This window comes from Poeciliopsis prolifica, unplaced genomic scaffold (assembly GCF_027474105.1).
Source record: "Poeciliopsis prolifica strain line A6 unplaced genomic scaffold, Auburn_PproV2 SCAFFOLD005, whole genome shotgun sequence".
NCBI classification, from domain to species: Eukaryota; Metazoa; Chordata; class Actinopteri; order Cyprinodontiformes; family Poeciliidae; genus Poeciliopsis; species Poeciliopsis prolifica.
The window spans coordinates 1,523,446-1,665,541 of NW_026562380.1; the positions used below are offsets into that span (position 1 = coordinate 1,523,446).

At 36.9% G+C, this 142,096-nt stretch overlaps 8 protein-coding genes and 1 non-coding gene across 18 annotated transcripts in view; 5 read left to right on the forward strand and 4 right to left on the reverse strand.

Moving 5' to 3' along the window:
- Positions 1–19,810: 19,810 nt before the first annotated feature.
- On the reverse strand, positions 19,811–19,904 carry trnai-uau (transfer RNA isoleucine (anticodon UAU)). Its single transcript has 2 exons — positions 19,867–19,904; positions 19,811–19,846 (listed from the first exon to the last, which is right to left on the reverse strand). It is a non-coding gene; the product is annotated as a tRNA-Ile (tRNA).
- A 1,203-nt stretch (positions 19,905–21,107) lies between these two features.
- On the reverse strand, positions 21,108–31,311 carry hcar1-3 (hydroxycarboxylic acid receptor 1-3). The gene is made up of 3 exons (XM_055029155.1): positions 31,234–31,311; positions 24,969–25,984; positions 21,108–23,700 (listed from the first exon to the last, which is right to left on the reverse strand). Exon 2 carries the CDS (start codon positions 25,924–25,926, stop codon positions 24,979–24,981), a length of 948 nt encoding a protein of 315 aa, XP_054885130.1. The 5' UTR covers positions 25,927–25,984; positions 31,234–31,311; the 3' UTR covers positions 21,108–23,700; positions 24,969–24,978.
- Positions 31,312–35,857: 4,546 nt separating this feature from the next.
- Positions 35,858–40,461, forward strand: LOC129359996 (transmembrane protein 229b-like). Its single transcript, XM_055030020.1, has 2 exons — positions 35,858–35,939; positions 39,380–40,461. The coding sequence occupies exons 1-2, from the start codon at positions 35,897–35,899 to the stop codon at positions 39,865–39,867; spliced, it is 531 nt and encodes a 176-aa protein (XP_054885995.1). The 5' UTR covers positions 35,858–35,896; the 3' UTR covers positions 39,868–40,461.
- A 369-nt stretch (positions 40,462–40,830) lies between these two features.
- Positions 40,831–46,691, reverse strand: haao (3-hydroxyanthranilate 3,4-dioxygenase). Its single transcript, XM_055030019.1, has 10 exons — positions 46,467–46,691; positions 46,254–46,332; positions 44,875–44,958; positions 44,647–44,753; positions 44,088–44,177; positions 43,964–44,007; positions 43,723–43,868; positions 42,609–42,677; positions 42,432–42,514; positions 40,831–41,964 (listed from the first exon to the last, which is right to left on the reverse strand). The coding sequence occupies exons 1-10, from the start codon at positions 46,553–46,555 to the stop codon at positions 41,856–41,858; spliced, it is 900 nt and encodes a 299-aa protein (XP_054885994.1). The 5' UTR covers positions 46,556–46,691; the 3' UTR covers positions 40,831–41,855.
- Positions 46,692–47,802: 1,111 nt separating this feature from the next.
- Positions 47,803–68,745, forward strand: papolg (poly(A) polymerase gamma). 3 transcript variants are annotated; one of them, XM_055029758.1, is made up of 24 exons: positions 47,803–48,194; positions 50,688–50,846; positions 53,672–53,738; positions 53,821–53,902; positions 56,365–56,474; positions 56,555–56,608; positions 56,710–56,821; positions 56,899–56,988; positions 57,572–57,710; positions 57,798–57,870; positions 59,303–59,423; positions 60,589–60,673; positions 60,922–60,975; positions 61,613–61,732; positions 61,806–61,915; positions 62,475–62,596; positions 62,677–62,834; positions 63,686–63,837; positions 64,110–64,279; positions 64,359–64,442; positions 65,070–65,129; positions 65,201–65,304; positions 65,380–65,480; positions 66,290–68,745. In XM_055029758.1, exons 1-24 carry the CDS (start codon positions 48,178–48,180, stop codon positions 66,463–66,465), a joined length of 2,520 nt encoding a protein of 839 aa, XP_054885733.1. In that variant the 5' UTR covers positions 47,803–48,177; the 3' UTR covers positions 66,466–68,745. The 3 variants fall into 3 exon arrangements, with proteins under 3 accessions (XP_054885733.1, XP_054885734.1, XP_054885735.1); XM_055029759.1 differs by lacking the exons at positions 65,380–65,480; positions 66,290–68,745 and having other exon boundaries at positions 65,201–65,308; XM_055029760.1 differs by lacking the exons at positions 57,798–57,870; positions 59,303–59,423; positions 60,589–60,673; ... (10 more) ...; positions 65,380–65,480; positions 66,290–68,745 and having other exon boundaries at positions 57,572–57,714.
- A 1,549-nt stretch (positions 68,746–70,294) lies between these two features.
- rel (v-rel avian reticuloendotheliosis viral oncogene homolog) lies at positions 70,295–89,250 on the forward strand. Its single transcript, XM_055030261.1, has 11 exons — positions 70,295–70,414; positions 70,685–70,723; positions 72,773–72,912; positions 72,989–73,137; positions 73,827–73,918; positions 83,881–84,021; positions 84,527–84,631; positions 85,788–86,006; positions 86,084–86,149; positions 86,244–86,318; positions 87,237–89,250. Exons 1-11 carry the CDS (start codon positions 70,408–70,410, stop codon positions 88,124–88,126), a joined length of 1,923 nt encoding a protein of 640 aa, XP_054886236.1. The 5' UTR covers positions 70,295–70,407; the 3' UTR covers positions 88,127–89,250.
- A 10,583-nt stretch (positions 89,251–99,833) lies between these two features.
- Positions 99,834–104,344, forward strand: pex13 (peroxisomal biogenesis factor 13). The gene is made up of 4 exons (XM_055029130.1): positions 99,834–99,990; positions 101,196–101,923; positions 102,745–102,867; positions 103,512–104,344. Exons 1-4 carry the CDS (start codon positions 99,917–99,919, stop codon positions 103,868–103,870), a joined length of 1,284 nt encoding a protein of 427 aa, XP_054885105.1. The 5' UTR covers positions 99,834–99,916; the 3' UTR covers positions 103,871–104,344.
- Positions 104,345–104,882: 538 nt separating this feature from the next.
- Positions 104,883–116,003, forward strand: sanbr (SANT and BTB domain regulator of CSR). Of its 4 annotated transcripts, none has more exons than XM_055030291.1 (21): positions 104,883–105,581; positions 107,158–107,309; positions 107,456–107,630; positions 108,477–108,573; positions 108,779–109,017; positions 109,143–109,201; positions 109,373–109,533; positions 109,622–109,708; positions 109,801–109,911; positions 110,178–110,301; positions 110,560–110,712; positions 110,987–111,129; positions 111,208–111,304; positions 111,381–111,413; positions 111,487–111,586; positions 112,411–112,496; positions 113,588–113,616; positions 113,691–113,764; positions 113,842–113,930; positions 114,939–115,086; positions 115,593–116,003. In XM_055030291.1, the coding sequence occupies exons 2-21, from the start codon at positions 107,160–107,162 to the stop codon at positions 115,928–115,930; spliced, it is 2,493 nt and encodes an 830-aa protein (XP_054886266.1). In that variant the 5' UTR covers positions 104,883–105,581; positions 107,158–107,159; the 3' UTR covers positions 115,931–116,003. The 4 variants fall into 4 exon arrangements, with proteins under 4 accessions (XP_054886266.1, XP_054886267.1, XP_054886269.1 ...); XM_055030292.1 differs by having other exon boundaries at positions 113,842–113,934; positions 115,004–115,086; positions 115,593–115,753; XM_055030294.1 differs by having other exon boundaries at positions 115,004–115,086; positions 115,593–115,736.
- Positions 116,004–118,416: 2,413 nt separating this feature from the next.
- xpo1b (exportin 1 (CRM1 homolog, yeast) b) overlaps positions 118,417–142,096 on the reverse strand; it is a 25,817-nt gene continuing 2,137 nt past the window's right edge. Inside the window, exons 1-25 of one of the 5 annotated variants that reach the window (XM_055029614.1) lie at positions 141,489–141,617; positions 141,289–141,355; positions 136,970–137,042; positions 135,051–135,099; positions 134,490–134,551; positions 131,662–131,706; positions 131,089–131,270; positions 130,032–130,080; positions 129,827–129,946; positions 128,972–129,100; positions 128,737–128,895; positions 128,450–128,647; positions 127,709–127,847; positions 126,426–126,607; positions 125,115–125,271; positions 124,846–125,009; positions 123,831–123,965; positions 123,538–123,727; positions 123,185–123,291; positions 122,601–122,795; positions 122,350–122,518; positions 121,674–121,808; positions 120,724–120,883; positions 120,544–120,640; positions 118,417–119,764 (exon numbers count right to left, since the gene is read on the reverse strand). In XM_055029614.1, the coding sequence (XP_054885589.1) occupies positions 119,618–119,764; positions 120,544–120,640; positions 120,724–120,883; positions 121,674–121,808; positions 122,350–122,518; positions 122,601–122,795; positions 123,185–123,291; positions 123,538–123,727; positions 123,831–123,965; positions 124,846–125,009; positions 125,115–125,271; positions 126,426–126,607; positions 127,709–127,847; positions 128,450–128,647; positions 128,737–128,895; positions 128,972–129,100; positions 129,827–129,946; positions 130,032–130,080; positions 131,089–131,270; positions 131,662–131,706; positions 134,490–134,551; positions 135,051–135,099; positions 136,970–137,038 (3,039 nt within the window). In that variant the 5' untranslated portion in view covers positions 137,039–137,042; positions 141,289–141,355; positions 141,489–141,617 and the 3' untranslated portion in view covers positions 118,417–119,617. Of the gene's footprint in view, positions 119,765–120,543; positions 120,641–120,723; positions 120,884–121,673; positions 121,809–122,349; positions 122,519–122,600; positions 122,796–123,184; positions 123,292–123,537; positions 123,728–123,830; positions 123,966–124,845; positions 125,010–125,114; positions 125,272–126,425; positions 126,608–127,708; positions 127,848–128,449; positions 128,648–128,736; positions 128,896–128,971; positions 129,101–129,826; positions 129,947–130,031; positions 130,081–131,088; positions 131,271–131,661; positions 131,707–134,489; positions 134,552–135,050; positions 135,100–136,969; positions 137,043–141,288; positions 141,618–142,096 lie in introns of those variants that run through there. The other 4 variants (XM_055029613.1, XM_055029611.1, XM_055029610.1 and 1 more) reach the window with 4 other exon arrangements.

Genomic DNA, 142,096 nt, shown 5'->3' on the forward strand with positions numbered 1-142,096 from the left:
ATACCTCCACGTTAACTAAAGGAGACGAGGTCCACAGAGTTCTTTTCAAGCCCCTCAAACTCCCATAAACACATCAGCACATGGAGTCTGGAGCAGGCATCCCCCTGTAGGCATTTTTGTGGGCAGCTGGGGCTCTTAAGTGGTCAAGACAGACGCAGCAGCAGTCAGAACAAAAGCTGGATGGAAATCTAAAGCCTTCATTAGCACAAATGATTCAGAGCATTTCCACGGGGCCTTGCTGAGTTTGGAGGAATGACGGGAGTCGACGCAATAATGCCATCCACGCACGGGAAAGGTTGTGAACCCTGTTCAAAATAATACCGTACTGAGAGAAACCCATGAATTAACTGTACTATGATGTTTTGTGTTTTTCTCTCTTCTGGGTATAAAAGTTGGAAGTAAGGGTCAGATTCTCTGACAGTAGAGTTGGGTTTTTACCGATTTCTGGTTGTTTTGCCTTATCGCACTTTCATGTCTTTACATACTGGTGAAAAAACTCAGACACTAAACGATTCTGTCTGTTGTGGGACATTTTGTTTCGATATGCTTGTGTATGGACCCGCCGAATGTCATTGTTTACATCCGGAAACTTTGCACATGCGCGCAACGCTGGAGGGCAAAAAGACGATTTGTTTACATGCAACAACTTCATTAACTAAATGAAACTTGGAGATGTAAGTATTAATAATTTAGTGCGGTGCGCCACAGGATAAAACCATTAAAAACAACTCAAAACCGCTTTTTTCCCCTCGCTTTCTGTGTTTGCTAACATTTAAATCCTGAAACAAAACGTTTCAGGACTCAACACCAAAAACGCACCCTAACATTTCTCACACAAAGAACAGAACATGTTTATTTAGCAATTATTAATAAGTGATAGCTGTGGCAGATTAGCTACCGCTGCTATTAGCTATCAGAGTTGGTGTGCAAGTCGCCGTTTTTGTTTTTCTTTTTCAACCAAAAGGAAACACACTAAATTCCACATCACATCTACATGTTAAGGTTGTCAAAGTCAAGCTAGCAAAACTGAACTACTTCCCTCAGCAATAATATGATTTTGACATTTTGTCAATCATCCTCTTGTACACACACAACTCTCTCTGCTACTGCTACACCATCAACAGAGCCTGTCAAAACGGCTAAGGCTAGTTAGCGTGTCAGAAAAACAGTTTTTCTGTAACAGTAAGTGCTTCTCCACCATTAGCACATTTAACAGCACAATCAGAAGCATGATTGACAGCACTAAAACCCTCCTCCAGCCTCTGATTGGTTGTTTTTGACCAGGAGTATTGCATTTCTTCAGCTGGTAAGAAGTGGAGAAGTTAGATTTTTTTCACTTATAATCTGTCTCATATTAAACAGTCACAACATGGAAACAGTGTAGTTACATACTGCAGCTTTAAAATCTACTTATTTTAAGTGTTAAGGAACTTTAAGTTCCTTAAAGTTTGGCCAAACTGACCAAACATTTTGGTTAGTTTGGCCAAAATGTGCTCTATGCTGGTGTCACTGCATAGAGCAGAAATACATTGGCTGGTATCAGTGGTTTCATCTTGCTTCAGTTCTGTTGCCGGAATGAGGCTTAACGTTTTACACAAAAACCTTTTAAATGATGCCGAGAGTAAAATAATTAAAAAGAGCCTTGTCAGCTCAGGTAATCTGACTCTGCATCTCTTGTTCCCTTCCATCCAACCTTATTAAAAAGAGAAAAAAGAATCAGGCTGCTGGAGGAAACACCCACTTCCTCGACATTCCTGAAGGATTTTCCATACGGAGAATAGTAAACAACCTACGAACAAAGAGGGAAAGGTGGGCAGGGCGTGCAGGCAAGTTAATGTTGTTTTCCTTGGAGTTGTAAATCAAACTGCAGGTCAAGGAGGAGGAGAAGCCTTTTGGAGCTGTTTACCATCAGCAGCGACAGTGGCAGGAGTAAAATAAAGGAACAAAGGGCTGGAAGAGACCCTTAACCTCAAGGTGCCTGATGGACACACACCGACACAAGCATTCGCTGCCTGGCACGGCATGGGGAGGAGACCGGAGCTGGCATGGGGGAGGAAGGCCTCCTTATCGGCCTACAGTTTGGGAAACTTCATGCTCTGATTCATGTTGAAAGGCTGAACTTGAAGCAGGAGCTATGTTGCAGAGGATGTCAAATTAATTTTTAATTTGAGCTACATTAAGATCAGGAATGTTTTTAAGGTCAGTTTGGCCAAAATGTGTTGATTAAACTGACAGAAGATAATTAAGTAAGAACTTTCAAAAGTGATGACGTATTAAGGCCATGGTACGAAAATAAAAAAAATAAAATAATGAGAATAAAGTCATAATATTACGAGAACAGACATATAATTGCGACTTTATTCTCTAATTATTATGACTTCATTATTGAAATATTGATTTTCTTCTCATTTTGCTAGTCTTTATTCTTGGTTGAGTTTATTTTTGTAATCTTATGATTTTATTCTTGGATTATTTTGACTTTATTCTCACAATTTTATGACTATTACTGCAATTGTATTTATTTTTTTTTATTGTGTCTTGTATCTTTTCTCATTTTTTATTTATTGTGAAAATTTTCTTGTAAGAAATTTGACTTATTATTGTCACAATAAATGTCAATGTATAAAAAAATACTTTTAAATTACCATTTTTATTGTTAACACAATAGTTCTAAATATTGTGATAAACTTCTAATTCCATACTGGACACCCCAAGTGTAGAGGGCCACATAAAAAGCTGTTGCGGGCCGCATTTGGCCCTCGAGTCTCGAGTTTGACACGTGCTTAATGCATGTAAAAAAAGGAGAGGGAAATCTGCAAATCTGGTGGGAAAGGAGGCAAACAATCTGACAAATACAAACAACCAGTCAGACTTTTAACCCAAGGAACAGATGGCTCAAATGGAAAAAACCGATGTTTCGCAACGCAGCCACTCGAGTCGACTCGACGCTTAAAGGTCTAATTTGTGAAGCAACTCCGAACACCTGGTGGTGACATTTAGCATTTCCCCCAGAAGAGCAGGTGAGTCTGTGAATTTTCCAGAGCAGAGGAGTCACGCTGGCATACATCTGTTTGACTTTTGAAAGCGCTGATTTGTGCAGTTGTCTGACGTTTCCTGCCACACACACACGCAGATGAGAACCCGTTCGCCTCTGAAAAAACTCAGCTTCCTTCTTTAAAGGTCAGTCCTTTCAGTGGCGGCAGCTTCTGAGGGCATGTAAATCTGACACAGAGCAACAATAACGCCGCCGCCAACCTTAGACCTCAGAGCTGCAGAAAATAACGGCTGTGCTCGTGTAACACAGGAGGCCCGTTAAAACCCTGCTTTGGTGTCACAGAGGCCAACGCAGGATGTGAGTGACTCATCTTCTGTCCTGCTATCTAGCAAGGGCCCAGTAAATCTGAGCTGCTAGTTCTGACGAGGCATTTTTCTTTTTCGTTTTTTTCTAACCCTCTGGCAGAGACAGGCCTATAGTTGCAGATCCTGCCTCGGCTTGCACACAGGAATGTACTATTGAGAAAGCAGTGTACCACAAACCCTCCCAGCCATTCCAGCCCGTAATCAGATCCAGCCTGTCATCCCCCATCCAGTCTTCGATCTCTCTTTCTCTCCCTCTTTTTCTCTCGTCAGTCCCGTTTTCGACATGCACACGCTGAACTGAAACACCCACACACACAACGGGCCGTCAGGCGGCCACACAGAATCACAGACACCAATTTGTAGACATGGTAGCTTGTGAAAATCCAACACTTAAGACACTGGAAGAAGGAGATGTGTCGGCAAAATGTTTCCTTTACTTCCCTTCGCCTTATTTCTCTGTATGAATACAGATTTCTATCTGGACTTGGTCCGACTGGGGACCAAAATTGCAACATTTTCAGGTTCACTTTGCTTTCACACTGCACTTTGTCAAACTATCCAAACTAATTGCACAATCTGTTCCCTTCCTCACCTGTGGCGGCACTGCACCAAGAACTACTGAAGGAAGTGAGACAAAAACCTCAGAAGAAGACATGAGCACAACTTCCTTCTTCACGAAATATGAACAAAATGGAGTGGCGTCAGATTTTAGCAGTTGTAGGATTTCTCTGGTGAAAGACCACAAGCCATTTCGCGAGCTAGCACAAAACTCAAGTGGTTTTTTTGGTTGTCTTTACCCAGAATTCTCTGCACTGCAGTCCACTTCCTGCTTTTGGAGCAGTCTCCTGTCTGTTTGCCGTTCACATATCCATTCAAACTCTGCCAGAGTTCACTTTAACCAAACTGAGACCTAAAATAGGAGAGCTAATCTTTTATGTAGCACTTTAGCATTTTGCTAACTTTTGCTAATGTTTTATTAAATATAAGCACCAGTTGACTTGCCTGTTTTGTAAACATTCAGATAAAAAGGTTTGACATCTGCGTTAACATTTATTTTCATGCTCTTACCTTGAAGTGAATGAAAACTGTTTACTCAGAAGTTTCATTTCCTGCTCTTTTTTTCTCCTAGAAACCTATTTTGAGCAATTGATAAGGACATAACAAGCAAACAAATAAGGTATACAGAACAATACAGCATCTGCATGAAGAAACAAACAAGCAGACTTAGCAAATAAATGCAAAGATTCACATGTATGAATTGTTTTGCGTTTCCTTTCCCAGCCAGATATCCTGAAGCTCCATGTGTTGCTTTAAATATTTTATCCAACAGATTCAATTTAAAGTAATTTGATGATACAGGACCAAGAGTAATCAGATCTGGTTTCTAATTAAAATTAACTGAGCTTTACAAAAAGTGTGGATTTTTTCTGTTACAAAAAATCATCATCTGAAAACTGAATTATGTGTTTACTGAGGTTATTTTTGTCTGATAACATCTGTTTGATGATCTGGAACATTTAAGAGTGACATATTAAGTCAAATCATAAAAAAGGTGCAAAAACACAACATCTTACCAAGTACTTTTGGTCTAGTTTCTAGAGGAAATATCTTAGTACACATGAAATAAGATACAATTAACTCACATGTAACTTTTCAGCAAGATATAGCAGTTTCATTTTAGTCAATAATTTCTTAATTTTGATGAGAAACTATTGGTTCCATTATCAGATTATTTCACTTTTAACACAGGAAAAACATTTTGTTATAAGTCAAATTATCTGCCAATGAAAGTAGCACTTTCTCACCAATGTTAAGGAATTATTTACTCAAATCAAGCTCTTATAGGCGAACCGTTAGCTTTAGTTCAGTTATGCTAAGATATTTGTAGAAAGTGATTTTGCAGTGTATTTTCTCACAGCTCGACGATGAGCAAATGCACCCTTCAAAATGGTTTGACAAGCTAATCTCTTCATTTCTTCCCGTCTGATTGGGTAACAGCTACTATCCCTCTTTTCCCACTTTGCAACTTTTCACTGAGGTGGGATGGGAATATGTTCTTTAAGCTCCCTTTTCTCTCTTCTTCTCTCAGGAAACTCTGACTGTGGGATCATTTTCTTGGCTTTCAATGAACTCTTGGATCCTGTGCCTCTTTGAGAAACCACAGCTTCGATTACACAAAACGAAGCAGCACACAAACCCCGGGCAACCGAAAGGTGTTTTCAATAATTACTTATTATGTGTGTTTGGCGAATCAGAAACATCTGCGGCGAAATCGACTGAAAGAGCCCCAAAACATTCCTAAAATAGGAGTGACGCACGCAGGCTCGGAGAGACACACAAACACTGCAGGGCTACACTGCACCATTGTCAGTATGGGTCTATTTGCGGGCTGTTTTTTTAGCTGGCCACAGCTGCGGAAATGAATATCAAATGTGTTTCTGCTCCCATAAATCAAAACCGTTTGCCGTGTTCTGACTTTCTTTCCCCTGTTTAAAGTCGATTTGCAGGGGCAGTATGTGTTACACTTACACCCCCACGGTTTAACTCTTTCTTCTGAACTACTCACAGAAAAGAGCTCAGGAACTGGAGGTTAATGCGATGCAAGCAGCATGGCAGCGTTTCAAGTTTTAAAAGAGCCAACAGAAAGTCTGAGAGATCTGAAACGCCAACAGAAGCAGTTACAAACTCTGATATTTGAAACCTTTGCACCAAAAAGCACCGTGATAAGATCACCAGGAAGATTATGTGAACACTTGCACAAACTTTTTAAGTTGTTTTTTTGCCAAACTAGAGGCTTGCTGAAAGGTTCTTCAATCCTCACCGGTTGCTACTATGTAAATCACTGATTTTTGTTTTTTATTGTTTGCTCATGGGAATCAACATTAGCAGTGAGCTTTGGTAGACTAAAACGTAGAAAGGGTCCATTTTTTGATCTTAAGGCCCTTAAAAATTTCAACAATTAATTGTTAATAACTGCTTCTGGGAACAGCAACAGCAGTCTTTAATTTACATCCAGGGTTTAGGTGAAGGTGATACCACTGCTGATATCTGGGCTGCCATAGCGGCACTCACTGAATGTTTTGGTGTGAATTATTTGCAAGGCAAAAACAAACAAATTAACTGCAATGAATCACACTGTACATGTGAAATTTTTGACTGTTTAAGAAGATTGGTGGATGCTAGCTGCTTTGTCAAGTCTATGGACAGAATGAATCTGCTTAGGTTTGCTGTGTGCACACAAGAAGCTGAGATTGTGAATATCTGTAAATAATAAAGTTATTGGTGGGTAAGTTGGCCAGTTTGTTGGTTGGTAGATTGATGGCAAGTTGGTTTGTTGGTTGGTTGGCTGGCCGGTCGATCGGTCGGTCGGTCGGTCGGTCGGTCGGTCGGTTGGTTCGGAAGTTGGCTGGTTTGTTGGCTGGTGCCACATGGCTGTGCTACAGACAAGAAACTTGCTTGGCTCAATGTTCCCCCACTTCATCGCTTACTTCATCTCTTGCAAGCTTGGAGGTGCATCTTGGGTAAACTGGCTTCACCCTTTCCAGTTTTCCTTGATCATTTCAAACACTAAAGCAGAACAACAGCAAATGAAATCTTCTTTTATTCCTAGAGATTCAGACATTGGCATTTTATATCTTAAAATTGAATGTTTTTCAGGAAAATGCTATTGCTTTTAGATTGTAGGGAGCCTTGTCACTTTGGTAGGAAAAGACACCGCTGGCAATATCTCTGAGCTCAGGTGCCAATCATAGCACTGTGTGCACAAAAGCAGGTGAAAGAGGGTGGGCCACTGAAGGTGCTCCTGGCATCGGCTTTACATCTGCTTCTCAGGGATTAGAGAGGATTTAGCAGCTCCAAAATCTTATCCCAACCTACCGTCCAGGCCAAACCAACATGCACACTCCAGCTCAAGCTTCATGACAATAGACCTGGCTGTCTGTTGGTTTAGCATATCTGAATACTTGCTAGCAGGGATTGTGGAGGCCAGCTCTGATGTCCAAAGGCTATGAGCAAAGAGAGAAGGATGCCAAATGGGAGAGGCATTGCATATGCCTGTGTGTTCAAGTTGGATAGGATAGAGAAGGGTCAGATGAGGCTGCATATGTGAGCGTGTATGTTTGGGAGAGAGGAATGTGAAGGGGGACAGTCAGCAAGTAGCATCCCATTAATACCAGCCCTAATCTCCACCGTAAGCACAGAGTATGCACACACACATCCACGGAGATGGCCAGGCAGACAGAAGGCGGAGGGGAGAGTGGGAGGTGTGAACTTTGTTTTCATTCCAGAGTGAAATGGAAAGGAAGAGGAAATGTTTTCATTCCACGTGAAACAACCAACACCTACACTAGACTCAACACTGACAGAAATAAATGGCACAAACAGTAATCAGCATACGTGGCGGCAGCTGCGAATGCAATGCTGCACCATCAACCATCATTCTAGGAATATCTTTCCTTTAATGCATCTTTCTGAGTGGCAGGAGATAGATTGTTACCAAATCTAATGGAGTCATCCATGCTGTTTTCTGAAGTTTGGTAAAATCAACACTGACGATGCATCACTGTGAGAGTAAGCATGAATTTTCAGGTTGGGTTATGATTACTGGGTTAGCATCAGACCTTGATCTGAAAGAAAACCTGATCTAAACAGTACCAGTGTTTAGTCCTGGTAGTAGAGAGTGAGTGAAAGTTTTCAGTGTTTGGTTCAGCAGAACATGCTGTATCAACATCTTCCAGACTATTGTGCATTTCCCACAGTGAACAATATTACAGAAATGGGCCACCTCCATATGTGGAAAAGTACAGCGGAAACCACAGAAGCGTAAAACAGTAATTTGAGGAACTAAAGTATCAACAGTACTTTTAAGTACTGTAAAGTGTAAAATTTATGAAAAATAATGCAGCAACAATTTGCCACATACTTTGAGGAACCAAAGTTCCTCAAAATACTTTGGTACTTTGATGGACCAAAGTACTGTTGGTTCCTCAAAGTATGTGGCACATTGTTGTTGCATTATTTTTCATAAATTTTACACTGATCCACATGTAGAAGTTTGCACTTCTGGATCTTATGCAGCCAAAATTACTTCAAAAACAGGTTTGATTAATTAAAATTTCAGATTTAAACCAATAAATATTTTCTTTCCTCACAGCAGGAAGTTGTTTTGTATTGTTAAAATAAATGTATTTCCATGACCCCTTTGCTCCCTCCAATGAAAACTGCTGCAATGTCAGTAATTTAGCCAGACTGAGTGTTTATATTAGGACCATGTAAAACTTTTTGGTTCTGTCTGTTCATCATTTCTGTTTGGTTTCAATCGTTGGATAAAGTCCTAAGAAACACAAATTTCCCATCGGCTATTTTCCGAGCACCAAACGCATAGACGCACATGTGAGTGCGGCTGTTCAAATAAATACCAGATTGCACCTCTCCAAACTTTGTTCGGTGAAAACCCTTCGCTCGCACGGCGCTGTCAGGCTCCATAAATTTCCCCTGAACGCATGTTCTTTTAGCATGCAGCCTGATGTGTTTAAAGCCTCGAGCCTGGCATGCAAGTGCCTGCTTGTGCTGCACACACACACACACCCAATCATATCCCTCCAACTCACAGCATTATTTTATTAAGCTCGGCATATTTACAGCCGAGTTGGTGGCTTTGCTGCCCTTTGCTTACTAATTAAGCTAGGAGTGATCAGATGGTGCATGTCGCGTTGATGTTCTTTCATAACTTCGTAGTTGTGAGAATCCTTCGCTGTGTCTGTACAGTAGGAAAGGAAAGAGCCTCTGTGAGTCAAAGCCCCTCACCTGCCATAACCCTCGCTCCTTCAAGCTGAGAATGGCAACATTAACAACCCCCTCAGTGCTGGAAGAAGTGATGTCAGCCTCTCCTCTCGCTGAAACACCAGCACAAACAAATAACTGAAACCCCCTGGATCGCTAACATCAGACACTGGCGCGGAGTACCAGCCGAATCTAGCCAGCCCCTGCGAAACACACGCACACAGTTAGGTCCTAGTTGGCTAAACTTTGGTGTGCACTCCTACCCTTCCTTTGCTGAATGGCCACATTCATAGCCGCCTGCATCGAAACATAAACCGCTATTAATAAAACAGCAAGAGCCCGCTTAATGACACCTGCCGAGCCCTGCCAATGTACACCCAAATTCACTCCAGCAACAAGTGTTATCATAGTCTGCCCTATGAGCGGTGCAATAAAAAAATATGATAGAAACATATGGGAAAAGTAAAAATCCTGGCGATTTACTAAGTGACGGGGGGGCGGGTGGCTCTGTGCTGCAAGTGGAAGACTATTTACAGCCAGGTGTGAACGCAGGAACACCAGGCTCTTTAAACACTCAGCATGAAGAATCGGAGGTGATAGCCAGCCTCTTTATAAGGTAGAGAAAAGTGGTGCTACGTAAAGAACCCTTGGAACAAAACCAGCCGGAGCACGTTGGGGAGCCAATGGAAAATGAAAATGTGCCGTGCAAAGGGATGTGCCAGACTTTCAGGAACAAAGTTCATAAATGGGAAGATGATGATGACAAAAGTAGACTGTAGCTCGTAGAAAAGTGTGTGACATGTTGTAAATGTTTTACAGTGTAGCAGATGAAAAACCTTCAAATGAGAATAGAGGAACCTAATTTAGCCCAGATGTTCACAGAGGCTAGGCTTCGGAAAACAAACATTGGCCACAGAAAAAAATCAAGATGGCCGACATGGTCACCTAAAATTCCCAGGATTTATCACAGATGGATACTTTTGGTGTCAAATCATATTTTTTTCTACCCACTGAAGTCATATTTACTGGTAAGATTTAGATTTTTCAAGTTGGACACTTTATAACCTCCCTGCTCTAAAATCAATGAGTTTGGTGTCAAATTATCTTTTGAATTATAAAAATACTACAAAGGACTTTTTTTTATCCTTCATCTGGTGGAGATTTTTCAATATGGCTGCCATGGTTGTAATGAAAAATGTCTGTGTGCATTAATATTGGTGGTAGCTAAACAAAAGGTTATGTCTTAGTTGACTAAACTTGAATCTTAACTATGCCAATGCTAAACCGTTAAACAAATCGCTAGCATAAGCTAATGCTAAACCACTAAACACATATAAAACTGAGCAGAAGCTAAAGCTAAATATTAAGACAATTATCTCACACAACATCAAAAAAAATGAATGATTTAATAAAAGTATTCATCTGTTATAAATATTGGTAGATTCAAGATGACAATGGTGGCCATCTTAAATTTTTACAGTGACTAATGTTTTTTGCTTCAGAAATCTATCCTTTGGGAACATCTGGGCCAAGTTTGGTTCTTATATTCTCATGTGAAAGGTTTTGCTGCATAATATTACTTTAAAAACATGTTTGTCATCTAAATTATGAAATTGGTTCACACTTTTACGACGTTAATTGGTTTAAATGGCTAAAAAAACGGTGAAAAATGTCTGTTTTCCTGAAATTATCCCTCAGGTTCAAAACTAAAACCCCAAGCTGAGGGGTAACCATCATTTTTTACGCTTGTATGCACATTTGAAAGATTTTACTGTAACATACTGCACTGTTAACAGTAACTTGAGGAAGGAATTTGAGTGCAGAGAAACATTAAGACACTTTATAACCTCTCTGGTTATGTCCAAATTTAATAAAAATAAAGCAGCACTTCGTCGAAGTAATTGTGGCACGACAGCAGATTACTCATGCATCTTCTGGGACGGCCCTCTAATACAGAAATACTGCGAAAACATAAAAGTAGAGGCTCTACGTTACGACGTCACCAGGTGATTCTGAACCCATCCAAGCATTGAACAGATGCTTGGAACAAATTAACGTGTGGAGGCGCAAAAACTTTATCTGGCTGAACAAAATCTTTGGGCCTAAGGAGGAACGATCCAGAGCGAGCTACAGCTAGAAACCAGAGACGGACTCAGACCTGAACCTTCAGAGCCACATGAAGACAGCTACAAAGTCGGCCTTCTGTCACCTGAAGAGCATTTCCAGGACTAAAGAACTGGTGAACCATCAATAATAGAGAAACTTGTCCATTTAGTCGCATTGATTACAACATCGGGTCTGCCTAAAATCCATCAGAAAGCGACAGATAGTTTATAAATCAATGAACACATTAAAGATCTGCTGTTGTTGTACCGACCTTCCAGAAGTCTACTCTCTTCCGAACCAGAACCAAACATTCAGTTTCTATTCTCCACTAATCTGCAAAAACTTCCAAAAAACCACAAAACATCCGAAACACTGAGTTCCTTTGAATAAAAGCTAAAATCCCACCTGTTTAGAGTTATACCTGGAAAATTGATTGATATATTGGATGATTAATCTTGATGACTTTGATTATGGTATTTGATCATATTGCTTGTTTTATGACTGGTTACTGTAATTTTTTTTCTCATGTAAAGCACATTGCTGAATAAAGTCAAATAAACTTGACTTGACTTGAAAGACTCACTGGACTCTTCGTCAGAAAAACCCCTTAATGTGGAAAAATAATCAAACAAGGCCTATTAAGTCTGAATAATACTTTCTTTGTGGTGCAGTAAGTTGCAATACTTTGCATTTTATTCACGCCATGGGTAAAGCTAAGAGGCTATATGTCCACATTATAACTTTTCTACTTGGGCACTAAAGGGAAAATCAGAATCACTTCTTAAAATATTTTTGTGGTTGGTTTGAGGTATTTTCACACACTACACATCACTCTTTCCCATCTTTCAGCTCTTAGCGCTCTTTGGAAAACACTGAATACTGTAAGGGGTTTTTTCTCCGCATGTGGCAGACTTTGGCGTACCCAGAGCCTGAGGAGTGCTATGCAGCACCTGTAAGTCCACTTGCTTCCTTGTCTGTAGCCACAGGCGAGGACAGGGGGCAATGGGGCCGCAGAGCTTTCCCAGGCTCAGCCAAGGTGAGCATAATGGCTGCTGTGTTCCCCCTTTCACTGCATCTCCTGCGCGATCTCTTTGAACCGGGCGGCCATGTCAGCGGCTCCCAGCCCCCCGGCCGCCATGCCGACCTTCATGTGCCCACAGGGAGCGATAGGCTGAGCGCCGACAGATCCGAACTGCTTACAGCACGAACACACACACACACACACACACACACACACACACACACACACACACACACACACACACACACACACACACACACACAGGCGGGTGTGGGTTTCGGGCTTTTTGCCTGCAGAGGACGGGCGTATGAAATGAAGAAACGCTGCAGGAATATGAAGTTTTACAAGCTGCGAATGCAACACTGCGCCATAAAAGCTCTGTGTTGGCTTTTTGTTTTACAGGTGACTTATTATGCTTCCTTGAACAGGTTATTGTAGCTCTATGGGCCATAAGAATAAGAAGTATTTTCAGCAATATATAGAGGCTTATTTTAAGTGAATAATTCCTTAATACTGATGAAAAAAGTTAGCAAGGAACAAGTTAGTGGAACAAGGATTTTTTTTCATCAGTATTTCGGAATTATTTATTGCTGCTGTTGGAAACACCCCCAACTCAACGTTTACACTCGCACGTAAAAATGGCTGCAAACAGATGCACAATTACTCAATCAAACATCTTTGAAAAGCAGAAGTAGGGCCTCCTGTACAACCAAAAAGAAACACAATAAGTGACTTCTGGATGGTAAGTCAACAACAAAGCACTTGTCTTTTCCAGCAGCCATTGTACAGCGAATAAAGCGGTAAAACCAGCTGAACAAAAGTGCTGGACCTAAGCTTGGGTTGCTAGGTAATGAGCGGAGCTCTGCTGGGGTTGCTAGGTAACAGGCTGAGCCTGCTCATTTGTCACATTATATTCTGAAGGTTTTTGAAACGGGTCATTTTCTAGTCATCAAAAAAAATAAAATTATTGACAAAAAATGGCTGAGTGTTTTTTTTTAAAGAATCATAAAGCCTCAAATGGAAGTACAAAAACATGTGAAATGTAACTTTTGCACGACAGGTCCCGTTTCATTAACATATTTCATGTCTGGAATTGTCAAATGTTAAATGGGGAGTTCTGTTTTTGTTATTTCTGCAAGCATCCCCCAAGGTTTGCTTCCCCTAAAGTTGGCATGTTTCACTGCTGTCTCGATACATTTGCTCACAGAAGACGGCAAACAATCAGAAAGACATTTGACTCAGGGTTTGCCTTGCACGTTTGCTGACAGGTTGGCAGGAAGGAGTCTCAATGGATAATGCTGTTGGCAGATGACATTGTGATTTGTAGACAGAAGAGAACAAATGTTTCCAGAGACTAGAGAGAAGAAACAAACGTTACTTTACTTTCAAACGTTACTGTTTGAAGATAATCAGATGGGCACTAAAATCTGAAACAATAGATCAAGTCCTTGTCTAAACAGGATTGAGCCATTTTCAGGAATGATGAGGCTACTCAAAGTTGAAGGGAAGATGCATTGAGATAAATATAGAAAAATCCCAGAACAAAATTGTTACAAGTTGTAAAAGACCAGAGACTGACATAAACCCAATACAATACAATGAGTTACAGTCAAAGTCAAAATGAGTTTCACCAACCAGTCTAACAAACTTAAGCTACATGGTAATAAACAAAAAAATGAATAAATAATAAAAAAAAAGTTTCTAGATTCACAAAGCTGGTAGACCTGAAGCTTATTCTGGAAAATATTCTGCCAGGCAGGACTTTATTTATGAAAATGAGACAGAATATAAATGGATGTTACTATTTTCAGAACTGTTTTAGATCATTTTTCATTCAGCAACATAGTTCTGGATTATTACATTAAAGTTTGTGGTAGTAAAGGAGGGTGAAAGGTTTTACTTCACGTTCAGTCAAGCACCTTGCAGAGCAACGTGACTCTGGCTGCTCAGGTAGAGACACAGCTTTGGCGCTGGCGCACGATCAGAGAACCTGCTTCTTCTATCAAAGGTCATCACGCTGCTATTTATACTATTGCCATTTAAATCTGTGTTACAGTAACACAGCAAAAGCAGACACTATGGATGGACATGAACCTCGACGGGAGCTGATAAAACACTCTTATGCCAAAATACAGAGAATGTATTTAGAAAAATAAATGCAGGAGAATATGATTTCTTTCCTGCATTTAATCTCAAGGAGAGAATTTCAGGTGGATTTCAGATTTCAGGAAACTGTTTTATAAACTGTTTCCTTCCCCAGCAACCAGCACAGGGCGCAGTTTGGAGTTGTGTGCGCACCTCTCAGCTTGTACTCCTTAATATAATTAATTGGTTTTTTTTGTTTGTTTGTTTTTTTATTTAAAATGCAACTCAAGAAACACTTCAGTCTCACAGCAGTCTGGGTGCAGTTTGGAGGTGTGAGCGCACCTCTCAAATCAGACTTCGTCTCTATTCACCAGGAAATTGTGGTTTTTATTTTTTATTTTGCATTTTAAAAATATCAACTTAAAAGTACAATTTTCCTCAGTTTCCCACCTCAGCTCATTCCCTGCATTCAGATGATAATAAATTAATTTTAAAAAGTGATTTCAGGAGTGTGTATATTTGTGTGTTCGCACATGTGAACTATTTTGAATTGAGACACCAAGTAAGAGTTGGAGGCGCACATCTCTTCATGGATAAGTTCAGCCAGATCCATCTTGGCTCCTTCTCTCAGATAGCATCTTTTATGGATCTTGGTCCTTCGTCTCTCCAGGAGCGTAAATCGCTCTCCCAGGACTCCGCGCTTTCCGTTACTCCTGACATTTATCTGGAAGCAGCAGACGCATCGCGGAGGACGTACTTTCACCGCGGCTCCCTAAGGGTCACCAGAAATGGAGACTGTGATACAAACAAGATCAGGAACCAGGATGATGATTCTCCTTGTGAATTTTTTTTTTCCTGCTTGACAAATGAGAGCCTGAAGTCTCTGTGGAGAGACAAAAGAAGCTGCAGAACCTGAGGAGTTTCACGTTTCCTCAAAGTTATGGGACCCAGAATCACTTTCCTGGAAGCGAGTGCATCCATGTGCAGCTAAAGCACAGATTCATGGGATACGCCACACATCCGACTCAGGAGTGATAAATGAAAAGCTTACAAATCCTCTGATTCTGCTGTAATTCTTCTGTGTGTTTGTGATAAAATAGCCAGGCTGTTGAAGAGATTTTAAGTATATTTGGAAGGTGAAGCAAGCAAAACATCATGAGCAGTACAACTTTGACATATTTTTTACTGAAGTAAAAGTAAAAAGTAACCACCAAGGAAATTACCCAAGAGTTAAAAAGTAAAACATCAAGTACTGAGTAAGTGATCAAGTTTCAAATCATTTAAAAATTTAAAATTACATAATCAGATGGACCAAAATATAATAATATAAAGTGGAAACTTTGGTGTTTTTGGGACCAAAATGACAAAATCTTTACCTAATTTTGTTATTTTTTTGATTATTTTAAATATTAAGTTGTGGCCAAAACAAGTGTGTGTTGAACATGCACCAGAGTTTCCATTAATTAAATATTTTCACATATTTTAAAACACTTTGGAAACCCTCCTTGGTTTAGTGTATTAAACAAACCTGACAGTCATGATTTTGACTATGTGGATCATTAAAACGCATCTCTTTCACTAATATCAGTTTAGTAGAATAACTTATTTTAACTCGCTGCAACAAATAGATGGAGTCTAGTTATTGGCAACATGCAGGCAAGTTGTGCACGCGTCCAGCTCCATAAAATTAAAAAGCGAATGATCATCTAATGTCCTCCAGGAAAAACCTACATCCATTTTGAATAATAATAATAATAATAAACCTCACTTCCTTTCAATGGTGAGTTGATCGATACTTAATCAGTGAAGTCGCTCCAGGCTTAAAAGAAGAAGAAAAAAACATAAAAAAGAAAGTGAAAAAAAAACACTAATGATGATAATTATAGCCCCACAGGCTGCCATACATAACAGCTGGGCCTAGGAGCCGTCACACAGCTAGATGGTGCATCTACACTCAACACTAACCAAACACAGATGGGAGTTATTGGCACATAGCTGCATGGTTGGAGCAGTAGGGGGTCGGCCTTGGACCTAAAGATCCCGGCTCACTGTCGCAGATTTCCTACAGCTTGAACACGTAAATAAACTGCTCCCACGACACGTTTATTTTAATTAAACGGCAAATGAAAGGCGTGGTGGAAGATATGATAGCTCAATCTGAGAAGACCACACAGATCTGCATCACTGAATCAAGACATTTACTGCTGCAGGGGAAATCAGGGCAGAAATATGAAACAGGTCTCAGCATAACATCTACGCACTCCCAGACAAAGCTTTGTTTACTTTCCTTTATCACACTCATCATCATCATCATCCGTTCCATCTGATGATGGTACCATCTGACTGCTACATGTGGAAACCATAAGAGAGAATATAAAAATGACGCCCAAACACATGATGACAAAAAATGTACTTTAGATGGACAGAGTTGGTTGATGTGAACCTACAGTGAAACTAGTCGACCTCTATGACCTGTCATTTTCTTCCAGGAGCCTGTTTTTCAATGAGGAGGAATGACTTTTTAACTTTAAGGTCAAGAACTTTGCTTTTTTCAGCAAGGATTTTGACAGAAAACCAGAGAAATTAGCAAACAGTTTCTGGATGGAGAACCTTCCACACAGCAGATGAAGGAAGTTTAAACTGCTTGTAACTTATTATTATTTCTTTATTATGGGTCTCTTATTAACAAATGCAGTTGAGTTTCCATCACAAATGTGGGCAAAACTTTGCCAACATCTTGCTAATGTTGAAAAAACACAGTTTCACAATTGCTTTGTTTCCATCAAAGACAAAATGCTATTAAAATCACACGTGAAAGAGTTTATTCATGCGATATGTCATTAAAAAACAGACTCCAACTACTTCCTGTTTTCTTCTTCATGGTTTTGGTCAGTAGTAACATCCTGTTGTTGATCGAGTTGATCTGAAAAAAGTGTTTCTATTGCAATTTATTTTCAAAATGTTAAATTGTACAATTATAGGATCAATAGAAACATGGATATAGAAGATAAAATTTTCTGAAAATTGACAGAGAAATCTTTTCTGACACAAGAAACAAGGATAAAAGTTGTAAACTTACCATTTACCCTTCAAAGTCCATTCATCTGAGTTAAGCTGTGCTCCCTACTAAAATAAATGCAGACCAAAAACAAAACACCAAAAGAAAATACCAAATGCATTAAACTCACACTTTTAGGGAACAGGCATGTTAAATACCCCAAATTTACTATATTTTCCTGATATTGCTTTTGTTTTTTGCCTGTGTATGGAGTACTGTGTGGAACAAATCTGAAATATTCAAATGAAAAGCAGCTTGGGAAGCTAAAATACCAAAGCGACTTCACATGCTATCAGTTAGCATCTGCAAACCAGCCAATCCAGGAGTTCCTTCATTTTCTCTGCAGCTGATTGGCTGTTCCCAAAGAGCAGCTTCTGCAGCAGTGCTAAGATGGTTTCCACTGTGCGTATTAATGCATATTACCATATATTTGGTGTTTAACTATGTTTTAAAGGTGGATGTCGAGTATTTGCACAATTTAGATATTTGTGGATGGTTGCAGTCCTGCAATTACCAGAGATACGCAGTACAAACAGACAAAAAGTGCACCAAGAAAACTTCTCCTGCACCATTAAACCACAACCACCAGGCTGAACCGGTTATGCAAGGCAGGGCGGATCCCTGCCTTCATTTTGTTTATGCCAAATCATAACATGTCTGTTTAAATGTGGCGGCTAAAATTGAGGCTCATCGGATGAGGCAGCTTTTTTCCAATCTGTTATTCTCCGATTTTGTCGAACCTACGTGAACTGTCAGTTCATGTTTGTCCATTTCACAACTTCTAAACACCTAAAGGCATTGAGTTGCTCCCATGTCGATTCAACATTTGTGGTAATAAGAACAGAAGTACCTAATAAATCTAATAAAGGATCCAGTTCCTGGACTATAAAAGACAGATCTTGCATCCAAAATGTGATTTTGTAAACACTGAAACTGTGAGAATGATTCCAGTTGAACATATTTTGGACCTTTAAAGCTTAGTGTTACTTTTCTGTTGGCTGTGGGTTTCTTTTGTTTTGTGTTTGATGGAAACACAAGTTGCAACAACTCAAGTTTACCGTGGAAGAATGGAGAGGAAAACAAAACATGGCCGTGTTTACACAAACAGGTACAGATTAGAGAAAGCAATGAAAGCATGAAAAACATGTATTTGCTTGACTGTTTTAAATGTCAACCTCAATTTTTTTTTTTGCTTGAATTAATCTTGTTGTTTTGAAAGTCAATTAAAATATGTAATTCTTATGTTTTTATCCATTTTTATGTTTATTTTTGCTTTGTGTAGTAAGTAATTTTTTGGATCATTTCATTTTTACACCCAGTGAAATAACATTCACATAATACAAAACACTATGCATGCATGAAGGCACACATTTAACATACAGAGAACAGAAGATAACATTTTTATCTGCATTTTTTAAAATGCTGTCACGAAAAATAGGAATTGAGATGAGGACACAGAAAGCACAAGTGGGTAAAGAAGAAGAAGAAATCAACTTGTTTTTATTCAAAAAGGACATCCAGCCAGTTAGATTCAAGAATGAGCGGGAAAAAATAAAAACAAAGAAAAGAGGAATGTCCAAATGGTGGACAACAGCGGCCTCTGGCGGGGAAACGTGTAACTGCAAAGTCAATAATTAAATTCAACAAATTAAACTATTTTCACTCAATTCTTTCACGATTTGGATCACTTTCATAAAAATAGTTATATTTTCCTTCCAGTTATTTTAAAACCAAAAATTTTTGACAATATGTTTTAGTTGTAATATCAAAAATAATACCAGCCTAACAGGTTAGATCATATACCACAGAGGCCAATATTTAAATAACTGTCATATGTCTTTATTGAAGTCATATTTCAAAACAAACTATTTTTCCTCTGGTTGTCGGTCTGTGCAGATGGAGCGCTACTGCCCCCTGCTGTTTGTGAAACTAAATCTACACTGCTAGATAAAATACTGCTTAAGAATACACACAGAAAACTGTGCGGGCATTGTTAAAATGCATCAGTATTTAAATATTTCAAAATGAAACATAAATTAAAGACTACCTACAAGTACAGTAATCATAAACTGAATGCTAAGAAATTGACAAAATGCTAAATAATAATAATAATAATAATAATAATAATAATTAATAATAATAATTAATAATTATTATACTAACTATTAGGATACCATTAAAATATTCAAACATTTGTATTAACTCAGGCAGAAAGACAAGACATCAATGCGAGGACAATGCTGTCCACGTTCAGCTTCCTTACTGGTTTGAATTTAATTTTTTAAAGAGTATCTACAGACACAACCAGAATATAGAACCAAAAACGTATAACTAGAGCAGATTACTGAACCGGACCAAATTTTAGAGGCAGAACGTTCCAGGAGGAAATACCAAAAGACTGCTCCAGGTGAGGCTCGAACTCACAACCTCGGCATTGCTCTGCAGTGTACTGACATATAAGTACCGCGCGCTAACCGATTGCGCCACTGGAGCCTACTGTCAACGGTGAGCATTTGGGTATATAACCATGCTACACCCCCTGATGACGTAATCTTTATATGTTTTCGTGTAAAACGTTTTCTTTATTATTATTCTATTTACATGTGGATAATACGTTACACAAATGTTTACGTTACTCAAACGGAAGATTTTTTCCGTTTTATTTGCACATTACCTGTTCGCGGGACGACATAAAACCCCCCAAAATGGGTATTAATACAAGCAGAACCGGAATTAAACTAAATATAAAAGGAATAAAGATTGCAGTGGCTCTTTATGAACCTTCAGTGTCTCTTTTTAACGACGTGGTGGGTGGAAGTTCCCCGCGTGTTCACCAGCGGCGTGTTCTCCATTCGAGGGATTCGTCGCGGGAGCGCGCACGTAAACGTGGCACAACAAAACGTAGGATTTCCTCACTAAACTACACTCGTCTCTAAAGTGAGAGAAAGTTGGATAAACTGTGTTTTCAAAAATATTTACAAATAAATGTACATTTTTACTAGATTTACATATTCAGGCCAATCTTCCCAAATTATTAAGAAGTTTATTAAATCCACCAATTCAGCTCAAAAAGTCATAGGAATTCCTTAAAAAATAAATATTTACTGTATAATCCATTTTGTCCACTTAGATAATTGTATATTAGTTCACCTCTCATCCTGGAGTTAAATAATTAAGTGTATATAATTTTTTTTGGAAGACTTTTCATGACTATTTATTTCCATTTATTTAGGATCCCAGTTTTTACAAATAACCTGTGCTAAATATGGTGAGAAGTTAGCAAGTTTATTAGCATAATAACAATTTGGAAAGACTTCTGTATTTTATTTTATTCTGACTTTTGAGAATGATATACTGGCTGTCATTCACAGATGCAAATGGAAAGATGGGAAACAACTTTCACTGTAAATAACTGTACTATTATTGGATAGCTGTATATTTGACAGAATATATTTATATTTATTTATTCCCAAAGCAAGAATAGCAGGATCAATGGCTGTGATTATGTTCACCCTCTGGACCAGTAGAGGTCCTCATTCTCCAATGTTTTGATGTGACATTTCTCACCATGAACCAGGGAAAACAGCTCCAAATTCTCAACAATTAACTCATCTAGTTTCTCATCAGGAAAAATTTCTGTTTCTCCTGATGTGAGAAACATAAATTTAGGAACTGGTAAAATAAAGCAGCCTTGGATGAGATTTCAGTGATCATGTTTAATTTCCAACATGTAACCATGGGTGTGAACATACAGAGGAATGGTGCGTAACAAAGAGATAAACAGAATAATGCACAACAAGCCAGTTAAGAAACATTGACATACTGTAGATGAAAATAAACATAAATGCACAGTTTTATTGCCAGAAAAATAAACAAATTAGTCCTTAATATTCTTTCTTTTTTTCTAAAAACATTACATTCAAGAATCATTTCAGCGACTTCAGTGTTTATTTTATTTTGGCTCAGAAAGTTAGAACAAACAGCACATATACAGTAAATAGAGATGTACATTTTGATGCATTTATTCTTTAAAAACAATCTAAATCAAACACGACTGCAAGCAAATACTAAATGCTGCAAGCCAAGTAAGTGCAAATTAAGTTTTTTTTTAATTTATTTACTATTTTCTACACACTTGACCTCTTGTTTGACCCCTTCCCTGTTTAAAGGCTGTTTCTGCATACTTGTAGTCTGGACGGAGATAAACGTCTTAACTCAACATGAATTATTGTTTTGTTAGTGGTGGTGGATCAAACTCTTTAACTGAGTGATTTATTCTTGTAATACATATATATATTACAAGAATAAATCCCATGCAACTACAATAAAGTTGCATGGGAAGTAAGTCATAATACTACAACTTTATTCTCATATTATATTGACTGCATTCTCATAACATTATGACTTTTTTCTTGTACAAGTTTATTCTTGTAATTTTATTTTATTTCTTATTTGCATGGTCCTAATACTGTTATATTTCTGTAATGTGATACAGTCTGAATATATATTTATTTTATTTGAGATTAAAGACATTTTTGGAGAATTGTTTCATGAAATTCAGTCAACTAAAATAGTACAGTAAACTATTTTAGTTGACTAAAGGAAAAGAAAAACAACTGGAAAAAAGCATTAGCCAAGGAAAAGCTAGCATGTAGCTTTGCTATTCTAGTCATGTCTGTTAGATCAGGTCATACAAAGAAAATTTGTAGTTAGTGAGTAGTCAGAATATAACCTGTGCTAAACAACTCCTTTAACACACTTGGATACAGAGAAATAAGAAAATAAGACCAGATTGTTCCAGCAACCAGGATGGAGGCATCGCACCATCATTGTAGTTTTAAAATTTTAAAAAAACAAAAACTCAATTTTCATAAATGTTTTCATAGTGGTTCATCTGAACACTGCTTGACAGACATTTAAACCACAGTCATGCTTGCTTTATACAGTTATTTTAATAGTATTTTTATGGTTATTCACATTAAGACAGTGTTAGCATGTCTCCCGTAACAATTAGTTTTTTATACAAACTAGAAATCTAGTGATAAAAAATTTGGGAATGCTGAAAAATTAATATACTTCTATTGTTACATATGAATTTACTATTGTGTTAGGTAGTTTTCTGGCTAAATATGGTGAGAAGTTAGCAAGTTTATTAGCACATGTAGCTTAGCATGTGTTTAAAAAAAAGGTAAGGTGATTAATATATTATGGACTTCCTGTTTATAAGTATAGACATTTATTAAATAACTGTCTTACCCAAATGTGTCATCCAGTTAAAAGTTTATAAAAATACAATATAATGAAAATTATAAAAGTGGTTTAATTTTAAAAGGTGTCTCAGAGTTAGCCTCACTTTGGCTAGCAGTTAGCAACATTTTCTTGAGTTGCATGTCTCATAAAATTGCTGTGGAAAACTTTCAAGCGAAAAGCAAATCGGTTATTACAAAAATTGCAGCATTCTGCAGCAATTGAGATCAACAAGCTGTGACACAAACTGTCTTACTTCTGCAGTTTTTTAAACTTCAGCAAATGTACTTTTGTGGATTAGCAACCCTTTTTATTGGTTAATGTCTTATTAAAATATGTAAAGCATTGACAGTTAGTCACTGGCTTCAAAATATGTAGAAATAGATAATTTGGTTATTTAGAAAAACATGTAAAATCTTCAGGAAAACCAAGCATCAGACTAAACTTTGAAGTCTTACAAATGCAGAGTGAAAATAAAACAATATTGAATGGTTTTCTGAGTATTTTTCCTTAGACTTACCAACAAAGAATTTCAGCATTAATAGTTTTTTGTGGAAATTGTCCAGCAAAAAGGTGGGAATACTTTCAATTCATCCCGTCTTAGCAGGTTAAAGTAGTTACCTACTAACTACTCATCATTCCACCTTAAGAAATACAAGATACGCTTTTTCTAAAATACCATTAATTTCAAAAGTAAGTGCGGATTTTATGCGTTGTACTATTACAAGATCATCAGTTGAAAAACTGTCTGTACTGCTGATAAAATCCTTTTCAAGAATTACAACAACTAATATGTTTTAGAGTGCATCGAGACGCTTGGAAGCTGCTACATTATACACCAGTCAATGACACACTGTAAAACATCAGCACTAAAGAAAAAGTTCTGGTCTGGTCTGGAAGAAATGTGTTGTATTTGTTCTGTTCTGTTAAATTAAGTATTTTTTATGGGTAAGTTGTGTGTAAAAGTGGCTCTTCAGTATCCGTCCTGCATCCAGATCTGTAATCCCACGAAGAAGAAGAAGACTGTTTCTGTGGAATATTGCTGTGGAAAGAAATGAGGAAATCAGTAAATTAGTATTTTCTCTTTAGAAACACAACGTTAAAACCCATTGTCTGCACAAACAAATATACTTCTCCCTCTTTGTCTGACATAAAATAAGCAACACATTTCCTGGTTTAGGCCAGTTTGGGCTTGTGAAAATAATGACAGAGAAACATTTTGTAAGGACAGACGTTGGGCAACACCACCTCTTAACAAGTCTGATTTTGTAATTGTTTTGTAAGGCCACAACAATTAAATTGGGGGTGCAATTGTGGGTATATTATTGTGGGTATATTTCAAGAGAACAACAGTTTGTGTCTTTGTGTGACATCATGGGGAAAACTGATCAAGGTTTCAGAAAGAGAGCGGTGGATGACGGTTTCATCAGATGCATGAAGGTGTCAAGTTTCTCATCTCACTATTCTGAAATGAAATTGTTCCGTCTTTGAGATGCTTTGGTGAAAGATGTGAGGATAAATAGAACAAAAAAGGTCCTGGCTAAAGTTCGTCAGAGTGTCCCAAATGGCAGTCAAGCTGGAATAAAGTTTAGACTAAAAGCAGCAAAACCAGATTGGAAACACGCTCAAGGATGAAACCTCAATTTTAGACTTTTTCTGTTATGTGGTGACTCTGAAATAGATTTTTGTTTTGTCCATAATGACCAACTTTACATTTAGCACAAAAAGAAGGAATTAAGCAAGCCCTGCTAATTGTGGCTTACATAGATAACATGAAGAACTGCAGGAAGAACTGGACGACTTCACACAATATATTTTGTCAAAAGGTGCGTTTGCATTACAAATGTACACAAAATATTCAACTAATGTCACAAAAACTCAATTTCATAACAGTAATGTTTTCATTTAAAGAAAACTAAAATCACACGTGAATAAGAGAGTCCATTTAATGAGTCATTAAAAACAGACAGCGCCATTATCCTTCAACTATTTCCTGTCTACTTCTTTGTCGTTTCTGCCAGTAGTAAAATCCAGTTGCTGATCATGCGACTCGTGTGATGCAAAAAAAAGTGTTTCCATTGCCGCCGTTTTACAAAGTAAACCAATAAACCACCTCATCCCAATTTTTATAATTGTAAAATAAATATTCTAATTTATTTTCAAAAAGTTAAATTGAGCAATCATATCTTCAATAATATAAATGCAGCTTGCAGTAGTAGTCAGTATTATGTGGAAATACTGAAGCACCATCTCAAAAATCTGTTTCTGTTCTTTTCAATCAAACAAAACCTTAATTGTTGTGGTCTTTACCTGTCAGCGGTTATAGGGTGCTGTTTTCACTGATGCCCCTCTTGCATTTGAAGGAGTTCTTCAGAGTGTCATGAAACACTGAGCTGGAGAAGAAATAGATGACGGGGTCCAAGGCGCTGTTGAGGTAGGTGAAGCCAATGCTCACCATGAAGAGATTGATCCATAACTTGTAGGATTCACACGCTTCTGGGTGGAACATCTTTATGTAGAGCCCCACCAGGCCTGTGACGACGCCTGGCATGAAGCAGAGGATGAACACCATATTGATGACCATTACAGCTCGGATGGCGCGCCGTGCTCTCTCTTTCTCCATTTGAACCCTTCGTATTTGGCAGGCGATCTTGACGGAGCAGAAAATGAGCAATAACAAAGGCAGGAAGAACTCTAGGACGTAGGCTGCATAGTGCATTTTCATTGCCGTTGGCAGGTCTTCGTAGTAGTGGAAGCTGCGACACATTTTCTTCTCTTCCACCTCATGGAGGAGGTTGATCGTCAACAACGGAATACGATATAAAATCACAACGAGCCATATCAGTGCTGACAGCTTGTGCGCCAGAGTCGAGGTCAGTCGACTGATGGGATGATGCGGATGGACCACCTTCAGGTAGCGGTCGATTGCCACTGCCGTCATGAACGAAATGCTGGCAGATCGATTGACGGACAGCATGTACAGGTTTATGCGGCACCAAACCGGCCCGAACTGCCAGTCGTCGCCTCGGAAGTGGGTGTCGATGCGGAAGGGCACACTGAGGAAGAGCAGGAAGTCGGCCAGACAGAGATTAAAGAGGAAGGTGACGTGGGATTTCCAGAGCCTCATACGGCGGCAGAAGATCCACAGCGCGAGGATGCTGCCTGGCAGCCCCACCAGAGTCTCGATAGTCAGGAAAACGATCACCAACACGTTTGCAGATTCATTGTTCCCAAGTCTGCAGTAGGTCACATTTCCCCCTGAAGTCATTCTAGCAGAGTATCGTTGGATCTTTCCACTCGCTGAAATGTCAACAAGTGGGTTGACACTACCAAGGAAAAGAATAAAAACTGATTAGACTATTGTTATATTGGAAACAATGTGAAAGCAAATGTTAGGGTTCAGATTATTTTAGGAATGACAAAAGACTAAAGAATAAACTGATATACAAACATGTAAATGGGTGAATGATGTGGCAAAGAAACAACTTGACACAAAGACATAGAAAGGGTTGGCAAAGCCATACAGAAGGTAAAAGAGCTGCTTAAGTATTTTCACACCAGATGCCCTGATAATTGAGGATGTAAGTAGCAACATTTGTTGCATTTTCAGCTGCTTCAGTTCGATTTCTCTTTGCACTGCATCAAAAAAAAACAAATAATTTGAAAAACCAGTTCCCCTCCTCGCCTGTGGTGGCGCTGCGCCAAGAACCACTGAAGGAAACAACATGAAAACCTCTGAAGGAGACGCTGAGCACAACTTCCTTCTTTACAAAATGTAAACAAAAATTAAATGGCGTCAGATTTTAACGGTTGGAGGATATTTTTTGTCTTTGGGAGAAAAACAAAGTTTATTCTCTAGCAACAGACTAGCACGTTTGCTTGTGTTTACCCAGAATGCCCTGCACTGTTGTCCATTTCCTGCTTTTGGAGCAGTTTCTGGTCCACTTTGTGTTCACATACGCATTCAAACTGCACCAGAATTCACTTGAACTGAACCAAGACTGAGGCTTTTAGACGAACCAGAGTTCGCATTTTTGGTCCGCATTAGAGTTTGTTTGCGCAAACGAACCAGACTTTCTAGGCAAACAAACTGAAGTTTGATCAAACACACCAAACATAGCTGAAGTGAATGAATGCGCATTACATACTACGAACTTTATAATTTTATTTATAGAAATCTTAATATTATCTGTTGCTCTATGAAAGAAACTCATAATTTATGACCTGAATCAGTTAATCTGTGATCGGCCTTATGGTCTGTCGATGTGGGTAGAGGATGAACGCTCACTGTGACAGGTTTACTTTAACCTGGCTTCACTTAGCTGATGCTTTTAAATCTGGTTTAGTAAAGCTGCAACAAGGCTTGGTTCAGATTAAGATTTCTCACCCATTCCTGGATTTCTGATATCTACTTTGATGCAGATTCTTTAGTTCATGTTTTGTTTTACCGAACCAGAACCGGTTCCATTGTTTGTTTCTACCATGTGAGATCTAGTACCTTTTTTTTATAAATGTCAGCCGATATTCAGTTCCTCTGATTGTTATCTACCTGTTTTTCCTTAGTTTTTTTGCTGATTTGTTGAGTCAACAAAATGGCTGACTTTTTTTTTTCCTCCTGGTTTTAATTTTAAGGCACTAAGAAGAGTGAGAGGGATTTTATTGTAATCCCAGAAAATCTTTGGGAACCACTGATCTGGAGCATGTTAGAAAAAAGTTTAAGATGATAGAAAGGCAAAAGTAGCTTTTATTATTAGCCTCTTATTGCAGCCAAGTATATGAGACTATGATAGAAATATATTATATTGTTCTTCATTGTGGGGAGATTTCAGTGCAACAGATCGTTGAGGAAAATGATTTTTTTCTCAACAACTTGATGAAGAAGGCTTTTTCTCTTTTGGGGAATATTTTGGAGATGACGGTGTAAATAAGAATTTTTCATAAAATAAAAAAAAACTGTATCAGAGTGTCTTCAATCAGAGGCGTCTTCAGAATTGCTGTAATACTGACTGCTGCAGGAGATCCTTCCTGCCCACAGCCATCCAAGAAACCTAATGAGTCTCAACAATATTTAATTTCATTTAAGAATTAATGAAGTTTTACAACTGAATTTGAGTTATTTGACCATCATGAATGCAGAGTTTACTTGAATAACTTTTTAAAAATATACTTTAAGAGTATTTTTGCTATGCTTTACTTTTTAATTTTACTGAAGTATCACTACTGTTTCTTGAGTAAAATGTCTGCCAACTGTGAGTAACTTCACTAAATGTTGAACTATCTTTTTTTAACCAACATTTCACCAAACACACTTATGAAAATTTAACTTTCACTGAAGTTTCTTTCTTTTTTAGTAAGAAATTTGGAAAAAAAAAAATTTTGTTTAAATTTTATATAATTCTTACTTAACAGAATTAAGTAAGAACTTAACTTAATTCTGTTAAGTAAGTTAACAGAATTATTTTCATTTTGGTCATTAAAATGTCCACAAAATTTCATATCACTTGATGTTGTAATGTTAAATATTAAATGATTAACATTTTAATCGGTGATACTGTATTTGGAAAAAGATTAGAATTTTTGTTTTTTAATTTTTGGCGACTCCATCCACCTCTGCTGAAGTGTGACCAACTCTAAACGCAAGCACAAATGCATATGTTGACACACTGACAAAAAGCAAAGGTGTCAGTACTAAACTTAGAAAGTGGCAAAGATTATTTATAAGCAGAAAATATTTGTAGGCAGTTGCCAATTTTCCCAAAAGTGCTCAGACTGATAAACGCTGAAAGAAATTAGATAAAAACCAAACAGCTTCTTCTCCGATTACATAGGATTCAGTTAAAATTTAAAGTTTCTGACATCAAAAAAAAAAAAAAAAAAAGAATGTCTGGCTTGTTTAAGGGTCTTCATTAGAAAAAAAGTGAACACAAACACAACATATCAGCTCAAAAACCTGATTAACTCTCAAACCACGGTGGTGGGCGGGTCATGATTTGGGCTTGTTTTACAGCCAATGTAAGATATTAGTTGGAGCAGCATCTTTCGCTAACGTGTAATTATTTTGATAAAAGTGTAAACAGCAACAGCCTGGAGGTGTTAATGTTATTTCTATATCTATTGTTTTTCTTCGAAGGAGGCAAATGTAATAAAGAAGATTAATGCTTATTATTACAAAACAAAGGGCTGCAGATGCCAAAAGTCTAAACAAAACACAAAAATATTTCCAGAAACCAGACATGCCCATAAACATGTACGCAGAAAAGAAGGAAGATGGAGTGAAAGGGAGAGATGTTAGTACTGATACCAACGAAAATAATGACTCAGGGGGAAACAGGAGTCAGACAACTACAAAAATAACTGAGAAAAAACAAAACCGGAGCCAAGAAGGTGGCAAATTCACAGCCGAACACGAAACCTATCAAAGCAGGGGAGTCAAACTTTCTGCCATGGGGGCCAAAATCCAAGAAAATGTAAAAAAAAATTTAAAAATTGTAGAAAAGGGAAATTAGTTATTGCAAATCCAAAACTTACTGATTGGTCGTTTCTAGTTTGCACTAGAAGGCAGAGGACTTCTTTTTTTTCACTGACTGTCAAACTGTGATAAAATTGTGACAGTTTCAACAAATATGTATAAAAACATAAGTTTATGTAAAAGTCACACTATTACAGGTTTAAAACTTCCACTTTTATCTCATCAGTTCACAGAATAATTTCCAGCAGTCAAAGTGATCATCAATGTTTATCAACATGAAATGATCTCTTGGTTGTCAATAGTCTCTGCCTTGAGGCCATTTTTTGCTCAATTTCTCTTTTTTCTGTTGTTGAATCGTGAACTTTCACTGAGGAAAGTTGGACCTGCAGAACTCTGGCTGCTGCTCTGGGTTCCTGTGTTGAAATGGCCTTGAAGCGATTTTGGTATATTGATCATTTCTGGGAAGGTTCACCACTTCCTCCAGCTTTCTCTCTTGATGGATATTGACCTACTTCATGTTGCCAGACGGGTTCTGTTTAAGTAAGTGAAGCTGAAATCAGTGGAACTGAATAAAAACAATGTGATAAATCACATTTGACTCATAATTGCGGTCATTTATGTTTTGACTAGGTAGCTTAGATATTTTTCTTCTTTCAGGCAATAAAATTATCATTTAAAATCAGCTTTTCATGTCTACTCAGGTCCTTTCCAAAATACAGTAATCTCTAAGATGCCAATATTTTTTCACTCCGGTGGCTTTATGATGAATCTACACTGCAAAAACACAAAATCTTACCATGTTATTGGTCTACTCTCTTGTGCAAATCACTTAAAATAAAACAAAACAAACTTACAAGCAACTTTTCAGCAAGTTATAGGAGCTTATTAAGTCAATAATATCTTAATATTGATGAAAAGGCATTAATTATAAGTGAAATAATCAGTTTTTTTCTCCATGTTATAAGCTAAACGTTAGGGGGTTTTTCGGTAAGATTTAATGGTTTTGTAGTGTATTTTATGGGTCCTACAGAGAAGACACAACATTTATCAGTTCAGAAGTAAAGTAAGGTATGCATGTAAAGGTATTTTTGTGAATTTATGCTCTAGGAAGTGGGCTTAAAAAAACAAACAACTATGAGGAAATATTTGCACCGATTGAAAAGGGAAAACCCGAATCAGAGAGGGCATGCCCAGAACTGCAGTCTTTGTTTTTATATAACTCTATTGCATGAAAACAATTAACAACTCCTTTAGAAATAACATTTATGGTTCACTAACTTTAAATATTATTAAGCACATTTAAAATTGAGTCATTCTTTGGGTGAAGATAGAAGATTATTGTAGGAATTGCTGTAAGATCATGCAGAAAGGCTTCAGCAGCGCAGTGACGTTAAATTAAAAGTATTTCAGTGCATACCTGTGCAAGTGAAAGCCAAACTCAGCTTTATTAATGTTTTTTGAGAAATGTGCTTTGAAAGTTGCACAACAGATTATAAAACAATTATCATGAGGTTAAAATTGCCATTTTCTGCATGTTTTCTGCAGGAAGTTGCATAAAATCTTACCAAATATTTTTGGTTTAGTTTCTAATGCAAATATCTTAGTCCTTTTGAAATAAGAAAAAAATAACTTACAAGAAACTTTTCATCAATAAACAGTAGCTTGTTTTAAGTCAACAATTCCTTAATATTAATGGAAATTATTAGTTATAGGTTAAATAATTTCTCAGTGAAACCAACATTTTTCCCTATTATAAGTTCGAAAGTCTTTAATCATTACGTCACTTATAACTATAACCTTTTTATTCAAATTAAAATTGTCTTAAAACAACCTCATATTTCTAGCTTCAAAGTTGTTTGTACCTTAATTTAATCTGAATTCAGATTTACTAAGATAGTACATCAAAAATACTTGATAAGATTTTGCAGTGTATCAACATCTTCATCTTTTTTTCTGCCGAATATTTCAAGAGTTCGCTTTGACTCAGGTTTTCCTCTTTTATTTATTTTTTTATATGAAAGTAATGCAACACATCTAGATCAAACTGCAGAAAAAAACCACATGCATCCATAAAAACCGTGTAAAAGTGTAGTTTTTCATACTCACCAGCAGTAATGCGTTCAGTTGGTGAAGACAATGAAGCGCGTAGCGAGAGTGAAAGTGCTCTACTGTGCAAAGTGTGAGATCTCCTTCTACATGAAGCTGGTTGTGTGAGGACTTGTCATAACACGATGTTAGCAAAAACATTTCCAGAGAAAAAAATTGGCCACAAACTTACATTTTAGCTCAGGAATTACTCATGACACGCTGACTGTACAGGATTTACATACGGGAGAAAAGGAAAAGAAAAAACACACCCTGTTTTGATACTTTCAGGTACTTCACCAGCTGTTAAAATATTTTTTATCTATGATTAAGAACAAAGAAGAGTAATTGTTGTGAAAGTGAAAATGGAAACTTGTGGTTTTGAAAATCTAAGTACACCCAACGACTGATTTTATGACCGGGTGTCCAGTAATATCAACTCATTAAATGTTTTTTCCCTCACTTTTATTCACAAGTCTTTATTTCTTACGTTTGTTTAACTTAAAAGCTGCATCTCTTTTCCTGATTTTAGCAGCTTCCTTCACTTCTTGGCTGCTCAACATTTTTAAAAACTTGCCAATTTCACACTTGCTATGCAGCTTCAGGAGCAAAGCAGCTCAATCAATTTGAATGACAGCTAATCAGAAAGATGAGAATTTCAAATAATTTTTGAATTTTCAATAATAATTTATAGTAACGATTGAAAAGCAAATTAAATTATATAGTAAAAAAAATATTAAAAATTTGTGATTGCAAAAATTTGATAAAATCTTTTTTTATTTTTGCAGTTTTTTTCTGCTTTCCCTGGTGGCCCTGGTCCACTACAGTAACTTTTTTCTTTTCTTTCAGCTGTTCTTTTTGTAGATATTCTAATTAATGACTCAGTTTTTGGTATCTGCCAAGCAGCTTGTTTTATTTGACTTCGGTAACTCGTGGTCAAAAGCTGCGTTACAAATACGCGTTAATGTTGAAAAAGCACCATTTCGTCATTGCAATGTTTCCATTAAATAACAAATGGAATCAAAATCACAGGTGAATAAGCTTGTTCACGCAGTGAGTTGTTAAAAATCACAGCAGTTAAGTGAAACATTTGCACATCGCTGACGTCAGAGGAGCCGTTAGCGTCTGAAAAACGGCAACGTATGCGGCATTTATGGAAAATTGTTTTTGACGATTTTACAGAAAAGCGACTGATTCAACACGTTGGAATGATCCACAACTTTTTATGAACTGTGCGATTCTGTGAACCAGCTGTACACTGTTTAAAAAAACAAATCATCATCCTTCCACTACCTCCTAATCTCTTCTTCGTTGGTTTCCGCCAACGAAGAAACACGTATCTTTGTCAATTGACATGTTTCCATTAATCCAAATTATTTTTGTAATTTTAATTTACGCAATGTTATGGTTAATGGAAACACAGCCAGTGACTGCAAGGAGTTAAAGCATCAAACCTGAAATTTTATGTTGTGTTATACTTAGTTGTGTCTTTAGTGTTTCAGTTTGATTTCACCTTTATTTACTGAGGGATCTGACTGGTGTTTTTGCACATTTTTGTACAACCTGGTAAAGATCATTTAAAAAAAAGTTGACATTTTGAGTCCTTTTTACAGTAATTTAAAGCGAACATCACTTCCCATTTTTCCTAATCACTGAGTCAGTTCCTCTCTGAGTTATTTAATCAAATCACTTTTTACTTGTACTTTTATAGCACTAAAATGAAAAGACCGCACAAAACAAACTCAAATCTCACCAATATTTATAAGCACCTCTTATAAAGGTTATAAATCTTGAACTTCCCTACATAATCTCTCCAACAGAACCTTGATAACTTTATGGTAACTGACTTCCGGACTGAGTATTAAGCCCCGCCCACCGGCGTAGAGGCGTGTTTGCTGGAATCACTGGACTCTGATCCACAGGTCTGCAACTAGACCGCCTGTTTTATGACTGTACTCGCAGAATAAACACACAAGACCCGACACTGGCACCACCAGGAGTAACATCTGCTCTCAGGAAATTTATGGCCAATATGAGACCTGAACTGTGCCAGCAGAACCATACAGTCGCTTTTATGGTGTTTGTCAATAGGCTGATAACTCAACTTCCCTAATGATATATTTAGACATGGAAGTAAATAATCTGATTATAGAGAGGAAGAATACAGTTTATGTCTAGAAAAGTCCATCCATTTTCTATAACAAGGTTATTGTAAGAACTGAAATTGAGAAAATGTTAATTGATGGAGAAAAAAACTATAATTAACTGGAACTATATTCTAAGTTTCCGGATTATAAATCGCTCCAGAGTATAAATCGCATATTTGAGGGAAATTTATTTGATAAAATCCAACACCAAGAACAGACATGTCATCTTGAAAGGCAATAAATATAGAATAGAGGCAACAACAGGCTGAATAATTGTACGGTATGCTAACGTTACATGATGCATTAACAACGAACTGAGAACGTGCCTGGTATGTTAGCATAACATATTACTAGTTATTCAGATAACTATAGTATAAATAACATGCCAACAAGTTTACCAAACCATCCATGTCTCTTCAAATCACTAAATCTTCATCTTCGGCGTCGCTTGTAAACAACTCAGCTAACTCCGGAGGTAGCTTCTGCCACACACATTATCAACACAGGCCTAGAGCGCCCTCTTGCGGTTTAGTGTGAAAATACCATGTGACATGACATAATAATGTGTTAATGATTTCACACATAAGTCACTCCGGAGTATAAGTCGCACTCCCGGCCAAACTATGGGGAAAAAACTGCGGCTTATAGTCCAGAAAATACGGTAACTAAAACTTACTGAAATCAGAGAAATGATTTGTGTCTATAAATCTGTTTATTACCCTTTCAAACTGGTGCTTTTGCCCTACATGAGCAGTTTACGTCATCTGTCAGCAAATGACGGCACTCCATAATCCTCCTGGCGGGAATCACACAAGTCTGCAAAATGGCGGCAGTAGAAACTTAAATTGGGATAAAACGGCAGTTATTTGGTTGCTTAACAATAATTGAAAATTTTTTTAACAGTATCTTCTGTTGAATATCCATTAAATATATATAATCACTACACAACCTTTTTTGAATTCTGCATGTAAAAATTAACCAATGTATAAAAAAACTAAAGCTACTATTATAGATAATAAAATACAAATAAAGAATTTTTACTAATGAAAACCAGCACTTTAAACCACTTTAAAAACTAACTAAACTAACTGATTAACTAAGTAAACAAAACATCAGAACAAAATAAAATTAAACTGAAGCAAAAAAACTAATAATATCTTTGCAAGGTTTGCTGTGACTCTCCAGGTCTTCACACAGAGACATATAAAGAAAAACTGCTTGCACATTTACATTAATCAAATATTGCAATGAAAATTTTGCCTTTTCTCTTTCCCTGCTGAATGATAAGGGGGGTGTACTTACTTATTTTCACACAGCTTCTATATTTAAGCTTAATTTTTGTTGAATCTTGTGTTTTTGCACTCTGGGTTAGATTTGAAATGAAATTAAATGAAACTTTGTTTAAAACATGATAGTAGATTTCCACCATTTATGAATGTATTTTGTACAATTTAAAGAACAATAATAATTTTAATTTAATGTCATCAGGCAAATATGAGAGAAAAACACCTTGTTTCATTTCACTCAATAACAATAATTTAGTAAAATTAAATGTAGCTATGTAATTTTAAATAAGAAGTAAAATTGTTATTAATTAATTATTAACTACATAAATAAGAATTATTAAATTTTTATTTAAATAATTTAATTCACAATTAATATATAAAAAATGCTGTCAATATTAAATATATTGATTAATAATTAGGTAACTATCAATTATTGAATTATTGTTTAATAATTAATCCTTAAGTTAATTACTTAATTTTATAATTATTCAAACTATTTATTAAATAAATAATTGGATACAATAAATTTGAATCATGAAACGATTGTGTTTAATCAATAAAAAATATTTTATTAATAAATGATTTAATTTCATTATATTATGCAATGTGGCAGAAATTAAGACGTCAACAAGTTTAATCAGAACACATTCACGTTTTTTTTTACATTTTGTTTACAGAAACTCCGACCTTGCATTGTGACTGCCTGTTCTAATGACATACATCGACAGGCATGTTTTCTTTCACTCCAGATAAGTGAGTTTAATGTCAAGATGACCAGGCAAACTAAAGAAAATTAGCACTTCATTCAACAGCCAGTTAAAATTCAAAATAATTTATTTATTACACCAGTTTCTCTGACACTCCCTTCCGCTGCAGCTCACTGATAACCCCCGCAGAGACTGTTCTGTGTTAAACAGAACTTTTTTGAGATATAGACACTGCCAAGTTTGCCTTTGAGAAACCCATCAATAAATGTGTTTGCACTCTTCCTCTATAGCTAAAAGCGAGCATTCATGCAGCCGTCATTGGATCAATATTGACGTTAATGTGCCCTCCATGCAGAGTTTTTCCCCTCAGGTTGGTCCGGTTTCTCCTCCTCTCTTCACAACTGGACCCGGCCACAGACACATCAGTGTCTGATAACATGGAGCGGCTTAATGTTTAGCCTAGAATCCACACTCACACGCACGTGCACACACAAGGGGAAGCAGAGGGATTGTAAAGGCGCACAGATCTATACACCGGCCAGGGATGAAGGGCAGAAAAGTAGCAGTGGGAGGGAGAAGTGGTCGAGGTGAGAGTTATCACTTTTAATTGCATTTAATTACCTTCAAAAACTCAAATAAAATTCATCACTTTATTTTCACTTGACTTGATCTTAATAATGTAATTTTATTACTAATGTTTTAATTTATCAGAAATAATACACACCTGTATGTATCGTCGTGTTGATCATTTAAAGAGTTTGTTCGCACAGAGTTAAAGCTTGTTAAAGATTAGCCATGTCTTTAATTTGCTAAGCAAGACTATTAGCTTGTTAATCCACATTAGAGGTTTGTGTCCTGTAAGCGGAAAACGAAGGAGGAGCGTTGTGCATGGAACAAAGTGCAGTAAAAACGATATTAATAAAACCTTATCATGTTTCAGAGTGCAATTTGTTACACACCTTAACTTTCCTCATGATAACACAGAAAGGTGTAAGTAACGTAGTAACATTTGTCACTACATACCCTCAAAATGAGTCATTATATTTCCAGAAGGGAGTGAGAAGATGACAAACTACTTTATTGAAAACAAAGAAAAATAAAAAAAGGCATACATACATTTAGTTAAATCTTTAAACAAGTTGCACAGATTTGTAAGCATTGGCCAGCGACTAGCATAAATCCTATTGGATGTTTAGCATCTTTTCTGAGTAGAATTGGTTAAATTCAATTAGCTTAATGCCACAGACCCAATTTGTAACCCTAACATAAACTTTTTCAACAGTTTTGTTAAATGGGCTTCATGTTATACTTCTTTAGAATCAGTTTGGATGTTTGTTTGGGATCATTGTCCAGTTATGAAATGCAAATGTATCCAAGTTTCAACCATTTAGCTGTTAATTTCAGCTGAAATTGGAGACATCTGAGGGTTTTATTCATTATTCCATCCACTGCCACGGAAAGATGCAGCCACCACTGCGTGGCAGTTGGGATTATTCTTTGTCTTGGCAGAATGACCATGACTTCTCCTCCAAATATCTGTCTTGTAACCATGAATAAATATTTAGTCATTTTGACCAACTTGTCAACTTTTCTTAAGAAGGAATTGGCCTTACCCGTTAAAGGTAAGGCCTTTTTGCCAATAAGTTAATGTAAAAGTTAATTTCAAAAACTTCCTAAATATTAAAGGGCATTTGACAGGCAAAGTGCTGTTACCTAGCAACCCCAGCTTGTGTTGCACATCACCTAGCAGCACAAGCTGGGCTCCAGCACATTTGGTCAGCTGGTTTTACCACCGTACTCACTGTACAATGGCTGCTGGAAAATCAAATGTGCTGAAGAAATTTAATCAACTTGGTAAAAATAAAAACAGTAATTAAAATCTTGTTCCTGTTGCTAAAAAAAGATACAAAAAAAATTTGCATTTTTAAAATATGACTTGATGTTTATCTTTTTAAATCAGGTAAGCCTGATTCTTGCAACGCTTGTCTACAAAAATTTGACTGCTTTGCTTATTTTACTAAAATATTGTGTGTTTAGTTTGTTGCTTATTTAATAGGTGAAAATAAAATATAAATTAGTTTTTGTTATTATCATTAAGAATAAAAATATCAACAATTTTGTGGCCTTTAGGCCAAGATGTTTGGTCACCATTGATTAACTTGGTTCCAAAAAATGACATCAATCTGTAAAATAGGAAAGTTTAGATTGTTTTTCTAGATGAAAAAAGTTGCGGTATTTTCTTTTTACCATAACTATATATTAAAATATGACTCAGCAGACAAAGGTTGGGAGCGAAACTGCAGATTTTATCAGCACCCATCAGTCGTCCCGGTTCAGACGTCATAGAAAAGCTGCAGTGTTTGCTTCAGGCTCTTTGCTCAGAGTGCATGTTCACCTGATTGTTTCACCTGAAAATCTTCGCTTTGAGTCTGAAAATCTTTGTCACTTCTTATTAGTTCAGTCAGTGGAAACTGGAGGAGGGCAGAGCTTCAGGCTAAAGTAAAAGTCTTTCAGATTAAGTCCTCTTATGTTTCAGCTAATGTGATCTACAAATTACTCCTAACACTATTATATTGTTGAAATTTTTCATGCTACATAGAGGGAATTCTATTAATAGCAGTACAGTAATACTTCTGCGATGTATCCAACCTGATTTTAACCAGATAAAATTAAAATGCCATTTTATAACAACGTAATTCAAGCATTAAAACTTTTTTTTTACAAGAAATGACAGAATCACTCATCAGTGTTATTTAACAGAGAAGATGCACATCAATCTTTCATCTAAGCAACTTTTCATAACTCTTTTGCCAAACTCTAATGAATGAACCCATGAGTTCATTGATTTACTGCTTTACAGTGTAAAATGTTTTGATCCTTCTCAGACGTTCCTCTGTGACTCAGCTGTGGTCTCTGATGTTGCGATATGGATTTTGAGCAGTTACAGCATCCTGTAGGTCGTTGTCCTACATCTACAGTAGCAGACGCCGGGTATTTCCTGCAGCTGTGTGAAACTGTACAGAGACATCGGTTCTGTTTCGAGATTAACCTTTAAATCAAATCAGGGTTTTTTTGCATGGCACATTTCAGCAACAAAGCATTTCAACGTGTTTTGTATCATAAAAACACAAAAATATAAAGTCAGAAAACACAATTTTATTTGTGAAATATAGTTATTTGCCATACTGCATGCATGTTGGTTTCATCAAAACTAACACCCAGACTATATTGTGAATGTTACATAAAATAACATTCACAAATGTTTTCTTTGGCAGAACACAGTCAACTGATTCAATCCCTTCAGGCTACCTCAAAACCCATCAATCCTGTCTAGGTGCAGCTTTATTTTAATAACTTTTACCTATTTCCTCATAGGAATACATTTTAAGCATTTCATAACTTATAATATTTATAAATAAATAATAAACAATTCTGTGTTCTTGACTTATATCCACTGACTGGCTTTTCTTCTCGACTTGTAGAGGATATATTTATATCATTTGACTAATTTCTCAGCAATTAACTTCATTCCAAAATCCGGTTCATGTGTTAATATTATTAAACTAGAGTCAAGGTCAAACTTGAAGACATTTTTTGCAGTGATCTGGTCCTAACAGGTTCTGAAACACTTGAAAAAGTTTTATATGTTCCACACTGCTGTGGTTTTTTTTAAAATCAAAAACATTGTTACACTGAGAGGAAAACTTATAAACACCACATGTGTCAAACACGAGGCCTTTGGACCAAATCCGGCTCCTCCGTAGCTTTTTATGTGGCTCACTAAGTTCCAGACTAATTGAAGTATGCTTAATTATTATGTTATCAATCAATCTATGCAGTGGCTGAAAGTTCACAGTTGTCCTAAATTAAATCACATAAAACTTTCCAAACAGACTTTCAAGACACACTAGTTTCAGTTTGTGTGTGTGTGTGTGTGTGTGTGTGTGTGTGTGTGTGTGTGTGTGTGTGTGTGTGTGTGTGTGTGTGTGTGTGTGTGTGTGTGTGTGTGTGTGTGTGTGTTTTGCAGGGACTGTTGTTGGACATGGATTCCCAGCAGAGCCAGACAACCTCGGCCCCCTGCATCCTCTCTCAGCCGTGTTTCGTCTCTACGTTTACGCTCTGCACGGCTGCCTCTGCGAGGTGGCCTTCACCGCCGTGTACGACTGGTGCAGCAGCCGAGACCAGAGGCTGCAGGGACACAGCAGCATCTGGGCCCTGCCTATGTACGGCTCTGCCATCTTCTGCATGGAGGCCCTGAGGGCCCGGCTGCTGGCCCAGAGCCGCTCCCTCGCTGTGAGGCTGGCAGTTTACACTTTATTCATTTACATGTGGGAGTTCAGCTGGGGCGTGGGGCTGAGCCTGCTGGGGGCCTGTCCGTGGGATTACTCAGCCCATCGCTACAATCTTCGCGGACTGGTGACTCTGGATTATGCCCCAGCCTGGGCTGTTGCTGGATTTATAGCGGAGCAGCATGTAATCAAGAATACGCTAAGGATAAGATTAAAAAGCGGCTGATTTCATGGTTACCTTAAATTATGTCCTTCCAAAATCAACCACATGACATTTCATGTCGTTATTTTTTTAAGAAACAACAAAATGCTATTGTATTTTTAATGTTTATTTATTAAAAAGGTTGAGATTTTAATCCCCAACTGACAATACACTAAAGATAACATTGAAAAATGACTGATTTTATGATTATCTTAAATCATGTCCTTCCAAAATCACCCACATGACATTTAATGTAATTTTCAGCTGGAACAACACAGTACTACTGTGTTTTTAATGGTTCAAAATTAAAAATCTGTAGACTTTTAATCTCTAATGAAGAATATGCTAAGGTTAAGATTGATAAACAACTGATTTCATAATCATCTTAAACTATGTCCTAAAATCACCCAACTTTCAGTAAACCTTAAGCAATCTCAGGTCCTAGTTGTGAAATTAAGTATACTACAATTAATTGTGTATTTAACCTATAATTACATGTATTCTGCCATGTTGTCTTCCATGTTGTTGTTTTATTTTGTTTGTTTTTATTTAATTTCTAAACTAAAGTAAACCCCCACAACATTTTTGTCTTTTTTATTTTTTTGGAGAAACAACAAAATGCAATTGTATTATTAACTGTCATAATTAATCATTTCTGCATTATTCCTGCCTTATCTGGACCTATACCTAAGTGAAAAACTGTTTGGATTTTGTCCAGAGTGAGAATGTGCCTCAGCACGACTCCCTCGGAGGAAAATGGCAACATTTGCATGCTGATTAAATTTCAATATTTTGTTAAAGAAAATCGGGTTCGTTTGCACAATTTTTGGGAAATGAGAACCGAACCAATCTCACAGCAGGGTTTTGTTCCTGGTGCACGTCAAAACTTGTGTTTTTGGATCTTACTCCTTCATTTTTCTGTCACGTACGTTTCTCCCTGAGGTTTGAAGACAGTTTTCAGCACAAAACAAAAACAGGAGAGAAAAATGATCTGATGTCATTTTATTCCTTCCTAGCTTAAAAACTGACAGCAGTTTCAGAATCAAGTTCTTCTTTCATTATGCTTAACTTCACTAAATAATAAGACTAAAATAAATCTGCATTATTTATTACCATTATACAAAGCGCTTTGTAGAAGTTATTGTTTTTCTTAGTAAACATACGTCTATAAGGATGTTTGTGCAGAATTCACCCCAGATGTCATTAACAATCCAAGTCCATGAATTAATTTAAGAATAATTAAGTAAAATAATACATAGAAAATGTGTTGGACTTCTTAGAAAGTCAAGAAAAAAGCTCAAAAATCACCTTTTATCAGGTCTGACTAATATTAATCAAAAATTTACTATGCAGTGATCGTCTATAAAACGTTTCCTCATTACTGAACAAACATGATGGGTCGAACCAAGAAGCTCTTAAGAACTTCACAACCTCATTATTGCAAAACGTATTTCTCTGAAACTTCATTTCAAAAGAAATATCCACTCAACTGCAATTGAATAACTTACTGTGTTACTTACTTACTCCACTAGTAAAGAAAACCCATGACAAATATTTTTTAAAGTTTTCTACACAGTATTTAGGAAAGTCAATAAAATATTAAGATAGTTTGCAGGAGAATCTGGAGTGAAACTTGTTCTTTGAATATCTTCTTGTTGAAAGAACAAGAAGATGAGAGGTTGTTTTTGAGCATGAAGTGTTGGGAAACAGGTAATTAAAGGAAGTATGTGTTTTTCATTAAAGAGCTGAAGATGAAACCCACATGAAAACTCTTTCTTGGTTGCAAAGAAAGAAAAAAGCTGGAGGCTCTTCTGCTAATGCTGATAAACTTCAGTAAGTTTATTACTTTCTCCCTGTATCATCAGAGTTGAAATTGTGGAATGATTTGTTTTGGTCTCATTTTAGTGTGTGGATTACTTGGTTTGCTACTGACCTCTGGTGTAAGTTTCATGTCAATGTCGTGATTAAAATGCATGTTTTGATAAAAAAGTTAACACCTATAATGCTTCTAGCTATTTAAGTGAATTTTGAAGGTGTGTAGGTGACAATTCGGTTCTCTTCCGCTCTGGATTTTGCACAACAACCAAGGCCACAGTCCCCTCACTCCTCTGCCACTTGTACCTACAAAGGAAACATAAATTACATGTTTGTACCAGAATTTCTACCAGAATCATGCTAATTTTAAAAGTAGACAACATTAAATTCCACATGCTCTCATTACTTATTTATCAGATATCAACCTAAAGCACAAACATATATGCATTTTGCCTGCTTTGGGCCTTCAGCTGTGCAACATAATCCCAAAGAAACATCACAAATGCTCATATTAGCAAGTGCTACTACTCATCAGTGTCTGAGACTTGATTGGACTGATGGAAAGTCGGTTATAGATAAGTTTTATACAAACTATTTGACTTGAAAATCTAACTTAAAATCAGTTATTGTGTTTTGTCCTAATTTCCACCCAATTAGCTAACACATTCTGTCAAAATCAGCATCGATATCCATTTAAAGTTGTATCAATGTAATTCTGATACCTGGAAAGCACCAGATAATTCGTATTTTTAATATTGTTAAAATTGACTCACTGGCTCTGTTCGGGGATGAGCAAACTATCTCCTGAAGTCAAATTAAACGACTGCTCCGCCATGATCACTGTTGAAGATCCCTCCTGGGAGACACAGAGAGAAGATGTGTTGGTAGGATTAGCTGTTAGCAGCTTATGGAGGTTATTAGAGGAGTTGGGACAGGAAGTGTGTACGTGCCATTTGCCAAATCCACAAATCAGTTTGCTGGACTGAGGTCTCTGTAAGTCCAGGTCCAAACACCATTGCCTGTCAAAGACAAAGAAATAGAGAATCTTTTTTTTTTTTATTAATTATTATTATTATTATTCTGTTTGTACAGATGCACTAGTCCAGACATCTTATTTTAATTACCAGGAAGTCTAATACTTTGTTATTATTGAGATAGGATTTGTTGTAATAAAACCAATCAAACATAAAACAAAAACATGAGACTTTAATCTTAAATAAATAAAATTTCTGCTGGTTTGTTTTGGTGAATCCAATATTCTGACCTGCAGAAACATGCAGCTTCTAGCACTCCCTCAAACATGCAGAGGAAGCACTAAAACTATAATTTGTATGTAATTAGACACTTGCTTTTAACTGCTGAAAGTCAAGCTTTACAATGTAAAAGGCAGCTCTCAACTTGCAGGCTTTATAGATGTGATGCAAGAGAGAGAAAGCAGATTTAGTTTAGGTTTAAAGATAAAAACAATACATACAACCGAGTCCTAATTAGTGGTTTTAATTTATTACTGTTAGTTTCTCCATGTCACCATAAAAATATAATTTTTCACTCATTGAACTAATACTAATACTGACATAAATATGAATATATATCATTGGAATCTAATGTGAAATACTAAAACAAAGAAATATACAATTGTGAAATATAAATTAATTTTTGACTAATTTAGTTATGAGCAGTAATCAGGCAACTTCTGAATGGAGCTGAATGCTTTTTAAATTTTTTATTTGTACGATTTGTTTTAATCACAATTGTATGCCACTTTGTGTTGGTTTTGCACATTAAACTCCAATGAAATATATTTATGTCTGTGGTTGTAATGTGACTAATTATGGGAAAGTTGAAGGGGTGTGAACACTTTCGCAAGCTGTTTTATCAAAGCTGTTATTAGAAGGGATAAAACAGGCTTTAACCACATAAGACTGAGGTTATTTGGATCTGTTTGAGCTTGATTCAAACTTTGTGAACTCAATTCTTGTTTGTTTGTGTATGTACCAATTTTAATAAAACAATCTGTGTTTACAGAAAGCTAAAATGTTTATGTTGTAGCGTGACACGTCCTACCTCTGTCTCAAACTGAGCTCCAAAGATGTTGATGGGCCTGCCGTTAGCCAAAGATGGCCTCTGTTTGCTAAGCCAGTCCTTGAAGGAAAACGGTGTCATCACATTCATGGTATTCATCTGGAACGGAGGCTCTCTGAAAACTTCATCTGTTCAACCGAAAACAAAAACAGCAGCAGTTTATTCTTTAGAAATCTAGCAATGTTCAGATTGGACATGTAGAAGGAGAAAGCAGAAAGCTCACCTGGATCCGGTTTACCCGTCTTAGCCTGGTTTGATGCCATGAATCTGTGAGTAATAGATCAAACGTCATCATTTTATTCATTTCAATGAATCCTGATGAAATTAAAAGAAGAAATGTGTCTCACTCTTTGATAATCGGAACCAGTTGTGTCCCCAGATTCTCGCAGTAGAACCATCTCTCGAACAGGACATCTGTGGTGTTTTCCACGTAGTACCTACAAGAAGCAACAGGTACTGGTTACTTCTTTTAGTGTAACCAACACTGTGAAAAACTGGCAAGTTGAACAAGCACTGCAAAAATACAAAACCTTACTGAGTAATTTAGTTTCTAATGCAAATATCTTATTGTGCTTGAAATGAGACAAAAGTAACTTTTTAGCAAGATTTAAGCCTCTATATTTTAATATTGATAATAAGTCCTTAATATTGATGAAAAAGTATTTGATATATTGGCTGATAAATTAACTTATAACATGAGAAAATGTTACTTATGAGTTAAAAAGTTCCTTATGAGTTTGTCTTATTTCAAGTTCGCTACGATATTTGCTCTAGAAATTAGACCAAAATTACTTATGAGTTTGTGTTTTTTCAGTGTGCTTACATATATTTGAAAGCACACTTGAATGTGAATCATTTTGAGACTGTATTAGATAAGTAGGAATTGAAATGAGGGAAGAGGTGAACCTCAGGCAGTCAGTTTCAGTCAGCAGTCGCCTTCGCTCCACCACCAGTCCAACGGTGTTGGCCTTTCTCTGCGGAGAGTGGGGGATTCGAGCTGGGAGCAGAAACATCTGAAAGTGAAGGACAAAAATCACACAATGAGGCAACGTTTACAATTCAAGTGTGTTTAATGCTCTACAAAGAGAAAAGACAAGTTTCTGCTCCAGATGTTGGTGAAACGTCAGCGCTTACCTCGCCTTCTTTGATGTGTACGTCCTTGTGGGTGCCATTTTCAATCACCTTCAGACACATGTCTCCCCTCAGCTGGAAAAACAACTATTTCAACAGAAAAAGACAAGAAATGGGTTAAATGTCCTTCTTTGCACAATTGCCCAATCTGGACACTGAGTGGTAAACATTAACACATCAGATTTGACCTTTCACATGCAAGAACGGCTTTCCTCCCCCTTCCCTCAAAATGACCTGGCTAAACCTTTTAGCTTTAGCCACTTATTCTACATTACTGACAAGCTGAACTCTCCAAGATATGAACGTTAGTATACAAAAGAAATATTTGTTCTGACGGTTTATACATGCATACTATATAAATCTTTAAAATATCCTAAATATTTATTGATTAGACGCTGTGAACCTTTGTTTATTTATTGGAATGATTGAACTCAATCATGAGCACAAATTATTGACATTTTTTATCTTTGACAGTCAGAAGAATGTAAAATAATACTGTTTTATCATTTACTGTCCAATGAGACATTTTTAATAGGGTTTTCATACAACATCCATTAAAAAAATAAAAGAAAGAAAAAAGGAATTACAAATGAAAGAAAGTATCTTTTTTTTAATGGTTTTATTTCAATCGTCCATTAACTGCAAGAATGTAATTATAATATTAGCAAAATAAAGATACAATTTTACTAAAAGAAGATCTTGAAATTAAGAGAAAAATCATCAATGGACTAATTGGTCATTCCATCGATGAACCAATTATCAAGATAAAACTGACAGTTTTATTTTTGCTGCTAACTTATCAAGATAAAACTGATAGTTTTATCTTTGCTCCAAACTTATCCTAGTAAGGTAGAGTATACCTTGATCAGGTCACAGACCAATGATAGACCACAACACAGAGAACCATTCACATCCCTAAGGACCATTTAAAGGGATTGATTGACCAAACAGTCATGTTTTTAGACTGGAGGAAGCTGTGGTATCCAGAGAGAACACACACATACACAGAGAGAACATGCAAACTCTATGCAGAAAGGCCCCAGATTGGGATTTGATACCAGCTGGACCACTGTGCTGAATGCAGCCAAACAATAGGGACTGTTGCAATTTTTCATTCTTCTCTGAGTTGGTTTTGGAAAATGTTAGGAATTACGAATGAGTAAGTTTGCAAGTCTAGACAGCAAAGGATGCCACCAACAAGAAGGACCCAGTTAAAGATTATTAGGGACACTGTGCCAAAATACACACTCTCTGCATTTCATGTGCAAGCTGGAGTTTGCCCAGGTTCATGGAAGATAAGGTAATGATAAAGGGAAAGGAGACGCTGAATCATGCTGTGTGAAAACGGCTGAGATTGTATTTATGTATTTTTTATTTCCTACCTCCTCCCCTTCCTCTATATGATAATCCTTTCTGGTGTTAGGACCCCCAACAAACATGACAAGCAACTGCGAAAAGTGCCTGAGAAAAACAGAAATTGAAAGCAGTCATGTGGTTGGTGCATGTTCATATGTCTGGTGCTAACGTCCCAAACAAATCAATCACCGCTGCAGATTTTACTGGCTAAAAAACAATAAGCAAAGCATGTTACTCACATCAGCTTGTTGCACACTGGTGGTAGAAAAGCATCTTGGTTTTCAGTTATCCACGTTTCCACATTGACCAGAGGAACTTGGCTGCTCATTTTTTCTAAATGACAAGCTTTGGATTTTGCAGCAGGAAACTATTTGACTTCCTTTTATTATAAATGTTTAAATGTGGCGATCTGAACAGTGCAAAATGCGGAAATGAGACAAGTAGGAGTTAGACAGTAGGGAGGAGCTGTCCTCTTCTTTTTTTGTGTGCAGTGGTGAAAGTTCACCAGCTGCTGTATTGAGTAACACAATACGGTCCTGCGGTGACTGAAGATACTTACTGGAAAAGATTCAATTATTTTAATCAAATCTAAAGTTTGTTTCTGTCTTTATGTATGAAACGAAACATGCTGTTTTTAATGTTTTTTGGTTTTTAATTATTGGCTTTCACAAATAAAAACAATATAACTAGGAATTATGAAGACATGTTAGATCATCTGAAAATGAAAATAAAACTTTTTGCTTTCTCACATTATTATAACCTATTGGGAGGATTATTTTTACACTTTATCATCGAAAGAGATCCGACAGCAGATTTGAAGATGTCTAAATAGTCTTGCAAATCTCAAAAATGTTTGTCACTAAGGACTAGAATCACCTTAGGAAGTCAAAGGTCTACATAATTAGACATATTTTTATCTATTTATTTTTAAAGGTGTCTTCTGAAAACGTGTGAGCGTGTTTCACAATATTTCTGCACACATATTGTTCAAAAGTGGTGAAACAGTTGGCTGAAATAATTTTTCTATTGTCTCCACTAGAGGAAGCTGTTTTATACGGTCTGCATTACTTCAGAGGCGTTTCTGGAAAAACTTATTAAATATAAAATAACAGTTTTATTCTTAGACAATTGATGATATTACAAGACAGCGAGTTCTACAATGAGAATAATGAGAATGTCAGCTCACTTTCTTTTCTTTTTTGTTTTCAGAGTAAATTAAAACAACTGAACATGTGTTACACGGATTACTCTCGATTAAATCTCAAAAAGCAATGCATTTTGACTTATTATGCATTAGAAATAAAGCTTTTTCTTGTCAAATATTTTCTAAATTTAGACTATTATAATGTAGTTATTACTTCTTAATTGGTTTATTTCAATGCGAAAGTGGAAACTTTGGAGCCACGTAAAAAATATATCAATTTAAATTTGTTTGCCCGAAAAACAACACTATTATTCAGTAAATGACCGTTACGAGGGTTACAATAGAGCTCAAACGCGTTTTCAAGAAAACAAAACATGCCAGTTACGTAACAGCGTCGGTCCGACGTGATCACGTGATCTGTGGCCCTTGGTGAGGCGGTGCCTCTTGACGGTGGTTGTTCAGCGTGGTGCACGCAGACGTCGGGCAACAAACACCGTTACATTTGTAGTTTGGGATCTAAAAATAACCCACAACAGCACTTAAACGCGTGCTTGACTCGCCACGATTTGTCAAAACTCTGCTTGGGGTTGGAGGATAAATTAGAAATGAATGTTCCTGCGGGGTTTCGAGCGGATTCGTTAGCTCCCAAGTAGTGATTCCGGTTCAGTGGGAAGGTTTGAACTGTTCTCTGGAAAGTGACCATTGTTGAAATCAGGTCGAAGCTGTTGTCATCCCCACTGGCTGACTTTCTTAGCTTCATTTTTTTACGGATTTAAAACAGAAAACAGTGCAAGCTTTTTAGTGTCATGAAAGAAATGTCAAGGTAAGTCATGCATGCGGGACGGTTTGTACTTTCTGAGCGGGTTTTCTGCTCGCGTTCATGAAGAATAGGCTAAAAGCTAATGTTAGCCAGCTGTCACAACAAGGCCTGCAGCCGCCGTTTGCTGCTTAGCTTCTTTGTTGTTTCTAAACTTTTGCAAAAAAAATCAATACGTACACGTTAACGGTTTTTGTTTAGGTAAACGTAAAATATTAATTACTTTAACCGGAAAGAGGGTAATTAGTTAAAGCACCTCTTCCGTATCGGCCAGCAAAAACTTGCCAACATGCTAAATTAGCTAATTTGTTAGCTCTTCCAACCTGTTTGTAGCCTCTCAGCTAGCAGCCTGACTGAAGTCCAGATTTAAACTTTTTGTGCCATTATTTTTGTTAAAGGCACTCTAAACTTTTGAAATGTCCAAAAATGTAATAGTTTAGGCTTGTTGGTGAAGTAATACTAATTACGCTCATTGCTGTCAGTGAAGAGTTTGGAGTTTTCCCGGCAATAAATCTCAAACTGATCAACTTAAAATGCTAGCAGCTTCCAAACGGGAGACATTCAGTGAGTTCTAAAGTGAAATAGTAAGCCAAAACAAGCAATAGCTTTTCCTTATTCCAATTTTTAAATCAATTGTTATGTAAACTAAAGGAGTTTTGTATCAAAACAAACTATTTCATTACAAGGTGCGTTAAAGTACTTTGTAAATGATGCCAAAATCATGTGTGCAGGTTACAATTAAAACAGTTGTCTTTTAAAAATATAAAATTCTGAGTTTATTAGTGTTTTTGAAATCTGAGCTGTTATGTCACAAAAGTGTTGATTAAAAAATTAGCAAAAAATTATTTTCAATGTTTTCAGCAAACTATCTTTTAATTTATTCACTTTTCAGTGATTGTAATAAATATAAGTTAATGGCAATTTTAAATATTCTATTTTCACAATTGAAAATTGAAGCTAAAAATCCAAACTTTTATAAGTGTTTATTGTATCATGACATTAAATGTTTAATGAATTATGATTCCTGAAACGTGGAAAATCCAAATATTGTGAATTCTTGTTGTCGTACGTCAAAACATCATTTGCATCATTTTCTAATTTTGACTTCAGAGATGATTAATGTCACTCAATTTACACTAATATCTTATATCAAAATTGGAAAAATTTGTTAATTCAGTTGTAATGTTTCTCTATTCACATTTAGGTCAAGTTTGCTACTTTAGATTATAATAGTTTAAATGTTATAGTGAACTTCTGAAAATAGTGTGTATAAGTTTTGCCAAAGTAAATTCTGAAAATTAAGATATATATGTATTTTTTGATAACACACTTTGCTTGGGCTAGAAAAGCACATGTTCACATTTTTCTTCAGTTTACTTTTTTTTTTTACATGCATACACAGTAAGGCACTACAGCAATTAAAAGTTCTCCTCATAATGAAAATATAGTGAAAATACCAAAAGATTGCAGTGGCATAAGTAAGGAAAGCAGGAATCGTTGTACTGCAGACCAAAACTAATGTCTCTGTTATAAATCAAAGGAAAGTTTAAGCATATCGGTTGTATCCTTGATTTAAAGGAGGTCAGTGTTTCAGCAGTTTTCTGGAAGTTTATTTCAGATTTGTGGAGCATAAAAACCGAACGCTGCTTCTCCATGTTTGGAGATTCGACTTGAACCTGAAGAAGCTTGATACAACAAGAGCAGATCTTTAATATAATTTAGCTCTAATCTATTCAGTGATTTAAAAAGTGGTTGATGTGCTCTATTTTTCCAGTGTTAGTGAGTAAGTGGGCAGCGGCGTCTTGGATCTGATTGATTTTTTTTTTAAGGCAGACCTGTGAGGACACAGTTAAACTAATCAGTGCAACTAATGATAAGCATGTACGAGTTTCTCTAGATCTCGCTGATCTAAAGAAAGTGCTTTAATCCTGGAAATGTGCTGATAGGAGCTCAACTTTGTAACTACCTTTATGTGTTCCGAAGGTTCAAGTCTGAGTCCATCAGGGCACTCAGATTTTGAGCCTGATCTCTAGTTTCTAGGTTAATTACTGAAGCTGTGATTGTTCCTCTGTAGATCCAAAATTAATAAATTCAGTTCAAACTTTTAGCAAACCATTTAGTTCATTAAAACATGAAATTCAGCAGCAGGTTCATTGATGGGGGAAAAAAAGAAAACTAAACACGCATGTGGTTACCACATTTCTCATGGACATGACTTGATCAAAAACAATTCTTAGGAATCAAAACTATTCTCTAAATAATGTGAACATTTAGTAAGTTTTTTCCTGTTGGGACATATCAATACTTCACTAAATGACTCAAAACTCCTGTTGATATAATCACTTTTTATTTGAAGGAAAACCTAAAACAACCGTTTCTGAACACTAACTTTCCATCAATTATTGCTTTTTATTTGCATGTCTCGACTGTTTTGTTCAAGCTGTAGAAACCTGAATAAATAGTAATTTGATGTGTGTTTTTATTTTTTCTCGCTCGCAGCGCCATGCCTGGTGGGCAGCAGCCTCAGAAACACTATGGCATCACCTCCGCCATCAGCCTGGCTCCCCCACGAGAAATAGACCATTTGTACACCAAGAAACTCTGTGATGCTATGAAACCTTTTGGTGTCTTTGAGGATGAAGAGGAACTGAACCACAGGTTGTTACTTTAAACCACATCAATCCATTCTCCATTGTAACCCTGTCACAATTAATCATTCTGATATTTTATTGTGGGGCGATTTCGTTAAAGATTTCGCAATCCATTTTATTTATGGTTTCGGTTGTGTGGACGTTTTTATTTTTGTTTTATTCATTGTTTTATGTTATTATATTTAGGCCTGTCACCATTAAAAAATTTGTTGGACAATATATTGCCATAAAAACTATCACGTTAACGATAATATTATTTTTAGACCATTTTAAAGTAATGCATGTTTACACTTTCAAAAATCAGTAAACTTTAATTTTGTGAAGAATAAATCTTTTTATAACAAATCTTTTGTTTTGTACTGAAAAGCCACATTTGTTGCACCCAAACCAGCTTTTAATTTATTAAATAAATTAATTAGCATTTAATTTATTTCTTAAGTTATTCAAATTAGCCTATAATCATTAAAAAAATTATTTACGTCTACAATTTAAAAAAAAAAACCCTTTCAGAAAAAAAATATTGGGAAACTTTATTTGGTTGATTTAAAAAAAAAATCAGACCATAAGAATTTTTGATTTAGCAAAAAGTTTGAACAGCCCTGCATTGCGATGTCTCTGTAGACAAAATTTCCCTCATAATTATTAATTAGAATTTTTATGGGATTAATTGCTTATTACAACAAGCTTAGTTGTGTTTTTTATATTTGTTTAAAATATCTCTGAGTTAAGTGTTCTTTACAAAATTGAACTTTAATTATCCTTAAGAAAGTGAACTTGTATTATGTCATCAAATAATTACTTGAGAATGGTGTCAAAACAACAATATTATTATTTATCGCAATAATTACCGGGGCAATTTATCATTTAGCAATATTTGTTTTTGTTAAAAAAAAAAAGAAAGACAGAAAAACATTAAAGAGCCAGCCAAAATAATTTCTCAAGTTAATAAATGTTTTTGGTTAAATGCTCACTATTAATTGTCCTTAGCTGTAAGTGTGCACACTTAAAAATGGCAATTCTGCAGATTTTTTTATATAACAATTTAAGTATCTTTTTTATACAGTATTAGAAATACATTGAAAGATGCAAATAAATTAATCTTTCCTTCTTTAAATAAGAAATTGAAACATTTTATGCTATAAATATCAACAGTGTAGCATAAAACTAAAACTACCACTTGATTTTTGGCTCAAATATATTTATATCAATGTCAAATTACACTTAAAACAGCTGTTGACCAAATTGTGTCATAATTTACACCATCATAACATAAAACAAATATTAAAGCTATGAAAATAAAATACAAAAATATTAATAATTAAACAGACAACGAATAGAACTAAAGTATAAATAAAAGCTGACAAAATTTTTAAAAAAAATTTTTACCTTTAATGCAAATTTTATCATTTTTGTGTACATTTTTGGCTTATTTATTGCTCTGAGTGTTTTTTCTTCTTTTTTTGTCGTCACATGCCTTTTTTCCAGAGTCTTTATACTCCATTTAAAGATTAATTGTTTCCTAAATTAATTGATGATCATTCTAGTAATCGATTAATCGGATTAAGCGTTTCAGCAGTTGCTGCATCACTGCTTATCAACACATAGTTTGAGTTCTGCTTTGCCTATAGTTGGGTTGTGAAGGGAACCAGTCCAGGAGGAAAACCCAGATATATCTTTTCTCGCTCGCGATACTCTGCCGCTCATATCTGGGAGAAACACGGGTGATTTCAGGTCAGCAGAAATATAAAATCTGTCTGATCTGGGGTTTCTTTCCTGTGTGACCTGCTTGGAAAACCTCCATAAGAAAACTCCCAGTAGGCTTTGCAGGAAAGAATAATTATTTTAGAAATAGATTTAATTGATCAGATTTTTTAAAAATTAACATTCTGGAGAAGTTTCACTTAAAAAATTAGCCTTTTTTATACAATATTAAAAATAAAAATATTAGCTTTTTTTACATGAGAAAATTAACATTTTATTGCAACAATGTAGCAGTTTAGTGAATGCTTTAGTATCTGTAGCAAATTATGCAGGTAAAAATACTTCTGACATCAACAGTAAAGCTCAGCTTACATTTTTAATTGTTGGTATCTTTCAACATTTTGAATGCCTTTCCTCTGACCACAACACATATGGATACATTAGGCTTATTTCTGAGACGTCTTGTCACAATATATCAATTAATCACACGATAAATAGAAAACAACTCAATAATTTCAAATTGTATAGTTTAACATTTTTCTCTTTTCTCTCTTTCTACCAAAAAGTGGTTGGTAAAAGTCTTCAGTCTGGTGCTTTTGTCTTAACGAGTTTCCTTTTTTAAAGGATAATTTTATTTACAGATACTTTGTAATTAATTTTATGTACTTCTGTTGTTTTATTCATCTCACATATTTACAATGTCTTCCAGTTCCAGTGTAAAATGTTCATTAAAATTTAAATTTTATTGATCTTTGAGACTGTGTTCTTGCATTATATTATTTGAAAATGATTTCAAAACAACAATATTATTGTTTATTGTAATAACCTCTGGGACAGTTTATGGTCTAGCGAGATTTGTTATTGTGACAGGCCTCTTTCGGAGCAACATTTCTTTTCTAAACTACATTACTGCTCAGAGTTTAGGGTAAAACCCTACATGTGTTTTTTTTTTTTTTTTTTTTGAAAATGTCCTACTATGCAGTGATTTATTCCTGTGTTGCTGCTGGGAGTTGTAACTATTTGCAACCTGTTAAATTAATTTAAAAATGCTAATTTATTCCCATCTACATTTTTGATAAAATAGCTGATTTTGTAAAGATGCCCATGCTAAACTTCTCTTTCTCCTTTCAGACTCGCTGTTCTTGGAAAGTTAAATAACTTAGTTAAAGAATGGATCGCAGAGATCAGTGAATTAAAGGTACGTCTGTCTGTTTCTTGGGTGCTGATCCTGCCAGCTCTGCCATCGTTTTCTCTCACTAATCACTATTTCTGTCCTGCAGAACCTTCCACCATCAGCTATTAGTTGTGTTGGAGGAAAAATTTTTACGTTTGGTTCATACAGACTTGGAGTTCACACAAAAGGTACGTCGTTATCGCTGTGGCATAGTCAAAGCTAAAGCCGTGTTGCTTAGTTCACAGGTGCCAAACTCGATGCCCGCGGGCCACATCTGGCCCGCATAGCTTATCATCTGGCCCTCGCATAGCTTATCATCTGGCCCTCTAGATTCTAGATACTAAATGTGCTTAAATAATATGTTATCAATGAAATAAATTTCTATTCGTTTACTGCCAAATTATATCAGTCAATCCCTCCAGTTTCTTGAGAATTATCGTGGAAATTCACGCAAAATCAACAAATCACTGCACCTGTTTGGGCAAATACATCATTTTGATTAAATTGCAGATTTTTCTCAAATTATTAAAAACTTTCTTCCTTGTACTAAACAGCTGCCTCAGCCTTTATTGCTGTCAGATTAGAGTCCACAATCTACAGCGAGTAATAAAAAGTCGCATTTGCTGTCATAAATGCGTAAGTATTTTCAAATTAATAGCACAAACACTTTGATTTGTATTGCAAAAAATCACAAAAAGAATCGCAAAATCATGGATGGACTGAAAAGATGTCCAACATTAATTAATTTTAAGAATTTAACAAGTTTTATCAATGCATTCTGGCTCAACCAGTCCTTTAAGTTCCTTGCACTTATTCAGTTCACATTAATTTATATTCTACTTTGTAATTTATTTATATCCTGCAGAACCTGAGGAGGCGGTAAATTCTTTGAAATCAGAAAGATTTAAGAACACAATGCTGTAATGTTTTTTTGCCATCAAAGCAGATATTTTAGCTCAAAGTTCAACAAGATGTGCTCATCTGGTGTCGGTTCTTTTTGACTTTGCGGTGAAAAGGGATGGAGCATTCAGCCAGAGTTACAAGCAGGCATCTGAATCCATTGTGTTTTTAAAAGCTCAGTTTGTCGGCTCATTAGAAGCTCTGGCCTGCTTTGTTAGAGTCTTTTGTTCTTGTGTTTTTGTGGTCAGTGAGGACTAAACCGTTTGTGTCCATCTGCTCAGAAAACAACACGAGCAACTGCAAAAGGTCAAATATATGCATGCAAAACTCACCTACAGCTCTGGAAAAAATGAAGAGCTCATTGAAACGTTTTGGTTATTCCGCCAAATATTGATTTCTGAACTTTTCCTGAGTTAAAACATTAGTATTGTTGTTTCTAAATGAATATAAACTTGACTTCTTTGCGTTGAATTTTTGCTTGGTACTTTAGGAGACATGTTGTCAGTAGTTCATAGAATAATGCTCATTTTATCCAAACGTTAACCTATAAAAAAGTAGAATCAGAGAAACTGATCATTTTAAATGGTCTCTTAATTTTTCCAGAGCTATATAATGGAGGAAATACATTTATTTTATACTGCTGTTGTTAGGATTTTAAGAGTATTTTTTAAAAGAATGTTACTCATGGGTTTCATTTATAAAACATTGCATAGGATCTTTACTAAGACTGTCTGTCCAACAAAATATGAAATATGTCAAATATTTTTAAATGCCTTATAGTTGAGTTTTTTTTTTTTGTTGTTTTTTTTTGCCAAAGACATTTTTCATCTTAAAGCTGCAGTATGTGACTTGCATAAAATGAAATATATTCATTTTACATATTTGCTGAGTCTGCCATGGTGAAATATAAGTTTATTAAATTAGTACAAATTTAATAAATCAGTACTAAAATGAATTTATTAAATTTGTATTAATTTTTTTAAAATATTAAATTAATTTGGTTCATACAGATTACATTTGTACTAATTATTAAATTAGTACAAATGTAAAAAAGTTATTAAATTTTTTTATAAAATTTACTAATTTTATAAATATTAATGTATTAAATTAATCTTAATTTACTTAATAAACTAATTGATTTCTTTGATTTGATATTAGCAAATCTATTAAAAAAGTCAAGCTCCTATTCCTTCTCCCAGTAGAAACAACCAATCAGAACCGGGAGGCGGGTCTTAGTGCTGCTAATCACCCTGTTTCCCTTCCTCTCTGTTTCACTGCAACTAGCATAGCTTGTTGTGAATGCTAAGGCTAGTTAGCATAGCCATAGATGATAACGCTGTTTCTCTGACATTAGCATAATTACCAGCAGGTACATGAAGTTAATTGGCACCGCTAAGCCCCGCCCCCTGACAATCTTTTAACAGATTATGTTGAGCGTTACAACAAATAAGTAAAGTTTTGTTAGTCTTTTTTTAATGAAGTTTTGTACTGCAGCTTTAAATCTTTGGATAAATTATTTTTCCGTATGTTTTTGTAGAATATTCATCGAATGTCTTGATGATAATAAACCAATACTGAGAAATGTTTACACTGTTGAGGCAGTGTGTTGGCCAGTATGTGTCCTCATTTTTTATTTCACTTGTTGGAGATTAATATCTGCTCTTCAATGTCAAAGGCTTTAAAAATGTTGTAATTGTTGAACTTGAGAACATTTAGATGCCGTTTATTATTATTATTTGCGCCGTTGCAGGAGCTGATATTGATGCCTTGTGTGTGGCGCCGCGGCACGTAGAGAGAACAGACTTTTTCCAGTCTTTCTTTGAGAAATTGAAACAGCACGAAGAGATCAAGGACCTCAGGGTCAGTATTTAAACAACCTTTGTATGTTTTTAAGTGAAAGTTTTTATATTATGTTTTTATCTGTTTCTCTTTTCCCCAAGGCTGTTGAAGATGCTTTTGTACCGGTGATAAAATTCAAATTTGATGGGATTGAGGTGAGCCATAAAATCACAGCCACACCAGTTACCTTTTTATTTAAAAATTTTTGTGTTGTTTTTACAGTAGTATCACAAAATGTCACGGTTATTGTTTGCAGATTGACCTGCTTTTTGCCAGATTAGCCTTACAGTCCATTCCAGACAACCTGGACCTTAGGGGCGACTCCATCCTGAAGAACTTGGACATTCGGTGCATCCGAAGCCTCAACGGTACGCAGCGCAGCTCGGACCGCGTTTGGATGGAGTCCTGGTGCTTTGAGTTTATTAATTAGACTTTTTTGTTGCAGGTTGTCGAGTAACGGATGAAATTTTATACCTTGTGCCAAACAAAGAGAACTTCAGGTTGACATTGAGAGCCATCAAACTCTGGGCGAAACGTAAGTAAATCCACACCTGATAAAATGTTTGAGGCGAATTCAGAGCTGGGTAATAACCCAGTTACATTTGGTTGGGTATTGTTGTTGTTTACGAGTATTTTTACTACAGTATACTTTTTTACTTGAACTTGAGTAGTTTTATTATCAAATATTTCTACTCTTACTTGAGTAAAGTTCCTAGATTTTAAATCTATTTTATTGAAAGAAACTGATTTGGAATTTTTTTTCTTTTGCCTCATTTTTTAATTTTTTGTTATTTATATGAATTATTGCCATTTTGGTCCTAAAAATGCCAAAACGTCCACTTTATTTTATATTTTGATATATTTTGATATTGTGATGTAATTTTTGAATATTAAATGATTATTACAATAAGTAAATAATTTATCTATATAATAATAAATAATTTATGATAATCATAAGAGCTTATAAATTAATCATCAATGATCATCCACTCTGTAATTACCAAATACTTTTTTACCTTTGCTTGTGTAGGAGTATATTGAAGTAGTGATGCTCTTACTTGAAAGCAGTTTTTGGGATATTTACGACCAAACGTTTCTTGCAATCTTTGTGGCTGCAGGTCGAGGGATCTACTCCAACATCCTGGGTTTTCTGGGTGGAGTTTCATGGGCCATGCTGGTGGCCCGGACCTGCCAGCTCTACCCCAACGCCGTAGCCGCCACACTTGTCCATAAGTTCTTCCTGGTTTTCTCAAAATGGTGAGTTCAGAGGTTCATCGTACCTCTGGTTAATATCAGTTCTCCAGCATTTATTTGCTGTGTTTTTGTAATTTCTCCCCTCTGCAGGGAGTGGCCGAATCCTGTGCTACTGAAACAACCTGAGGACAGTAATCTCAATTTACCTGTTTGGGACCCCAGAGTGAGTATGAGCGGTGGTTTGTTTCTGGATGGGTTTTAGGGAGAAGCTGCATTTTATTCTGCTAGGCAAAACGCAACTTTAGCCATTTCATAAAAATAAACAAGAACTGCAGAAAAGACTCTGAAATAACCGATTTATTTCAATTTAAAAAGTGAAACTTGGCTTAAAGATTTATTAGATACAGAATGATGTATTACAGGCTATTATTCCTGTAGCGTTTTATAAATGGGCCTTACTGCGAAAGAAAAGATTCACGTTCTCCGGAAAATATTACCCGAAATCTTTTGATCATTTTGAAGAGTAATTTATGTAGAAACTGGCTGTTTCAGAGTGCTGCAGCAAAGAACTCTGGAAAGTTGAGTGGAAGGAAAAGGTGCACAAGTAACAGATCAACTGCAAAAATCATGATGAAGAGTTTTTGCGATTCACTGCAGCTTCAACATAAAGATATATCCAGAATGTATTTTTATTAGTGTTCTGTAATTATTATTATTTTACTAATTTCTTTTAGAAACTAGGGGTTTATTAGCTGAAACATTTATCACTCTGTGTAACAAATCCGTATTAAATTTTACTTTTTTAATTGAATTATTACGATTCAACAACGTGTAAAATTGAAATTCACAAAGTTGCATCTGTACATTTGTAAATTAGATTTAATGTAGACATGCTAATGCTAAAAACTCTTCTTTATTTGGCCCAGTTTGATTTTTACTTACTTGTATTCAATATATTTCTACACCAGGGGGCGCTGCAGCATATTTTATTTCTCAACCAGGGTGTGAGCTGGTACTTGTGTTAAAAAGAAATAAATGTTTATTTTCTCATAAATCCTGCTACCTAAAATAAACTCACTTCTTCAAACATTTGTGTAAAGTTTTGTGTTTCTTCAGCAATAAATGTGTTTGAATAATTTGTCTGTCTTATTTTAATTTAGTCCAAATGAATGAGAAGTCATGGAAAACATTTCTAAAATATGCAAAAGCTTTTTTGGGAGATGAAGACTTGGAGAAATTAATTAAAGAAGTAAACAAAATTGTAATACTTTGTTCTTTTTTTGTTGTTATTGTAATGTTTTACTGTTTAAATAAACAATAAACATCCAAATGTAGTTCTGACCTGTAAATTACGCCATATTCATACTTAATGATTTATTCCCCATTTGTTTATTTTTTGTTTATATTTAAATGTCTTTTACAAATACAGTTGACTGACAAGTCATTTTATAGCATAACATAGTTTATTGGAAGAGCTCTAACTCAGTTCTGTTGCGGCGATAAAGTTTATAATTTATCCACATGTAGTAAAAACATGGAAGTGGTCATAAGTTAGTTTGTCCGGCAGCGTTGGTGTGTCTGTGTTTAAGTTCTCGCCTGTAAAGAGAAACCAACTCTTGTTCCTCTTTTTTTTTTTCTTTTTTTTTTTTTTTAAGGTGAACCCGTCTGACAGATACCACCTGATGCCCATCATCACGCCCGCCTACCCCCAGCAGAACTCCACCTACAACGTTTCCACGTCAACACGCACCATTATGACGGAGGAGTTCAAACACGGTAACGCTGCTTTGTTTTCCCGGAGACATTGAATGTGTCGCAAGTTTGTTGTTGATTATGTAAACAATCCAAACGCTTTCGCTCTGGATGTATGGCAATAAAACGTCCTGTCTTATTAAACATTAATGTTTTAAGATTTCTCTAAACTACTTATTTTACAGTTTTTTATTGCTCGATTTAGACAAAATTTGTATATTTTCGCCAAGTATTTTGTAAAAACCCTGCTGGAACAATACGTGGACAAAATTTTATTACAGTAAACTTGATTGCAATTATTGAAGCTGTTATTTTAAAAAAGTAAAAAATTTAGGCTTGCCAGCTGTGATAAATCCAATACAACTGATGCTTAATCTACTAAAATGTGTCACTTTATTAAATAAAATTAAACAACCAAAAGCAGAATTCACATAAACTGGGAGATCGTATTTCTGCCTAGTGTTGTCTGTTGTGTTGTCTGTTGTGCATTACTATTTATTTTGATATACATGTTATTGTGCAATAACAAAAAATCTAATATTCAAATAGTGATCTCGACTTTATTTTAACATCACAGCCAAAAATATTTTAATATTTCATAGTGTTTGAAAAACTGCAAATGTCATAAATTGTGTTAGAAAAAATCATTTGTGAATTGAATTGCATTTAATATTTACATTTTAAATATTTATTGAAAATTTGTTTAAATAAGTATTGAAATTTAAATATTACCGAAAACCCAATCAGGAACTTTTATCATAAAGTGAAACACACAGTTAATGTTAAACATGACATTTAAAGTTAGAAAATAACACAACACCATTGATATATATTTTTAGAAACAAAAACATTAATGAAAAGTATGTTTAAAGAGGGATTGTTAGGTTTTTTCAAGGCACATAATGACACAATACAGCCAAATCCTTCAGTTGTTATTAAAAACACTTAAAAGAAATATAAAGAAATTGGGTATTTGTCTCTTTAAGAAAGTCATCACAATAATGCTCCTCCATGAAGCCGTTTAGAACTGTTGTTAGGACTGATATGACGAGCTTTTCCATCAGGTATTTGCTAATTGCTGCTGCCGCTAGTCTGTAGGAGCTGAGTGAGTGTTTGGCTCTGGAGGATCGAACTTGGAGACTTGTCCCTCAATTTGACCTGGAGTCACTTGTCTGTTTGTCATGAACAGGTCTCAGCGTCACAGACGAGATTCTGCAAGGCAAAGCAGAATGGCCGAAGCTCTTTGAACCACCCAACTTTTTCCAGAAGTACAAGTACGTCTTCATTGTTTGTTTTTGTTCAGATGTATCTCGCACAAGCAGAAGGCTTGAGGAAGAGGTTTCCTTCATTCAAAAATATTCAAACGCAATGAAAAAAAGTTGTTACAGAATTAAATGTGGACGGCCTACATAACGGATCAAATCTAGTTCATGAGGCTTAACTCTTTACTTCCCGACCTTTGACAGATCAGTGATCACTTAGAATGTTTTAAGGTTTCTCTAAACGTGTTTTGTTCCGACAGGCATTACATTGTTCTTACTGCCAGTGCATCCACAGAAGAAAACCACTTAGAATGGTAAGTGTTACTGGTGATCCTCATTTCTACTCTGAGCTCAGCTTAGCCAGAAACAAACATGTTTCACGGCGCCACTGCACTGGACATGTTGTCAGTAGTTCATAGAATAAAAGAAAAAATTTCATGTTACTCAAACATAAACCTATAAAAAGTAAAATCGGATAAACTGAGATCATTTAAAATGGTCTCTGAATTTTTTCCAGAACTCTATATATATCTGTCTGGGCTTTGATTAGGCCATTGCAACATCTATTTTTGCAGAGGTTTTGTTTCAATTTTGTGGTTGAAAAATTAATTTTATTGATTTTAAACAAAATTTCTGGGGTTTTTTTTTCTTCTTTTTAAAATTTGAATATTGGAAAATCTGTCAGTTTTATTATGTTTCCCTATTTCACCGTAGAGCTACCATCTTGACAATATTTTTTTTATTTTTTACTTTTAAAAAATAAAAGTAAAAAATACCTTCAACCTTCCTCTCAGAAAGGAAGGTTGAAACAAAACCAGTTTTTAAAAATGTTTTTTGTCATTTGTAATTTCTTTTTAAAGAAAATCTGATTTTATTTCTAAGCCATATAAAGGTTTTCTGCAGATCAGAGTTCATCCGTTAAACTTAAATTTCATCAACGCTTCTCCCCAGGATCGGCCTCGTAGAGTCGAAGATCCGCGTTCTGGTGGGGAACCTGGAGAGGAACGAGTACATCACGCTGGCTCACGTCAACCCGCAGTCTTTCCCCGGCTCCAAAGAGAACCGCAACGAGTGAGTCCCCGCGCTGATGAGAAGTCCGGGTTGGATCCTGAAAACGGCTAAAATGAGTGTTTTTCTGCCGCAGGAACGACTTTGTCTCCATGTGGTTTATTGGGATCATCTTCAAGAAGGTGGAGAACGCAGAGAGCGTGAACATCGACCTTACATTTGACATCCAGTCCTTCACAGACACGGGTACGGCCTCCAGACGCTGGCGTAGATTGGCTTAGATCAGTGGTTTACATGCACTGATCATGATCCACTCATTTCACTGATTCTGGGTTTTTATTGATTTATTTATTGAATTTTTAAATAAATCTCGGTTTATTTAAAAATTTTACTTCGTAAAACATTGGAATCACAAATCCAAATCAGCAAGGATTGTTTTTGTAGGGGGGCAGAGTCCCCAAAAATTAGTAAAAGTAGCACTACTTCAACATATTTTTACTCAAGTAAAAGTAACAAGTAGCCGTCCAAAAAGTAGCAAAAAGAATAAAAAGTTATTTGGTAAAAGATTTACTCAAGTACTGAACACCTGATCAAATTATCAATCCTTTTATGTTCAAATATTACATAATCAGATTAACCACAATATAAAGATTTAGTGGACATTTTGGTACTTTAAGCACCAAAATGACAGAAACTTGGGTAAGTAACAAAATCAGGCAAAATAATTTGTTTAAATTGGTTTCTTTGATTAAAAAATGTATGAAACTTTATCCCTCCATTGCTAATTCCATGCGTTTCCCTGTAGTATACAGACAAGCTAATAACATCAACATGCTGAAAGACGGGATGAAAATTGAGGCGACGCACGTGAAGAAGAAACAGCTCCATCAGTATCTCCCCCCCGAACTGGTGCAGAAGAAGAAAAGGGTTTGTTGTTTTGCTGTATTTTAATCGTTTCCCGCGTCTGTTTCTCGTTTCGTTGATTCTTTTGTTCTTCTCCTCCGCAGAGCTTAGCGGACCTGAACCGAAGCTCGAACGGTGGGAGTTCGAAGCGGATCTCCCTGGACGGCAGCCACCTGGACAGCTCCAGAGACACCGACTCGGGGACGCCCTTCAGCTCCCCGAGTAGCAAACCCCTCAAACCCGCGTCGGACACAGACGAAGGGTGCGCTTACTTTTTAAACGCTCCGTTCTGTTCCTCCAGGAAGCCGAGATCGCAACTGTTGATGCAAATTCCCTCGTTATTCGCAAGTTTCCTTAATTTCCTTAATGTTTCTTTTTCTTCTTCTGTGGAGTTTAACTGCAGATTTTATCCACAAATCTGTTACTACCAGTACTTAAAAGTAGCTCAACCAGTACTGAGTAACTGATCGAATTATCATTTAATATTTAAAAATTACACCATCAGATGAACCAAAATATAAAGTTAAGTGGAAAATTTGGTATTTTAAGGATGGAAGTTACAATTATTCATAGAAGTAACAAAAGATAAGTTTTTTCCAAATGAGTTTCTTTCGATGAAAAACTGATGAAACTTTAGGAAGACGTCTCTGAGTCTGGAGAAATGTTGGTTCAAATAATTTTGTTTTTCATTCAGTGGCTAGAAAATCCAGAAATTTTACTCCAGTAAGAGTAGAAATTCTCCTAAAAGTACTGTTTTTATTTTTTATTTTAAAAAAGTTACTCAAGTAAATGTAACTAGTTACTACCAAACTCTAATTAAGGGTTCTGTTTTAAGGAAGTACTTGGAAATGTTATTTGCATTATATATATTCATGTAAAATTCCTCTTTTTGCAGAAAGGTCAATGTTTTTGTCAAACCATGTTATGGCAAAAATAAACTTACAAAAGAAAATTCAATTTTGACTGCAACTTCTTGAAGGAGGTGCAACAATTAAAAAAAATAAAGTCATAATCCTGGAGGACTGATTGTTTTTGGTTTTACGTCTTGCAAAAAATAAATTTTTCGTTCCTTCCAAACCTCTGGTGTTGACTTTGTTCCCTCCCTGTCCGCAGAGCGAGTCCGCCAAAGCAGCTTTTCCTGGAGACATCTCCAGCACCGAGCGCAGCCGCCGCCACGCCTCAAACCAGCGCCGCCGCGGCAGCCGTGTCATCGAGCGCGGCAGCGGCGGCGGAGCCGGCTGCATCAGCTGCAGCTACAGAACAAGGTGAGTTCGTCTGATTTTGCTTTGATCGACATCACAGCTCAGAGCATCAGCAGCTTATCTGAGAAACTGACGTTTCCAGTGGAACCTGAATGCATCACATCTCACTCTGTTTATCCTTCCTTTCAAGATACCATCTATCCTTCTTTCCTTTCTTCCTTCCTCCCTGATGTCACAAGTTTCCTCACTGCATTATTTCCTGTGTTCAGTTCTTCATCTTCTGTATAACTGATGTTTCCCAGTGGACCCTGAACGCATCTCTCCTCTCGATGCAGACGCCGCTCGCTGTTCGCCGCCCGCCGGATCGTCAATCAGCGGCGTTCCGAGTGACTCAGTGAAGCCCAGCAGCCCCAAGGAGGAGCCCAACGGTCTGGAGGAGATCGCCGCCAAGAGGCCGCACTCGCCCACGCAGGACGACCTCGCCAAGAGGCACAAGGACGCGGACGTAAGTCTGAACCGGTTCAGAGTTGTGGTGCAAGGGAAGCTAACTGGGGAAGCTAACTGGTTCTTGTGTTTGGCTGCAGGCAGCGCCCAGCGACGACTCGACGTTCAAGGAGCCGTACCCGCCGTCGTCGGACTGCAGCCCTCACGGCGAGGCGCCCAGCACCGTGAGTCGTCCTCCATTTTGTTTTGTGCTGCAACGCCAATGGTCTGGATTTTAATTTAGGGTTGGGAATGTTTGGAAAGAAAGCCTCAAGTCTTAATTTTCATTTCTTACAGCCGTTTTCTCCAAACAAAAACACTTCTACACTTCCTTCCACCCTTCTTGTCTTCCTTTCCATCTTTCTTTTCTTACGTCATTTTGCTATTGTTCTCTGTCCCTCCTTTCTTTCTTTTTTCCATATCGTCGTCTTTTCTGTTTTCTTCCATCCTTTCTTCCTTCCATCATGTCTTTCCTCTTTCCTTCCTTTTTATCCTTTTTTTCCTATTCTTTCTTTCTCCTTCCTTTCTTTCTGTCCTTTACTCTTTCTATTCTTTTTTTCCTTTGTTTCTTTATTTTTTATTTCTTTTCTCCTCTCCTTCCTTCGTTCCAGAAACTCCTCTGGTCGTTTTTTTCGTTGAATCTCTATGGATAAATTATCTGAAGTAAATTTAGGGTGAATTGAATCTTTGAACTCATCGTTTTTCAGCCGTTTCCAGATAAAATCTCAATGTTTTGGTATCAAAACCGCCATCGGATCTTTTAAAGTCGTGTTGATGAACAGAACGTTTCTTCTTCTTCTTTTCTCCGCCAGCCGCCTCACTCTGGATCAAAGGTCAAACTCATTCCAACCATCGATACCTCGAGAACGCAGGTATTTAGCTCAGTTTTATTAAACGTTTTGGTTCAGTTTTAGTTTTTAAATGCCCCTGTTGCCGTTTTCAGAGACTTCCCAGCATGGAGCTGCCCGACGCCTCGTCGCCGCTGCCGGCCAGCAACAGCTGCCGCGTCGTGAAAAACTCCATCAAGCTTGCGCTCAATCGTCACAAGTAACAGATTTAACCCGACCGAACGTTTCTGGTTTTCTGGGCGACGCCGCTGAGGTTCTGTTTGTGTCTGAGCAGCGTCACGCCGCCCAAGCCACCGCTGTTCGAGGGAACGCTCAGCCAAGACGCTCCGGCCGCCAGCGAAGAAAAGGGCATGTCTATTCCCGTCATCGGATCAAGTGTGTCCAACTCTCATCCTTACAGAAAAATGGAAAATATGAGCTTCAAAATATGAAAAATACAAATTATTACCAAGTGCTTTTGTCTAGTTTCTAGTGCAAATATCTTATTAGACTTTAAATAAGACAAAAAGTAACTTAAAATGAATTTTTCTGTTAAATATAAGAACTTGTTTTAAGTAACTAATTCACCTATATTCCCCTTTAAGTGACAGAATTTTATACACAAACATTTTTATTCAAATATAAAAGGATGTAATTTGATGCTGTGTGGAATCTCACACATCTGTTTCAAATGTTTAAACAGTTTAAATAAAAAAATTGGTTTCCGAATTGAAAATTGTTGGAATCAGAAATGGTGTCTCAATCAAATAGTTTCTGGATCCAAAATGTTTTGAAAATTGCTTTTGAATTGAAATTTGTTTCTTAAAATACTTTCAAATCAATATTGTTTCTGAATGCAGATTTTTGATTTGAAAATTGTTTCAATTTTGAGTTGGATTTTTTTCCCAAGTCAGAAAAATTTCTGAATTGAAAATTTTCTGGTTCAAAAATGGTTTCAGAATTCTAAATTTTCCTAAATTTATAAATAATTTTCAAAAATGTTTCTGGATCTGAAACTTTGATTCGAAAATTTTTCAAAAATGATTTTTGAATCAAAAATGATTTGTTTCAAGTTTTTTCCAAATCAAAACTTTTTTTCTAAATCGAATCGGGACCCTAAAAATTTGAATTGAACTGCGAGCGTTGCTTACATTTAATATATTTGTTGAATTTCAGTATATTCTAATATCTTCTTTCCTCTGTAGAACATGCGGCCCCTAAGCTCACAGCGCCCCCTGTTGGCAGCTCCATCCCCACCCTGGTCAGCCGAGTCGTCGACCCGCTGAACGGCGCGACCTCTAAACGACCTCACTCCCCTTCGGTGGAGGAGCAGGCGAAGCGGCTGAAGGAAACAGAGAAGGCCCGGATTCACATAGCCTGAACGGACCGCAGGTGAACCGCGCCGCCTCAGAGGCCGGACCCTCAGCGGTCCAGCCAAAACGGCGACATTTTGGATCCTCTTCAGGTCAGTCTCTGTGAACCGTGACGCAGCAGGACGGAAACGTCGGCGCAGACGTTTTGGGTTTTCTTCCGGCGGTCGGCGCTGACCCGCTCAGAGACACGAGAACTACAGCAGCAGTTTTTTACTCCGTCTCCTCTTCCTTTTCCATCTGTGTTTCACAAACATAGTCATGGGAGATGAGCTGTTCTTCATGTCCGATTCCTTTTTTTTCTTCTTTCTTTCTTTTTCAGATGATGTTTTAATAATAATAATTATAATAATAATAAAAAAATAGGCGCTTCTTCTTATTCACTCTGCTGGAGAGAGAGAGAGCTCATGTTTGGTCATTCTCCCACATTTCCTTCATACCTGTACTGTAAATGTTGATGTACATAACCTTTTGTCTTTAAAAAAACGCAAAAACAAAAGATCATCAAGTCTTTTGATTATTCTATTGTAGTTTTATCTAAAAAGAAAAAGTTTAAAAAATTTATTTTTGTTTTGTTTTTTTCTTTATCGCTTGTACCAACAAATCGTCTCCATCCCTGGAATGTTTCCTTTTTGTTTTTTTGTTTTTTAGTCGCTGTATGAGTTCGGTAAGAACAAACAAGCAGCCTTTACGACAGAAATATAGAAATGTTTTGTCGTTTCTTTTGTTTTGTTGTTTTTATCTTTATCACATCACAGACGATCAGCCGCAGCGCTGCGTACCGTGTCTCTGTCCCGTGTTTCGGTGAGTTTTCCGCGTAAAGATCCGCAGGTAAGCGCAACCAGAATGTGTTTGATACCAATTTGGCATTTTTCCACCTAATAGGCAGAAAATCAGGAGAACTGGATCCACCACATCTGAACTGTTACGACGGAGTGTTAGGGCCACTCTAAGAAAACTCAAATAATACAAAAATGACATGAATAAAGTTGCAAAATTAACTGATAGTCAATAATATTGCGAGAACTAGTTATAAAGTAAAATTGTTACTTTATAACCAAAGTGATATTATGAAAGTAAAGTCAAAATATTCTGAGAATAAAGTTGCAGGACTATAATTTTATTCTCGTAAAATTACATCTTTATTCTGGTAATTTGACTTTACTTTGGTAATATTCCAACTTTATTTTTACAATTCTCAAAATGTTGACATTTTCATATTATTCTCACATAATTTCAACTTTATTCCCTCATTACTTTATTCTCATATAATGACTTCATTCTCATGATATTATGACTGTGATACGACATTATTCTTGTAGAATTGTGTCTTTATTCTCTTAATGCAACTTTATTTTGCCTTTTCTTGAAATGTTGACTTTATTTTCATATTATTTGGGTTTTATTCTGGTACAATTTCAACTTCCTTCTCATATCACAACTTTATTTTTGTAATTTTATTTTGTCATTTTTTCATTGCGTGGCCATAATACTCCGTCGTGAAGCTGTTTCTCTCCAACCTCTGACTGTAAAGACTCTTTCGGATCAAACCGAACCTCGTTTTTTTGCTTTGTTTTTGTAGTTTAAGAAAATCTTTATTTTTGTTTTGTTTTGGATGACTGGCTGGCTGTGTGCAAGCGTTTAACGATGGCTGTGTTGACGTGTAAGAGAGAGAATATTCCCTTTGTTTCGGGTGCTAACCCTCTGCGCCTCCTGTGGAGGTTCTTAGAAGGCATCTTGTGGGTCCGCAGGTTGAGTGGGGTGTCAGTGGGAGTGGGTGGGGTGTCCAGAGATGTGTCCACTCCCCCCCCCCTCCACCACCCTGACCCGGCCTGTAGACGCTGAGTGGCTTTGTGTTTGATGTACATGTCGAGTGATGCTACTACTGACGCTCTTCATTAATGCTTCTTTATTTTTTTTCCAGAATCAGTTTCCCAAGCTAAAATGTACAGAGGGCTGTTTTTTTTTTTTTTTTTTTTTTTTTTTCAAAAAGGCATCTTTTGTCATTATTGGGGGTTTTCTTATCACATTATTTATATATGCATATTTGTACCATGTGATCTTTTTGTTTTAATAGCATTCATAGCAGCTAGATCTTTTCTTTTTTTTTTTTTTTTTTGGGAATATCTGCACCACTCGGTTTCAGACGACTCATTTCTGCTGTTCAGAAACATTTAACACAAGTCATTTAGATGTTTGTTTCTAAAATGTATTGAAAGGGTATTTTTGTATGTGTTTACCACTTCCTTTAAATGAATCATACATCCATTAAACCCCTTAGAAAAACAAAACCGTCTGCCTTTATTCCTTCATTTATTTTATTTATTTGCAGCTGTTAAATATTTACTTGATTGAAATATTTATGATAAAGGGAAATTAAGTGTTGAACAGTCTTCAAAGAGCCGCCGTGGGAACGAAGAATCTCCAGTAGCAGTCGGTTTCGCAGTGATTATGAAGAGGACTCTGATTGATAAACCCAACACATTGTTACTCGGAAGATTGGTCTTCCATTCTCTTCATTCCACAAACTTGCAGTTGCTTCACCCTTCGACCCGTATACTCCAGCTAACACCAGAATTCCGATGTAGGCATGCAAGCCAGTTGGATCCAGTTGTTTCCATTTTTCTTGAAAGAAACGTCTCCCCTCCAAGTTGGTCATCTCAAGAATTATCTTCTCTATGGGTGGGGATATGAAAAGCTGAAATGCTGATTCAATGTCATTAACTCTTGTGACGGCAAATCTTGTTGGACCAGGAGTCATTTTGATGACATTAGAAGATGACAATCTGCCTTGGCTTTGGTGTGGTGTTGATAACCATCTGATCTTACCATCTTTAGATGTCCACGTCCTTTGTGAATGAGGATTGTTGCATTTCTTGATTTTCATCTGATGAAGAATCGTCCTCTGAATCCTCCTCATCTTGGGAAAAATGATGATCTGGATCATCAACAGCATTGTCCTCTGGCTCTGAAGGATCTTCCGTCTCTGAAATTTCTTCATCGACATCGCTATCCCAATTCAAAATCTTCAATGAAGCTTCTTCAGCTGTAAATCTTCTGGAGCTCATTTTGGATGTATCTATCAAAGACAGGGCATGTAAAAGTGACAAGAAGAGGGAAGGGGAAGTCCCTCCTCCACACACACCTGGTTCTCAATAGCTATTCTGAGGCAATCAAAACCAAAGAGGCCTGTTTATTATGTATTTAAACGGCTACTTTATGTCTGGGTCAAAATGACCCCCAACATCATCTTTGAACACAAATTGTGTGCAGACACTCCTCAACACATCAAAGACTCTGGATTTTACTCATAAGTTTATGACCCCAGATGAGGAAAAGTCACAAACTTTCATGGAAAAAAAATAAATATAACCTGCACTTTGGTCAAATCGAAAATTGAAACGGGTCAAATTTACCCTAAACATAAATGGTAAATGTAAACATAACACTTAAACTTTTGAGGCTACATTTGTATTTTTTATGGTTTAGGATGATGCAAAATGTAAATTTTAAATATGGTTTTAGAATCATACCCACCTGTACAATGTGTTTCACTTAGAGATACAGTTTCTGAAATAAATTTACTTTTTAAAAATATTTTAACTTCTTTAAAACTGTGAGTTTTATATACGGATTTGTAATCCGGACATATTTAGGACCGGGGGTGTTTCAAAACCTTTCGTCATCGTCGCTCAGTGATACGGAAGTGCTAGCAAGCTAGCGAGTAGCATCCTGCACTACGGCGAGGCCCCGCCTCTCCAGAGCCTTTCAAGGCTTCTGATTGGTCCATTGGGAAAAATCTGTGACGGAGGAGGGGAATTCCCACCTACTGGATCTCTTGGTGAAAAACATAAACTGGTGGAGCTCAGTCACTCTCACTCATTCAGTCCGCGTCTTTCCGACGGAACACGACCCGGAGAACACGACTCAAGAGTAGGAAACTAGTTCGCACCATGGACGGTGAGTAGCGCCAGGGTTTATTCACTAAAATGGGAAGAACTTGTGGAAACATAGCGAAGTAATTTATAGCAAAAACTGAAATAATACTAACTGGAAAAGTTAAATGTGTCTTAACTGAAGAATTAGATACAAATAATAATTTTTTTTGCAGTTGCTGCTTTGCTGCAGTCTGTTTATTTTATTTAAGCTAACAAAATCTGCGCTGAATCAAATGTTATTGGTACTACTTTTTAAATATTTGACCCTAAATCTCACATTTTCCCTCCTCAGTTCTAATGCCCTCCATTCGAGAGGGTGATCCACACCTCAGTAAGTCCATTTTATTTAAATGTGTTATTGCTTTTTATTATTTTTATCTTTAAAAGCTGCTGTTTTTCTCCCACCAGCAAGTATTAAAAAAACAATCTATATTTATAGAATCTGTCATTTCACTTCCTCTTTTGTTTTACTGGCAGGGATTACTTTTTTTCAGACTCTGCTTGTTTTTTGTGATGGCCAGTGCTTTTCTTTCACTGCTTATCATTTTATGCGTTTATGTTTGGTTAGGTGGATTTAAGCTGCAGGATCAGCTGTGTACCTGTAGAACAAGCTGGTTTTTTTATGCCATCGTTTTGTTTTGTTTTTTTTAAAACAAATTTTAAAAAGTGTCTATTTGTTGTTGTGCTGGTTTGAAAAGCATCTGTTTCCTTTTGGTGGAAAGAGTCACTCCGCTGTCATGTCAAACTGGGTTTTTAGAGTCTTAGTATGGTTGTATCAGTGTAATATGTGAAGAACAGAAAATGCTTCTCAGATCAGTTTTGGTTCCGTTCTCACACGGGTGTCATGTGCAGTCAGTTTTGTTTCAAAGCAGAGGAGTAAAAAAAATGCCATTTCTTTTCAACACGGATGAGGTTTGACTTGTTAGTGAGCTCCGGTTTCTTGATTTGCAGCCGCAAAGAAGCCTGTTTATTCAATTTAGTTGTGCAAAAATGGTGGTGAGCGTTTCTAAATCCGTCCAGAATTGCAAAAACCAGAGTTTAATTGTGCTTTTTTTCTTATCTTTAATCAAACCTGTCATAAAAAAAATAAACTTTTGTGACAACCTGTAAGCTGTTATTTGAACCCTGAAACTAAAGCAGCTAAAACGAATTGATATTGTCTGCAGCTGTGTTCTTGTTGTTGTGTGAAATGCAACATTTGAGTTAAAACTTTCAAGTTGAGATTTTCAAATTCAATCAAAATTTAACCTTTTTAAAAAAAACATCTAAAAAGTACATATTTACCCAAAAGGGAAATTAAACATTGACTTAATCCGTTCTGGATGGTGATGATGCTCCAGTAACAGTCAGTCCTGCAGTGATTCTGAAGAGGCCTCTGACTGAAGATTGTTGCTGTTTGAAATGCTAACAGCTCAGTATCTTTACAACAGAGACGATATTCCACGTCCTGGAAGACGCCATCACTGCTAATCCACCTCATTTGCTTTTGCAGTTTCTTTTTAAATCTCTGTCAGTTGCTATGGTTAGACAGAGAGATGTTGGAGAAGGGGATGTGATCATTGCCCATCATGATTAATGGAAGAAATGGCTTAATCTGCTGAAGTTGGGTTCTTTGAGAAGAGTTTTTTTTTTTCACAATATTAGTGTGTGCCCCAAAAAAATCTGATATTTTAGGAAAACATGTTTTCCTAAAATACAAACCTTGTATTCTCATATTTGTACTGTTGTCCATTTGTCTATCCATCTAATAATCAGCTACAAAAGTTTGTAAAATTTGTATAAATTAGATCAATTCAATGAGGCGCAGTCTTAGGGTTCATTCACACTAACTTTACTTAGTTCACTTTAAATCAAACTGTAGTTCATTTGTGTAAAAAGTTTAGTTTGTTTGGTGAATTGGACTTTGGGCCAAACAATCTAACTCTGGTCTGCCTACAAAGGAAGGTTTCAGTTCGGTTTAAGTGGATTCTGGTCCGGTTCAAAACCAAATATGAACACCAAGTGAACCAGAAGCCGCTCCAAAAGCAGGAAGCGGACTGCAGCGCAGGGCATTCTTGGTAAATACAACCAGAACAAAGGGTGAAATGGGTCGAAATCCTACAACTGCTAAAATCTGACGCTGCTCCGTTTTGTTTACATTACGTGAAGAGGGAAGTTGCGCTCAATGTCTTCATATCGTTTCCTTCTGCAGTTATTGGTGCAGCGCCACCAGGCTGGTGAACAGGTTTTTCAAACTGCTCAGTGTGAAAGCGAACCGCACCAGAAAATGGAACAAATGTTGCAATTTTTGTCCCCAATCAAACTGAATGTAATGCAGAGTCAGTTCCTCCAACAGGAGAGGAAAAAGTCACTCAGATTTCTTCCTCTTTCCTCATTTCAGTGGCTGAGCCAACAGTCCAGATCTTTGAGCAACCTAAGCAGAGGGGGATGCGCTTCCGGTACAAATGCGAGGGCCGCTCTGCCGGGAGCATCCCTGGTGAAAAGAGCTCCGACAACAACAGGACTTATCCCAGCCTGCAGGTCAGCCACCACTCTGCACCAGAGTTTCTCTACAAGTCGCTCGCAGATCTCAGGAAGCTTTGATTTGCTTCTGCAGATCCTGAACTACTGCGGAAAGGGCAAGGTCCGCGTCTACCTGGTGACGAAGAATGAGCCATACCGTCCGCATCCGCACGACCTGGTGGGGAAGGACTGCAAAGACGGGTTCTATGAGGCCGAGTTCGGCCCCGACCGCAGAGTGATAGCGTGAGTCCACCTCCGGCTTCAGTCTCGCTCTTCATCAGCGCTCAGTCGCAGAAACAATCACTTTCTCTTTGGCGCCGTGTAAACACATCGCCACATTCCAGATTTGCTCCCTTTCAGCAGCATTTGGATTGTTAATCGGTTTCAAAACGGCTCGCCATGCAAACCGAAGCGCTCCTGGCTGCATCAAAACAAACCCGTACAGCAGATTACACGGCAAACTCGCATTTCGACACACACACAAAGCATATTTATCAAACCCATGTCTGTGATGAAGATGGCAATATGGGAATTCCCCGAGTGACATCATCCTTATTTGCCGTGCTTCAGAGAGAGAAAACAAAGTTTGTGTGCGAGTACTGGAGCGTGTGTGAGGGTGTGAATGAGTCAGGATGTTTTAGTGCAAGAAATTTGTATATCCCTCTCAGAGTTCATTTTATAAAAAAATGCATAACTTCTGTAGTGACTCCAAATCCCTGGTGAATATTTGAATGTGTGTGGAATATTTGTTGGAACATGACACACCGATTCTACCGGACAGGTGAGACGATTTGCGTCATCGTGTTGTATTGTTGTGTTTTCTATTTTGTTTTTTAAAATCTTGCGTCACTCAGGTGTGGTCCAATCAGCGTTGTCTATTATAAATTCAAGATTTTGCAGCAACTGTTTCTTAATTGTTGCGTTTTTGACAGTTTCCAGAATCTGGGCATCCAGTGCGTGAGGAGAAGGGAAGTAAAGGACGCCATCCTTCAGAGGATCACCAGAGGCATCAACCCCTTCAATGGTGAGTCGTGTTTCTACGCTGAACCTCTCTCAGTTCGCTTTTCTCTGCAGAAACTGACACAATGGAGTAATGCACACATTTTAAACATTTAGTATTTATCAAAAATTGATTTATTTACAATAATTGCAACACATAATTAAGGGTTAACCTCCTGGTTATTCCACCAAGTATTGATTTCTGATCTCTTCCCGAGTTAAAACATTAGTAACAAGTTCATAAGTGAATATGAACTTGTCTGAAACTATTGCATCTGCTTTGTTATTTTGACCATTTCTCATTTTCTTCAAATAAACACAAAATTTTTGTTTGTAATTTTACAGGCATGTTGTCAGTAATTCATAAAGTAAAAGAACAATGTTTGCTTTACTCAAACATAAACCTATAAATAGTAAAATCAGAGAAACTGATCGTTTTGAAATGTTTTTGGTTGTATTTTGTATTTTCCACTGTCTTAATTTTGTAATATTATTTAACAATGAAACAACAAACATAAAAACTAATACTAATTAAATGGACGTTTCGAGTATTGAAAGTCTTTTGTAAAGTGTTTATTAAAAATGTGAGTTTAGATCTTTGCAAGATATGTAGATGTCTTTAAAACAGTTTCTCTGTTTTAAATCAGAAGAAGAAGGAAAGGAAGACCTTACTGTTGTTGGCTCTCTAGAGATCTTTGGAAGTTTTTGTAGATTCTCACTCACAAATTGGAAAGAAAAATGACACAAAGTTAAACCGATGTGCCTCTTTTCTGTGCGTGTTGAGAAAATACGAAACAAAAACCTTTGCAGAAAATTCAGAATGTAATCAGTTGGGCAAAGCTTGTTTTTTCTGTTTCCTGTTTGTCCTTATTTTGGGAACATGTCACCAGGCCTGATCACAAATTTTTAAATCTTTTGTTTCTCCAATAGCAAGCCAAAAACAATTAGCTAGGGACTTGATAAAACTAATAAAATGTGTCCCAAAGGTCAGATCTGAGGAGTTGCCTGTTTATCCAAACCATAACAGATCTTGTTATGCTGTGCTTAGAGATTATTGTCCAGAAACACAAATTGTCCAGAAAGTCTGAAAAAAAAACCCTTCTGTCAGAACTCACTTCTGAGAATCAAACGTATCGTAATCCTCTCCTGAAAATAGCTCTATGATAATCTCATTTGCTCTTCCTAGGACAGTAACCAGTTCATCCTTTGTTCTTACCATTGAAGGAACTTGGTTTTGAAGTAACAGGAGTCGATACGAAGTTCTAACCTTCACTGACCAGTTTTCAGCAGTAAACGTTTGTCACAACAGAATTTGAAAACAGGATTTGGTTGTTAGCTTGTGCTAACAACCGATTTGGTTGTTAGCTTGTGCTAGCTTGTGCTATCTCTAACTGCTAAGAGATTTTTCTGGCGTAATCGCTGGAATTGTAAAACTACATACTCCATTTGTAGTTGGAAATAATTAGATTTTCAAGTTTGAAAATTAACTGGATGCAATCGAAAGGCATAATTCCATTGCCATTGCTATTGCTAGTGTTGCTAGCAGTAGTTAGCTTGGTCATTTTGCTAAAAAAAAAAGTTTTTCTAATCATTAGCTCAACAATTTAGTTTGAGATCGTTTTTCAGATGCGGTTCCAACTGCAGAGCTCCCTCTTCGCTCTTAGAGTCCAAATGTATGAAAGAGTTAACGGCCGCGCTAGCTTAATATTCGTCGTTCTCTGTGTGACGTTTGTGACGTGATGCATTCTGAAATCTGTCAAATCTTAAGAGTTACAACAGTGGCTACTAAGTTTTCTTTGCACACTGCTTTGATTATAAGCTTGAAACCCTGATCTTTCATGGGTCAGAAATAAGAGGCTAACTGCTTTAGCTGTTAGCTATTTAGCTATTAGCAACAAATCAAGCATTTAGAAAAATTTACATTCAACAACACAAAATAGACAAACTGTTTTACAAAGTACTAACGGAGCTTGAATGGTACAAACTATAAATGTTTAATTAGTCTAACACTAAAATCAGGACTCATGCTAAGCTATGCTGTCCAAAACCTTGTAATTTTCTTTTTTCTTTTTTACATTAGCAAAAGAAAATAAATATTATATCATTTCTACCTATTATGTCCTATTTTTAAGCATACAAAACGACTATCCAAAACTGTTAGTGGTTTATTTGCTGTTGTTGGACTGGTGGCTAATGTTGGCTAACAGATGTAGCTGTGATTGAAAAGTGTGTAAAGGTTTTACATGCTAAAACATAATAACGCTGATCTATTTTTTTATTATTATTATTATCAAACTTGGAATATTCAAATGTAACCAAAAAGCTTACAAAAACAAGAAATAAATTAGAATATTTATGTAATTTAAAAAAAAGTTTTGTGTGGGAAGCTACTTTTGCATTTCCAAACAAAATGAGGGAAGTTAACAGCTAGCCGCTACTGAACAAATTAATATCTGTAAACCTGAACTGACTGAAGCCGTGTTAAAAACACGACCAAAAGGTTATTGTTGGTAAAAGTGGTTCTACAAGGTTTCAATCATTCTCAGATTTATTTACTCCAATCTGCTTACATCAGTGCCACAAAACTTTTTTATGATGCAAAAACACAAAATCCTGCCAAGCATTTTATCTAATTTTTAGTGCAAATATCTTAGATAAAACCGACTCACAAGTAGCTTTTCATAAAAGTTTGTTTTAGTCAAGAAATCCTTTATATTAATAAAAAATACTAGAAAAACTTGCTGTTTTTTTCACATATAATAAGACATTTTTCCATGTAATAAGTGAAAAAAATAGTAATTTTTCATCTATATGAAGGGGTTATTGACTTAAAGCAAACTCCTATAAATTGTTGAAAAGTTACTTGTAAGTTTTGTCTTATTTCAAGTGTACTAAGATATTTGCACTAGAAAATTAATAGTTTAAGCTGATTTAAAGTAATGCTTCATCCCCAGTGTAGAATCCACAGACTTTTATCTACTAAATTAAAAGTGAATCTTTGAGCTCTTCTGGTCGTTGCTTCTGGTTTTCCTGCTTTCGCTACCGAGTAAGGTGTTCAAAACAATTCACGAGAAGTGTTTTCAAACGAGAACTTGGTTGACCCAGTTCTCAGGCAACTGAGCAGATTTTCCTGCCATCGAGTCGAAAATCCGCTGCCTTGCCTCCGCCGTGCTATCTACACTGTCGCCATTTCCTTTATGTGCTTCTTTCATTCTGCGGTCCTCCCGAGCAGACACGCAGCAGTTCTCGTGTACAAACAGGCGTTGAGCTACTTCCCCATTCTTGGTCACAGTTGCTCAATTCAGATCAGTGCAGGAGGCCACGTGAGAGCTGGGAATGCAGGATTCATTAAAAGAGGGAGGGTTGAAGCGAGGGGCTTCCCCAGCTCTCAGAGACGATGATAAATGTCGGGTAGGGAGCTTTACAGGTCTGTAAAACACGACTGCTAAATAGGAGGTTTGTGTTCAGCTTTAATTTAGACATATACGCTTTAAACCTTTTGGTTTTTGTCATCAGAGTTGGTTAGTAACGCGTTAATTTTACTCAGTTGCATTTACTTTTTTAGCTTTCTGTGGAAAAATGTACTTCTACTTTACTGTACTTTTTTTACTTTTACTTGAGTAATTTTAATATGAAGTAAAAATTCAGGATTTTTCTATCCACTGAATGAAAAACAAACATATTTGAACCAAACATTCACCAATTAAAGACAGTTTTTGTTAAAGTTTTAAGTTCTTTATTGAAAGAAACTGATTTGGAAAAATTTTCTTTTGCCTCATTTTGTTATTTTTTGTTACTTTTATAAATGATTGTAAATTTGAGTACAATTTTTGGGTCCTCTACCCAGCATTGTTTGTCACAGATGTCAGATATGTGTAATACTTCTGTATCTAGTTTCAACTAAAGTACACATTTAAGACATGCTTTTGTTTTGCTCTCTTGGTTTGATTCATTGCCTCTAAATCTGTAATAATCCTCATATCTAATGTCTCACGACTTTCACGGCTCCTGAACATATGAAACCGTGACACATGTTGCTCTTGCAATACAAATGAAAACTTCAGCACCTTCAGCACTCTTACTAGTTCAGCCTGTAGCTGACTGTAACTTCCTATAGCAGGTTATTATTTCCATGATCCAATAATCCAACTGTCTTATCTTTTTTCATACAATACCATTATTGCATGACAGTAGCAGTAGCATTGGTAGCATTGGTAGAAAATAAATTTTTTCCCCATTATGATTAGATTTGAAAACCTTGCATTGACTCCTCCAAGCAATTCTTGCCATTGTGGCTAAAAGATCAGAATAATGTGCATTAAAGTTTGTAAAATAGGGTTTAATTGTTTTTTTGTTATGTTGTAAATTTACCAAAGTAAAGCTAATCTGAGCCTGAATCTGAATCTAAAGTGCTGCTGTTGTCACAAAATGGCTCTAAAAGAATTTCACAACTTATGCAAATACCTTCTTAGATATTTGAGCAGCAATGTTTTAAATCATTTACTTAAATTAATGTATATTTTGGAGCCAATACTTGTGTGGTACACCAGAATAACTGGAATCAAAACCGCCCCACAGCATAATTCTGCCTCCACCATGCACAACAGTAGTTAAAGTGTTGTTTATATTTTCTTGATTTTTAAAAGCTCATTGTAACTCTATGTTGTGTAAAATCTTTCCTGGTGTTGATTGGGACTTGATTTTTGATAAACCTGAAGCTTGTACATGCGTAGCTGCAGCAGAGCATAACGGGCAGCTGGAAGTCAAAGACCTGCTACTTAAAGCACTTCTGCTTTGAAACTCAGCTGCTTCCTGTGTCGAGGGAAGATATGACGATCCCCACCCCTCATGGCCAACACGTTTCTTTTTACCATCTTTACGCTCGTAAACAAACCTGCTCACCCCTTCAGCCGCTGATTATCCGTGGGCTTTTGCTTTATTACGCTTCTGCACGTTCTAAACTTTCATAGCTCTCACATAGGAAAATGTATTAATTTAGTTCTGATTTTCATCCATAAATTGTGTTTTTGTGATGGGTTCTCCTGCAGTGTGACCTGTGTTCATATTTCGAAACGCCATTCTCAAATACGGCGTTCTTTTTCCGCCATCTTTGTTTATATATCTGGTTCCACTTTAGAGCGGTGCCCTCTGCTGGATGGAGGCCAAACTGCAATACTAAGTAAAAAGGTCTAACCAAGCATTATCAGTCAATCAATTGGGATCTCATTTTAATTTAATAAATGATTAATCACTAATTAATTGTTTATAAACTTGGATCACCACGTGTTCAGCAGATGACACATTTATGATGACACCTGTGTTGCTGTGACGCAGTAATTTGTTTCTGTATTGCTGTTTGTCTTCAGTTCATTGTGGTTGTGTGGTGGCGCACCTGCCAATACTCACTCCTGTAGCACAAGACAGGAATGAGTTTTGAAGAAAAGTTCTTAGTTATTGAAACGAATGCATGTGGTTACAACCTCAAAACCTTTAACTTATTGAAAAACAAACATCAAATAGGGTCGAAGAAGGGTGGTCTGATGCTGTAGTTTGATGTTTTACCAAAGATCTTTAAAGGTTTACATACACTAATCATGTTTTTTATATAAATTTTGGAATTTTAGTGATTTTATTTGAGTTATTTTGTTAGGGTGGAATAGTAAGACAACATACGACTGTTGGGATTTTAAAGGAACAAGACCGGAGTGCAAAAGTTATTGGAAACGACAATAATAAGACTGTCAACTGTCAAGCATGGTGGGGGCAGCATCATGATGTGAGGCTGTTTCTTGCTCTTACTTTTTGGATTAAATCTGAAATCTGTTTGTGCCAGAAATTTAACCTACAGAAATTAAATATGCAACCAGAATTAGTCCATATAACCAGGAAACAGACCCACAGCATCATCCTGCCATCATTATTCTTGACAGTTAGTACCATGTCCTTAAGGTAACTTTGACTCTGGATTGTAAAAGAACAGTTAGTCTAACTCTCACAAGGCTGTTTTGCTTATTAAGGCAATAAAAACAAAATGAAATTATATGCAGGTTGTTTGATAAACCTATAAACTACTTTGTGCCTGGCGGTTGTAAAGCCGCTAGAAATGTGCACAGCATTGACTCTGCAGCTATGAGTACAAGGTGCCTTATCGTGGCTGAAAAATGTTCCACGGTGGCATTTGGGTAACGACGAGGAGGCCGAACAGAAACCATGCGAAGGGAATCTCTGTGTTTTGCTGTCAGATATGTTAGAGGAGGCTACCCTACTTTGACTTAATGACGTCTGCCTGACATGTTTCTGAATTCGTCTATCCTGTGCAGACATGGATGGTGCAACATTGCAACACTGCTGGGGGTTATCATATGAAACTAAGACACGGATGCTGGTGGAAAGCGTTTTCCCTTTTTTATTTCTCTTAATAATTAATCATCCCCACAATACTTTCCTCTGTGTATTTGTACTGTGACTGTGTTCACACAGCAGGGAAATGCAACCATAATTTTTCACTGCAAATTCCAATAGTTTACCAATAAAAGTCCGACCTGTGCCACTCCCATTATGTGGTGCACATTTGGATAGTTTCTAAAGCCATCGTGGTCCAAACAATGCTGCTTTTTATCCACTTTTACGTTGTTGATGCCACGCCAGAAAAGGCCAGATTCTGTAAATTGGGACATAAATAATGGCTGAAAGTTGTGATCATGAATTTATGAGAGAGATCTGAGTCACTGAAGCTCATCACATCCCTCCGAATAGTTCCGATTATGGATCCAAAATTACTTCTCTACAAAAATGTCTGTCAATGCTCCACCGTTGTAATTAGTTATACTTTCTTTTATTAGTTCCCTTCCTCTTGCTGTGATTTAGTGTCCATTCTGTCAGCTCTATTGCTAATTAATCGATCCGTAAACTGCGCCGACCGTTGTCACTTCCGTAAATAGTGCGCTGCTGCGTGACGTCAACGTTCTTCTTCTGCGCATGCGGGGCGCGTTGCCTGCGTAAACCTGTCGTTGGCGCGCTATCCTCATTGCGCTCGGGTTTAATTAGTTGTATGAATAAAATTATTTCATTTTATTTTTGCGCAAAAATAAAATTAAATTAAATAATTTTAGCTACCAAAAAAAGGGGGAGAAATTGAGCATTATACTAGGATATGTGCTATTGCACACATCCTAGTAACGGTTACTTCAGACAGAAACGCAATGTTGCAAATCCTAAAAGGTGGAGAAATTGTGAGTCACGCAGTGGAGACACTTTGTGGTGAGACCTGGCACCTGCCTACACTTCTTTTTCGCTCTCACACTCGTCTCCCACAGTCACGCTAACCACTTGTGCCCCACAGCAGATTAACACCCGCCCCAATCCGCCGGTGTTGCCCCCCATTCCTCCCGCGGCAGCATCATCTCCGTACAACCCGGCTGCAAACTTAATGCAACCCAGGACGTCGGCTAATAGCGGCCCGCTTTCTTTTCCACCACACACACACACACACCAACACTCCCCACTGCAGCCACCTACGACCCACTTTCGTGCACCTGTCCAGCGGCTTCCTCGATCAGCGCACTACACCAATACTTTTGCATGCAGCGATCAGCCCAGATTGTTCCGTCTGTAGTTCCATCTCCGTTTAATTTCTCCCTCCTTCAGTTTCTCCACTCTGTGCTTGTGTGTCTGCCACCTACAAGCACACGAACCTGATGGCCCGACATAAATCTGAGTAAGAGCTGCTGCTGCTGCTGCACACCGCGGTGCACCTCTAAGTTAATGTCCAGGAAATAAACGTGTGCAAATACGCGTGTGCAGCTTTGCATTTGAAAAACCTTCCCTTTGTATGAGTATAACTAATGGCGTTTAGCAAATAAATTTCCGTTGTTGACTACTGGAAGAAGACAGTTGCTTTTGAGGAGCATAATAATCTGAATCCAAAATGGAACTAAAACAGATGCGTTTGCAAGTAATGTTTCATCATAATCCAGGAGCTTATTTCAAGTCAATAATTTCTTAATATTGACTAACGAGTGCTAGTAATGAGTTAAATAATCTCCCAGTGGAATAAGACATTTTAACTTACAATATGGGGAATGCTGGTCATTGGCTCAAACCGGGTCAAATACAGCAGCAAATCTGCGATAAAATCCCTAAAAAATAAAAGAATCGTTGAATTAAAGAATGATTTAGTTACAACTCTAATGTCTTACATCTATTTTTAAGTAGTTGCTGCCAAAAAGGGTTCAATGAGCTGTTGGATTTGGGGTTGGTCTGAAGGTTTGAGAGTCTGTTAATCAAACAGCTTTAATCAAAAGGGCAAATCTTCACGTCAGCCTCAAAAAGTATTGATGTTTGATTGTAACCGAGGACGCCTGATTGCCAGCAGACATTTTCTCCGTTCTTCTTTTTCTCTCTGCAAACAGATTAACGTTGAGGTGAGCAAAACACAACAGGCCTGAGAAAGACGGAGCTCAGCTTTTGCGCTGAAAGTGTCCAGAGTGCCAGTGAAGTGTTTAACTGTTAGATAGCTGCAGGAATCTTCAAAAACCTTGCAACCTTGCAGCCAAAACGCACAAAAAAAGGCGCTATGAAAGTCTTAGAAGACGTGTCCCACCACTTTCACACACGTCAACAGCCACTGTGGTCACTCGTGCAGGGAGCCTCATCTTTTGCTCACCGTCTCACGCAGACACTTCTTTTCCACTCTGAGGTGACGTTGCACGGCGTCACAGTGGTGACGGGTTGTAGGCGGGGATGGCCTCGCTGTGAGCGCAGGAAATAGAAATTGAGAGGTGGAGGAAGAGAAAGTAGGCAGATGTGAAAGCCTGATGTCGGTGTTGCTGCGTGGGCGTCTCTCAGTGAGAGCTCTCCCTTCAAGGTGTGTGTGTGTGTGTGTGTGTGTGTGTGTGTGTGTGTGTGTGTGTGTGTGTGTGTGTGTGTGTGTGTGTGTGTGTGTGTGTGTGTGTGTGTGTGTGTTGATAGTGAAGGTGGGATGTGTGATGCTGGCATGTAGATGTGTGTGTGCAGGCGATGTATGGTGAGCATCTGAAATTTATACGGCCTCAACGAGAGATGTTTTTACATCTTGCAGGATTATTATTATTATTATAAGTGGTAATCTTAGTCATAAAGATAATTACTCCACAGTTTTCCTTGAACTTTAATGTTTTTTAATTTTCAAGTTATTTTTCTGTATTTCAGTCAGAAACTACAGATTACTTTCTCAGAACATATTCTACAGGTTACTAATCGGATTTCTCTCAGTTATTCAATTATTGAAATGTCAACTAGTTTAGTAATGAATTCATCATTAACTGGAGCTTCCACATTCAGAAAAAGAGCAGTAATTAAGCCAAAACTATACAAACTATACACTTTGCATTTAAGAAAAAAAAAAACATTGTTCCCTAAATATGTTCTACTCAAAACCACTTACCTGTTTCAAATTCTGTAATAAAAAAAACTTCTATTAAATCAACTATACAGTTATTAATTGTTTAAAGCAAAAAATAGTTCAGATTTGGATAAATCAAGCAGAAAGGACTGAACTTTTTACATGTTGATGTTAGACGTTTTTTTTTTTTTTTTTTAGCTGCAGATGCATCTTTTGCTGAAAATGATCACAAAAGAAATGTTATGCTATTGAATTTTAGGCAATAAGAGCAATTTGTTTATTTGCATATTTTAATGTTCTTCTAATATTTAAAGAATTTGCAGAACGTACCAATTTTTGAAGATTAATCATCAGAACATACTTAAGAAAATAACAAATTTCTAAAGTATTTGTTTGCTGCTACTTTACCAGAAATTCAAGTTTTATTTTCCAAAATCTATAGATGCATTTTCAGGAAGTTACTTATTGCTTTCCCGACCAAACCCAGAACTTAAAAAGTACTTTAATTGAAAATTTAAGTTTCAAATACAGAGAACCGCCGAATGTTTGGTGTAGATTATTAAAGACTGTCGGTTCTAAGTTTGTGTTTGTCTGTGTCGTCTCAGTGCCCAAAGAGCAGCTGATGCAGACGGAGGAGTACGACCTGAACGTCGTCCGCCTGTGCATCCAAGTTTACCTGCAGGACGAAACCGGCCACTACAACCGAAGACTCAACCCCATCGTCACCAACCCGATTTACGATAACAGTGAGTGCGCTGAACTCCATCAAACACACCAAAAATCCTGCTAAACAGCGCTGAGTGGTGAAGTTGGTTGTAGGGAAATGCAAAATGATGTACATGTCAGGTTTAACATTAAAGCAAGATATTATAGTAAATTAATAAACTTCACCCAATGTCTAAATTTACAATGCACAAACACTGAGACTGGCGAAAAGCTGCACCTAAAGAGTGTCAAAACCTTTGTGTCCAGTCAATTTTTTCTCAACATGGTTTCACATACAGAAAGAGGAAGTTCTTTATACACACCAACCCTCAAACAACACCGTTACCATGGAGCACTTCCTCTTCCCAAAGCACACATGTGACTTTACTTGCTGAGATCTCAGCTGTTAACCATCAGGCCTTCCCTCAAAGCAGAGGAGCAAATTTTCAACAGATTCAACTAAGTCGACAAGAAATATCAACAAATAAATGGCTGCTAGAGCGTTCTGTACGGACATGTTATATTTTCTTGTTTCTGTGTGATTAGGAGCTCCAAACACAGCTGAGCTGAGGATCTGTCGGGTCAACAGGAACAGCGGAAGTGTTAAAGGAGGTGACGAGATCTTCCTCCTGTGTGACAAAGTACAAAAAGGTACAAACTGCCACAGTCCTAAACAGTGTATCTTAACCGCTGGTCGCATTTCTAATGTTTCTGCTCTGTTTTGCATCTTTTCTCCACATCCATTTCTCAAATCCACTGATTCATTCTGCTCTTCATTGCCATCTGTGCCCATCTCTTTGCATTTGATTCTGGTTTTCAGTAGCAATACATAACAGCCTAAACTCTCTGGACCGATAGGTTGCTTTCCAGAAACTCGCAGGTTATATTATGTTGCATATGTTACACTAGGAAAACTTTCTAGTTATGTTACTTTCTGGTAACTTAATAGTTATTATCAGGAATTCATTGTCAGAGAGCTTACTAGTTCTTTTTCTGAACTTATGATACTTTATGGGAACTTAGTAGCTGTTTTCACAAACTTACATTACAGAACTTAGTAGTTCTTTCCTTGAACTTATATATTACTTTTTGAAAAGTTACTAGTTACTTAACTAAACTAACACGTTACTTTCTGGGAACTTGCCAGTTTTTTCAGTAGCTTACCGTTGAACTTACATGTTTCTAGTTCTAATTTGTGTTACATTCTGGAAACTTGAGAACTTAAGTTGTTTTCTGGAAATTTAAAGTTAATTTGATCTTGTATGTTCTTTACTGGTTCTTTCTCGGAAATTAGAGTTCACTTTTCAGAACTTAGCAAGTTTTAATAACTAAACTTACTAAAGTTACTTTTTCAAATGTACCTTCAGTTTCCTTCCTTCCAGAACTTACTGGTTACTTTTCGTAACTTATCTAAATATACAAGCTACTTTCTCGTAACTCAGAGAACGTACCATGAATCTAATGGTTATGTTTACAGAAATAGCACGTTGCTTTCAAAAACGTATCTGAATGAATGCAAAATTACAGGCTACATTAAAAAATGCACAAGTTATGTTTCAGAAATTAAATTTCTGAACCTTTCCTGAACTTACCCAGAACCTTTCTGGATCTTACTCAGAATCTGCAGATTGGCTTCAGTGAACTTATTTACTAACTAGTTTCAAAAACTGAGCTAGAAATTAGGTGTTGCTTTTGCAGAGTTTCCACATGACTTTTGGGAAAGTTTCAGAAAGTAAACTAGGTTTTGTGAAAGAATAGACTGGATTATGTATTGCTACCATCATCCCATCATCTCTTTTCCCAACAGATGACATTGAGGTGAGATTTTTCTCCTCCAATGGATGGGAGGCCAGAGGTTCTTTTTCCCAAGCCGACGTTCATCGTCAAGTGGCGATCGTGTTCAAGACGCCGCCGTACTTCCACACCAACATAACCGAGTCGGTCATCGTGCACATGCAGCTGCGCCGACCCTCCGACCAGGAAGTCAGCGAACCGATGGATTTCAGATATCTGCCCGAAAACAAAGGTGATAAGAAACTCTCGTCACGTTGCTTCTGTTAAACAAGACTCCGTTATTCATGAAAACTTCTGTCTCCTCTTTAGACCCTTATGGCTACAATGAGAAAAAACGCAAAATAGAGGATTTGTTTAAGAGATCGGGACTCACAGGTATGAACTGCGATCCTGTGTAATCTGCTGCAGTGATTTCACTCCAGTTAAATTCATTAATAATCATGTTTCTCACTTTCTCTGCCATCTTTAGGAAGTCCTTTGGCTGGTCTTCAAATGCCCAGGCCGAAGGCTGTGCCTCACAGCCCAATGGCTCACATGAGGAAAGGTGACTACTTTTATATTCAGTCTTCATACAGAGGCTTGAATTTCATTCAGGTGGTTCCTAGGTTTTCATATCTGCATAAAGTACCAGAAAGTGACTGTTTTGTAGTGAACTACAATTAACATTTCATTAAAAGCTTAAATTTGGAAAACGTTACAGTTGAAACCAGATATTTTCATACACATAATAAAAAGAGATAAGTGTTTTTCTTATTATCTGAAGTGAAATCAAACTAAATTTCTCTTGTTTTAGGTCAGAATTACAGAAATTATTAGAAAACTTAGCCTGAATTTTTCATTTCTTTATTTATTTGCATTTATTTAATTTGAGGAATTACGGTAATTTACTTTCACATGATTTGTTTGGATTGTTTCACTTACTGATTGTCTTATTTTTTTTTTATGTTGAACTACATCGGAGTATAAACATTAAGTAAACAAAAAGAATAAAATTACAAGTCATAGTATTAGTACATTGTATTTTATTCATAAGCAATAAATAGTATTACTATTTATTACTAAGTCATAATATTAGGACTTTATTCTGGTACAGATTTATTTTCATTATTTTGTTTTATTCTTAGTTTGGCCTTAGTTCTCCATCATACAAAGTTACTAAAATTGCAAGATTTTTTCGTGAAATTAAGGTTTTGTTCTCAGACCAGGTTGTGAGAGGAATTTCAAAACATGAAATTTTGCTTTATTTTAGTTCACTTGCTGTTGAGTGTCCAATATTACCTCAAAAATATTAAAAGTAAATTATATGATATAACAGTGAAACGTGTTTTTAGTTTACTTGTGTTGTTTCTGCGGCAAAGTTACCTTGAAAATGTTACTGTGGTAAAAGTGTTGGAACCCTGTCTCTTATTTAGGCCAATAAAAGACAAACATCAACTAAAATCTGGTTTTTCTTTTTGCCCAGACCACGGTGCCATGTACCTGAGGCAGACCGCGGCGCACATGACCCAGCAGACTCCAGTATTTAACCAGTCCTACCAACCGCCAGCCCAGGCCACGAGCGCCATGATGACATCACAGGCTCATAACGTACAGCTCAGTCATCCGTGGGTCAATCCGCCCTCCCCCATGATGGAAACGGTCACCATTAACCCATCGGTATCTGTTGGTAACCACCCAAACAGCAGCAGGCAGCACCACCCGAGTCGTGGAACTGGTTACCAGCACAAACTGGACCCGGGCAGCTGTGAGAACAATGCCCTCCCTCAGCTCTCCATGAGGGATCTGCAGTGTTTGGACACGGTTGTTGCGGGGAATATGATGAACCCGTCCGAATCCCAGCTGTTGTTCCAGCAGCAGCAGCAGCAGCAGCATCATCAAAGAGACGATCTAAACTCTGATTCCCAGAACCAAATGGTCAACCAGAGTCAAGGTTTCCAGAACACATGGCAAGGCTTCGGTACCGTCCCACACGCCCACAACAACACCAGCAACTATAACGGGTCTGTACCGGCAGACGGGTCCCAAGCCGTGGGCTCTTTTCCCTTCCTAGAGGACATGACGAGTGGGGATTTCCTGAAGGGTCTTGTTGGAGGTCCAGTCTTCCAGTGTAAGCAGGAGCCTCCGGTTTCTGTCGGACAAGATGGCGGCAGCCCTCTGATGCAATCCCAAAGAGAGAGCCAGGGAAATACGTACACCAACCTGCTGCCTCGCCCCATGAGCAACGGCGACAATATGGATCATAGGCGGCAAGACGCCAGCTGTGTCAACCAGTCTCTCCCTTTTGGGATGATGCCGGAGGTCCGCTTCGCAAATCTGGCCGACTGGGCCAAATCTTCTCCGCAGAGTAAATAAATAAAAAAGAAACAATTGGTTTTTATCAGGAGAATCTGTTTAGCTTTACAAAGCTGGTTTGCATTGGCCCCATGAGGCTCCCCTGGTGTCGGTCTGGGTTGGTACTCAGCCGGCTTCGGCAGCCAGTTGGATCCAGAACCAGATATTGTTTGGAAACGGTACAATTTATCATTTTAGAAGAGCTTTCCCACCAAAAAAAGGGATTTTTGACTAAGTGAATCAAGTAAGATATCATGATTCCTGATTTAACTTTTGATAATTTGTGACACTGTAGGAGATGCAGAAAGTGTCCATGTAGCTTGCCGTAGGTGACTGGAACTGAAACTGGTCAGTTTAAGTTGGCTAACGTGGAGTTAGCTGGTTTCTGTAAGGACAAACCATTCTTCAGACTGGTACTGGTGAGTTGATAAAACAGCTGGATGACGTCTTCCAGGACAAAGTTTAAATATTTGAAGAAGTGAATGTACTTTCTTTCTTTTTCTTCATTACCCAAAGTTGAATTCACTGTCATCATATCGAGTACTGAATGTTATAAGATTTAGTCTATTAATAACATAAATATGTATATATAAACAGCATAATTTCACTTAATTTCTTTGAATGTTACTGAAAGTACTTCACTGCTTCTTGTTTTGATTTTTTTGTTGCAGAGCATTGCTGTTAGGTGCACTCTGTGCATGCATGTTAGCCATAGTTGAGAGTAAAAGCAGTAATTGTGCTTAAACACTCAAAAACTGGCAAGGTCCTGAAATTTCCATTGAGGAAGTTGAGGAAGGCACATTGAGTGGTGTCTCTCCTTTGTAATGACTATGTCATGTCAGTGATTGCTTGTGTTATCCAGAGTTCTCTAACATGTTTTATACTTTCAGATGCCTTTTGTATGATTTATTGTTTTGTTTATTTAGCTGAATGTTTGAGGATGTTTCCTTAATTGAATATGATTATGGACCAACACTGGCACTGGTCAGTGTTTATATTTTCTTGTTGGCTTACAGGGTTTTTAGAGCTTAAATAGACATGTCTGTTTTGATGAATATTGTACAAGGTTTGATAATTAACTGATTTGTGCCTTTTTCATTTTTTTTTGGTAAAGATTTTATTTCCTAATAAATAATAAATTGGTCTTTTCTATGTTGTTTTTATTATTTTTACACAATTACAATCATAAGAGAAAGAAAGTGTTCAGACTGACTGGACTGGATATCCTTCATCATCCACAACAGCTCTTTGAAGACACTTGTATAAATTGCCTTTGGGATAAATAATGTATTTTTGAATTGAATTGATAACATGTAGAAAACTCAAATTTTATAGTGTTATTTAAAGTATTGGTGAGAGAATGCCTTCCCCTCAATGACAAGACAACAGTGTGGCAAATTCTTTTGACATTGCACTTTCATTTTAAGTTGTCTTTGACCCCAAACCAAAATGTTCATCACAAATTTAGTTGTGAGCTAGACATTCACTTCTCTGTTTAAGCACAGCAAAACTATATTAATGATAAAGTCCTACCACATTAAAAGTGAAACCAGACTTCAAGCTCAACTGAAACTATTGACTGTCTGTTGTGGTGATGCCTGGTCAGTTTAAAAATCACTAAGCAAAGAGAAAATAAAACGGATTGAAAGTTTAATTTTATGATCTATGGCTACACCTAGCATAGCGCTAATGCTATTAAAACCCTCAGAACCATGATAATGTCATAAATTACCCTCACAAAACATCTGCACATGATCAGTTCTTCATGTAAACTTCAGTTTTATTTACCCAGTTTTCAAAGTATACTGTATCTACCACAACTTATTTCAAGGTTTTAGTTGTATGACTTTAGCTGGCCTACAAGCCTTAAACCACAAAACAAACATGGCTAACTAGCACACAAAATGTTTAGCCTTTAGCTACAAAGCTGAAACATTTATTAGCAGTAATTGTTTCAAAATTAGTCTCACGCAATGTGGTAAAGAATTTCTGAAAGGGGACAAGTTGCTGAAGAACTTATATAAAACATAATATGGTACATTTGCTAACAGTCGCCCTCAGTTACCAGGCTAACCAATACTGCTAGCTTGCTAAGGCTATCGGTCTTTTTAATCCCCTTTACTGTTTTTAGGTGATTGTTTACTTTTGAGATGGCAGTATTGGTGTTTTAATACGTGCTGGTGTTTATCTACATTTAATTAAATTAATTTATAAAACACTTAAATATTGTATTACCTAAGTTTGTTCAGCAAATCCCCACTAGCAGTCTGTATTACAGTGGCTCTCAACACGCCTCTGACAGAAGACTTGTATTACAGTCTAATAAAGAGGATGTTTTCCATTTATTGAATAGAGGAGTTGGTAGTATGGCCTGTTGAGGTAATAATGAAAATGAAGTGCAGAAGCTAACTGGACTGTAAATAACTTTTTCACCACCGCCCTGCTTCAACCCTGTTACTCACACGGTGGAAGATTTATACTTGACTCACGCTGTTGCTAGATTCAGTAACACAATGGAGCCAAAAGATAATAACACAGATAAAAACAGGAAAGATTACTCTGCAAGATTTGTAATGTTATGTTGAAAAAGGAGAAAGAGTCCTATACATTTCATTTAGATTGTTTTCTTCCACCACGTTTGAATACTGAAAGAAAAAAAAATCTGAACCGTCATTAATTCCTTCTATTTTTCCACAATCCCTGTAATGAGCAAGTCAAAACACCAGATAAGAAAACACACGAGGACTTTTCTAAACTTTGTACTTCTTTTTATTCACTGCTTTCACATCAAATCAATTGCATTAAAAAAAAAAAAGTTCTTCTGGGATCTATCTATTTCACACAATCGCTTTATGTAAAATGATGCCGAAGAGGAAAAAACATTTGAGGAACACACAGCTCTTCTGAATTGTCATGTTTCTTCTGAATTGTCATGTTTTTCATGTGATATTATGGGATTGACGAGCCACCTGTTGCCTAATAAAGGAAATGTTGCGGCTGTTGAGCAAGGTCATTTAAACTTTTAGTTTCAACTCCAAATGAAACAGCAAACAGAAAAAATTTGATTTTTGATGTTTTATTTCTCAGTGTAGCTTTGCCTTTTTTTCCCCAAATAAGGCTCTGCATGCATTACACAAAATCCTACAGACTTTTGTAAAAATTTGCAACTGAAAACCTCATAATCCTGTTTGTTTCTTTTGATATAAATGAAAAAACTGATGAGATCAATGATAATGAAGCTGTTTATGTCATCGGCTGAAATATGTGTAACATAATGAGTCAGAGGAATGCTGTCCTGACACATTTGAAACTGCACATTAGCTCAGTTATCCGGTTCCAAGCATAAGAATCTCCACAGTTTTTAATTTGCAGTGACGTTAGCGGCGCAGCATCAACGTCTCAAACTGAGGGATGTTCAGGATAGTTGGTTTTTAAATCATCACACAGGAACTTAATCTGCTCCGACTTGTCAGGACACGGTCAGAGAATATTCGGGGGGTTTCCAGGTGATTCAATTTCTGGATCATAATGAACACCAACGTTTCAATTATCTAAAAAAAAGGCCACCGCATTATGTCTAAAAAGTATCTTTCCAACAATGTTTTTTGGTACATTTCAAAGCAAAAAGGCCCAAATCATGACACATCCTCCACCGTTTTTAACAGTGGGCAGAAAGCGATTTTCAGAAATATTAATCCTCTGTTTGATGGTATATATTTATTTTTTCTACTTTAGCTAATTCTACGTGCTTTTGTTTGTGATGGTAGGGCTGAAATTATTTTTTTTTTCTGGCTTGTAGGAGTTGTTCTTGTAGGAGTTGGTAATCTCACAGATTAGGAAGAATCTATTGGCAAAGAGTTGGTAATTATTCTGATGCTGTATGTCCAGTTGTTATTTACAATTGTCATTATTACTTTTATCATTATTATTATTATGCAAGTACAGTGCATATGTTTTATTAAATTGAGATAAAGGGTAGGATTAAATAAGTGTTCACTTCTTCCTTTTGAAACAGAAACATAATGGTAAACATTATTTTTCTTGGTTATCTATGCACAAGAGAATACCAAAATCTATTTTGAAAGGTGGTTGAAAGAAGGCATGTAAGTAAAAGTCATAAACAACTTTGAAGGTAAAGCAGTAAAAAAAAAAAAGGTTTGTTATATTTATTTTATAAAAACAATTTGACAAGATTGAGATTTTTTGTATTTTGTCTTCACTGCAAAAACACACAAAATCTTACAAAGTGTTTTTGGTGTAGTTTCTAGTACAAATGTCTTACTATACTTGACATAAAACAAAATAATTTTTTTAGCAAAATATAGGAGCTTGTTTTAAGTAAATAAATCCTAAATAATAATAAAAAACAACATTTGAGCTCCATTTCACTCATAACATGGGAAACATTTCTTGGTACAAGTGAAAAAAATTGCCAGTGAAATAAGATTTTCTTTTAAATATTGAGAAATGATTGACATAAAACAAGCTCATCTTGCTGAAAAGTTATTTGTAAACTAGTTTTATTTTATTTCAACTATAGTACAATATTTGTACTAGAAACTACACCAAAAATACATTATGTTTTTGCAGTGTTTTTATATTTCTCATTTCTCAGTGAGACTTATTGATTCTTAATTTGTAAATTGATATGAAATGGAGGTTATACAGTCTTTTTGTATCAACCTGGACTTTGTACAGAAAATCTTGGAGATGGGAACAACGGTAACACCCGATTTGAGTTTATTTCTGTTCCTGAAAACTTAGTTATGATCTTCTGAAGTTGAGGTTACTCAACACATCAGCAAAACAAAATCCACGGGGTTTGACCACATGGCTTCTTGTCATCTGCTCTCACTCAAACCTGAAACTCACACCCTTTGACAGAACAACAATGTAATGAACATTGATAGGGAATAAATTGACACTCTGATTTTAATCTTGTTTCTTGAAATCTTCTGGCAGTTACAATCAACGTAAAGCGTCATTACCAAGGAACCCAGGATGTGCTGCACTGGAGATGTTTGTTTCTCTTGTATTGGGAGACTGAAAAGAAATGCTGCATGTAGCTTCCTTCCTGTCTCGTTGTGTAGAACCACAGTGAACCCTGATTTAACCTCGCAGCACAAGGTACCGGCAGCAGTCTGCTTTTCAGTTATTATCAGGGTTAGTTCACGAGTACCAAAGGGTTTTTTTAGGCTGAACTGAATATTTACGGACAATTTAGCCAAAAAGCCACTCTTGCAAACTGGTAAGCTCTGCCAGTAGCTCAACTTTGGTCTGACATTTTTGCAGCCTTTTGCAGTTTTATATCTAAAAGGGCAAAGAGACCCAATTGAATCTTCAAATATGCATGCAATAAGTCTAAATTCTTAAGGTGAAATGAATTCAACAAGCAAGATACTTAAATTTCTCATTTTTAAATGTAGAGTGTGAAAAAGAAAATCTAAGAAAAATTGCATTATTATCGGCAGTTTTCATTGACAGAGTGTGGCTGGATTACGTACAAAACATTTCCAGCCAAACAACTGTGATTCAAAGCTGAATTTCCGCTGACAAGTAGTGGAACTGAACAGCCAATCGTGCGTTGTTGCTAGGGAAAAATAACAAGCATTGACCAATTTAATGTATGTGAAATTTTTAAGCAAGGAAAGTTTTGGATTGCCATGGTTATGCTACAGAAATTAGAAATTTACTCTTTTTTGGTGAAAAAAAATCTTAAATGCTCTGCAGTCACCACTGCACTGGTTTGGAAAAGGTTTTTATACATTTACGATTTCTGTGTTCAAGTTACAATTAACTGTTTGTCATAGTTGATCATAACATGCTGATGGAAGGAATGAAAAAGTGGGTGGAAACAAACCAACACAATTATAAATTGATACAAATAAAAATCACTTATGGCGTTCCGCAAGGCACCAATCTCAGGTCACTTCTAATCAATATTCGCAAACAACTTTACTTAACCAGACTAGACGGAGGTAAAAGGCAGCATTTGTTTTCTGTTTTGAAGTGAATTAATCTTCCTATTTGAGTATGGTATCTTTATTAAAAATTGGTAGTTGTACTTCATTTACTCAGAATACATTTTATTTTAGGCCTTCAAAGCTGCAGAATTGAAATTTCTAGCACTAGAAAATATGTTTATGTTGCACTTTTCAAAACTTAGCATTTTATACATATTATTAGATGTGATTTTGATTTTTAATCTAAATCCCATAGGTATGCAGAAACTCTTTTTTAAACATATTAATGGTTTTTAAATGTCAATTTCTTCATCTCTGTTGCTTTATTTGTATATAAATAAACATAACACCATGACAAGGTGTAATAAATCAGCCTCCTTCTAAGAAAATGCAGTAACTTTGAGTTGTTTTTTTGTTTAGTTGAACTTAAATAATATGTGTTTAGCTATTGCAAATTACCCTCAAACATGAACCAGGGTGTGAAATAATGTATTGCCCAAATTATTGGTTAATAATAAGAAGACAGACAGTCCTCAGGTCCTGCAGTGATCACTTTCATCATGACATTTCACTTCTGCAGGAGGACGTATTTATCTGACGTCTATGCAGGGAGTTTTCACAATGCAACGCTTCACTTCTGGGGCACGTGCACGTTCAGAGTGTTGTGTCTATGTGCACAGACTTACTCTGCTTTCACAGTGACAGTTTGTTACAGTGGTTCATTGCAACGTATATCATTGAATATTTCCTACCCATATCCTGGAAAAGGCGAGCTAGACCAGTTTAGCCACTTATTGCCAGTAAGGCCCCTCCTCTGCTGCTCTGTCTCCTCCCTTTTTCAACGCCCTCCCTTCCTTTTCACAAACTCGGTGACAACATCAGCTTTCTTCACCTGAATGAACGTTCTGTTATCTCAGTGATTTAGAAAGGAGCTACTACGTGACTGAAAACCTCGTCATCATTTGCATGACAGTAGTGCAATACTGACAAGGCATTTTAAAACATATCTGCCTCTGTAGTATTTCTTTTTTTATCTATAATTACCTGAAAGAAGTTGACTCGAATACAAGTTATGACAGAGTTTCCCCCTAAACAGATGACTTATGCTCAAAAAATGCTAAACTTCAAGTATCTTTGTTCGCTTTTCCAAGCCAGACAGGACTTCCTACTGAAATATGAATAATGGTTATTGCTTGTATGCTCGACTCCTCCAATTTTTTTTTTGCAAACTTCCTGCAGCACATTTTAATTATAGGTATCCTTCGCTATGCATAGCTAAAACAGTTCCCCATGCAAGACCTAACTCATATTCGAGTGCAGGGAAAATCCCACAAAGCTCTGACTGTGAAAAACTTGTCACGGTGTATGTGTGTGGTGTTTAGCAGGGTGTTTTATGGCTATACATTCTGCCTTAAGTTGAATAAATATTTTTCTCTTTTTAAGTATACCATCTCCAAAAAAGAAACTAGTGATTGTTTAACTTTATTTAATTCAATTTTAAAGATGTATGCAGAATTTACATTTTTGCCCCAAAATATGTTTATTTTAACCTATCGAAAATAGTGTTCAAAGCAAAGTTTACTTTTTACGATTAGGATATAATTTAATTCATATAATAATGTTTTTCTTGACTCCCGTGTAAACAAACTTGGTGCTTCTGTATATTTGTGATATGATAGCTAAGCTTCAGTCAAAACTAAAACAATTTTTACAATATCATCTTTAAATTTAAGTCCCTAAGTCATAAGAGCACCAGATACATTTTTAATTAATACAATAAATAAAAATGTTTTTCTGAATGAATTATGCTATACTCCTACTAATACTTATGATACTGTACTTTTGTTATTTGATTAGTTAAGCCTAGCTAGCTAAGTCTCAGTCAGAACTGAAGATAATCAGACTTTCCATACTTATAATATATTCTTTTTTACATTAAAGTCCATTTGAGTCTCTAAGTTATAAGAGTACCATATATATTTTTGGTGAATATGATAAATAAAGACTTTTTGATAAGAGCTGTTTCTTATTTTTGGTTTTCTCCAACCATCATGCTGTATATCGCAAACAAGCGTCTCTACTTTGGTCTCATTTGTTCATCGCAAACCAACCTTGTGCAGTTCAACAGTAGAGGTTTTCTTCACATGTTTCACACTTGTAGAAAATGTTTCTCATTGTACATCGATGGACTTGGATTTGTTTTATTTCCAATAGGCAGCACCAGTTTCTTCTTTGAAATCTTTTTGTCTTGGTATTGTGGTGGGTTCTTACTTTTCTGTTATTTTCTTCAAAGTCCAGACATTTTTTCACTTTTCTTGTTTTCTTAATTACTGTTTTGCAACCACTGTTAGAGCCTTGTTCAATCACCTTGGCTGCTGTTTGTTTTTACTTACATTGCAGGTTGGCGTGCTCTCTATGCATCTAAGTCAGCGTTCTCACATGCAAGCTCTGTACCTTCCAGTAACATTTGTCTTTTAGCAGTTCCACTTTTGTAAACGCTTCCATCTAACTATCTGGCCTGTGCAGAGCGCTCACACACACATAAAGAGGAAGGGGGAAGTAGAAAGCAAAAAGCACCCATATCACTCTCAGGCCAGTCCTGCGTGCTGCCCGTCAAAAGCACAGCAGGAACGCTGGAACTTCAGCACAACCAAGGTTTGCCAAGCTGGGGTTAAATCACCGGCCTGGGCAAACCGGCAAGCATTATCAGACCTCCAGAATAGAAAGAGATGCAACAGATTGAGGATGTTGGGAAAAAACTCTGGGATTCTTTAATTCAGTTTACAATCCTTTCTGGTTATGATTCTCTTGTTGTGCAAACAGAGAAATATACATGGTGGGCGTGTGACTTCCCCAGAAGTGTTCGTCTTTCTTGAGGTGTAAGAATGAGTTAATTATCGTCTGCAAATGAAAATATCCTACCAACCTTGGAAAGAACAAACCGTTGTCTTACCGGAGTGGTCAGACCGACACAAGAATTCTTACATTCACTAAAACCTTATAAAAAGATACGATCATGTCTTGACTCTAGGTGGTACTTTGTCTTTGCCAACATAAAAAAGACACTGAAAAAACACAAAGTTTTACCGTAGATTTCTGGTCTTACTGCTCTTTCTTACAAGTAATCTTTCAACAAGAAATATAAACTTGTTTTCAGTCAATAATTTCTTCATGTTGATGAAGAAGTTCTAGTTCAATTGTCAGATTATTTCATTTATAACAGGCGGAAAATGTTTTAAGTCAAATGATGGAACAAGCACTTTTTCATTAATATTAAGGAATTATTTACTGAAAACAAGATCCTGTATCTCGCTGAAAAGTTACTTGCAAGTTAGTTTTGTCTTATTTCTGGTGAACTGAGATATTTGCAGTAGAAAATAGACTTGCTAAGACTTTGCAGTGGATTTTTTGAAAAGGGCTTGTTGGATTTATTGAACCACTAAACAACATCTGCCATAAAATCTGAATCTCTCAGTTGATAGAAGCTGGGAAACAAAAATAAGAAGTCATAAAAACGCCATACAGTCAATAACAGAGTAACCAGGAACAAACATTACACATTTTGTTAAGTGTCATAATCAAAATCATCAATACGCATCAAATACGTTGGTCAAGGTTCTAGTTGAAAGCAACTCTCAACAGGTGGCTTTTTGGCTTTGAGGCTGGATTTAAAGGAACTCAGAGTTTCGGCTGTTTTGTGGAATTATATAGGAAAGCAAATAAAACATTTTTTTAATGACTTTAAGAATTTACTCCAGGGTTTAACTTTAAGTCCTTTAGAATTTGCATGTCTCCTCTGCAGAGTTGCTGAACGATCACCATTTTCTGACCCCTGATCTTATCTTGTAACAGTACGAAAGGTTAGAATCACAAAGCGCAAACCCCCAAATACCAGGAGGACGAGACACCAGCTCGAGCATCTGCCCACAGTCGGCGTCAGCAGGAGGGTGACACTTCGGATTCCCACCTGTGGCTTGGGATCCCTGACACCGTCAGGCCACAAACTAACAAGAGTGCACCTACACCGGGGTATGACACAGGCAAACTCTGTCATGCTAGCTCTGGAGAATCTAGAGCGGCAGCTCTGCACACACACCCTCCCACGGCCCGCGACAACACTTGACATCACAGGACTCCCTCCTCAAACCACAGCGAACGCCCCCGCTGCAGCTAGCATGAAGAGCAGCCTCCCTCTCATACATGTCAGCCACTAGCAGCCCCCTGCATGTTTACTGACGTTAGTGAGAGCATTATTTACATATCTGATCTGAGTGGTATTAAAAACAGCATTACTTTTGGACATAAAGAAGGCTGTAATGACATAATTTATAGTTTTTTAAATTGTCTTGATATGTTTTAGTATGACATTTTCAAAACAAAATGACAATGATAGCTTGAACTGTTTTTTAGTATGATTTTCATGTTATTTTGTCACAAATATTTCATTTTCAATGTTCCAATCAGAAACATGTGTTCATTCTCTTTTGCAAAGTTTTGATGGAATTTTTTTTTCGTCCTGAAATCTATTTTCCCTGTCTCTAAGAAAGAGAGAGAGAACAAACAAACAAACAAACAAACAAAGTTGTCTTTAATTTAGCCATAAAATAAGCTATTTTTCAAAATCTAATTTGTTTGCTTGATTAATTCATATACAGTTTAAAACGGTCAGATGCTGACATAAACAAGAGATTTGCATAAAAAGTAGTTGGGAGAAAAACATTTTTATAATCTGACCCTTCTCTCAAAAGTCAAATAATCAATTAAATCAACCATCCACATCAGCACTGTGTATAAAAAATAACTATAAGTATTGAAAAAAAAAAAACTTCAGATGGGTTGGCTTGGACAAATTATCTCTAAATACATTTTTGTGTTAGCTGACTGACTGCACGTATCTCTTTATGATGCCAAAATGCATTTACAAGAGTACAAAATAGAGTAATCCAAAGTGGATTTAATTTAAATACATATTACTGTCTTAAATTCCAACGTATATGTATTTTCTTTTTTTTTTTGTTGCTGTTTTGCTTTTTTGTTGAGTTAACATGACTTGCAAAGTGAGGGATATTCCCTCTACAACTTCTGTTGGTACTTTTTATGTACATGTGATTACTCACTTTTTGATGTGCTACAGCACCCTCTGGTGGCCAATGTTTTAAAAAGAACGTAATATGGGAGCAGGCTCTACTAATCGCACAGACGGCATGTTTCCTTAGGAGGGATGGTAGAGAGTAACTAGTTATTCTCTTTTACTTGAGTAACATTTTTGGGCAAAGAAATTAACTTTTAGTAGTAGTTTTATTGCAACATACTTTTTATATTGTTTGCCTGACTATTTTATATGTTTAATCAAATATTAAAGAAGAGTAATTCATTTTACAAAATACTTTTTTACTCTTGAGTGATTTCTTCTATTACTACTTTTTATTTTTGCTTGAGAAAATACGTGAAAGTAGTGTTACTCTTAGTTGAGTACATATTTACGGTTGTTTTCCCCCAAGGTTAAACGCCAAAAACTCAAACACAACAATCATCTATCTATTATTTTGGTCTCACTGTGAGGTATGTTTGGTGACAGTGAGGCTTTTCGGGTGTAATAATGATTCCTAAATAGTTTAATAACGCATAATACATATATGTAATTAATTTATCATAATGAATTTATTCAAAGGTCTGTACATTTGTGGTCTGTACGTTTTGTGAACACACGTCGTGAAAATATAAGGTTTATTTTGTAATTCTGAAAATTACGAGGTGCACTGAAAGGGAGCATTTAAAAAAAGGGGTCAGCGGACTGGGATATACTTCGATGTGTGCGTTTTTAAAGTTGTTTGTTTAATATTTTACGATGGATTCACATCCTCCCCCAAAGCCTTGGGAAAGGCGGATTCCAGGAGCTATTAGCGCACCTTTAAATTACAGGTGAACAAGCATTTATTTGGGTTATTTTGTCGGGCTTTGCTGCTAGCTTAACGTAGCATTTGCTAATGTTGTGAGCTAGTTGATGCTAAAGTTGCTAAACCTGCGATCTAAACATTTAGCAGGTTTTTGCAGAATAATTTGACACAATGAGTTTGACTATATGTACTTCATCAGTTGTATGTTTTAGATTAATTAGTAAACGGTAACAAATTAATTAAATTAGGAACTCTTCTCCTGCCTGCGGCCTGTTATTTACTTTACAGTCTTACGGCTGAATTTTGTTGTTTTTTTGGGGGGGTTATAATTAAATATTAGCGCAACAGCCAGGATGTATAGGTTTCAGTTTTTATGTTGAGTGTTTAACTGGGCTATTGCTGCTAAAGGTTGTCATAAAAGCTGTTGTATAACGGAGGGCGCACTCTGTTACAACGTTTAATATTTTGGATAGCAAAATGTGTTTAATAGAAGATTTTTTTTACACCATTTAAACAAGTTGAAGGTAAAACTTTGCCACTGGAAAGAACATATTTACAGACAAAAGTTTGTTTTTTCTATCTTAAATGCAGGTGTATATATCTGTGTACATGTGTGGCTTAATTACTGCTCTGAGTATGTTGTTCCTCAAGTAAAATGCCTTTTTTGAGTCTGTTCATTAGGGCTGAAAGAATTAATTAAATTAATCGACTATTCAAATAATTATCAACCAATTTAATCAACCAAATTGATTAATAACTAGAGTATAGAGAGACAAAGAAAGCCCATTTGCTTAAAAATCAACATATTCAGTGGAGCAAATACACAAGAACAATACAATATATGGATATATATTTATACATTTAAGATAAAAACATTTGTTGTAAAAATGTTTTATGCAAAACTCCTCAAATGGGATAGTTTGACTTCAAATTTACTAAAAGACTGCTGTGTTATTTTGCTTTAGGCAATAAAATGTTTATTTTATTTAAAAAGGAGCTGAATTAACAATTAATTCAGCTTAACAATCAAGTTCTTAATCACTTGACAATTACTTCAATAATCAGTTAATGACAATTAATCTGATTAACTTGATAAATCCGATTAATCATTTCAGTCCTTTTTGCAACAAATAGGTCTTAGTTTAGCAATCTGTGAACCCTTTTCCCAGAAAGCTCTTTCTTGACACCTCCGCTGTCTAAATTATTTTTGCTTCTTTTCTCACTGAACAGATCTGCAGACATTGGACTGGCAGCTGTGGGGCCCTCCACGCCTGCAGGCCCTCCTGTTTTGACCAGAATGGCCCCTCCAGTGCCTCCTCGCCCCATGCAGCAGTCCTACCGTCCATCCTACAACTCTTTCACCTCCGCCTACAGTCCCTACGGGAGCTCCATCTATGGCGGCTACAATCCCTATAGCTACGGCGGTGGTGGCTACGGCGGTGGTGGCTACGGCCTGGGAGGCTACAGCCGCTTCCCTCATGCAGAAGAAGTCGCCCCCAGCCGGTTCGTGCAACAGGCGGAGGAGAGCAGCCGCGGCGCCTTCCAGTCGATTGAAAGCATCGTCCAGGCCTTCGCTTCAGTCAGCATGATGCTGGACGCCACCTTCTCAGCCGTCTACAACAGCTTCCGTGCCGTTCTGGATGTAGCCAACCACCTAACGAGGCTGCGCGCTCACCTCACAAGGGTTCTGTCAGCGTTCGCTTTGGTGCGAACGCTGCGCTACCTCTACCGACGGCTGAAGCGGCTGCTGGGGAGAGGGACGGACGCAGATGTGGAGGACTTGTGGGCCGACAGCACGACCGACGCCCTGGCTACAGCTTTGCCCAGGGCGTTTGGAGCGGCAGCCGAGGAACAGAGCGTGAAGTCCTGGCCGATCTTCCTCTTCTTCGCTGTAGTTCTTGGTGGACCCTATCTCATCTGGAAGCTGCTGAGCTCCACTGCCGGTTCTGAAGAAAGTGGTAAGACTTGCATCTGATTTATCTCTAAATTTAGAAATATTCAGCCCCACAGTGCTTGGTGCTTAGACTTGTTCTTAGTCAAAGGAAACAAAATGAACCGAAACCGCTGGAAGGTGGTGACTCATCCAAAAAATTTACCCAAGTAAGAGTAAAAATGTATTTGGTAAAAGTTTACTCAAGTACTGAGTAACTGATCAAATTATCATTTAATATTTAATAGTTACATAATCAGACAGACCAAAATATAAATTTAAGTGGACATTTTGGTATTGAAAGGACAAAAATGACAATAATTTATATAAATATAAAGAAACAAAATCAAGCAGAAGAAAATTTTTCCAAATCTTTCTTTCAATGAAAAACTTGAACCAAATCTGCAGGTCTGTGTCTGGTGAATTTTTGGTGAAAATAAATTTGGCCCTTATGTTTAGTTTTGGATTTGTCATGAGTTCTGTATATTTGTAGATTATTGATCGTTTGAAGCCACTTACCTTTGAACTCAAAGGTGTTCAACAGCACCTTGTACTTTGCCCTCACATTTAATCATGTTACCTGTCCCAATAAACAATAAGTCAATAAATCGCATGATAAAGGGAAATTAATAGTTTCCATTTGTATGATTTATTGTTTGTCTTTTCTCTCTCTCTACCAAAAACTACATGACAAAATCTTCAGTCTGGTGCTTCGCTTTCATTACTTTGTGTTGATCTAAAATACATAGGAGTGATTTTTTTGTAGATCTCTCATGAATACTTTTAAAAGTATGTTTTTGTCTTATTTATTTCTAATTTCGTTAATGAAGATGTTCTGCTTGTGTTCAGCCACCAACTGGGCCAGCGGGGAGGATGACCATGTTGTTGCCAGAGCAGAATACGATTTTACAGCTTCCTCAGAGGAGGAAGTTTCTCTGCGGGCCGGAGACATGCTTAACCTGGCTCCTAAAGGTCAGAACTCGTTAACATCTTCATGTAATATGGTGAGGGACAATCTGCTCCTCCAAAATATGTAAAACACAGTATTATTTCCGATGGTTGATGAAATAGAAAACATGTTTTCCTTGTAGTTAGTTGGTAGTTTCTGTGACGCAGAATTAGGACTACAATAAGAAAATGAAAAAATAAAATTACACGAGCCAAGTTACAATATTATGGAGATAAAGTCTTAATATCAAGAGAATAAACTTGTAAGAGAATGAAGTCATAGTATTGCGAGGGAAAAGTCCGAAAACTGGACTTTATTACTTTGTGACTTATTGCTAGAATAAATCACAATATTATGAGAATAAATCAATACTTTTTTTTGGTTTTTCTCAAAATATTGACTTTATTCTTGAAATATTCCGACTTTCTCGTAATTTGATCTCGTAATTTGAAAATAGTCTACTAGAGTAAAGTCTATGACTTTACTGTTGTAATACTAAGACTATTTTTGTAATATTAAAACTTTATTCTAGTAATTTTACACCTTTAGTCATGAAATATTTTACATTTTTGTTGCCATGTCTTACGATGACGCATTAAGAGCTTGATTAATATGTCATAAGTTTTCGGCGTTCTTTTAAAATCCTTGCTATCCCCGTCACGTTCAGAGCTACAGCCGCGGGTACGTGGATGGCTGCTGGCCAGCGTGGACGGTCAGACCACGGGACTCGTCCCCGCCAACTACGTCAAGATCCTGGGGAAACGAAGAGGCCGAAAGCACGCCGAGATGGAGACACTCGCTCAAGTGAAGCAACAGAGCGCCCAGACAGCCTCGCCTGCGCAGCCGCAGCCTGTTGCAAACAAAGGTTTCACCCCTGAGTTTGCCGCGCCGTCCAACGCTGCGTCTGCAGAGCAGCTGCTGGAGTCTGCGTACAGAGAAACTCCAGTTTCCTGCAGTCTGAGCACTTCGACGTCCGGGACGCTGTCCAACACTGTGCTGAACATCCCTGAAAAAAACGACCTCTGATGATGACGCCTTTGTGTGTAGAGGTTTATAATTAATTAGCTCGATCATTTCTTGTTTGCAGTCTTTCTGTGGAAATAGACTAATACTTGACAGCAGCAGCATCACAATGGACATCATCAGAATTTTTCTAGAGTTCTTGATTCAGATCATTAATCTGAATAAAAACTTAAATAGTTTTTAAACAAATGTAAGGTTTTCTCTCCTCATTCAGAGGTTGCTTAATAAACGTTAGTGCAAGTTTGTTTTGTAAGGAAATGAGATAAACTGATATGTTGTCATTTTAATGGACGGAGGTGTTAAGAACGTGATCATGTTAAGTTTGGTTGCTCTCGCCTGGTTTTCTGTGTTTTTTGTCTGGAACAAATAGGATTGTCGTCAGAGCTGGAGAGGTGTAGGCGCAAATTTTCATCACTTTATTCGTCACAAAATAATTTGTAAATATTTAATATAAATATTTTGAAAATAAATATTTCCAAGAAATGTTTTTTTTTTCTCTAGTCACTGGTAAATATATATATAAATGTCAAATTTCCAGCAAGATGTAGTCCACTGTACAACTACAACCCAAAACAGTCCCAGTTATAGTTTAAAAATTAAATTTAGAAGGAAGGGAGGGTGGCTCACACCTGTGTTTCGCCCATGGCCCCAAAAGGACTAAGATCTCCTCTGATACAGTTTAATCCATGGCCTGAAATTCTGCTATGGCTTTTAATTTTAAAGTTCAATATCATCATTACCATCTGGGCTTTTCGTTTTCGTTTTATTAATTCCGTCAATTCAATTAAAAACACCTTACTAATCACAAAGGGAAGTGATTAGCCATTTGAGTCATTTAATATTAAGAGTTTGAAAACTACAACGTCAATACACAGGCGCATTATTCCCCGCTTAGTTTCATATTAATTAGCACTTAACCGACTCAACAATTGCTTTATTTTTTCCTTTCTGTTTTCTGAAAGGTTTACGATGCAGTTTACGACATATAAACTGCATTTACGACCGTCGTCTCATGGTAACTGGACGCTTATGTTGCTGCAGTGCGACAACTGGGACAACTTTACAAACTAACGAGCTTTTAATGTGTATTAACCACTTTGTTTAGTCAGGTGTTTGGCTTGTCTTTAAACGAAATGGCACGTGAATACTATTTTATACCGCAAACGAGGATGTACATTTAGCGAACGCATTCGTTTATGGTTAGCGTTCATGCTAACTAGTGCTGCCTTCAGGGACTATCGAAAATGATGTATTTAGGGAAAATGAGCTCCACTTATTGACCTGATTTTTACAATCGAAAAGTGTACGGCATGAAAGCTGTCTTTTGTGAGAAAGTATATTTGATTTCTGTAGCACATTTCACTTATAAAAAAAAATTAAATCGCAAACTGTTTCTCAAAGAGCGCATATAAGATAAATTGTGAGAGAAGTACAAACAAATTTATTAATAATTTAAATAATATTTAAAACAATATCGAAGATATCTTCCGACATTAAAGTACATGCCGATATCAATTTTAAAACTGAAACCTGAGTTGAGTGAAAGTGGGATTCTGAAGTTAAGCTTTCGGTGGTTACCTGAAGGCAGCAAACAGTCCGGTCCCGCAAAGTTAGCTAGTCTGGCAGTTAGCGGTTGGAGCGCAGCATCAGCACCGTTATCGCCCCCACAATGGCAGAAAGGATTCCGCTGCTGCCTTGACTCTGCTGGAAGACGGTAAGCAGCAACCACGGCGTCATTTTTCTGTACCAGTTTTTTTCGTTTTGACTGTTTTGGTCGCATAAAAATGGATTTGATTTGCCCCGAAGCGCCTGACGTGTCAGGAAGAGTTACTGGAGGTTCGGCCTGCGGCAGAACCACGTCCCATTTTTATCATCATCATCACACAATTAAAATGCATCATCAGCCACCTATGTGCACTTTCTCAACTCGCTTGTATTGCTTAAATTGGAAACTGATATATCTTCTTAATGTTTTTATGATATAAACATAGCATTAGTAAATATTTAAAAGAATTCAAGATATTTTTCATCTTTAAGGTAACACGTATCCTGCACAATTTAGGTGAAAAATATATAATGGTTTAGATTTACTGTACTTCTGGACTCTAGCGAGGTGGTTTTATAACTTTAACATCAAGTCTAAAGTGATTAGTATTTGGAATTCAGGAAGTTTAACCCCACAACATGATTCTGCCACTACTATGTTTCACTGGGAGTTTGGTGTTCATTCCGCAATGCAGAGTTGTTGTGTAAAATTTAAAGCCAAAACTCATTTTTAGGTTTCATCTCGGGCTATACAATACATTGGTTTTAACAATTTATTAAATGTGCTGTTTCTGAAGACTACATTTTTGGAAAATGTAGATTTTCTTAACAAAATAGATAAAATAATATCTAAACAAAAGGAGGCTTCATGAGTGCAGAGCAGAACTAAAGAGCAGAGAGAGAAGAAAAAAGTTCAAGCCATTTCTTCCATCAATCACAATATCAATGGATAGTATTGATATTCATCAACCATCAACCAAACAGAGATTTAAAAAGGAGCAGCAAAAGCAAATGAGGTGGATTAGCAGTGCTTGTCTACACCTAATTGTGTCATCCAGAACATTACTGTGGAATGTTGTTTCTGCTGCCCTGAAATTGAGCCGTTACCATGTCATACAGCCGCAGTCTTCAGTCAGAGGCCACTTCACATTTTTTGCGAGACTGACTGCTACTGGAAATCCTGCTACAACCGTTTGGGGATGAGTTACGATAACTAAAGCAGTTTTGTTTAACATTCTGGTTGTTTCTGTGTCTTTCTACAATATTTTTTTTTTTTACATTTCTTTAAATATACTTAATTTGTATTATTTATTTATTTGCACTGCCGTTGAGAGTCTCTATCTTTCTTTAAATTACTTGTGCTTTCTTGCACAATGACAATAAAGTAATTCTGATTCTATTTCCTTCATAATTTTATTTTTTTGCATGCAATAAATAATTTTCTAATGTAGTCGGAAATGCTAAATATTCCATTTCAATTCAAATAAAAATGTTTAACTTCAAGGAAATCAGGCTTTTTCAACTCTTTGCTGACGCTACATTATTGAAAACAAAACAGTAACTGGCTGCTTCAACTAAATACAATATTTGTGTTGAAAAGATATAAAATAAATTTAAAAAGTGACTTTATCTTTATAAAATCTAATCTGATTCTTAAAATGCAAAGTCTTTCAGAAAGTTCAGATCAGTTCTGTTCTTGTTGACTGAATGCATCTTGTTTGTTTGTTGACCGTCTTTCTGTGTAGAGATGAGTCGCTTCTGTTCGGACAACAATAATTTCCCCTACGACAACAATGTCCTGGTTCTGGACATGGTTCTGGGGTCTCTGTGGGGGGTTCCTCAGCCCATAAACTGGGAGAATGTGGCCAAACTGGTGCCAGGCTTCACTCCGAAGGAGGTAACTGCAGTGCTGCTGGGTAATTATGAATGCCTCCATCATCCATCTCCTCTTCATTTAATCCATGGTGTCCGTCTTCTACTCCATGGTTTATCAGCAATTAGAATGAATGAGAGGGAATCAGCAGCTTTGATGTGGTTTCACAGTGCGCCCGTCGATTTGAGGAGCTGAAGGCCACGGCGGGGTTTCCCCTGGTGGATTATCAGTGTAATGACCTAACAGGAGGAAGCGGCTCACCGTCTGACAGCCTGTCTGCCCTGCTGGAAGCTGGAGATGTGGTCAAGAGAGAAGGAGGCAGTCAAAGCTGCAGCAAAGTCACAGGTCATTTTACGCTGCCTCTAATATTCACAGATGAAACCTTCAGTTCTGTTGGTTTAGGCAAAAATTCACATTCGATTTAGACCAAATCTTAGACTTAGACTTAGACTTGACTTTATTGATCCCTTGGGAAGACTCCCTCAGGAAATTATAGTTACCAGCAGCTCACAGGCAAAAATGTGGCACACAGTAAGCATACGCAAAAGAATACAAAAAAAATACAAATTAAATACAAAACAAAGAATATAAATACAACACAAAAGGAAATCTGTGCAGGGCCTTGAAGGGGATCTATTATGTAAAATTCACTATTTTGCAAAGGGTCAGGTCTCTGCTGCTCCTAAAATCAGACCAGGGGCTTAAAAAAACATTCACTGAGTTTAGATTACACACAGATGGACTCTAATTACTCATCAACAGTCATCAGGCAACTTCTGAAGGCGATTGGTTGCACTCAGAGAAAAGGGAGCTGAATACTTTAGCACACTGCACTTTTGAGTTTTTATTTATATCATTTGTATACCACTTTGTGTTAGTCTTTCATGTCAAATTCCAACAAAATACATTAATGTTTTGCAGTTGTAATGCGACAAAATATATAAAAGTTCAAGGGGTATAAATGCTTTTGTAAGCCACTGTCTTAGTGAATTGAATTTACATATTTTTAGTTCCTTTGTGTTGCTTTTATCTCCAAAGTGTGGCCGGAAAATTTGAAAACTTACCTTGAAAGTGCGGTGGGAAGAGTTTACCAACCCTGGATAAATTACATTGAAGTTTGCAGTTCTAACAAGGCAAAATGTGAAAAATCTCAAGATGTTTTGCTGTATTTTTTTCTCCTGATGTCTGCAGACTCCAAGTCGCTCCCTGCTGGAAGGGGAGGAACGGTGGAGAAGAAGGAGACGCAAGTATCAGTGGAAGAGGATGAAAAACCTCAAAAACCAGGGGAGTAAGTCATATCTGTAGTCTCTACAAAACTAGGGGTACGTGGTCGCCCCCTGGTGGTTAGAAGGGTACTGCATGCGATCTGTTTGTTTTTTTTTTTACGACTTTGTTATTGTGGGGCAATTTCAAATTAAGTGGTCCTGAAAAAGTTTGAGAAACACAGCGGTACATAACACTCAGCTTCACGTTTTGTATTCCCTGCTCTCCAGTCTCAACATGGTGATCCACGTCTGTGACGAGACCAAGAACCTTAAGCAGGATTTCACCTGCCCCAGAGATCTTCTAGTCAAAGAGATGCGCTACTTTGCTGAGTATTTATCCGTGGACCAGCAGAGGTGGGAAGAGGTGGACATCTCGGTCCACTGCGACGTCCAGATCTTCGACTGGCTCATGAACTACGTCAGGAGGAACTCGGCAGGAGAGGGGAACAAGGACAAACCCCGGCTGGGTAAATTAGAAACAAAAGCACAGCAGCGTCTCACGTTTATTTTTGTGCTTGCTCACCTTCTCCACCTGCTTGTTGTGAACCGCTGTTGGTGTTTGGTTTGTGTGTTCGGTGTCTGTCGGTTTCAGAGCCCAGCAACGTCATCTCCATCCTGATCTCCTCTGAGTTCTTGAAGATGGATACGTTAGTAAGTGTCCAGTACTGCCATAAATTAAGAGGCCACTGCAAAATGATCCATCCATCAGTGACCTTTGAGTTTTGCTCCATAGAAGCAGCTCCTGACAGTTATTTATTATTGATTTGTTTATCAAGCAGGTGAAAAATCTGCAGGAGTTTGAATATCTTCGTCTGTGTTCAGGTGGAGGAATGCATCCAGTACTGCCATAAACACATGAGCGCCATCGTTTCCACGCCCTGCAACATGAACTGCATCAACAGCAACCTGGCAACACGGATTGCCGAGCTCTTCAACCACAACGAGGCCGACGACATCCGCGACAAAAAAGATAAATTCAAGAGGTGGGAAGTTTAAAGCAGCCCGCGTGTCAACAGGCGGCTAATTTAGAAGCTAACGCTGCTTTCCTCCTCTTTTTCTTCTGTGTCAAAGCAAATTGTTTCAGAAGAAAATTGAGCGGCTGTTTGATCCAAACCACCAGAACAAAGATTCACCCGGAAACGCCTCGACTCTCTATAGGTTGGAACAGCCTCTTTGCTTCTGCAGTTGCTTTTCTGAGTTGTAGAGTTTCTGAAAATGTGCCGCTGTTTCGTTTCGTCCCTATAATGCAGGTGCGGTTTGTGCCTCAAGCTGCTGACCAAAGACACGGAGAGGAAGATTTCCTGCGTTTCGGGGAAAATCAACATTGACGTCCGAGGACAGATCATCTATACGCACACAAGGTACATAAATGTAAACAAATAAATGTAACAAAGGCTAGAGCTTTTAATTATTAATCATTTTAACACTAATGTAACTTCAGACCGCTGCACTCAGGCTGCACCTAATTCTGGTTCACTTCCATTGTTAAATTATTTACACATACATTTTCATATATATATATATGTAAACTCTACAACAAAGAAATATATATTCTTAGTTTTATTGTGACACTGTTGTTCATTGAGACGTTATTTAATGTTGTTATTAATGTGGTTTGGGTTCACAGACAGAAGAGCTGGGATGTGCATGAATACACCACAGCTTTATATGAGGAGCTCAAGTCCTGGGTTCTCGTTTACTGGAGAATCTGGGGAACCATCAACTACCTGACCTGCTCCCGCTGTCAGCAGGTCAGAGTCTCCTGACTCGACCCCAGAGTCGGGAGGAAACGATAGTTAGTGGCAATGATTATTATGTTTGCAATTTAGGTTGGAAGGAGAGTTGGAAACCTTACCTCCAAACTTCCTTCAGCCATAATTTTACTCTCTTTTTCTGCAATTTTCAGTAAAAAGCAGCATTCACGCTGCATTTTTGCAGAAAATTCTTATTTTTCTAATGGTTTTCTGTGATGAGCTATTCTCTAAGACCCGTCTGTGTGTTTTGTGCAGGTGTTTGTTTGTGCAGAGCTGACCCAATGCAAATATCACCCAGACAGCGTGTTGTACCCCAGCATGGGCACAGAGAAAGGCTGGCATGGGGCGGGAATATACCCCTGCTGCAACCAGAGGGTTCTCCGCTTTGACCCCACTGGGATACCAAAGGTTTCCAGTTTAAGATACTAAAAACCAGGCCAGAAATACTTGGGAATATTTTGTGTTTTTTCAGTGTATATAGAGGGCTAAAGATTCGCTCCTACATTTCTCAAAATATGGGAATCAATTTATAATTTAGCAACAAAATTCAAAACTTTCTAACATCAGAGAGATCAGGCTGACTGGTTAATGTGTGTGTGTGTGTGTGTGTGTGTGTGTGTGTGTGTGTGTGTGTGTGTGTGTGTGTGTGTGTGTGTGCGTGTGTGTGTTCGTGTTCGTTCAGGGTTGTAAGATGCGGGATCACATCGTGAACGTACCAGATGAGGAGAAATGCGACGAGGCGACGGCGGCTCAGACCAGAGTCCTTAACGACCTGCTGCTGCACAGAGACGCTGTGTGTTTGTCCAACACGTCGCCGGCAGAAAGGTCAGTGGAAAGGTCATCGCCATGACAATTTTCCCCTGATTTCTGATAAAAGTTAAACGTCCTGCTGGTGCTCGTCAGCTCTGAGGAGAGTCCGCCCGGAGCAGAGAAAGTCCCAGACTGCAGCGCTCTCCTGGAGCCGACACTCCTCGGACCTCTGAGAGGAGACGGCAGCTCTGTACGTCTCTTTAAAATCATTTTCAGTTCGTTTTTCTACAGATTCACATTCAATTTCCTTTGTGTTTTTCACCCAGTTTTCCCTTTTCAAGAACTGGACTCTTCAGCTGGTAGGACGCCTCGTCGTTTTCAGAGATTCTGGTGACGGTTGTTGAGTCAGAAACTGAAACTCTGCTCTTCCAGAGGCAGCAGTCCCTCCTGTCAGAGGACGAGGAGTACACCACGGGGTCAGAGGTCACCGAAGACGAGGTGGGGGACGAAGAAGAGCTGTCGAAGAAACAAGGTGAGAGTCTGGCAGAAAAGTCTAATTGTGATGTTTAATCTGGTAGCAAAATATTTTTTGTTCGACCCACAAACTGCTGCTTTGGAAAAACGTTATTAAAAGTAAAAAATAAGCTCATTTCTGTCATTTATTTCACAAAAACTTTCTGACTTTCAGAATCACCAGGCGTGTAAAAAATACAAATATATTACATATTTCTGCTAGAAAATTTCTGAGATTAATCAGAAAATTTTTTAGACTAATCCATCAATTTTTTTAGAAGTTTTCAAGTTTTTTCTAGAAAATGTCTGAGGTTAATTTGAAAATTTTTTGAAACATGTTTTTGCTTCTCAAGCTCAGAAGATTCCTTGTCTATTCAAAAAAATTCTAAAATTAATCTCAAAACTTCATAATTTTTTCTAGCAAATTTTCAACTTCAAACTCTGAAATTTCCTTTTTTTTTTCAAAAAAATTTCTGAGCTTAATCTCAAGATTTCTTGAAATTTTTAAACTGTCGTACACTGAAATTGGAAGATATTTGTAAATGTCTAAAATAAAATGCAACAACCAAAAATAGCTAAATAAAACTGAAATATAAATATATAAATGTTTGTGTTGCTGTAAACAAATTCACCTTTCAATAAATATTAATAATCAGAATGGAAATTGTCAAACTCATTTTAATTCTTCATACAAATAATTGATTAATTGCGATAACTTTGATAAATATCCAGGTGTTTTTTTTTTTCTTCCTCTGAATCTCATTTTATTTATTCAGTTCCTGTTTCCAGCCAGCAGGTGGCGACTGTTGCATTCTGTTTATTCCTCTTACCTGTTTTTTCCAGCTGCTAAGAAGGCGAAGAAGACCCACAGACCTCTGAAGAAACAGCTTTCCTCTCCGAACTTTCAACGCAAAGACAAATTTGAGAAGGTAAGTCGCTGATTTCATGGATTCATCTCTTCTTCTCCTTTAAGGATCATTTCCAACGAACAGTTTTCATTACGGTCCTTGAAATCCTTGAATTTCAATCAATTGTTTTGTCATGAAGTGCAATCTAATGTTTGATTTAAAGCTTAAGATATTTTCATACATCTAATAAAAATGTCTGAAGTTAAACTAAACTTTTATTGCTTTGCAACCATCCAAAGTTATTTTCTAAAAGCTGGAAAACTTTGTTAGAACATTTCTTGGAGATATTTTAAAATCATTTTCTTAGTATATTTTGTTTTTAGCAGGAAAGTCATTGACTTTAACAGTTTGTTTGGCTTATTTCAATGTAATAAATATTTATTATTCTTAATTTCTCAACTGCTTATTGATAATTGTATATTTTACACTTTAAACGACATTAATGATTAAATTTTTTTGTTAAATTAATGTTTTCTCAGATGTGACAGATTTATAAACATAACATTTTGTAATATTTTAGTTAATCTTCTCCCTACTGTAAAATGTGAACTCACAATACATGATTAATAACGAGAGGCGGACATTTATCGTGTCATTAATCATTTATTGTGATAATATTTTTGCATAATCTGTCACAATATTTAAAATCTGGTAAAACTGTTTGTGTTGTTTGAATTGTTAGTTTTACAATTTTCTCCCCTGTTTGTTCAATAATAGTAACAGTAAATATCAATAAACGTAAAACATATGATTAAATATTACAGTTACTGTGGTCAGTTTAGTGATGCAAATCTCACTTTTTAATGTTAAAGAAACTGAAAATTGTTTTTCCAAGAGCGGTATTTGTGTTATTGGGGCTGTGATTGCAGTTATCTTAGAAAAAAGAATCATAAATACTATTTATTTTCACTTTTATGGTGCCACAAAATATCATAATAGAGCTATAACTCTATATCCTCCACCTCTACGTTTAACTGTAATAAATTATATAATTTAATAGTTAATTTAGCTCCAAAAAAAATTAGAAAACTTACAGAGAAAGTTTTCTCCAAACTAAAGCTTTATCTGCTGTTTCTCATATTTTACTCTAAGCTGTTTTTCTTCTTCCTTAGCCACAGTCCAGAGACAGCACACCTTTCACGTAAGCCTCACCTGAACGCCAAACACCTTTCTAAACCGAAGCTAAGCTAACTAGTGAATGTGTGTGTGTTGTAGCGTGAGCCTCCAGAAGAGTAAGTGGGACAGTTCCCGCTCGCTGCGGTACAACCAGGACGCTCAGAGAGAGGAAGGTAAAGCAGGACGCATCAAATGCTGTCGACCCGGGAGGCAAAACGGCATCAAACCGGGTTTGTTCTGCTCGTTTCAGACCAGCGGCGCATGGCGGAGCTCGTCGGCCACCTGACCAAGATGAGGTTCGGAGACCAGGAGCCGAGTAAATCCAAGGACAACAAAGAAGTGAGTGAGTCTACACTGCAAAAACACAAAACCCTACCGAGAATTTATTCTACTGAAAATATATTTTCTACTGGAAATATCAATATTTTGAGTAACTTTTCAGCTAAAAATTCATTAACATTGATTGAAAAAGTTCTAGTTGTAAGTGAAACAACCTGACAGTAGATGAGATTATTTCACTTATTTTAGTACATTTTAAATCAAAATTAAGACATTATTTTCTCAAAACAAGCTGAAAAGTTACTTATAGTTAGTTTTGTCTTATTTCAAGTGAACTGTAAGTTTCCTGCAGGAAATGGAACAAAATCACTCGTAGGTTTTGTTTTGGCCGTGAACAGAGACGAATCCGGTTCCTCTTGCTCAGGCGTCTGCAACCTTCGTTGCCCTCAACAGAACGAAATAAAACTCGAATAGAGCCTGAAACGATTCATGACTTTTTGAACATACTTAGTTTTTAATTTTTGATAATCGTTTTCTATTTTGTTTTAAAAAAAAGGCTGAAATGATCATTAATTCTAATTTTTAGAATAATAATCAACTAATTTAATAATCACTTAGAGTAGGATTTCAAAAGAACATTGTCAGAGCAGTAATTAACCCAAAATTGTGTAAGAAAAAACCAACAAAAAAACTCAAATGTGGCCTTTTTTTAAATCCAATTAATCATCAGAATAATCAGCAGATTAATCAATTACAAAAATAATTATTGTAGCCCAAATAAATTTGGAGTAAAAAATTAGCATCATTAATTTATTTAGCCTGTCATGTTTCCACAGTTAAAGAAAATATAACATATAAATAGTGTTATTTGTACATTAATAAATGACTTCAGAACAAAATATAATAAAATAAAATAAAACCTGATGACAAGAAAAATAGATCTAAAAAATATTGTTGACTCTTTTAGTGTCGTTCTAAATTTAACTCAGTTCCTCCAAGAAACTGTTTGAAAACATTTATAAACATGCGTTTGTTCTTCGTGACTTTTACCAAAGTTTGGAGTTGCAGATTGCTGCTCCGTCTGAACTGGTGTTGGGTTGTTTCCAAACTGGTTTGTGTTTCTGCTGGTCCAGCCGGCCGGTGGGATCTACGCCCGGCTGGAGCTGCAGTTCAGAGGCGGCGCTCCGACCCGACCGACAGCAGAAAAAGCCCCCAGGTATGTTTGTTTTAAAGATTTATACTTAAAAAAATGGGTTTGACAGTTTGAATTTAATCTACTGTATCAAATGTCAAGCATGGCAGTGGGTGCATCATGCTGTGGGATGCTTAGCTGCTTCACAGTAGCTTATAGATGCATAAACTCCATTAATATTGGGACTATTTCTCTAATCTAGTCTAATTTTCTGTCGTAATTCTATGGCACTAATTTTATGGTTGAAAAACCTAAATAAGATAAAAACGATACACAAACAATTGTAGTTTGTGATCAAAGAATCGATAAGTCTGGTGATTAATCGATAATCTTTAGGAGCTACTTAAACTTGTAAGAACATTTGAAAAGAAAAGAAAAAATATTAGAAATACATAAAAATATACAAATAATTAATATTTAAGATAAGAAAATAAACATTTTATTGCCTAAAATGAAACAACATAGCATTATTTTGATGATTCAGATTAATCGTTTCAGCCCTAATCTGAACATCTTCTGTTTTTCCACAGATCCAAGTCGCGTTACGCTCAGATCCGAACTACTTAATGATCCCGAAGTGATGAAAGATCGACAGAAACCCCGAAGACGAGGACCCGTCTCCAGACGAGGACCCGTCTCCAGACGAGGGACAGGCAGGTGTGGACTTCCTACTCTTGGCCGTCTCCGTACATGTGGACCTCCATCGGCTGCTGCGTGTTTGTGCAGCTGTGGCCGTTCCTCAGTAAACAAGACGAACCCCCATTGCTGCTTCATGAGAGCAGCAGGACCCCAAACACCAGAAAACGTCGGCCATGTTGTTTATCTGAGAGATTCCCACGCTTTCCTCCTTACCGGATCTGATTTGTAATTTCTTTCGGTTAAGGTCAAAATGCTTCCATCTGTAACTGTATTCAACTAATAACACATCTATAAACACTAAAAAAAATTAATAAGTTGTCTTTTGTCCAGTAGGTGGCACCATACAACCTTGGCAGAGGTTTTAAATGATCAACTTTGACCCAGTTTTCCAGAACAAGTCACCTATAGTCCCAACGCTTGGCCAGGTGATGCCAACAATGTGACCAAAGGGTTTTACTTCCTGGTGTGGATGAAGCGTCCAATCAGCTGCCAGCACCTTCTTGTTTAGGTCAGGGAGCTGGTTCGCTGCACTGGGTGGAGGGTCAGGCCGGAGAGGTTCTGGTCGGTATTAATAACCCAGCTGCACACCAGGGCATAAGGGGACATGAAGAGGCAGTGGGCTGGGCTCTTCTCCCAATCCCCCTCCTGGTGGGTGGGTAGGTGGGAGGGGGCTATCCCAGCTGTCACTTCTTCTCCTCGACAGCAGATGCCGAGAATGGCCGAGGATCTGTGGATGTGGGTCAGGGGGTCCGGTTACAGCAGGACTGAATTATGGGCCCACAGAGAGGCCCGAACGTAAGCACATCAAAAAAACCAGGGAGGAGACAAAGAAAGTCCCCAAAACAAACTCAAATGTAGATTCAAGAGTGTATTCTGAAAAGATTAATCAATTATTTCAATAATTGTCGGTTAATTTTAGTAACCAATTATCATTAAGTGGAGCATAACTGGACTCAAAAAAGGCAATTTGCTGATAAAACAACATATTCAGAGCTTTAAACTTCTGGAATCTTACCTTTTTGATATCAAATAAATTAAATCTGATTGATTAATTGATTATTAAAAGAATTAACTACTTTAGTGACCAATTATCCATTAACTGAAGTGCAAAAAAGGCAACTTTTTTAGGTTTAAGCCAAAACTGTACAAAAAATATAAGTTTTGTAAACATTATTGCAAAACAAGTCTCAAATGAAAAAAAACTGCATGGCAATTTTTTAATTAGCTGATTAATCATCAGAATATTTGCTAAAATAGTCATGAATAGAAGCTCTAAGAATAATTTAAATAAACTGTCTGCAAATAACATTTCAAGTTATACTACTTGCAGACAAAAAAGGCCATTTGCTGAAAACACCAGACTTACTATTGATCAGAGTAATCTAAAATGATTTTTTCCAAAGTTTCACGAATGATCCTGAAACACTTTGCACTAATTTTATGGTTGAAAAACCTAAATAAGATAAAAACGATAAATATCTTTTGTTGTTGCGCTTACATGTCTATTTATTTAACAGCAAAAGGATTTTGAATTGAAAATGTTGCTTATTTCCAACATTTTCAATGTTGTTGAAAACATTTATTGGTTTTTGATTTAATCCGATTAATTAATTAAACCGTGCATCTATCTCAAATTTTTTTAATCGGGTCCCATTATTATTATTTATAACCTTTAAAGAACTAAAGATCCCAAAGCATGATGCATCCGCTTCCATGCGTTTCTCTTCCTCCGATTGAGTTTCAGTCGCTTAGTCAAGTCCTTCCCTGAGTCGTCCATTTTGAATTTTTCTCGCCAAGTGTATTTATTGGTGGGAAGGCTAGAATGGTTTTCTCTCCAAATTAAATGCAAGTTCATAATCTCTGAATTTCATGGCGATTTCTTTGGAGGAAACTTTTTTTCTTTCTTCTTAATCTCCCAGAAGATCCAGCAGCTGCGTCTGGTTGCGTCAGAGCGGAAGGGACGGCGGCAAGATGAACGCTTCGTCTTTTGGCGGCGGAGTGTCACCATCGGCTTTGGTGCAATACCGGCATGTTAACAGGGATTAGCGGCCGGGTCGGTTTACACAGCAGCAAGCGCGGCCAAAAGTGAGCGAGCGGAAGCGGTCGGATGTCGAGTCGTTCGTTCGTAGCGGGTCATTTATCATCTTGCTCTTATTTTTACATCACCCTGAGAGAGAGAGAGAAAGAGGGGAAGGTTTTCCTTCTGCTCACTTTCACTGGACCATCTGGAGAGTTTACCAAAATTTTTCAATACAGTGCTTTTTCACAGTTTTGGTTCTGGTCCGAATTCTGTTTTCATTCAAAACAGAATTTAAACAAAAACATGGACAGATGGAAATTGTTGGGCAGGTAGAAGAATATTGGAGGAACTAATGGATGGACAAAAAATGTATGATGGACAAATAGATAATGGACAACAGATGGACAAATGGACAGAGATGGAGAAGATTAGCTTGGCTAATCCTTGTCTCGATTGGACAATTATACTTGTAGAGATCCTGGAGGATTGGACAAATGGACCGGTAGCTTGCCGATTGGACAGATGAGCAAGTAGCGGGAAGATGGAGGATTAGCTAATGATTGAACAAATGGACAGGTAACTACATCATTGGAGAAGATGATTGAGACAATATCGGGAAGAGTCAGAAGTCGAATCAAAGCACATTTTCCCATCCCACCCTCGGCTGTGGGAATGAAGACACCAGGCCCGAGGCGTGGTTATAAAATTCTCAACTTTAATCAGTTCAAAAAGTTCACAACAAAGTAACACCTCGAGAAGGGAGATAAGCCGTTAGCGATTGGGTGCTTATTTGGATTTATACATTCTTTCTCAATTAAACTCGTTGGCAATTCAGGTTTAACCAGATTCAAAAAGCGTCTTTGTTTATTTGGACAGAACTTTAAAACAGCTACAATCGAAATATCCAAAACAAAATACAAAATTAAATGTAAACCCATATTTATTTATTTTTTAAAATTTGCTCAGTCAGGTAGTGTCCTGACGCACTACTGCATGGTAAACAATCTAAATTAGTACAGTTCAAAAAAATAAAATGCTGAAAGCCATCTGAGTTAAACAGGAGTCGTAATAAAGATGCGACCAACCAACCAACCAGGAACTCATAAATACGCCCGCCTCATCCGGAAAACATCCCCATGATGAACAATCCTCTTAGAGGAAAACGAAACGCCAATGTCGACTGAGCGACAGCACACACACGCACACACACCCACAAAAAAAAAGAGAATAAAAGAAAAAAGTGTTCCCATGGTATTCAAGATGCTATACAATTGGGATGATATGCACAAATCCGGTTTAGTTTTCCCTAAAAACGAACTAAAGAAAGAAAATATACCTCCTGCTGATAGCAGGCTGGTTTCACTAGAACTTATGAGTAACAGAGCCTTCATTCGTTTTCCGTTAGATTCACATTCCAAGCAAACACGATCGTCTGAAGCTTCTGACGCCGCTTACAGAAGATATTTACATATAAACACGTGTTGCAGAAAGAAAAAAACAAAAAAAAGCAGGAAGAACTGGGAAACATAATCAGAAGGTGAACAAAAAACAAATCTTTGCTCCCCCAACCGATTGTTACAAGTTTATCATGCAGGTCTGGGATGGACCAGAGACCACCGAAAACGTTACAGCCGGAAAGTTAATACGCAAAAAAGTCTCCATACAAAAAACACAGAATTGTGTAAAAAGGGGCCACAGAGTGACGCGCTAATCATTTACAAGATATTATTGGCATTATTTTGGTCAACAAACATCCGGAGGGACAGCCCGCGCTGCAGAGGCCTGGTGGGGCTAACTCCCACCGTACGCCACCAACTGCCTCATAGGTTTTGTTGTGATCGGGGGTTTGTTGTTTTTGTTGTTTGGATACTGTACAAGTTTTGCCGGAGCTGCAGCTCAGTCACACATCTCCTCTGGGATCTCGTGGGGGTTCAGGATGCCCGGTACCGACATCTGGATCTTGTGTTTCTCCTCCTGGGCCTGACGGAGCGACGCTTCCCTCTCCTCCAGGAACAGGTCCGAGGTGTCCTCGCCTGCAAACTCCTGCAGAAAACATGGCGGTTAGCTCAGCTACAGGGCCATTAGCTTAGCAAGGAGGTCAAAATGAAACGCAAGGATATAGGCGGCCTTTCTTACGTCCCAAACCTGCTATGGACACCTAACAGTGTGATGTCATACACGCAAAACGGCAAAAAGCTGCTCGCTAACAATCACTAGCATTAGTTTTAGCTGTTAAATTGTCAATATAACGCGCTAAATCTTAAATGTACACTTGATATCTAAGAGAAGGGACACAGTGCTTTGGAACAGCACTGTGTAACAACTTGGTCACAAGGTCAGGAAAAAGTTTCAATTAAGAAAAAAAGGTAGCGAGGGAAGTAGTTCAGATATGCTAACTTGACTATGACAACCTTGACATGTGGATGTGTTGTGGAATTCAGTTAAAAAAATAAAAGGGTGACCTGCGTTTCTTTTGATAATTTCAAACTTTGTATAATTTAAGACAGACTTTTATCATTTAGTGTTTAGTGATTTAATAAACAAACGTTACTGACCAAATAAAATTTTTCAAGGATTTGAAGCACCTTGCTAACAGAGAGGATGTGTTTGATTTCCTTGTGTCGATCAGAGGAAATGATTTGTTCCAGCAACAAACTCGCTGAGGCCGTTTTATAGGCGTCAAAGTGAAACCCGACCATGTGAGCGCGAGCTATTTGTGGAAACAACAGCTAAGCAGGAAGCTATGCCGTCTCCGATAACCTCTGGGAGAAAGAACAGCAGCAGCAGAGTGACATTGATTCACAAAAACGAGCAAACCTCACCTTTATCTGGACCAGGAAGTCCCTCAGGTGCTCCTTGAACGCAGGAATGTCCTGGTTTAAACTGAACAGCCCCGTCACAAACACCTTCACCTGAGCGCTGCGACGGACAGAAGCACAAACATCCATGAACGTGAGCAAACGCTCGCCTGGAATCACACGGTTTGTGGCGCTTGGACTCACTCCTGTAGGTGGGGGAACGCCGTCTTCAGCAGGTTGGCCACGTATTCCTGGATGAACACCTGGTTGTTGGTGGGACTGCCGGGGTTCAGAACCGCCGTGATCTTCCCTTCCTCCACCAGGTTGAACATGTAGGCGAGGATGGACGCGTGCATCGTCAGACCTGCGAGGAACAGGAAGACTTTATTATTGATTTTATTCATCTTTAACCACAAATCCCACCTCCGGTCACTAGATGGCAGCAGGGATCAAATTAACAGACTGCCTGTTCAAACCAGCAGAAGAAGAACTACACAGAGTAAACTCCAATTAATCAGCAACTAAAATAATAATATAAAGATTATTTATTTCTTATATAACATAAAATAACGGGCAACTTGTTTGCTCGATGAATAATTTAATTGATTAACCATTTTATTGACTATTAAATTATCAACAAAAAATTACTTTATATAAATTGATTAATGTTTAATCAAGTAATCATTTGGTCAGTAATTGATTTATCAAATGTCTTGATTACTAAAATAATTGATTAATTGGCTAAAAAAAACTGGCACTGTTGTTTTTTAATTTAACTATTAAAATCACATTAAAAGATTTTATTGCCTATTTAAATTGCAACAGAGAATTCCTTGAACCTTTATAGATTGATTCATTTTTTTAAATTACTAACAGCAAAATGTGCCTAGAATATTTTTTTTCTACAGAATTTGAGCCAGAAGATGAAAAACAAATTGCTGTATTTGCAAAGAAATGTGTGCTTTTTAAATATTGAATATTTACATTATTTGTACAATTCTGTCTTAATTTCCGCTAAGAAAATTAAGACAGTACTTATTTAAAAATAATCTTCTTGTAGTAGACAGTTCTCGGTGTGGTCGGTCTGATTGTTTCAGCTCTAATTTCAATGCAGGAACTTTAAAAGTTTGTGCGTTTTATTAGTGTGAACTCACCGGCGGTGTGCGACGTGTCGGTGACCACGGAGAAAATGTGCTGCAGGATGTCGCAGAAGTACGTCTGGTAGAAGCTCTGCGCTGCGGCTTCCTCCTGCGCCACGTTCTGCAGCATCGTGTAGAGAATCTGCAGACCTGGAGGAAAACAAACACTTTAGATTTCCCAACATAAAAAAAAGAAAATCTACAGCTGTAAACATGTAAACATGATTTTTGGTCTATTTTCTAGTGCAAATATCTAAGTACCATTAGAATAATACAAAACTATCGTAAACCTAAAATGTCTTGTGATAAATAATCTGTCAGTGAAACAAGTACTTTTTAATCAATAATAAGAAATTGTTTACCTGATAAGATTTTGAGTTTTTCCACAAAATGCCAAGCATCTAACAAGAAATTTGCACTTAACCGATGACGCACACAAAGAACTAGCTTGCTAGTTAGCAAGGGTATAAAAGCAGCTAATTAGCGGTAGCTTGAACCGTATGCAATGAAGACGTTAATGACTGAACAGAAAACTCCCACAAGAAAGAAAAAAAGTTCAGAACATATTTAAGGCCAACTTTCACTTTTAAAAATAAACTTAAGACAATTTGAAGCCTTAATTTTAGAAACATAAATTTAAACTTGTAAGTGATTTTAGCGGCGTTTGTAACATTTGTTTGGGGTTTCCTACCGGTGTCGGCCACGTTCCTCATGGTGTGTTTGAAGGCCCAGATGATGGAGTCCAGCACCAGTTTAAACTGGGCGGGGGGGATGGCGAGGAATGCTGGGAAGCAGTGAGAGTTCACCGCTTGCAGTAAGTAGAAGAAGTGGGTTCTGTGTTCTGGATATTCCTCAAAGTTCTGCCCCATTACAACAAACAGCAGTTATTGTAAAATGGACATTTTAGACACGTGATTTGGGTTTGTTGGTGGTTTTTCCCACCTTGTTGATCATGTTTAGCGTGCACTCAAACACGGCGTCAAAGATCTGCGGGATCTCGCTGGTGATGTGACCTCCCAGCTTGTTGACGATGGTTGCCATGGTGCTGAGAACCTCGGGCTCTCGGGCCGCCGGAACGTTGCGCTGATAGTCGATGAGGACGGCGTCCAGGAGCGGCGGCACAAAGTTTTCTCCGACCTGGACGGAGAAGAAAGACACCGGACCGTTCAGTGACACCAGTGGGAAAATACTAGGGAGTGTTAAAACTGTGGTGCGTGGGCCATCTGTGGCCCTACGGCTGATTTTGTCCGGTCAATCAAAAGCAAATGATTGGTGAAGATTTTATTTCAAACATGGAAACCGTTAAAAGATCTAAAACAAAGTATTTATGTTTTAATAAATACTAAAAAGTGGAAACTGCAAGTTTTTTTACTTTACATGACATTACATGGATTTTCGAGAAAGGGTAAAATCTGTATTATATTTCCTTTCACTTCAAAAAATGACTCCCTGCTTTGTGCCGGTTAAAACGTTCAATCCAAATGACACAAAATAATTTTATTATTCAATGAAGCGTGAAATCTCACCATCTGCGGGTCGTTTGATCGGCTAACCCAGCCTGAGATCAGTTTCAGCGTCTCTCGTTTCACCGTCCTCATGCTCCGGATCAGCGGCTGCTTTGTCACCATCTCGCCTGCAGCAGAGCAACGGGTCGCACGCGGTGAACACATCGCTTCAAACTCAGAGAAAGATTTGTTACGTTCACAAGGTAAAGCAGGGTTTAGACCAGGGGGGTGCTTTATTCTCGTAACTTTGTTGTATTTTTATTTTCTTCCCGAGGCTCAAATACTCTGCCGTATTTTGACTCTCAAAGTTTGTCCACCCTGGTTTAGACTCTGTTTGTCCTGCGCGCCGCTAGAACCCAGTGGCATGTGCATACCCATACCGTTGGTCTGAATGGCGGCAGAGATGTTCTCGCTGAGGCACTTGTAGACATTGAGCATGTCCAGGTAGATCCGGCCCAGCTGGATGACGAACGGGTGACCCACGGCCTTGCAGGCCCGGACGTTGGTCTTCAGGATGCTGCCCAGCTGCTTCACCGTCTCCGGGTCCTTCAGGATGTCGACGTTCTGCAGAGAAGCGGCGCCGGTTACCAGTCCGTTGGCTGTTTTTTTTTTTTTTGTTTGTTTGTTTGTTTTTTATTTCCAAACAGGAGGAATGTTGTTGTCTAACCTTAGTGGCCTGCTGGATGATGCTGTCCCACACCTGATTGGGCAGCAGCATGTATTTTTCTATCAAGTGCTCCTGCACTGCCTGGTCCGTCTGGGCTCCGATCATATAACCCACTGCCTCGTAAAACGTGTGAACCTGAACAAAAACAGGACAAACATGCATGAAATGCTGGCATTAATCTGATGAAAGGCTTTTATAACAAACAGACCATCCAGAGTTTTGCTCCGACGTCAACTTTCCAAATTCAGCTTTTAATGAATTAATGAAACTCAGCAGAAGGTAGCAGGTGTTTTCAAATTAAGTGACTTAAATCTTGCTTTGATAATTGAGAATAAATTTATTGAGTCAAGTCCAAAATAATTAGAAAACAAGATGCTTTTATTTTAATACAGCACATTTGCAAATTTATTTTAAACAAACTGGTAGTAACCAGTTACATTTTCTCAACCACATTTACTTGAGCAGCTTTTTTGAAAAAATAAATGGTTTCAGGAGTATTTTTACTAATTTTATTATGAAGTAGCGCTAATCTTCAGTAAAATTTCAACCAACTGAATGAAAAACAAACATGTTTCAACCAAAAACTCACCGGACTCAGACACACACCTGCAGTTTCTGTTAAAAGTTTCGTCAGATTTTCATTGAAAGAAACGGATTTGGATAGATTTGTTTTTGGCTAATCTGCTGGCTATTTTTGTGGATAAACATATTAATACACGAATATCAAAAGGTGCCCATTAGCACTGCTTTTGTTTTTTTTTTTTTTACAGAGTCTGAACTAAAAGCTAAAACTATGAACATATGTAGAAATACTTAAAGATTTTTTTTCTTCCATCTTAGATCCAAAATATGTATATTTTTTGTACATTTTTGGCTTAATTACTCATCTGCATATGCCGCTCTTTGAGCAAAGTTGTCTTTTTTGAGTTTCTTCCTTTTAACTATTATTTGATCACTAATTTATCTAACAATTCAATAACCAGTTAATCATGATTAATAATCGTCTGGAGCTGACCTGCTGCGGCTGGAGGTCGCAGATGATGGTGTTGATGTTGTTCAGGATCTCGTCGATGAACGGCATCACTTCGCCCACCTGGACCTGGATGAAGTGGCGTCTGCACTTCTGCGCTATCTTGATGAAGGTGTCGCACGCCATGTCCTGGACGCCGTCATGGGTCTCTGAGCAACAAGAAGACAGAAAAATATATTAAAAAGATGTGAAAAATAATTCCCCTTAGCACTACCAGGTGATGATATGTAGGGCTTTTTGTTCTTTGTTTTTACCGTGCATGAACTCAAACAGCTTGTTCACGACGGTTTTGAGGAACTTCCAGTGAGCTCTGAGGAAACGGGGATACTGGCCGACGATGTACATGATGTTGGAAGCGATGATGGCCTTGTTGTCTTTTCCTCTCTTCTGCTCACACAGACCCAGCAGATCCTAAAACAAGAAAAAACAAAACACAACAGATCCTTCAAGATGTGTTCTCACTTTCTGCTGCAACTAACAAATATAATAAGACTAAAAAATGTGGCAAATTTTGCAAATATTTTGTTTGAACTTTTTTTTATATACAAGATTAAAATATGGTAAAAGATGCAAATAAACAAATAATTCAGTTCCTTTATTAGATAATAATAATACAACTTTTTATTGCTTAGAATGTAACAATGTAGCCTTTCTGTCTGCTTTTCTTGTCAATTTAAATGAGAAATATAAATCTTTAACGGAAATTGCTAGGAACAAATTGTTCTTATTTTAATTTCATATTAAGTTGGGCTATAAACATCCACAATAATTCTTGTTTTGGACCTTGTTAATATTAGTTTTATTAAAGAAAGTTCTTATTTTTGCTGCTGGGAATAGACTCAAAGATTAGAAAAATTAACTAAGAAATACATCTGGAATCTGTTTTATCATTTTCCAAGTTCTACTTTTTCTGCTTTTAAATTTTTCTGAATTCCATTTTAGAATATTTAATAAAAAATTATTACTTATTTAGTAAATATTTTTATTAACATTTTAATAAATACTTAATTGATTATTCAATAAATAAATATATGTATTCATATTTATTCCTTACAATAATTTATTCATAAACATGTAAAGCGTATTAACACAAAATGTGTGTAATCATGGTGTGAATGGGGAAAACAACAAAATGAAACAAATAATTTGTTTTACAAAATGGTAAAAACTGTTTCCCCCTCATGTTTTTGTGCAAAGCTAAGAATCTGGTTCTCCAAAATTGTTTGAAAATGCTTTCGAGTTGAACTGAACACCAAAATGTTTTTCTCATTAAAGAAATAAAACACAAAAAGTAAAAGTTTGCATTGTTCGACAATAATCAGGAGCTCTGTTTCGTTTTATTTCTTCCATTTGTCTCAGAAATTGCAGTTCTGACTTTAAGCTTTTTCAACTAGATACCCAGACAGTTAGAAAACTGGCTTTTATTAAGACAAAAAAGTGTCTCTTTGTTCCATTAAAATATTGTTTGATTTATTGCTGAGCTTATATAAAAAAAAAAACATTTCAGTTTGGTATTTTGGACACCCCTGACTTATGTTGATAAGAAAATGATTTGTATATTTTACCTTAATGACAGTAACGAGGAATCGCTTCTCGTCCTCCTCGTGCATGGCGCCGCTGATGGACCCGATGGCCCAGCACAACGTGTTGAGGTTTTTCCAGGACCATTCAGACCCGTTCACCTGGTTGTGAAGCTTCTCTGTCATGATGCGCTCTGTGTCCGCGTAATCCAAGTGAGTCAGGTAAACTGCAGGGGGGCGAAGCGACACGAGGTCAGGCGGAGTAAAGCACCGACTCAACAGATGGCTAAATCACCCAGAACTTTGAAAATATGACACAATTTACTCAGAGGTTTATTGTGTTATTTTCTTGAATGGTTCTGGGCGCAGCGCCCCCCACAGGTGAGCAGGCAAAGTGTTGGTTTGTTTGACACAGCGCAGCGTGAAACCACCTAAAAACCTGAAGTCTGGAATGGTTTGAATGCCTATATGAATGCCATGCAGACCAGAGACTGCTCCAAAAGCAGGAAGCGGACAATGAAGCAGGGAACTCTGGGTAAATACAATCAAGTCTAGCTCTAGCTGGAGAAACGGGTTGTGGTTTTTTTGTTTTTAACCAGACACCAGAGAAATAAGACAACCGTTAAAATTTGTTTACGTTTTGTGAAGATCTTCTTTGTCGGTTTTTGTATGGTTTTCTTCAGTAATTCTTGGTGCAAGCGCCACCACAGGCGAGGAGGGGAACAAATTTTTCAAACCGTTCAGTTTGTAAGCCTAAAAACCTTGGTCTCGGTTCAGTTGAAGAGAACTCTTATTCGAATAAATAACATAACACCAAGTGGACCAGAGACCGCTCTAAATCCAGGAAATGGACTACAGCACAAGGTATCATGGGTAAAATACCCTCAAAACAAATGCCTTTGTCTAGAATTAGCAGGAGAAATGTCTTATGGTCTTTTACAAAAGACAAAGACCCTAAATTCTGATATTAATCCATTTTTGTTTACATTTCGTGAAGGAGGAAATTGTGCTTAAGTGGGTCTTGGTGCAGCGCCTCCCACAGGCGAGGAGGGGAAAATGTTTTTTCAAGCAGATTGGTTTGTTTTACAGTGCAGTGTGAAAGCGAACCGCACCACCTGAAAACTGGAAACGAATGTTGCAACTTCGATCTCCAATCAAACTGTGGTTTAATAACATCCTGGGTCCGTGCTTAAGGCCAGATTTACTCATGTCATATTGCAATAATCTGATTAAAGAAGCAGAACCTGAAGACAGAGCAATATTAAATCTGTCCATAAGGATCCCTGCAGAGAACGTGAACTCCAGATGCCCCAGTTATCAGCTCATACCGAGGGTTTCCCTCATGTTCTTGTAGAGGTTGATGGAATCCGTGTCCTTCATGAACTCCCGGACGACCTCCCCCTGGTCGTTCTCCACCACCAGCACTTCCTCCGGCTTAGCCATCCGACTCACCATCAAGAGTCGCACCTGCCGCGGGATATAAAAATCATCTGTCAGGACATGCATACTTCAGATGTATAAATTTACTTTAAGGCATTACCAGAGGGGGGAAATATTTACTCTACTTTAGAAGCTGCTGATTTATGAGTGCCAGTGTAAGTAGGGTCTCATTTTGGCAGCAACACGTCTTACAGGGGTGCCAAATAATTCTAGTGTGTCTGTGAGGTGAGACGCTGCAGGATTCAAAAGGTTAAAGCAGCTCAGCCTCGTTCGTGTCATCTGCGCTACGTCACGATTCATTAAAAAAACAATAAGCATGCAAAAGCATTTCTGTCAACATCTCAAAACTCTCCACAGCCGTTGCATCATGCAGTCAGAGCCCATACAGTCATTATGGGTTCAAATCTGCTTTTATTTTAGAGCTTTTGATCATTTATTTGACACAACAAATGACTCAAGTGATTTTATGACAAGAATCAAATGCAAAAGCTGCAAATGGACATTTAAAAACTCATTAGCGAGAAAGTATGCCTTTGTACTTATTGTGCACATTTATAATACGTAATATTAGGCATTTTCAACCCAAAAGGAGAAACTAAAGATTGAGATTTCGCTGCAGCAGGCGGTACCTTGGAGAGAACGGGGAGATAGAGCTGTCTGCGAGGCGGCACGTCAAAGTGCTGGTTTCCGGAGAGCAGGGGGGACGTAGACGTGGAGAACGGACTCTCTCTGTAAAGTTCAGCAGCCAAGTGGTTCCAATACTCCAGACAAATTTTAAAGATCTCCGTCTCTTCGACCTCCGACACCAGGAGCATGTAGTGGAGCGCCTGGATGAGAAAGGCGAGTTGAGATACAGACGTTACAGCTTTAATTTGATTTTTTTTCTTAAAAATAAAGCCTGAGAACTTCCTCCCACCTCCATTAGTGTCTCTCTGAGGTTGAGCCGCTTCTCGATGAGCTGCCCGTGCTCTTTGAGGAACGTGCACAGAAACAGGCTGAGGTTCTGGATGAAGTTCTGCTCGTCGTCTTTCCCGTTGGCGTAGGCCAGCCGGATGTTGGTGTTCAGAGGCAGCATCTTAAGAGACGTTTCTCGGTAAAAATCCGACTCTCAGACGGCAGGAAAATAAACGAGCCGTTCGGGTTCAACGCACCTGCTTGAGCTGACACATGGTCAGAGTGAAGAGGGTAACAAACTGCTCCTCGTACTGGCTCACACTCACGCCGGCGATCTCCGTCAGGCACTTTAACGTCACGTTTCGGAACATGGGAACGTTCAGGAACTGCAGGGAGATTTCAGTTGTTCAACAAACTAACTGGGTTTCACATAAACCGAAAAACAAAAAAGTGTCAGGTGGGAGAGTTACTCAAAATCAGAGATGGGTAATAACTAGTTGTATTTAGTTTTGAGTTAGTGACTTTTTTGGGGGGGGGGGGGGATTTTTTTTTGGAGTATTTTTAATTATTTATTTTGAACAGACAAAAGTCAAATCAGAAAAAATAAAAAATAAAACAAATTATTGGATGCAATTTTATGTAATTTGATCGAAAAGCCACACTGCACTTTTTCCTTTTCTGAAACCAAGCAACGATTTTTACTTTAGTAATTTCACTATGAAGTATTTCTATTATTATTTGAGTAACATTTCTGGATTTTCTGCCCTCTGAATGAAAACCAAACATGTTTGAACCAAAATTCACCAGACACACACCTGCAGATTTTGTTAGTTTCCATCAGTTTTTTTATTGAAAGAAACTGATTTGGAAACAATTTCTTTTGCCTGATTTTGTTGTTACTTCTATGAATTATTGACATTTTCATCCTTAAAATACCAAAATTTCCACTTAACTTTATATTTTGATTCATCTGATGATGTAATTTTCAAATATTAAGTTTAAAAAATGTTTACTCTTTGATGACTACTTTTTACTTTTACTGGAGTAACAAGTAAAAGTAGTGTTACTCTTACTTGAGTACATTTATTAGGTACTCTTTATGTAATCCCCACCTTATACACCAACGTGCTGATTAGTTTGGTTTCAAAGATGTATCCCAGTGGGATCCAGTTGAGGAAACGCAGGAGCGTCTCCAGAGTAGCGTGGACCAAAGGGGCATTCTGGGAGTTTTCCTAAAGGGCAAACGAGGACAAAAACATGAAAACCTAACTGGTATGTGAGGAATGATAAATTAAGGAGATGAGGTGAATATCATACCATGACAAACTGGCAAAGCTGGAAAATCTGGGAGAATTCATTGCACATGCTGGAAGCAAAAAAAGAAGATATTAAAGAACATCAGCATCCATAAAACCAACAAAATAAACAAGAAGGTTTTTAAAAGTCACCAAGGTCAGACAGAGGAATTTTATCTCTCAAACCCTTGGCCTCTTCTTGAGAGAAAAATATGCCCTAAATTAATTTTATACAAGGTTTCTTTGAAATGTTCTGGTATCAAAAGACAAGACAGCTTGTTAATATTTTTAAGATTGTAACTTGAAAAATAAATAATTTGAATGGCTAACTGCCCGATGGAAGAATCTAAGACTATAAATAGCGTTAAAAAAACAACTATTTATAGTCTAGAACAACACAGGAAAGACTTCTGTAACAGTGATACTACTATGAAATTATAATAAACTGTTTACTTTAACAGCTTATTTATTGCAGAGTCAAAAACAGCAAAATACAAACAAAAAGGTAATAGTCACCTATGCTCATTAGGTAAATAATTAATGTTCATTCAGTGCAGCAGGGATTGTTAAATTAAGATTTATTCTTTTTTCTTCTAACTAGTGGTTTTTCATCCCAACTTTTACTTTAATTAGTACTTTTTGCTACTCTGTACTTCTTACTTTTACTTGAGTAACTTTATTTTTAACTATTTCAACTCTTGAGTAAAATTTCTGGATTTTCTACCCACTAAATAAAAAAAAAAACATGTTTTAACCAAAAGTTCACCGGACAAAGACACACACCTGCAGTTTATGTTAGTCTCTTAAGTTTTTTTTATTGAAAGAAACTGATTTGAAAACATTTTATTGTATCTGATTTTGTTATTTTTTTTGTAACTTATATAAGTTATTGTCATTTTCATTCCTAATATACCAAAATTTCCACTTAACTTTCTATTTTGGTCAATTAGTGCTATTTTCACTTTAGTAACTACTTGGACTTTTTTTCTTTCACTTGATTTTTGGGTACTGCAGACAACAGCGACTCCATTCATTCATTCATTCCACCAAACAGCAGCAGAAACATGTCTGACTCTCACCTGTCTTTCAGGTGCTTTGCCTTGACTTGGGTCATCTGTCCGCTGGAAAAGTCAAAGACTTCCTCACTGAGCAGCTTCAGGATGACCATGTTGTTCTGACAGAGGCTCTCGCTGGTGCGACTGGCGCCAACAATGTCACTAATAAATGTGGGCCAGTGTTTGGGCCACTCCTGCTTCAGGATCTGTGAACACATTTTATTAAACACATCAAAATCAGTCGAAAAAGAAAAAAAAGGAACATTTTCTATGGTCATCATAACAATAAAACTACCTTAATATTGAAGTAGTTACTATAGTTTACTTTTTGTTTTCTTTAAATAAGGTGGTATGTTCCTCGAATCAATCTAAAATAATATTCTTAATAGGTTATAAATAGAATACACTGAAAAACATCAATCATACAACCATAAAAACATTTTTTAACATTTGTTTGGTCTGCTGTTTCACAATATAATGGCACCAAAGTTGGTCAGAAAATAAAGTTTTAAGTGACATGAATCAAAATTAATATGATGTAAATACAAAACTTGAGGATTTAACAAAAATGAACCCTCAGAAAAATATTAAACTTACCTGAACCAAGATCATGTTCAGCTTTCCAATGTACACTTTCTCTTTCTACAACAAAGAAAAAAGCACATGAATTATCCTTCTATACAATAAAGTTGATCAAACTAATTATTAAATCAGGAGTTTTTGTAACAGGCTGGACAAATCTTTATATCGTTTATAGAGTTCAACTAAACCTAAATAATAAACAATTAATAACAACATTACAAGCTTCAATGGCTGGTAAACTAACATTAGTCCAAAAATTCACACACTAATTTGTTAATTATTTCAATCAAACTTCATTTGTAAAGCATTTTTTATACAACGGAGCAAAAATTATGCATTCAAAATTAAAGTAGAAAATATAATTAAAAAAATAAGGTTACAAAAGAAAAAGAAAAAGGTGGTGAAGAAAGAGAAAGGGGGGAAGAATAATCCAGACAAATTTCATAAAAATGTTTGTAATTTTACAAACACAAAACACTTCCAGTCATTTAAAAAGTCATTTTCTGCCAAAAGTTCTTTAAAATAGAGAACATTTCCAAGACAAATACTGAAAAGGAAGAAAAAAGTAAAATAAGTAAAAATAATAATAATAATAATTAATAAAAGGAGTGGAGAAGTGTGGAAACAATTATTTATATTAGCATCCAAGCCAAACTAAAAGTCCATCCAGTTCAGCTTGAAGTTGACACACAAAACTGAAAACCTGGTTTCCTTCTTGTTTTTTTAGTAAGTTAAATACATACATAACATTCATAAACAGCTTCCAGTTTGGTGTCACAGAACTCATTATTATTACGTTATTTTAAAGATATACTGACCTTTTATGAAAAGGTGCAGATGTTGATTTTATGACATCAGAAACAAAACATCCGATATATTTTAAAGTTCAGTAAAGTTACAGGTTAAACTAGGCAATCAGCTTCTCATTTAGTCCATATTTGGATTTAACATTTTTGCATTTCTCTCCAGAATGAAGAGCAGAATGTTTTGATTCGTCTCCCATAAGAACAATCAAAACATCTGAGCTTTTAATCCGCCCTGAGATGGGTCAAGACATCCGATTTAACCCCGCGACCTTCTGCGAGTGAAAACACTGCAGCAGGCTGCATGGTCTCCACCTGGTTCTCTAACTGGTGCTTCTTTTCTCCAAGTACTCATTTGCTGGGAATCTACTCATAATTTATCTCTATGTGGGATGTTAAGTGACAGACAAACAAAAAGTAGGAAGTAATTATGAAAGAATGCAGAAATTTTATCTAAAAGGAATTTTCCTGGATGATGAATTGTCCCAGAAGTTTTTGTGATAAAAGATTATATTGTTGTTTTGGGATTATTTAAAGTAATAATAATACAAGAACACATTCTCAAAAATGAATAAACTTTAAATTCTGTTGAATGTTCACCAATGGAACTGGTAAACATTTTAAATATCTAAAATAATAATAATAATTTTAAAAAAATTAATTATGGAGTCTCTAAACAAAGTTGTAATTCAGGATTATTTGAGACAAAAACATCAAACTGAAGACATTTACTATCCAGTTTTAAAAGAAAGAGAGAAAAACTATCAATCAATTGAGCTTCTTTCCATTTGTAAACGCAATTGATCGATAAACTGATTTATGCCTTATTGCGGCAGGCCTTGCAGCAACTAACAATTAATTTTGTAACTGATTATTGTGATGATTAAACTAATAATCGTCACAATTATTTGACAATTATTTTACTTTAAAAAAAAACTGGCACATTCTGTAGATTTTTAAATTTGAGCCTTTTAGCAATAAATATTAGAATAGAAATAAATTAAAATCTGCAAATAAACAAATTCAAGTTCTTTCTTAAATAAGAAAGTAAAACATTTTAATGCTTAAAATGCAACAACTTAGCATTCTGTTATGATTAATGATTTATAGCAAATGATGAAAGTAAAACCATATTTATAAAAACATCTGAAAAGCTCAACCCCTTCTGCTTTATTCATTGATTGTACTTTTGGATTAACAGTTTAATAATTACGTAGTTAAAGGTTGTTTTTTTTTATTTGGTTTTTTGCAACATTTGAACCAGTTAAAGCTAAAATTGCCATTTGAGAAGTTCTGGTTAGAACATATTTTACAGACTAAAGTAGTTTTTTAGTTTTAAACGCAAAATGTATGTATTTTTGTACAGTTTTGGCTTAATTACTGGTCTGAGTGTGTTGCTATTTTAGCAAATAGCCTTTTTTGAGCCTGTATATGCCAGTTAATGATTAATCGATGACTGAATAAGTTGACAATTATTTCAATAATCTATCAATTGTAATTAATTGATTCAGCCCTACCTTTAAAACTTACATTCAAAGTAGTTTTGCACATCAATTTTTCATTCCCAAACAGATAGAATCAAGGGTGAAGCTCTGGGCTTTAATTAGGCCTCTGGAACACATTAATATGCTGTAGTCCAAACCGTCCCATTATAATTCTGGCTGTAAGTCTACGTTTGGTTCCTTCGCTCCCCGCAGGTTTTGGCCATGAGCCTCTTGTCTGCTTTCCTATTTAATTTCCATTGGGATCAATAAAGTATTTCTGAACTGATTTTGAATTTGATTAATGTTCTCCTTGTTTGGCTTCGTCTTTTCAGGTTTTTAGATAGTCTTCATCTTTTCATTATTGAGATGTTTAAAGCTTGTGATGCCGTTTTGTAAGCTAAATCTGCTTTTAACTTCTGAACAACTCCACTTTTTGTTGATCTGTCATGTACAAATTTGTAATCATGTCACAAAACGTGGAGATGTTAAAGGCACAAAACAGAGCGATCTTCCTAGACTACAACACAATGTAAACATTATTTAAAGACTCACTCACCTCTACACTTGAAGCATCCGATGAAGTCTTAATAATGAGCCCAACAACATACTTTTTTATACCTGGCAAATACACAAAGGCATCAGAAGGAGAGCGTTAGCGTCGCCAACAACAACATTTACATCAACATATCCTGACATGACGAGCTGCCTGAAGCAAATTACACAATAACCCTCAAACAATCTGCTGGCATCAAGCTAACGTAACTACCTAACTTATCCCACATTTATACACTTTTAAAATAAGGTGTGGCCCTCCACTTTCACACTGTTGCAAAGCCAATTGAAAACCACGAATGTTTACTGCAACTACCACAGAACTGCTGCAGGGCAAAATGTTTCGGTCAGTTCAGTGGAAGTTACATTTCCTTTGTGTTTTTTTGTTTTTTTGCATGCAAAACTATCAATGCGATAGGCATGCTTAAAAAAAGAAAAAACACAGAGGAAAGAAACACTAAGCTTCAGCACCCTCGCTTTTGGCTGTGCTGGAAATGATGTGCTGGGGTGTGGTGAGAGGAGCCGAAACGAGGCAATACTCTGACACAAGGGGGAAAAGACATACTTGCCGGTCGCCCTGCACTGGATTTGCCACTTGAACAAAATTCAGGCATCTACGGTCAGAAGCAGGTAAGTCTTAGGTCAATGGGAAAAATGAATTTTTAGTAAACTTATAGAAGAATGGAGGGAGGCAGAATCAATTGATTTGACATTGATTACCAATTTTGTTCCATTTTCATTACTTTTTTCTCTCTTCAAAACAATGAAATTGAGGGCAATTATCAGTTATGTCTTTTTTATTTCTGAAGCCTTAATGCTGTTGGTGCTTAAAAAGCAAGCTGATGGGCAATTAGGCAGAAATTAAAATCTGGACATTTAACCATTTGTGGTGTTTTTCATTAGCATAATCAAATTATTGTACCAATACAATGTACAGACATGGCATCATCCAACATTATGCATCTTTAAAAATCTACAATAGAGCATTAGGGCCAGGCTAAGATAAAAATGTAATTACGAGACTGAAGTGGTAACAATATAAGAATAAAGACGTACACCAATAAAGTCGCAACAATAGAAGAATAAAGTTGCAAGAATAGTAATATGAAAACAAAGTTGTAATAATAAGTTGCAATAATGCCAAATTAAAGTCATAATGCAAGAATAATGTCATCTTTACCTGATTAAAGTTGTAATAACGAGAGAATAAAGTTATTAAAATGTAAGAATAAAGTCGTCATCACCAGATGAAAGTTGTAATAACGCAAGAATGAAGTTGTAAGTACTTTCTTGTTATATCACCAGAATAAAGTCATAATTCCAGAACAAAGTTTTTACCAGATTAAAGTTGTAAAAACACAAGAATGAAGTTGAACGTTACTGTTGTAATATTACTACAAGATATAGTAATCGCAGAATAAACATAAAGTTGTAATGTTATCAGAACAAAGTTGTGCAATTATAAAGTCATAGTAATACCAAAATGAATTCGTAATATGAGAATAAAGTCATATTACCAGAATAAAGTTGAACAACAATGAGATCATAATCATACCAAAATAAATTCATAAATAAATTTAAACATTTCCAGAGTAAAGTTGAAATAGTATTAGAATAGTCATAATATTACCGGGATAACGTTGCAATAAGTTATACTTTGTCATTTGTTTTACAAATAAGGAAATACTTAAATTTTTAACACATCATCATCACATTATTATCAGTGGAAGGACTTTTAAACAATCACAAAATAGTCTATTTTGAAGAAAGAACCACACGGTTTGCCAAACTGCTCACATTAGATCTTAAAAATTTCTAATTAAAATGTTCTTCTTATTTAAACAACTTTTTCAATTAATCTACCAACTCTCTTTTGGTAATATTGCATATTCCTGTTCATAATATAAGATAATGCCTTGTAATTAATAAATCTCTTAGCCTGGCCCTAATATTACTTCTACCAAAAATCTACCTCAGCTACACATCAAGGCAAAAATCGACATTGAGATTTCTGAAAAAAGTCTGTCTCTCTCTTGTGACCAGAAAATTTCCCAAAAACTGCACAGGACTCTACAGGGAACAGTGGAGAGGGTAACTGCGTCAAACTACCCCTTCCTCACTCCCTATGACACCAAGAGGGCAAAGCAGCAGATCAAAACCATCAGATCCCAACAAACTGACATAAAAACTTCAAGCCAGGGTGCTACCATTTTATTTAATTTCAATAGTGATAGTATTCATCTACTTCTTTTAAGAGATGCCAACAAATGTAAGTGAATAAAAAAAAAAACTGCTGGAGTGTTTTGAGTTTTAGTTGCTTTCTCTTCTAGCTGGTCCCAAAAGTGAGCGCAAGCCAGTGGAGCAGAAAACAGTCCAGCATGCTTAGCAGGGGAATACTCTTCAACATGGCAACCACACGTCACAACATTTAAACCCACATTAAATGCCAAGTACTGTTATATCCACCACAGGATGAATGCTTACCTTCACACTGATTTCGGGGCAGAATCTTCCATCTTGTTTTGATAACTGTTTCCAGTATCTGAAGAGCATAGTACTGAAAAATGCAACAAGGAAGCAGCATTAGCAAGGAAGAAAAAAACAAACAAACTTTAACAACACTTGAGAACAAGAACTGCGTCACCTTAATACAAACCAAAAACAGTTTGTTGTGGCCTGGATTTCTAAAATTGATTGGTCTGATCCATTTCATGCAGATTTTGCACCTTCCCTATGAAAGTCTCTACACAGAGTGTTACGCTGAAAACACTGCAGATGTCCTGCTGTTACTTCCAGCATCGCACCAGTTAGCAAAAGGCACCAAAAACATATGCCGGCCTATTAACCATGCAGAGCACAGATGCCTCAGACTGAGGTCAAAAATGCTATAAAAGGCCATCTCAGGTTGGGAATCAAGAACTTGCAATTGGATATTTCACAGTGTAAGATTTCAAAATTCATTTTTTAAAGTAACTGAGGCTAAGACGACAAATAGCTCAGGAAAACAAAACCATGGCTTTATTAAAACTGCATAAAGGAGAAAGTGATGAAAGTTGTTACTTAATCGAGACGAGAGACTAGGCCTGTCACAATAAGCAATAAATTGATTAATCGGATGATAAATTCAAACAAACCCAATAATTTCCATTTGCATGATTTATTGTTTCTCTGTCTACCAAAAACTGGAGGATAAACATTTTCAGTTTGGTATTTTGGTTTCAGCTAGCCCTTTTTATGAAGGATAATTTTGTTTACAGACACTTCATAATTCATTTTGAAGTGTAAAAATATTTTTTAATGTTTAAAATATTCTCCAGTTCCAGTGTTAAATGTTCACTAGAACGTAAAGTTTATTGATTTTTGAGAATTTGTTGTTGCATTATTATGCAGTTATCATTATATTTTGGATTTGTTGCATGTTTTACGCTGCCGTCTTGGACAATTTATGCTTGGAAAAGAGTTTTTTTTTAAAATCTGAATTAGTTGTTTTTCCCGATTATATAAAAGATACTCGCATGCATTCATACTATTATTTTACTTGAAAATGGTCCAAAACAACAGTAGTATTGTTTGTCGCAAGAACTTCTGGGACAATTTATTGTTTGGTATTGTGACAGGCCTACGACAGACAGTACCTTTGTATAAACAATCAATCAAGAATCTACACATTCGCACATTAAATGAAAACTTTTATTAGGCAGGGTGATTATAACACCTGGTATAATTCCTAAAAACAAGAACTGGATCTGCAAGTCAAAATTTACCGGTTTCCGATGACTTATACATTACACATGTAAGATCAAGTCTTTCTGGTTGGATGACATTGTAGAAATATAGCAGGGCCTTCTTTCTTGGTTAGTTTTCCACGAGATTTGGTTTGATTGTGGACCAAAGTTGTGATATTTATTACGTTTTCAGTTTCAGCGGTTTGCTTTCACGCTGAACTGTGTCAAAGAAAAATCTTTTGAAAACCTGTTCACCAAGAAGTACCAAAAGAAACGCCAGAAATATTTCTGAAGACAATACTAAATGCAACTTCCTTCTCGAAAGGAATGGAGCGCCGTCGGACTTCAACAGTTGTAAGATTTCTCTTTCGTCTTTCGCAAAAAGCCATTTCTCCCGCTAGCGCTAGACTAGTGCGTTTGTTTTGGTTGTATTTACCCAGAATGCCTCTCAGTGTAGTCCATTTTCTGGTCAGTTTGGCGTTCAGAGATGCCTTAAAACTGCACGAGTTCTCTTTAATCAAAGTTAGATCTAGGTTTGTAGGTGGACCAGAGTGCGTTTTTGGTTCGTCTAACTACATCTCCCATAATGCTGTGCGGTTCTGGATTGGAGTTTAGTGAATATTCTTTACATTGAATATGTATTCATAATGATCATGTGTCTATCACGACATTTATCGTTACTGATTTATTGTCCAGTCCTAGTTGTATGTCTTCAAAATGAGCGTTGGCTTTTTTTTTCTTCTTCTGCTCATCATCTGACCCTTTACTTTAGCATGGTGCATTGGCCTGTCGCAACAAACCAATTACTATTATGTTAAATTAAAACAACCTTAATCAGTTCCATGCGCATGACTTAGCGTTTTTCTCTTTTCTTTATTTCTACCAAAAACTGGATGGCAAAAGTCTGGTACTTTGGTTTGATTACAATATTTTTTTAAGAAAAAATTTAGAGAAACATCAAAATTAATTTTATTTGTGGTTTCTGTTGTTTTGTGCATGTATTTTGGGTATTTAAAATATCTTCCAGTTTCAGTTTTAAATGTTCACCAGAATTTAAAGTTCATTGACATTTGATCATGTGTTCTTAAACTATTACACCATAACCATTACTTGAAAATGCTCTCAGAAAAACAATATTATTGGGCAATATGCAACATTTTAAAGTGGTATAATGTTTACATACCTTCTGACTGAATTCTTATCCTTACAATTGTCTATCGATGCCACAGTAATAAAAAAATTGTTTTCAATCCTAGTTAATGCTTTATATTTCATGTAGTCATAAATGAAAATGGAAGTGAATCTAGTTTTACCAGATCATAGCAAGACGGTTAACTGGTATAAAAAAAAACAAAATAACACCCAGCCCCACGAACTGAGGTAGGAATACAAAACTAGTTCATCACATAAAACACTAGGTGTTTCACCACACAATGGTGGCTTGACTAAAATATTTCATTAATGTGTTGAGTGCAGAAATTATTAAGTGGTACAGTGGATTAGAGGTCAGAGCCGCAAAATCTGCAAACTTGCAGATGTAAGTATTTATACTCCAGATTCTAAAAGCATTTAAAAAATGTTTAAAACTGCCTCTTTTAATAGTTGAAATCACCAAATTAAACTTTAATAAGCAGTAATACGCATAGTGAAAAGCATCTTCATGCTACAGCAAAAGCTAAGAATCACTAGTTTCCTTCTCTTCAGTCAATCAGAGCCAAAGTAAATAAATGCCGCTCCTGGATTGGCTGTCTTCATGTAGTGTTGTTCAGTATTTCAGCTTCCCAATCTGGATTTTCTTTGGAATATTTCAGATTTACTTTTCAAACAAAATGTGTAAAATCTGCATGTTTTCCAAGAACAATTTGCAGAAAAAATAAATAATCAGTGAATACTGAACTGTGAACACTGTAAATCAGCTAACAACGTTAAAACCAAAAAAATTGGAGGGAAATCCATCATTTTAATGATACAAACACATACCCCATGTTCATTTTAAAGAAATCTATATGGGCATGACTGAATTGATTTCTCTACAGAGTGGCACCATTTTACTCCCATTAATCTCGACAGAAACCAACACTTTTACATTTTTTTAGCTCATTACTCACCCCTAACCTTGTACACTTTAAAAATGAAGTTACTGCTGCATAAGCGATGTGCCTGTCCTCAGATTCAGTTAAAAAGGTTGAGGTGTGAACAAAACCAAACCTAAACAGGAGAATAAAGCCTAATGCATTTTTATTGAAAAAAATATCCACTAATCCCACCATAAAGATCCTAATTAGCTCTAAACAATGCAGTGTTTTTGATACCCAATCCAAGATCAGGCCTTTTTTCCAACTTAAGTGTGTTGAATTGTTACTTAATTTTATCGTTTATAACCCAAACTATGTTTCTTTATCTGGTGCGTCATAAGGAACAGCGAGACCAGCCGCAGGTTAAGTTCTACAAAAAAGGCAAATAAAACATTTACTTCAGAGACATCACTGTTTCTTGAGTTGACTGTTTCAACGGTAGGGATCATCAGTTCAAGAGAACATGAATTTTAGAGGGGATAAAAGGAATAACTTGTAGAACAGGATGTTATTAAAGCAGGATCACCAAAGTGCTGCAGACAATAGATGCCGAGAGATTAAAGGTGAAATCTCCTTACAGGCAGAGTGACAGTGCAACACTCACAGGTGTCAACTGAATGGCAGAACACATGGATTGGTGCATTTTTATTTCACCTTTAACTCCAAAAGTGCAAAAACCAGCACAGGAGGCAAGAAGAGAAACCCCCCAATCTTTTCTAACAATTGCTATCATAAAAGGTTCTGTCCATTTTTTAATTATTATTATTTAATTGAGGTAAACAAAAGAAAGGAGAATAAAAGGAAAGATGAGAAGTAAAGAAGAGAGCATAGTCAGGAACAGAGCCGTGATCCCTACAGCTGAAATTAAATCATTTAAAAATTGTCTCAGCACAATGGATCCTACTGCTTGCAGCCTGCACTCCCCCTCTGTCCAGTGAAACAGATGCAGGAAAAAAAATGGATGAACAGAATTCAGTCAAAAGTAATTTAAAAAAGGGTAGACCTTTTGGAGGCCTGCCGTCAAAGCCTAGCTGTGTCAAGATGCACGGGATGACACACCCTCTTTCTTCCTATTACAAGCCATAAACATAATGGAACATTGTGATTAATATCAAATAGTCACAACCTGAATGTATTACATTAAAATATATATTACAAATACTTTAATTCCAGACCAAAACCCAAATGTTTGAAGGTGTTTACCTTTGGCTTCCTCTCTTCTTCTACTCATTTGGCAAAATACATATTTAAACCTAGAAAAGTACTATTAACATGTCAACTCAGACATCAGCGACTTATTGTCAATCATTAAAAGAAATCTTACAGAAACAAAAACAAAGCACATTTAAACAATGCATATGTTCATATTACTTTGAGGAAGCTGCACTTAAAATGTTTTCAAAGTTGGAGTCAGTTTCAGTTTTGCAATTCTGGCTCTCTTAGGGTTGAAAAACAAAATGAAAGTCGGTGGATTCAGTTCTCTGAGGGCACAGAGCCGTAAACTAAGATGACATTTGTTTTATTCTACTCATGAAGTGTAGAAAACTGTGCCAGATTTGTAGATGAGAGAAAAGCTGCTGGCTTTTATGTGCTTCAAATGTTTATCTGGGTGGTTCAAGTTCCTTTTTGTTTCATTTGAGAAACTTGTGCAAGTTTGGGCATAGGTCAATTTTCTAAATAAGCCATGTGTGCATCGCTAAATGGCTAACAGTATAATACTTTATCAATACATGATAAAGAGCCTGTAATAGGTATTTTGTTCAAATAGAAATCTTCCTCAAAGCAAAATTAAATGCATTTCCAGCTGCACT

Coding starts and splice junctions, on each gene's coding strand:
- sanbr (XM_055030291.1), top strand. CDS start 107,160: ATGAGTCGCTTCTGTTCGGACAACAATAATTTCCCCTACGACAACAAT. Junction 107,310..107,455: donor CAGGCTTCACTCCGAAGGAG/GTAACTGCAGTG, acceptor GTGGTTTCACAG/TGCGCCCGTCGATTTGAGGA. Junction 108,574..108,778: donor AAACCTCAAAAACCAGGGGA/GTAAGTCATATC, acceptor CCTGCTCTCCAG/TCTCAACATGGTGATCCACG.
- haao (XM_055030019.1), bottom strand. CDS start 46,555: ATGAGCAGCCAAGTTCCTCTGGTCAATGTGGAAACGTGGATAACTGAA. Junction 44,178..44,646: donor ACTGAAACTGACTGCCTGAG/GTTCACCTCTTC, acceptor TGCTTCTTGTAG/GTACTACGTGGAAAACACCA. Junction 43,869..43,963: donor GACGGGTAAACCGGATCCAG/GTGAGCTTTCTG, acceptor TCGGTTGAACAG/ATGAAGTTTTCAGAGAGCCT.
- papolg (XM_055029758.1), top strand. Junction 57,871..59,302: donor TACCTGTTTGGGACCCCAGA/GTGAGTATGAGC, acceptor TTTTTTTTTAAG/GTGAACCCGTCTGACAGATA. Junction 64,280..64,358: donor AGAGGCACAAGGACGCGGAC/GTAAGTCTGAAC, acceptor GTTTGGCTGCAG/GCAGCGCCCAGCGACGACTC.
- pex13 (XM_055029130.1), top strand. CDS start 99,917: ATGGATTCACATCCTCCCCCAAAGCCTTGGGAAAGGCGGATTCCAGGA. Junction 99,991..101,195: donor AGCGCACCTTTAAATTACAG/GTGAACAAGCAT, acceptor CTCACTGAACAG/ATCTGCAGACATTGGACTGG. Junction 102,868..103,511: donor GCTTAACCTGGCTCCTAAAG/GTCAGAACTCGT, acceptor CGTCACGTTCAG/AGCTACAGCCGCGGGTACGT.
- hcar1-3 (XM_055029155.1), bottom strand. CDS start 25,926: ATGACTTCAGGGGGAAATGTGACCTACTGCAGACTTGGGAACAATGAA.
- rel (XM_055030261.1), top strand. Junction 73,138..73,826: donor CCCGACCGCAGAGTGATAGC/GTGAGTCCACCT, acceptor CGTTTTTGACAG/TTTCCAGAATCTGGGCATCC. Junction 86,007..86,083: donor ATATCTGCCCGAAAACAAAG/GTGATAAGAAAC, acceptor TCTCCTCTTTAG/ACCCTTATGGCTACAATGAG.
- LOC129359996 (XM_055030020.1), top strand. CDS start 35,897: ATGAAGGGCAGAAAAGTAGCAGTGGGAGGGAGAAGTGGTCGAG. Junction 35,940..39,379: donor GGGAGGGAGAAGTGGTCGAG/GTGAGAGTTATC, acceptor TGTGTTTTGCAG/GGACTGTTGTTGGACATGGA.